Source organism: Ixodes scapularis, unplaced genomic scaffold (assembly GCF_016920785.2).
Source record: "Ixodes scapularis isolate PalLabHiFi unplaced genomic scaffold, ASM1692078v2 ptg001185l_1__unscaffolded, whole genome shotgun sequence".
Taxonomy (NCBI): Eukaryota; Metazoa; Arthropoda; class Arachnida; order Ixodida; family Ixodidae; genus Ixodes; species Ixodes scapularis.
In genome coordinates, this window is record NW_024610114.1 from 225462 (window position 1) to 369011 (window position 143550).

The 143550-nt window shown below is 47.9% G+C and overlaps 3 protein-coding genes and 1 long non-coding RNA gene across 7 annotated transcripts; 1 reads left to right on the plus strand and 3 right to left on the minus strand.

Annotated features, from left to right (window-relative positions):
• Positions 1 to 27660: 27660 nt before the first annotated feature.
• Positions 27661 to 67818, minus strand: LOC115317645 (transitional endoplasmic reticulum ATPase). The gene is made up of 16 exons (XM_040223741.3): positions 67493 to 67818; positions 65259 to 65364; positions 61251 to 61423; positions 56632 to 56712; positions 54443 to 54767; positions 53406 to 53508; positions 51159 to 51292; positions 49035 to 49170; positions 47356 to 47468; positions 45273 to 45437; positions 39804 to 40139; positions 36566 to 36650; positions 35695 to 35918; positions 33322 to 33480; positions 31042 to 31199; positions 27661 to 28376 (listed from the first exon to the last, which is right to left on the minus strand). Exons 1-16 carry the CDS (start codon positions 67510 to 67512, stop codon positions 28280 to 28282), a joined length of 2415 nt encoding a protein of 804 aa, XP_040079675.1. The 5' UTR covers positions 67513 to 67818; the 3' UTR covers positions 27661 to 28279.
• Positions 67780 to 76948, plus strand: LOC8039744 (leptin receptor gene-related protein). Of its 3 annotated transcripts, none has more exons than XM_029977553.2 (4): positions 67780 to 67814; positions 69992 to 70066; positions 74043 to 74241; positions 75836 to 76948. In XM_029977553.2, the coding sequence occupies exons 2-4, from the start codon at positions 70026 to 70028 to the stop codon at positions 75947 to 75949; spliced, it is 354 nt and encodes a 117-aa protein (XP_029833413.2). In that variant the 5' UTR covers positions 67780 to 67814; positions 69992 to 70025; the 3' UTR covers positions 75950 to 76948. The 3 variants fall into 3 exon arrangements, with proteins under 3 accessions (XP_029833413.2, XP_029833344.2, XP_029833270.2); XM_029977484.3 differs by having other exon boundaries at positions 67787 to 68359; XM_029977410.4 differs by lacking the exon at positions 67780 to 67814 and adding an exon at positions 67923 to 68098.
• A 6367-nt stretch (positions 76949 to 83315) lies between these two features.
• Positions 83316 to 106840, minus strand: LOC8039745 (UMP-CMP kinase 2). Of its 2 annotated transcripts, none has more exons than XM_040223739.3 (7): positions 106641 to 106840; positions 96087 to 96192; positions 91153 to 91299; positions 89981 to 90118; positions 89204 to 89283; positions 88063 to 88162; positions 83316 to 85140 (listed from the first exon to the last, which is right to left on the minus strand). In XM_040223739.3, exons 1-7 carry the CDS (start codon positions 106838 to 106840, stop codon positions 85102 to 85104), a joined length of 810 nt encoding a protein of 269 aa, XP_040079673.2. In that variant the 3' UTR covers positions 83316 to 85101. The 2 variants fall into 2 exon arrangements, with proteins under 2 accessions (XP_040079673.2, XP_040079674.1); XM_040223740.3 differs by lacking the exon at positions 106641 to 106840 and adding an exon at positions 106465 to 106566.
• A 5020-nt stretch (positions 106841 to 111860) lies between these two features.
• LOC121834456 lies at positions 111861 to 112764 on the minus strand. Its single transcript, XR_006077228.1, has 3 exons — positions 112677 to 112764; positions 112028 to 112191; positions 111861 to 111897 (listed from the first exon to the last, which is right to left on the minus strand). It is a non-coding gene; the product is annotated as an uncharacterized LOC121834456 (long non-coding RNA).
• Positions 112765 to 143550: the final 30786 nt, after the last annotated feature.

A 143550-nucleotide genomic window follows, 5' to 3' on the forward strand; every position in this document is an offset into this window, starting at 1 on the left:
TTTCGTTCTAGTCTTAGTTTCTCGTCCACAACGTCGCAAGAAGTGTGGTGTGTATAGCCTAGAGTCCGTGCCTCATCTTGCAATTGGTTCATCTCCATCATTTCTCATCGACAGACGCAATTACGCACAACCGAAAGAGAAACAAAATGAAGTCGCTAACCATTCCTGCAGCGATTCGTAACCAATTTACTCTGCTCCTTTTGTCTGTGAACGTTCTCCGCGATGGAGCGGGACACGGAGTAGTACGAGAGACCTCGCCAATCGATGCGCTCGTCACGTATTAATCTGTCTACATACTCAGTTGCAACCGAAGTAGACAATGTACCGCGCCCGGAAGAACTCGTTAGCCAAGAGGGGGGGAGGGGGGGGGGGGGAGCTCTCGATTGCTCTCTGCCTGGCTAGCGGGCTGTCAGTATAATTGTTTGCCAGTAGACATTTTGCGGAATGATTGAAGCACCGAGAAGCATGCTGGGTTTGTACGTGCACTCGCTGCTCCTGCTTCCCCCTGTCTATGGACCGTTTCCGTGTGACGGTGTGTTCAAATATAACGCTGTTGCGATGGGCGAAAAATAATGAAGAGACTATAATGCACAAAGTAGAGCTAAAAAAGAAAAAAAAAAAGCGGCACGAACCTTTTTAATTTTAATGCGTTCCGACCATCAAATAAAGTAATTTGATATTTCCTCCAACCAAGCTACGTCAAAATTCAGCGTGGTAGTCAACACGAAAAAGCGTTTTACATAAAAAATGCGAAACGGCAAAAATTAGGCGATGACGAACGCGAGTAAAAAATCCCATTTCTTTTAGGTTTTTTCTTTTTCATTACTGTTGCAGACACCAGTACGTGTAGCGCGTGTCCATAGAGCGGAAAGTCTTGCCACTTTCGCAGTAATGACGCTTCCACTACCACCACCCTGCGAGCTCCCTGGTGTTCCAGCCATCTAGCAGAGGGCCCATTCAATGGCCAAACCCTCTGGAATTGCCTCTCTTTGCAAAGCTTGCCACGATTCATTTAGGAAAATGCATAGCTTGGAAGTAAACCTCTGCGCGGAAAAGACTCTCTGTGCGTTTTCAGGGCGTACGTGTTCTGAACTAACAACCGAGCGACCAACGGCCCGATTAGTAAATCCCGCATTTGCACTCAGATCACCAGAACAAAAGCCGAAAAAAATGACGGAGCCATAAAAGTTTTAAGTTACACAAGCTATAGAGTTCATGGCAGTCATATCACTCCCTACCGCATAATACCACCCCTTCTATGAGAGCGACGTTGCAGATCGCCAGCCGACGCCCATTTGTCACATCATCGCTCGCCCGCGAAATTAGGTCTTGCTTGGGTGCCTCCGAGGGAGGTACCCTAGATCTCACAAGTTTGCACCACGACGCAGACTTGTGAAGCGGTGGTTATTAAACGTAAAAATACCACCACATCATCACTGCTACCGTCATTTTAATAGAGAGTTTTAGTAGATCGTATTGTAAAGCTACGCTTTGCTAGCGGGAGTTCGTGCCGGTACTTCGAAGCATAGATCGAGCACGCTCCCGCTGGGCTTGCTTTCCGTAGCTTATGATCTACGAAATCTCTCTAATGCTCCTAAATCTGAAGCTCTGCCATGACTCCCAACATACAAGGCGGCAGGCTAGCAGGCGCACGCGCTTAAGTGATTTTACTCATCTGCTTTTCCTGGCACGCCGCCATGTGCGTACCCTTTTTTTTATTTGTTTATACTACTGGTCCTAATCAATTATCTCTTAACACTTATTTCGAAGACCGGCACCGCGAGGCGCAACTGAACGCAAGAAGCTCGCTCTTGTGTTCGTCATTGTGCCGGGATTCCCCGGCTCCCAACAGGGACCACGCTTTCGAAATATGATACAAATCATGCGTTTGCTGGAAGTGCTCCGGTTATCTTCCCAACGCCTCGCGACAGAAAGGATCGTGCTGAAGGGTCTGCGTGCACACACACAAAGAAAGAGAGGGAGAGAGATCGTACACACAGAAAGCTGTCCACGGTTCAGCAAGCCCCGTTGAGTGTGCTTCTCCCTGTTCACTGGTGTACCGCGGAGAAGCGATACCCGTAAAGTTGCCATCGCGATTTTTTATAATCTCGCTTCGCCGCAGCGTAGCCGCGTGCTAAGGGGAAAAACACCTCTTGACTGCAATATCGCGCGTGCGTTGGGTAGTAATAAAAAAGAAAACTTGGCGAATACTGATGCTTTAACTCGCTGTAAATTTGCAAAAGACAACCGCGGCTAGTATAACTGATACTCCACGATGTCTTGATGAGTTTCGTTCATCACTGTTAATGATTTATTTCCCAATTCTAGTTTTAAGAAATGGGAATTGGGTTAATGTAACTAAATCAACTGGTTTTTAAGGACGTGACGGCGAAATAAGATTTTAGCTGTGTTTGGAGTTTCGTGTCTGTCCTACGTCCCTTCTTTTCCCTGACTCCAGGGTTACCATGTCGGCAACTGGATATAGCAAGCTGATTTAGGAATAACCTCTTTAACGCTTTCATGAGTACGTAAGCGCAGGACTTTGCCCTCACGGTGTTAACGCGGACGTTAGCTAGTTAATCGTGCCTCCTCCTGCACTTCCTTTCCCTTCTCCCTTTCATCTCCCCATCCCCTTCTCCAACTCAAGCCGAGTAGCCAACCGACGCCGGCAGCAATGGTTAACCTCTCAGTTATCTCCTCCTTACTGCTTACTGACACGAGCGCAGGCAACGCCACCGACCAAGAAACTTCTTTGTTGCGGTGTAATTTCAAGGACGAAAGCGAGCGTTTTCTTTCACTCTCCCTCGCAAAACTTTATGATGTAGCTAGGGGATTGCAGTCTCCCCCCAGTGATGATATTTTAATTCACCTCATAGATTGGACCAGAAATTGCGTGAGAACTTCATTTGGCCTCGTGATAATCAATAGCTCGACAAGCATTCGGAAAGTGGACCGTGTCCAATCGCTGCAAAAAGTTGGGTTGCGTGTGTGTTTATACAGCCTAGAACTTGGTCTGCCTCAACGGGCGACGAGTCTCCCAACTGTAGATGAGAAATTTAGCCAGTGCAGTACAACCGCTACCTAGCCTGGGGTCTTTAACGTGCATCACGCAGTAGTGATACACGACCGCACGCCGGTGCGATGCTCTTCCAGATAGAAACGGGCAGGGGCCATTTACGGCGGGAAGATAAGTTAGGTAATGACAGATTTATTTTCATAGATGTTATACTGGAAGTACGATTATAGTTAGATAAGACATATCGAGCTGCTCGATTCTGAATGCTTTCTAATGCAGTGACAAGACAATGTTGGCCGGGATCCCACACAGATGAAGCGTACTCCAATTTAGAGCGGACTAGACACTTGTATATTATAAGTTTTAGCGATGAAGGCGCTTGAGAAAAATTGCGTCTTAAGTAACCCAACATACGATTGGCATTACAAACAACATGCTCAATATGGGTATTCCATGAAAGATTAGAGGCGATATAGACACCGGGGTACTTGTAACTGAAAACAGGTGATAGGGGTGCATTGTTAATGTAGTATGTAGGACATGTAGTGTTAGAGCGCGATACTCTCATGGACTTGCATTTATTCGTATTTAATTCCATTAGCCAAGCATCGCACCAGTGAGCAATGTAGTTAAGATCTGTTTGAAGATGAACAATGTCAGATTGGTCAGTGATCTTGCGATAGAGAACGCAGTCATCAGCGAACAAGCAGACTGGTGAAGAAATGTTAGATACTAAATCATTAATATAAATAAGAAACAATAAAGGACCAATTACGGAACCTTGAGGCACCCCTGAATAAACAGACGCTAAAGCAGAATTGTTGTTGTTAACACGTACAAACTGTAGACGATTAGTTAAAAAGGCATTTATCCAATCGAGTATGTGAGGGTCAATATTTAAGACGCGGAGTTTCTGAAGCAGTAGAGAATGAGAAACTTTATCGAATGCCCTCGAGAAATCTAAAAAAACACAGTCAGTATAAGACCCAGAGTCAAGAAAGCGATGAAGGTCATGGGTAAAAGAGACGAGTTGAGTTTCACATGAGAATGATTTTCTGAATCCGTGCTGAGCCGATATAAAGAAGTTGTTAGATTCTAAAAAGGTAGCCAAATGAGAGGAGATGATCTGTTCTAATATTTTGCATGGAACACTCGTTAGTGAGATAGGACGATAATTACATGGATCATGTTTGACACCTGACTTATGCAACGGAACCACCTTCCCGATCTTCTAGTCATTAGGCACAATACCAAATTCGAGTGATTGGGAAAAGAGCTGATGAAGTATTATTGACGAATACATTTTGGTGTTTTTTAGAAATTTTGAATTAATACCATCAACACCCGTAGATGATGACATCTTAAGGCCATCTATTACATTTGAAATGCCAACCACATCAAAAACGACAGAATTCATTGGCAAGAGATCATGCACTGGTAATGAAGGTACACTTACATTACTCTGAACAGAAAATGACTTTACAAAAACATCATTCAGCACAGAGGCACACTCGTGGGCTTCAATTTTTTGCCCATCAGGGAAGATCAGAGATATATCACCGTTATCACTGCTGTTTACAGTGTTCCAAAACTGCTTAGGGTTATTCAAAAGCATAGAAGGAAGAGTGGTATTTAAAAAAAAACATGTTTCGCATCTTTAACTGCTATGTCATATTCTGAAGCGGCTGAATCATATGCTGCCCAGCGAACATCTGTGGTATTAAGTTTTGCTACACGGAATAATCTGATCTTTTTGTTGGATAGCCTCTTTAAAGTTGTACTGTACCATGGCGCATTTGCATGATTGCGAACTACTTTAGACGGTATGTACTTATTCGTTAAAAAAGTAACAATATTTTTAAACATACTCCAATTTCTTTCAACTGAACGATTAAGGAAACCTTCTAGGTAGCCTTCAAGAAATAGACACAACTATATGTTGATCGAAGTAAAATCAGCCTTGCTGTATAGTCTTGAATAGTTTTTACTGTCGATAACGTTGAGCCCTTAGATGCATGAACCGTGAAATGTAGTACAGAATGGTCACTGATGCCAGGCAAGTATGATATCGATGAAAAAATGTGCGGGTGAGTGGTAAGCACGAGGTCTAACAAGGACGATGACGACGATGTTACTCTTGTCGGAGATGTGACTATTTGATCTAAATTAAAGTCTGAACATAACGTAATAAACTCGCTAGCTTCAGTTGAAAAGGGAATACAAGAAGGATAGTTATCAGTTCATTTAATACTTGGGAAATTAAAGTCCTCCATCAGAACGATAGGCGAGTCAGGAAACCGAACAATAAGTTGGTTGATAGAATCGTGCAACATACTTGAAAACATGGAATGATTCGTAGGAGGGAGGTAACAATATTCAGCATTATCGTTTGTCAAATTTAAGGTACCTTCTGCAGGTTATGCACTGCTCAAGGATAACAGTTAATGTATTTACAAGAATAATGGCGACATTCTTCTGAAGGTCACCATACGAGCCAATAAGGAGATCAAACTTGTTTCCACGAATGATGGAGGACATGGCCCAAGCCATATATTCGTGAGGCAGCCAATTGCCAAAGGGTAATTGGTTACTCAGAAACAGCATCTATTTTTATAGTTGTGCAAGCAATTCTTTCTAAAAAAATATATATGCTATCAGTATCAGTAAGTGAAAATGCAACAACCACAAGCAATATGACAAAATTACGAGGATTCTATAAGAAAGTCGCGTACACATTAGATTTTCAAGAGTAAGATTTGATCATGCCTTTTTGGCTTCGTGCACTAAAAAGAAGCTATAGTTAGTCAATTGCTGACTTCATTGTTCTCAGATCCAATGTTTCACGTATACCCTTATGCGTTATGCCCCTCCTCTGAACTGCCTAACTGATGTGTCAAAACGAGTTATGGCAATGCCGATACCACAGAAGTATAAAACTCTATTTTACAGATTTCACCCCCGAACTACGCCAGTTAAAGAGTGGCTCGCTTCTCGCGGCATTGAGGAATACGGAAGCGCTAATTATACACTTTGCCAAGTAACCCAAAATGCCTTTGTGCTTTGTGCTAACGTGTGTTCTTTTGAAACGTTTCTTTTCTTTTTTTTAAGGGAACACTTTAGAAAGACTTTGAAGGGGAAGAGACTAACATTTGTTACTTACATTTCGTTGACCACCTCGACACCATTCAAGACATTTTAGTAATACTAGGTCTTAACAGTGTGTGAAAAACGCGCAAAGTGAAAATAGAAGCGAGTGCCGCAAATCCATCATGGGTTAATTTTAAATATATTGCAGTTTAGGCATACTGTCTACCTGTAATAAGAGTGATAAATGAAAGTGTAGAGTAAGGAGCCTTGGTCGTTCGCCTCAAGTTATATGCTATGTCATTAGTTGAAGATGTGAAGCCAAATGATAGTTTAAGTGATACCTCCGTGAAAGGTATCTTGAGATAAGTGCAGAATTTTTGTGAACTGCGATAAATGTTTCTTGTTACCGACTTTTTTACATCACCCATCACTCATCCTTGCTTGTATATAATGTAAAAAATGTTTAAAAAAAACTGGACATCTCAGTCAACGAAGCACTTTGCTCCCTACCTCAAGGTGGTGAGTTCAAACCCTGCGGGGGACTGAAGTCTTTTCATATGGTTCCCTATGCGCGTAACGCTTTTTGGTATCGGTTTTTCGTTGCAGCCGGCTGTTATGGGTGGTTACCATTTCGTTTGGATCTTCCCAAAAGGACCATTCTCTGAACGTCGTTCTCGGTTGGGCCCGTCGCATTTGGTCTGTTCTCGTTACATCCTCCACGTTGCGTCCTGCAATAAAAAAAAAACAAATAAAAGATAGGGCACATTGAGGTGGCGATGCTATGGCTTGATCACCGTATATCCCCAAGGAAGCTACTTCCAGCCCGCTTCCCCCCTTCCAACACACCTATACGCGAGTATCCACAAACACACGCACACGTGCTTTGGTCCCGCGGTTTAGCTCTTCCTGGAATACGTCCGTCCTGCTCTTGAAAGATGTAGAAGGTCGGGACCCGCTCGTTGGGTTGTCCTGAAGTGGTTGCACTCGCTCGACAATAAAACACCCCTGCGCCTTTGTGTCAAAACGCCAGCTTCCCATCTCCCCCTTTTCCCGGGCCGCGAAAGCGCACTCGGAGTAGGGCCCTGACTCGGAGTGCACCCCCCCCCCCCCCCCCAAGCACACACACACACACACACACACTCCATACTCTTTTATTTTTCTTTAAGGTGGACTGCAGCGCACGTTACAAACCGCTGGAGCCCATTCAGGGCTAAAACGTACCACGTGCCCTTCGGTCGAATCCCGGAGAAAATCTCACCGGAGAAAAGCTCACCGGAGAAAAGCTCACCGGAGAAAAGCTCACCGGAGAAAAGCTCACCGGAGATAAGCTCACCGGAGAAAAGCTCACCGCAAAACCGGCGGATGCGGAGAAAAGCTCATGACCACTGAGCGTATAGACCGACACGCGGAGCGGCTCTGTTTACCAACACGGCCGGAAGGCCGCGCATGCGCGGTAGCTATGTGGGCAAAAGCAGCCCGGCTGTCCGTGTTTTCGCCATTGCGCTCTATGGCGTGCGCTCGTTGTTGACGTTGTAGGGACGCTTGTATCTTTATTTGTGCGTCGTATTTCCTCATAACGTATGTCGTATGCTATGCCCGACTATTTGAGCTCGTTGCCCGAGCCTGAACGGTAGCGGTATCGAAACAAACTGTGCGTGGACGGCGTTGCCTACGAGGATTCGTACGCCGTAAACAAGGCCTGCTGGACTTCCGACGTAAAGTTGCTGCTACGGAAGTCAACGGCTCAGGTCGTCGTTTATTCAGTTTTTTTCGCCAAGCCAGTTCACGGCCGACACGGTACAGGCGTACAAGTCTCCCGAGGTCTACGATTACATCGAGTCGGTTTCCGCACTGCCGGCGGGATCAGCAGACTGTGGGTCTGCGGAAGTGTGTGTATTCATTAATTGATTAAATACACAGAGCGTCTTCAAGTCAAGGTATGATATTTTTCATACCCTCTTGACCACAAGGCATTACAACCAATAAAGGTTTGTCCGTTCTGCAGTCTTGACGGTAACAGGTTACAAGTAACGGCGTTACTAGGAACGCGTTACTTTTTTCAGTAACGTAGTAACCTATCCGTTACGTTTTCGGCACAGTAACGGGTAACGTACTTATGTTACTATTTCAAGTAACGTAGTTACGTTAATCGTTACTACTTCCCAAGTCTTAAATAAATTACACTTCAATTGTTTCCGTGTTTTAGGCGTCAAGCCATGTTTTTCGTTGCGTTTTTTCTCGTAAGTATTTAGGTGAAACCGTGAAAAGAGCTAAAGTAATTATGTTCAGTTTCTGCATGAACACAATGTTTCTTGATATATGACCTGTATCGTCAAAACCGTAAAATGTGTTACATCATAATTTAAAAAAAAGTAACGCAGAAGTAACGTGCCTTACTTTTTATTGGTAGCGGCAACGCGTCCTTTTATTTTTAAATAACGTAGCTCAGTAACGCGTACCTTTTATTTGCAAGTAACGAGTAACGTATTTCGTTACTTTTTTCTTGGTAACGCCTACAACACTGCCGTTCTGTCGTCGATCCCCTTCTGCTCGGTAGCACGGGCGTAGCGAGCCTCCGACGAGCGCTTGGGGGGTGCCCGGGTGCGTTGTGCGCGAACACCGTGGAAACAAAATCCGGGTGGTCTCGATCAGACAACGGTTTCCCTGCACATATGCAAGCCTCGGGACGGAGATTGAAATGGAAGCCGCACTTGCCTCCAAGAAAGTGTTTGCCGCACAAACGGTCGTTCGCGCGAGGCGACCATTCTTTTCGATCCACGGATATTATCCACCTTCTATGCCTTTCAGAGTCTGCCGGGAACTTGGGGAAACTCACTCCGCTACTTTTCTTGTACATTTCGGTGCAATTAACGGCAACACAGCTTCGCGGCATACTGAAATGCTATGACGCCCATGCGAAACGTGCGCGCTTTTGCCCACACCCCCCGGCTCCGGCGCGATCGCAGCGCCGCCGCAGCTCCGTGACGTCAAGCCCGCGTGTCGGTGTATACGGAGAAGAGCTCACCGATTTTTTTTTCTTCTTTTTTCATGCGTAACATATATCAATTTATTATCATTAAAATTCGTCAGCTTTGCTAAAAAGAAAATGTCCTTTTTTGTATTATTTGTTAAGCTTATAAGGCAGATAGCTCCCAAATTAATAATTGCGGGCGAGTGTTTTCTGTGGCTTACTCTGTGGGCAACGAAATTCCAACTCAAATATTTATGAGCTTGAAGAACAATGCTGAAAATCCGAAAGTGCACGCGCGCAACAACGCCGTGCCTGAAATTATCTTTGAAGCTTTTGTTAATTTTTTGAAAATAGGACAAAACAGTCAGTAGGATATCGAAACTTTTTTTTTTTTTTTTCATGGAGAAGCACGTTTTCTAGCCGTTCGTGCTGGTGTTTCCACGCGTTGCCTTTGTGTGATAGTCCTGATAGTGCCTTTCTACGCCGAGCCACCCATGACCTACAGAGCTGCACACTGGCACCGCTGTTACTCGTGACCTATATAAGAAGTAGTCTTCTGTAAGGTAGCGAATAGGGCGGTTGGCAAAAGTTATACATGATAAAAACCGCTCAAACGACGACGACGGGGTGAAGACAACAAATACAACAGGACGAATCTGTTTTCGCAACTAAAGTTTTGTTATTGAAATTAACAGAAAAAAAAACAGCGTAGCCGACACTGGTTACATCGACAAACACCTACTTATCTATTAGGCACTACACAATATTTTAAACTGAAACGATTCACACACCGCTATTCATAATAGCTCGCAAAGAACAAACATCTTTATTTGACAGAGCTACCGACGGCACCTTGCCAGTTGTCAGTAAATTGTTGTCTTTTTTACTGGTGTACGGTGTTCTGATTTTATACCCCCCCCCCCCCCCCCCCCCCCCTTGCGGCTTCATTAATATACAAAATGGGTTATTACTAATTTCTGAGGAATTAGTAAATATGCCCAATGAACTTCAAGAATATTGCAAAAAAGCGGACATATTTTTAATGAAGTCACGAATGCGAATTATGTTAAATTGCAACGTTTGATGCAAAATCCGCTAAGTTAAAAAACAAAACAAAAAAACGGTGAGCTTTTCTCCGCATCCGCTCAAAGGCCGGTGAGCTTTTCTCCGCATCTGCCGGTTTTGCGGTGAGCTTATCTCCGTTGAGCTTTTCTCCGGTGAGCTTATCTCCGGTGAGTTTTTCTCCGCCGTCCCCTCCGGTCATAGCGCGAACGGGACCAAATGCGAATAGGCCTAAATGCGAAAAAAAAAAAAAAAAACCGATTTTAATATTTTGAGAAGGTTCAAGCGAGAAGAAACCAAACGAGAATTGGGCAAAATGAGAAAAGTCGAATTGCGAACGAGGCGTTTTTAAATACACTCGACTGTTAACAGCCGGCCGCTAAAATCGGCGGTTACAGGCAAATGTTACAGAACTCGATGGAAATCGGCTGATCAAACACATTTTGTGTTAAAAAGGTTGGTGAGTTTATATCTGCTGAGATCCTCTCCTTTGGGCTTATCTCGTGGATCCAAGTCCAGGGAGGGAAAGCACGACCGGACGTTTCCTGTACAACGTGAAAGTACGGTGATAATGCAATTACTGCAAAGGTTCAAGTGAGCTGGACAAGAATAACTCCTGACGATCCCGCTGCGAGGAGCCGCACCGCCGGCAAATGGCAGATCATCACAAGAAGCCTCGCGTGCAGAGATATTCCCAGCGTGTTTTGCCGTCTCAGCAGGAGAGGGAGAGCGGCGCTTTGTCAACGGTCTCCGGAGTAGAGAGCAGACGACTCGGCGCGGCGGCCATTAGCGTCGCGTCGTCTGCTGCTGCGTGTGCTCGCGAGCCGTGCCGGAGACCACCAGGGCGGTTAACGAGAGCGACATGCGGGGCCAATCCAGAGCCAATCCAGGCGTGAAGCCGCTTGTCAGTCGGCCGCCGGGCGAGGCCCCAGGCAGTCCGGACGGCGGCCCACCCACGACGCTCGTGCATGGCCAAATAATTGCCTGACCGCATCATCAAACGTCGCTCGCAGCCCCCGGCGGTCATTAAAAGCGGGGCTTACCCCCCTCGACGCTCGTAAAAGGGCGCTGCTGCCGCCGCTACGCGGAGCCACGCGAGGCCACCACGCCGCCCGGTGGCCGAGTCACGTGACTCGGCGGGCCGCCATTTTGGTGGACGCCTGACTGCGCCGGGACCGATAGACCCATTTCGAAAGTCACGTGTCGAATGTTAGAAGGTCGGAACCACCACACAATGGCGTAACAACCGAAAACGCGAAACGTACAAATCTAGAACAGCAGTCCAACTGATCATACATTATAGAAAAAACAGTGTTCGCAGCCAACATAATAAAAACGCATCTGCGGACACGCAAGCATGTTTGCTTGTATATGATTCGAACATGTTTAAATAGAGTTTGTGCGTGACCAACGACCGGGAAGAAAAACGATATTATCATCCATGTGACCACGACTTTACGAGATGGCGTTGAAGTGGAATGAGTAGCTTGTAGAGTTCCAACTTTGGCTTTGTCTGTAGTGCCCGCCATTGTGCGGAGTTTTTCACAGCCTCTGACAGAGGGCGAACTTTCGACAGGGGTCTACCGGGGAGCCAAAACCCCCTAAAGTAATGAAAGCCTGTGCGCTAGGAGTTTGGCGCAATCACAGTGAGTCTGAGCCTACACCGTGGCCTGAGCGAATACACAGATTGGACGCGAATGCTGCGTTGGCCTTCGGCCGAGGACACTCGGCATCGGGCTCGAATGTGATTACGTTTCATGGTGGTGGAAGAGCGCGTACTCAGGCTTCGATTATTCGCGTGATACGTCTCGAAACGGAAGCTTCATAGTTTAGAAATGTGTGAAGCCGAAAATTTTAGCCGCCGTTGCGGCTAAAAGTTTCGAGTTTTAAAACTCGTTGCGGATTAGCTGAGCCAGGTGATGACGTCACATCCCCTAGCTCGTCGCTGATTGGCTGGTTTAGGTTCTTGAAGAGCGCCCGGCGTTTAAAACCCCGGTATTTCCATTCCACGAATTGCATCGAGTGTACATGCTACGCTTTAAGCCAGTCGCTAAACAAACCGATGAAAAGCGCCGACAGCATAGACGTCAATTCCAGAGAAATCGGACTGAAACTGGTTCGCGTGCAACACAACTGCCCAGCAATTTGCTATGCATTTTTCTAGGTGTTGTTGGCCGGGGCTGGTCGTGGCTCCAGCCCGACGAGGTGAACGCCGCCGAAGGGGGCTGGCTCACACATCTCCGTTCGAGTGTGATCGGCGGCGTGGTATTCGCTTGCATAACCACTTACGTCGGGAGGGCACACTGGTGCAACCTAGCACACTTTCGTTTTTCGTAAATTTATTCATTTGTTACGCACCGTTATTTCACCATGAGCTCGAAATAATTGGGACGATGTTATAGGTGACCATTTCTCACCGACACTATACGTTCGTTTGATCTCGCGCATAGTGCCAAACCTACGCAAGTCGGGAGTGTTAATTCTAAGGGTATACCGGATAAATGGCACCAGAGTGCCAGTGTAATCTCTCGCTGTGAGTAGTCAGAAGCGGTCGTAACGCAGTCGGTCAGAGTCAAACGCAAATGTATGATGCCTGGAACAGTCTCCGACTCATGCCCCTGGATAAAAAAGGTAGCGACATCTTCTCCCTACTCCTCTGACGCGCACACCTTTTAGAGCGCAGCTCTTAGGGGCCCGTTGCCGGCTTGAGCGGCGTCGGCGTCGGCGTAACCAAGGTCACCCCAAGGTCACGTGACCCCTCAAGGTCATCCCAAGGTCACCCTAAGGTCACGTGACCCCCCCCCCCCCCGAGGTCACGTGACCCCCTCCCCCGAGGGGGGTCCTCCCCCTCTCCCCCGGGGTCACTTGACCTCCCCGATGACGTCATCGTCACTGATGACGTCACCGATGAGGTGAGAACAACGTTTATTTAAACCAAGGACAAACGCCAGTCCCCAAAGCGGGGGCCACGTCGGTCCGACACCACACAAAAGACAGCCCCCAGACATATTTGGGCGCGAGCCACCGCGAAATCCGTGCCCCGAATGGCGCGGGGCAACAAGTTCAAAGAGAAACTCGGCACGCGCCACCCGAACCACGAACACCGCGGCGACTCGCGTCCGCAGGCCATCCCCCGCACGATGAATGAGCAGCGCGACCCCGGCCCAAGGGACCGACGCGGCGTGGTCGCTCTCAAGCGTGGCGTCTACGTCCTTGGCGGCGTGAAATGATGATGTGTTTCATTATAACGAGGGCCCAAGTCCGCTCCGCCACACAAAGTCGAGGAGGGAAGCCAGGACCCTCGCCCGGCGCTCGGAGTCGCCGGCAGGATGCGCCCATTCTTTCATGGTCGTCGGAAGGTCTTCAGGAAGAAGAGTAGCCCAGGCTTCTTGACGCTGGGCAACCAGAGCTGCGCACTCCCAAATGAGATGGTGAAGTTTCGGGAGGGCATCTGGGTCTTTGCATCGCTGGCAGCGAGAGTCTGGTGGGACATAGTACGGGTCAAGTTTACGTTGCCGAGTCAGCTCGAAGCGATAGACATGATGAGGCGTGACCGCTCCACCTGTCCTAATGCGTCGAAGCAGGACCATCTGGTGCCTACGGAAGGTGTTTTCGGGTATTGGAAACTGTTCTGGGGTCCAAGAGGCGTCGAGTCGGCGTTTCCAGTCCCGACGGACGAGGCGAACAGCATCGACTGGGTCGTAGACGTAGGCCTCGTCTTCGGGAAACTGGTCATCGTTGGGCGACGCGGGAGGCACCGGTAAGGTCCGCTGGGAGGAGGGGAAATCTCTATGCAGCTCCTCCAATGCAGCCTTGTGGGCCTTCTCGTTGCCGTCAATTCCCGCATGTCCTGGAACCCAGCGTATGCTGACTCGGACTCTTCGATGGCGGTACAGGCGAAGTGCAGTGTCGTAAATAGCGGCAATTGTCGGACTTGATGTGAGTAGATGCGTTTTAAGCGCGCGAATCGTGCTCTGAGAGTCTGTGAACACCGTAAGCGTGCCGGGCCCTGGATTCCTGACTTCATACGTCTGGAGGGCGAGGAGGACGGCGCGGGCTTCGGCTTGTTCGGGCGATGAAGGGGTCATGTTGGTGTTTACAACAACGATAGGATCGCACTGTGCAGGATCATGGGACGGGAACACCGCAGCTGTCGCAGACCAACCGGAAGTGTGCAGGGCAGCATCCGTATACACGATGACCTGTGCAGGGTCCTGAGATAATGCGGTGACCTCGGCTTGGTGTTGACGAGCATAATGCTCCCGACGCTTGGCGTGGCGCTTGGCATCCATATTTCGCGGGACAGGCCGGGCATGTTGCGTGAGATCAATAAGATCCCATGGAGGCTTGGTAGGCGGCAGGTCGTTTATGTTCGTTACAGCTACTCCAATGAAACGAGCAACTGCCCTCCCCTGGAGCGTATGCTCAAGTCGGGCCATGTGGATGTCGAGTTGCTGCTCTAGTGTCTCTCGAAGGTCGACGAGGTGCAGGCACTTGCGAAGCTCTGACGTTCGTGTGTGTCGAGGAAGTCCGAGGATGGTTCGGCGGGCCTCGTTATACAGCGTTGCAATCTTGTCGAAATGGACTCGTTTGAGGGAGTAGAAACGCGCTGCATAGGCCACCTTCGAAGCAAGGACGGACGTGACTAGAATCTTGGCGATACGTCCTCCCGCGCCGCCCAGACGATGGGAGATGCGACGGACGAGGTGTAGGCCGTGTCTCCATTGCCGCGAAATAGATTTAACCCATTCGGCTGCTACTTGAGAGCTGTACCCAAAATTCACTCCAAGGATCTTTATGAAAGGCTCTTTGCTTATGTGACTACCGTCAAAAGTGAGGCCCAAGTCCAGGGTAGAATGCCCACGGCCGTACAGCATGTACTTTGTTTTAGAGCGCAGCTCTTAGGGGCCCGTTCCCGGCTTGAGCGGCGTCGCCGTCGGCGTCGCCGTCGCCGTCGGCGTCGGCGTCGGCGTAACCGCAACCCTCGTAACCCTCGTGAGGGTTACGAGGGTTACGAGGGTTAATCTCATGAGGGTTACCCTCACGAGGATCACGAGGGCCACGAGGGTTACTTGCTCTCGTAACCCTCACGAGGGTTACGAGGGTTAGTTACCCTCAAAAGGGTTACCTTCACGAGGGTTACCCTCACGAGGGTTACTTACCCTCGTAACCCTCACGAGGGTTACGAGGGTTAGTTACCCTCAAAAGGGTAACCCTCACAAGGGTAAGTAACCCTCGTGAGGGTTACTTACCCTCGTAACCCTTACGAGGGTAACGAGGGTTAGTTACCCTCAAAATGGTTACCTTCACGAGGGTCACGAGGGTTATGAGAGTTACCCTCACGAGGGTCACGAGAGTTACCCTCACGAGGGTCACGAGAGTTGCCCTCACAAGGGTTACTAGGGTTACCCCCCGAGGTCACGTGACCCCCCGTTGACGTCATAGCCACTGATGACGTCATCAGTGACGTCACTGATGACGTCACCGGCATCCACATCGTCATCGTCATCATCACTGATGACGTCATCAGTGACGTCACTGGTGACGTCACCGGCATCCGCATCGTCATCATCATCATCACTGATGGCGTCATCAGTGACGTCACTGACGACGTCATCGGCATCGTCACGTGGCCCCAGGTCACGTGACCCCCCGACGTCACGTGACGCCCCAAGGTCACGTGACTCCCACAAGGTCACGTGACCCCCAAGGTCACGTGACCCCCAAGGTCACGTGACCCCCCGCCCCCCGAGGTCACTTGACCCACCCCCCAGTAACCTTCCCTCCTCCTCAAGAGCTGCGCTCTAATTCGGCGTTACAGGGAGTTGTAAACGGCTTTCATTTTTTTTAGAGCGCAGCTCTTAGGGGCCCGTTCCCGGCTTGAGCGGCGTCGGCGTAACCAAGGTCATCCCAAGGTCACGTGACCCTCAAGGTCACGTGACCCCTCCCAAGGTCAAGGTCACGTGACCCCACGTGACCACCTTAAGGTCACGTGACCCCCAAGGTCACGTGACCTTGGGGGTCACGTGGGGTCATCTTGGGATCACGTGACCCCCAAGGTCACGTGACCCCTCCCAAGGTCATCTCAAGGTCACGTGACCCCAAGACCCCACATGACCCTTTGAAGGTCACGTGACCCCAAGGTGACCCCCACGTGACCCCCCAGGTCACGTGACCCCCTCCCCGAAGTCCCGTGACACTTTCCCCCCGGAGCATATTAAAGAATGAGGGGAGGAGGAGGAGAAGGAGGAGGGGTCTATTCTCCCCTCAGTACCCTTCACTCCTCCTCCTCAAGAGCTGCGCTCCAATTCGGCGGTACAGGCATTTGTAAACGGCTTTCTTTTTTCCGGGGACGGAAACATGCCGACGCGGCGAAGGTGGGAGTGGATGGCATCTAGACCCGCTTGCAACGCTGTCTTTTGCGTAAAACCGAGCCTTGGCATGTCCAGATGGTAATATCGTCGGCGTAGGCAGTAGCTCGTAGGTTCGGAATACGATGGAGGGCCCAGAGCAGCGGCGCCATGACAATGTTAAATAACGTCGGTGACAATACTGCTCCTTGAGGGACTCCAATGTTGTTCTCCTTGGTAGTACTGCTCCGCGCGTCAGGGCCGTAGCCCGACTTGACGAGGTATCGGCGGCCGGCCAAAAATGACCGGACAAAATCTAGTTGTTTCCCATCTAGGCCCTGCTCGTACATCGAGGAGACAACGGCTTCGTGTGGGACCGTGTCAAAGGCCTTCTTGATGTCCACCGTGACCACGACCCGTAGCTGCTGGCTGTTGGGGTGCCAGTCAGCGACATCATGGTAAATCATAGCCAGACTATCGTGGGTACTCAAATTCTTACGGAACCCCGTTTGTGTGGGATGAAAGATCCTGAGGTTTTCTGCTTGCCACTGAATGCGTGCAAGTACCATTCGTTCCATCAACTTTCCCATTATAGATGTAAGGGAAATTGGACGCAGGTTTTTCGGGTCGGTCGGTTTTTTGCCGGGTTTAGGGATGGGGGTAACCCATGACATCTTCCAATTCTCAGGGAGGTGACCCGTGTGCCAGATGGAGTTGAACCAGTGAAGGATACCTTCCCTTGCGGCACGAGGTGCATTACGAAGCATCGGGGCTGTAACTCCATCGGGCCCGGGGGCACTCTTAAGTTTGCACTGGGCGATTGCCGCATCAAGTTCCCACTTAGTGAATGGCTGGTTCCCAGGGTTTTCCGTGTCCACAATGTCTGCATACACGGGTCTATATACATCGGGGGATGGGAGATCGTCAGGTTGCGGGAAGAATGCCGAGCCAAGCTGATCCAGGATATCTTCCTCGGTGTCTGTCGAAAGCAGGGTCAGAAGAGGGACAGGGCTACACGACTTGCGCTTGCCATACATAGCATTGAAAGTTCGCCACACCTCGCCGAGCTTCGTAGTCCTGTCGAAGGACTCGCAATGGGCAAACCAGCGTGTGAGGCTGAGGGTCTGGGCGTATGTGCTAGTTTCCTTGGTTAGGAGGGTCACACGTTTTAGATAGCAGCGCCGCTTGTGCCTCCGGTACTTGGTAAGCGCAGCCGTGCGACGATCCCACAGCGATAGTAGATGCGTGTCCGGGGTGGGTGTATTCCTATCCACCTGGCGGAAGCCAGTCGCAGACTTTGTAGCCGTCGTGAGAAAGGCCGAAATGTTAGCAGGGTTGATATCTTCAATGTGCTCCTCTATAAAGGCACGGAACTGATCCCATTTTATTGTCTTCGTAAGTCGCTTGATCATTTTGCGTTTGCCTGCATATAGTTCGAGCACTATGGGGAAATGGTCACTTCCCCACGCGTCGGGAAGCACAGTCCACGCGAGAAGGCGGGCGGTCGACGCGGGTGCGAAAGTGAGATCTATTACACTGTCCGATTGGCGTGCCGATGTGCCATAACGCGTCGCGCAATCTAAATTATTGACGATCGTTAGGTCGGTTAGTTCGAGGACAGTGCACAAGTCCTGTCCCAGTTGAAAATTCCCATTAAGTTCCAATTGGAATTTTCTTATTGGTACCAATTGGTGACTTATTGGTACCAATTGGGTTTTTGGACAACCAATTGGTCACTGCCAATGGGAACTAACGGGAACCAATGGGAACCATTGGGAACCCATTCAGGTTCCAACTGGAAAAATAATTCCAATTGGTGAGACCCATTGGCCAGTGTGGTTCAAGCTGGAACCCACTAAAACCAATTGGTTCCAGTTAAAACCAGTTGGAATTCCAATTGGATTTAATGGGAATTTTCAGGTGGGGTGCGCGCGGGGTATGTGGCGCAGAACTCCACGATTCAAAACGAGCGTTGAAGTCTCCTCCAAATATTACATAGTCAGAGCGGTACTTATTGCGGAGCGCTTTGATCCATGAAAAATCGTGAGCTGCGTGGAGGGGCCGAACGTATGTGGAGACAATCAAGAGGCGTTTAGTGGTTCCGTCGAGAGCGACGCGGACCGCGACTACCTCCTGCGTGGTGGTACACCAGTTCATCGTGTCTATCTTGATATGTGAAACACCATGACGGACATATATACTGGCCTGAGCACTAGTAAGGGGGGTTTGGCGTGAACGCGCCGCGTATTCTATTGTAGGGTTGTGGTGCCCTTCAAAACCTGACAATGTAATGTTTTTGGCGCGAGATTCCTGCAGTAAAAGAACGTCACAGGTATATTGTGGATCTGACAGGCGCGTAAGGAGTTCGGCCTTTCTTGTTGCTAGCCCACTGCAGGATCCGGAACGGAGCGTTATTCAGGAGTCTGGAAGCCATTGCGGTTTTGGACCTGGATCGGCGGAGTATGGGGGACGACCATGAACATTGCAGAGTGCTCCGCATGGTTCACCGCCAGCATCTGTTGGAATTGTTGTAGCTGTTGCTGCATTTGTTGCTGCATCTGTTGCTGCATTTGTTGCTGCTGCTGCTGCAATTGCTGTTGCATTTGGGCGAGTGCGGCATGAAGATATTCCTGTGTTACCGTCGTAGTGACGACGGAGGTGGCTGGTTGTTCAGGTCGAGTGGATTGGGAAACCAATACTGCTTTGCATGATTGCTGCACATCGTGGGTCGTGGGTTGTTGTTGATGTGATGCACATTGCTGCGATTTCCTGACTGCTTCTTTTTCTTTGAGGCGCCTTTGAAGTTCGGTTTCCCTGAGGGCTCGGCACTTCTCTGCTTCTATTTCGTTCATCCGAATTTCAGCGTGCTTATTTGCCATTTTCTTTGCGTGAACTTCAAGATCTTGAATTCGTTTCGCACTTTTCTTGCGGGCTTCGCCGATAGACCGCAGTTCTTCCATCCAGGCCTGCGCCTCAGTGTCACTGTCCGCATAATAACCTGTCTTGAGCATTTTGTGCACCGCTTGGGCATACGTTCCAGCTTGTTGCTGCGGTCTCGGCGTCTTATGTTGGCGCTTTTGGAATTCCGCGGCCTCGTCTCGCCGATTCGCGTTGTTCAAGAGTTGGCGTGACACTGATACATCACGCCTTCTTGTGCTCTTACTTGTAACTCTCGGTTTGTTTTTCGGTATCTCGTTCTCTTCTTCCCCGTCAGAAAACGTGCCGAGCGCGGCATATCTGTTGTGTGTAGCTATTACTTGAGGGTAGTCTTTTAGCGTGACATCGGGCGGGCTACGAGGCCTGCTCCTGCCGCGGCCTCCCGAGGGGTTACGGCATCTTTCGTTGTCTCGAGTTGCCTGGTTACGGTTTGCGTGGCCTCTGTCCTGAAGTCTTCGGTCCACCCGCAGCTTGGTGGGGCACTTGGGCATCCGCATCGTCATCATCATCACTGCTGACGTCACCAGTGACGTCACCGGCATCCGCGTCGTCATCATCATCATCACTGATGACGTCATCAGTGACGTCACTAATGACGTCCCCGGCATCCGCATCGTCATCGCCATCATCACTGATGACGTCATCGGTGACGTCACTGATGACGTCACCGGCATCCGCATCGTCATCATCACGGATGACGTCATCAGTGACGTCACTGATGACGTCACTGACATCCGCATCGTCATCGTCATCATTGCTGATGATGTCATCAGTAACGTCACTGATGACGTCATCGGAATCCGCATCGTCATCGTCACTGATGACGTCATCAGTGACGTCACCGATGACATGATCGGCATCGTCACGTGACCCCCCAGGTCACCTGACCCCCCCCCAGTACCCTTCCCTCCTCCTCCTCAAGAGCTGCGCTCTAATTCGGTGTTACAGGGAGTCGTAAACGGCTTTCACTTTTTTATCTTTATGTTTTGCTTTTTGACATGCGCACGTCGACTGTAGCACCGCCTGGTTTGGCCCAAGATAGCAGACGGCCTGCCTAAGTAATTTCTCAATTTCCACCTGATGACGTCATAGAGGTGTCACGCTGTTTCCGGCCGCGATCCTGGCGGCGTCACAGCAGCGGTGGTGAATATGTGGCAGGCGCCTGTTCTGCTCCACGTCGCTCTCGTGCATGACAATCCACGGAATCTTCGGCAGCCAGGAGTTGGGACGCCGTGACGATAACGTCACTCGCGTTTCCTCGTGCTTTTCGCCGGAACTTCTACGCCCAAGCGCCAGCATCGCAACATCCAACAGCATGACACTCCGGCTTCTGTGACGTCATTTGTTACCACTTCGGGACCACTTTTGATGTGTAGGCGGGATAAGAAGCTGTACGCACCAGTCGAAGACGCATGTCAGACACCAGTGTGAATCAACACAAATGCATACGATCAAAGACCGCACGAGCTACAAGTCAACAATAGGGTGGTCAAACTTCAGCATAACTTGGTAGCTATACTCCGCGACAACTTTTCTTGGCAATGCAGTGGAAAATACAGGCCCGCGTTCCCTCTCTCATTTTGAGTGTACGCATGTACGCAGGCTCTCCTCCTCTCCCCGGAAATGGGGAGAGGAGGAGAGCCTGTGTGCACTCAAAATGGGAGAGGGAACGCGGGCCTGTACCTTCCACTGCAATGCCAAGAAAAGTTGTCGCGGAGTAAAAAAGGATAGCATGGCTTGTCAGGCATCGATTGCCTTTTAACGCGTCCCCCGAAGACGACACTTTTGTCTCGAATAAACTGCTTCGAATGAATAAAGACGGTGAAACCCGCGGTCCCAGCGACGGAGCGAGGCACGTCTGTACGCGTTGCAGAGATTTGCATTTCTCAGCCGGAGAGCGGTCACGCGTATCTGTCCGTCACTCTGTCTGGCTCACAAATGCGGCAGCACCAGCTCTACAAGGCTGACATTCAGGGCCTATTTTAACTTGTTTGCAATACTGACTCATTCGCACCGCAAAATAGTAAGGGAGCGCGCGTGCGCCATCCCGTTTTGGAAGTGTGCTCTATTTCCGTTGAGTGCGCTTCTTTCCGAGCATAGGTGCTCAGTGGAGAAGCAACACCCGCGAAAGCGAGCTCCGTGGGTATTGCTTCTCCGCTGCACGCAGGTGCTCGGTAAGAAGCGCGCTCGACGGGGCCAACCTGCCGCGATCAACACTTCGAAAAATACGAAAATTACAGTCTACCTCAGCCAATATCAAATAGCGTATTATTCGAAACTGCTATTCGAAATTCGAATATTCGGAGAACCCTAGAATATGACACTAATGAATGTCGTCCTATGTTTTAAGCATGCTTTTGATGTTTTTTTTTCTGTTTTGGGGGCAAAAAATGCTTATGTACGAGCGTAAAAACCCATACTACAGCAGAGGCACTGCACTCCCTATCCCCGTAGTTCCTCACACACGGCAAGGCTCTCTCGCTCAGAGGGGAGCGATATCCAGCCTTGCCGTGCGTGAGGAACCACGGGAGAGGGAGAGCAGTGCCTTTGCTGTAGAATGGGTTTTGGCGCTCGCACATTACCATTTTTTGCCGGGAAGGGTGCGCTAACAGCTACCGCTGTAAAAAGCCCATCTCTGTGTTCTTCTCCAACACATGCAACGCCTCGCACAATCATCCCACCAAAGCAAGCATCTCCTCACACATGTCTCGTACATCAACTCTACTGAAAGCAAAGCACGCATTGCAAACATTGTACGGCACACCAGCTTGAGGCAAATCTCCTTCAACAGCTACCGCCGTCAATCGCGACATTCCTAGTGTGGTCGTTCGAATTTATTTTTTTTTCGAGTAGACTCGTTCGTAAAAAGTGAAAGCCGTTTACAACTCCCTGTAACACCGAATTAGAGCGCAGCTCTTGAGGAGGAGGAGGGAAGGGTACTGGGGGGGGTGAGGTGACCTTGGGGGTCACGTGACGACGCCGATGATGTCATCAGTGACGTCACTGATGACGTCATCAGTGACGATGACGATGCGGACTCCGATGACGTCATCAGCGATGATGACGATGACGATTTCGGTGACGTCATCAGTGACGTCACTGATGACGTCATCCGTGATGATGACGATGCGGATGCCGGTGACGTCATCAGTGACGCTACTGATGACGTCATCAGTGATGATGATGACGATGCGGATGCCGGTGAGGTCATCAGTGACGTCATTGATGACGTCATCAGTGATGATGACGATGACGATGCGAATGCCGGTGACGTCATCGGGGAGGTCACGTGACCTCGGCGGGGGGGGTCACGTGACCGTGGGGGTGGTCACGTGACCTAGGGGGTGTCACGTGACCTCGGGGCTCACGTGACTTTGTGTGTCACGTGACCTTGGGATGACCTTGGGGGCCGCGTGATCGTCATCAGTGATGATGACGATGCGGATACCGGTGACGTCATCGGGGAGGTCACGTGACCTCGGCGGGGGGGGGTCAAACGACCCTGGGGGTGGTCACGTGACTTCGGGGGGTCACGTGACCTCGGGGGCACGTGACTTTGGGTGCCACGTGACCTCGGGGGTCACGTGACCTTGGGGATGCGGATGCCGGTGAGGTCATCAGTGACGTCATTGATGACGTCATCAGTGATGATGACGATGCGAATGCCGGTGACGTCATCGGGGAGGTCACGTGACCTCGGCGGGGGGGTCACGTGACCGTGGGGGTGGTCACGTGACCTCGGGGGTGTCACGTGAACTCGGTACTCACGTGACTTTGTGTGTCACGTGACCTTGGGGTCCCGTTTGGGGTCACGTGACCTTGGGATGACCTTGGGGGCCGCGTGATCGTCATCAGTGATGATGACGATGACGATGCGGATACCGGTGACGTCATCGGGGAGGTCACGTGACCTCGGCGGGGGGGGTCAAACGACCCTGGGGGTGGTCACGTGACTTCGGGGGGTCACGTGACCTCGGGGGCACGTGACTTTAGGTGCCACGTGACCTTGGGGTCACGTGACCTTGGGATGACCTTGGGGGCCGCTTGACCTTGGGGTGACCTTGGTTACGCCGACGCCGCTCAAGCCGGGGACGGGCCCCTAAGAGCTGCGCTTTAAAACAGGAGAAGCCATTTGTTGGCCGTGGGATAGTATTTTTAAAGTGTACTCAATACACAAGAGGCATGCCGTCGTTCGACAGGACTTCAGCGTCCTGTCCTTTGCCCGACTCCAAGAACGCCGATAGTACGCTTGAATCCGGGGGTCTGTTATGTGTGCACTCGTATGTTTATTATTCCACAGCCCAGTACGCAATCTCAACAACTACGTGTTTCTCGCTTCAGGAAGAAAGCACGCTCCATACACACAAGCGCTGAAAATTACATCGACCAGAAGCCTTATATAGCTTTTATAACATCAGGAATATCCACCGTAGCTTAAAAGTGCCACGTTTAACTGTTGTATTCGGTTTGACACCTGCAAAGCTCCGTTGCACTCTGCGCATAGCAAACGCCTTTGCGTGGGCCTATTGTACTCTAGCTGTCAAGTTTCGAGCAGCGCCCCTAGTGAGCCAAATCGGACATTCCTAGGTCGCGTTTCCGTTCTTCGTCGTATTGCGTCCTTTGAAACGCTCTGGCTGTGCGTGTGGACGAACGCTGGTTTACGCCCGTGAACCGTGCATGTGGACTCTAGGACTCCGCTTCAAGCCACCATTAAATGATTGCGTCCACGGACGGTAGTGGAAGAACCTCTTTTGTGGTTCCTCCACTACCGTCCGCAGAGGTAGAGGGCCTCAGAGGGATAAACTGGCAGCTGAAAGTGACCCCCCATTGGCCACCGTCATGTTGCACATTTTTGACCACTAGACACGTGACCTTATAGTTTTACGTCTAAATTTTAACAAAGTACCGCGCACAAATAATTGCTTAATGATCTTTAATAAAAGTCCCGACGAGATAAGTTGTGTTTCGTTTGTTTTAAGTCCAAAAAATGCTTTTACGACCAGAACTCGGGCAGCTTCGCAATACCTCCGCTAGATGCCGTCAGCCGCGGTGCTGTATTTTGGGTTTTTATAGGAGCTGGACACTGACCTCTGGAACTAAGAGTATTGAAAAAAAAATAGTTTATCGTGTTTTTTTTACAGCGACCGCGATACAAATCTCGGCTCAGTTTTGCGTAAACCCCACAGGACTTGGCACGTTCACGTGTCTAGTGGTCAAAATTGTACAACATGGTATAGCAGCCAAGTTGGGGTCACTTTCGCCTTGTGAACGGGGTACCAGCTTATCGCTCTAAGCCCCTCTACCTCGTTGCGACGACGCTACAGCGCCCCCTGGCCGAGAGAAACAGGCCTATAATACAGTTTCGAACTTCTCGACGGGTCGCATTTGCAATACGAGCTGAGAGTAGGTGGCTAAAGCTTTAATCGTCAGCGAACGTCACGGCCTGCTTTACCCCTCATCACGCGACAGCGCATGCGCATCCGCACTTGCGACCAATCGGCGCGGGAGCTCGTGTCCGCTATCAAATTGCAAAATGGCTTGAGATGAACCATCTCTCTACTCCAATAAGCTCTTTACGTAGGCCTTGACGACTGTGGCGCCATCTGGTGGCGCGCGTAAGAAACGGGGCCGAAAGTTCCACGTCTCTGGCGGGGTTACTCCACCTATGCCTTCTTACACCGCGGTCCGATGCCCACGGAGGCGCTTAGTAAATCTCACGTATTACAAATAATTACACCTAACTATGAGTACGACGTATACTGCGTACGAATATAGGTGTAGTTACCACGTGCGTCGCAGCTGCCAGATAAAGTCGCCTCCTCGCCTTGGTTGCGAGCGGCGCCACCAGATGACTTTTCGATATACTCCGTTTTAGAGTAACTGTATAGGCTTATACCGTTACTCTATGTTTTCCTTACGCAGCGCGCCGCAGCACGCCACAGCACGTTGCCTCGCGTCTGCGCCTTTGTGTCCCCTGCAAAACCGAGCGTGCTTCCCGCAGTGCTTGGCTCCAGAATGGCGCCGTTGCGATACTCTGCTACCCTTTCCAACCTCCGTCGCATGAGTGCCGCCATCTTTGAATCACGTGAAGCGGAAGCCATTAGGTTGCTTCACCTTGTTGCTCCGATCTCTCTTCCGCGCCTTGGTGGACGCGTTGTATTGATGTTTTTCGTCGCGTTTCATCGCGCTTTCTTTCCTTACTCCGGAAACTACTCCGATACATCTTCACGACGACTAAGACATCACGAGGATTCAAAGGTCCTTATGACAACTGAGGTATTCGTTACTAATAGTGGCGGAACATTCTCAGTAAGAAGCGCGTATATTTATATCGTGCATTTAGGATCGGAACGCGTCAAGAATAGTCAGCGCAAGGAGACTATCTGCATTTCCTGAAAGTATCGTAATAATAATCATAGCCTCCTCTATACTCAGAGCCTGGCAGTTCGACGACGGAGCCATAGAGTGCCCGGTCGCAGATTTGGAGCGCGAGGAGCTGGTAGCACAGAGCATTTCTCGAGGAACCTGGACGTCACCGCACAGCCTTTGCAGCGGCGGGGACCCGAAACATGGTTTTCAAACCCGACGAGAAAAGAAGCGCTAGCGCGAGGAACGCAAGGAGCACGAGCGGACATTCCAGCGCTCGGGAGTAGTGTGTTTCGGCTTCTCGCCGTAGAGGGGCGCCCGTCACGTGGCTCTCTTCTCATCCGTTGTGTGCCGCTCTCGTGGCGATCTGCCAGGCTTTCTCAGTATAGAGGAGGCTATGTCATAACATATCGAATACGATTTCTGTTGATTATGTGAGGAAATTCGTGGAGGAGATAGACAACGAACGTTTAACATGTATTTTATCTGAGGCTAGGAATAAAGGTACGTCAACATCAGGCGATTTGTTTGTTCGTAACATCACACCTACATGTGTATGAGCTTCTCAATCTTTTTTTGCAGCGTGAACATTCGGTTGGTCGGTTTACTTATGAAGTTTAAGGAATTGTATACCGTGCTTGGTCCGGCAGCCTTTCAAGTGATTTATTGATTGCCAAATATAGATAACCATTTCAATCCGCGTAATTTATTATAACAGAAAGGTTGGACTTCCCACGTAAGAAACTACCATGGACAGCTTAACAATAGCCAGTTTTATAATATCGTACGCAAAGAAATGGCGTCGTCTCTATTAGCAAATCCAAAACGCGATTTTGACTCGGCGCATGCGCAATAATGACGACGCTTTTTTTTTTTTTTTTCAGTACGTTGTTTTAACTTTTGCCAGTATCTAAGGCCCGCAATATTTGAGGCACAAAAAAAAAAAAGAAAAGAAAAAGCCTAACACAACAATTATTAGAGTCCAGGGTTGTCGACGGCGAATAGAGGTATATATACTTTTGGTGGTTGGTGACGCCGAAATTTACAGCGCGAATCTGTCAAACCAAACAAATATTTGTTCACACAGGTCCGTAAAGTGGTACCTAGCACTACAATTCAGTCAAACTTTCCGACGTATTTCTCATGCGTCCTTTAATTTTATTGCACGAGCAGCTATGGCAATCCAAATTTCGCAAAATACCACTCGTGTCAATTGCAGCATTAGACTTTTAGAATAAGGGGCCCCAACGTTTGACCTTATGCGAAATTGCTTGGTGGTCTGACAACACTGAGGGCATCGCCATTTAAATGTTGGCAAGCGTTGTCGGTACCGAAGCATGGTGGAGGCATTGGAGAGAGCCGCACGGGCAATGTGCGATGGCACAGCAACAGTTTTCCGCCTTCCAACCATATTATGTGGACGAACAGTTTAAACAACCTACCGCAACTGCCTGACAAAACTATCGAAGGCCTGTGCATGCTGGCGACCACCTTGTCGAAGCAGCGGACCAAGTCCTAGGCTTTCGCTGTGGAAGCTTGTGGTCGCCAGCGTGTGCACAGGCCTCCGAAAGAACTAGGCCATCATGCCTTTTTACTTTTTACAAGAAAACCTCCTGCATTCCTCCACAACAGTGGCCCTAGCACTGGTTTGTTGGGAGCATGGCACAAAGTTCTGACATAGGCAATAGGATACATCCAGCCCTCCTGGCTTCCCCCTTTCTCTTCACCCCAACGTTGCAGCTAGGGCCATTTAGATTCTCGGTATGCACTCTAATCCTCGCAAGACATGCAGACTGCCTCAAAGACCACCCGCCACTGGTTTGCATTTTTCTGTCGAGCAAGACCAATCATCAAACATGCGACTCCTCGCCAAGAAGTGGAAAATAGTTTATTGATTACAGAACCGCACTTCTGTCGAAAAGCTAAGCAGGCGGAATACAACGAGCCACGTGGTTTCAATACAAAAAAAAGCCAAACTTATGTACATTCCCACAGACAAAAAAAAAAAAAAAATTTGTTTGGGGCTCTCCCACTTTAAAACGCTCGCATCCACCGAAGACGCCACAAACAATGCACGGAACATTGTTTTTCCTCCTCATTTCAAAACAAAAGGAGATGCGATACCACAATTTTAACTGCTTTACAGTCGCATCTAGCTTCGTAGTGAAGAAGTCGTCGTACAGGCAATTTCACGCCCAACATCTGCTCGCTGTCCTCCAGCAAGTTATGTCTACTTCTGGAGAAACACAAGAACAAACCAAACCATATATTAAACATGTAAAAAAAAAAAAGAAGAAAGCCGATTTCTTGTGCCCAGAAGGAAGCAGCCAGCTCCTTTTAGGTGTTGTCCGCTTTAATACACCGGCATGTGTGGTGGGGGCATCTCTCCGTTTCCTTCAGAAGGTTTGCCTCTCTGGTGGTGAACGTTTGTCACGACTGCAGTGGGGGAGTATGGAAAAGGGTGGTGTGGGGGTGGGGCCAGGGGTGAAATTAGCTGTAGAGGTCGTCGTCGTCGTCCTGGAAGTGCGACGGGTTGGGATTTCCCTGGCTGTTGCCGCCGGGTCCCGAGGGCTGCGCGCTGGGGAATCTGGAAAACACCGAGCAACGCTGACTCACTCCTCAGCTGATGAGCGAAACAATGATAAAGCTAAGCATGTCTCCATCATACAAGATAAAACTCGAAGATGCAAAGAACATGTTTTGAATGAGCTGGACACACGCTGTTTGTGCCCAGCTCACGAGACCTCATAACAACAGTGTCCCATCAGAGCCAGACATCAGTCACATAGATCAGTGTTTGCTTGGTTCCATGGGTGCAGTCATGTTTGTTTATGCTGACGCTATGACACAGTATGGGGGCTGCGCTTTCTGCAGGGCTGTTTTTTTTTTTTTTTAGAAACCTTCGCACATATCAGAATTTACGAACACAAATGCCTAGTTGCAAAGCTCTAAGAACACCAATGCCAAGAGTGCTAAAAAAAAAAAAAATATATGTTTCATGTGCAGCCCCTTTCTTCACAAGAGCCTGCGTTTGAGATTATTATTTCCAATGTTTACTGCTGGAGGCCAGGATTTTGAACTCCGGTCTATAAGCAATATAATACCTATGGGGCTATACTGCTATCTGACTGACCGGTGTGTCATTCGAGTGTAATCTGTTGCTTTTCTATTCACACCCAGCCCTATAACACCTGTGTTAAAAACAAAAGCACAAGAAGCCACAAATGACTGTCCACTCCCGATACATTGCCTGCCATACCAAATGTTCAATACTAAAATTTTGTCTCATACGTAAAATTCTCTATTTCAATTTCTTTTTTTTTTTTTTTTTTTGTGCTAAAAACAGTGCAAAGTGTCTCTTGCTCGAACTGTAAAGAGGCAGACAAAGACATTTTCCAAGTATCAATTAATAATAATAAAAAAAAAAAAAAGCAACAACGAAAAATTTGTGCGATGTTTACAGCGATTCTGAAGAGGTTTCCGAGATCGCTTAAATATGGCGATAACTCATTCTTATGGCTCTGAGCCCCCTACAAATTCCTAAATCACACACGGCTGATTTTCCATTAAAAAAGCAAAAGATTGCAATACACCAAGGTAATCTCGGGCAATGGGGGAGTATGTTTCAGCAGCCAAGACGACATGTGACCAATGAAAACGCAACATTTTGTGGAGATCGCGCAAGCTGTTACTACAAAATGTTTATGCTTTTGTAGATAAGAGCAAATAAGAGTATGAGACAAATGTTAATTTTTCGCTGAGAGGGGACAGGCATAACACTGCAAGAATTGATTAAAAACTGTGCACTACATTTTTTGTTTTTTTTTCTTTCATCTTCTGTGGGAGTGATGTGTCCGGTCGTCTGCTCGTCTGCTCTCGAGCAAGCACTCGCTAGCATCAGGTTAGTGAGACATGGCGCAACGAAGCGATGGCTTCAATGGTACACAACTGACTTTGTCTGCTATGACAGTAACACCGACTAAAAAAACTCTCTAAAGTCCGTATGTCCGGGCTGTCAAGGCGACGAGCCGTGCGCATCCGAGGTATCACTCCGCGGGTCCACTGGTCGGAGACGCGAGGATCCTTTGCTTGCTATTGGCCTACAATGGTCCTGGTTTCGGAACATGCTCCTCCCATCGCCCAAGATGACCCCACTGTTTTGTAATCTTCGACTGCTTTTTAATGCGAAAGCATTAACTGTCCCATGCAGGGAGCAGACGTCATCACCTTTGAAGCTGCGCCAAACGGCACCTAAACTCCTTTCTTTAAGTGAAGCAGTTTCCCAGCTTTGAAACCACGCAAAAACCCTAGCCAAATGGCACCTACTTTCCCCGATCCCCAAAAAATCGTGAAGTGAAGCTGATAGATTTCAGCTTAGGTCCCACAGGCTGGTGCACATCAATTTCAAGAAACAAGGCTCCCATTGGCCGCTGCGCGTCAGTTGAAACGACCGCCATCCCATGGCGCCATGTGTCTGCGAGGCAGCGGCTCCATCGCTCCACGCCCAAGGTCAGCGCGTCAAATACAGCGCGCGCGCTCGACCGTCGATGCAAGTACGCCGCAAACGGAATAAGGGAGCGTAACAGCGGCATGCATGCTTTCGCATTCACAACTCATAAGAAGTGCTTAGGTGTACCTTGAACCTTCCGAACACCTTAACAGTTTTTATTTCCTGCAATTTTCGTTCTCTTTATTTTGATTATTGCACGTGTAGCTCGGGCTGCACGTGTCCCCACAATCGGGTTGCCATTCTTAAAAAATGTGCACAATGAAAAACACATGCTGCCATCTCTGAGCAGCGCCGCAAACTAAGCTTTGAACGAGCCTGGGTCGTCACAAACAGCCAAGGGGAGAGGTAGGGTGCGCAGACGAGCTGCACTCGTTCTTAATGGTTTGGGGATGGCTCTTGGTGGACAAGCTAGGCTCGTCCAAAACAGTTAAGGGACTAATAGGGAAATTGGCCACATATCGTCACAATTTAGCGTTTTCTAAGATGTCTGGAGTCAGCACAGTGAGTTATCCCTCTATTTAGGCGATCTCAGAAACCTCCTCAGGTCCCCCTTAATGGGATGCCCTCCATCTGTCTCGCTCCCAAATTAAAAAAATAATATCAAGAGTGTGCATTAGCGGGAAAAATAGCCTGGTACTCAAATTGATTAAACGATCAAAACTGAGCTCTTCTTTGTAGATCAATCCTTGAGAGTGCATGGCCCTGCCCCTTCCCATTCTTGGTGAACCAGTGTTGAACTCACCTGAAGTTTGTCCCAAAGCCTCTGCTCTGCTGCAGCGTCTGAGCGAACATCTCATACTTGCGGATGTCATTTTCGCTCACAGACCGCCGGGCAAACTTCATCGCCTCCTCAAAGTGGTCCTTGCGGATCTCCGGCACGGGGTCGCTGTCCTCCACGTCCTGCCAATGGACGCGCAAAATGTCCGTCATTCGCCAAACGAACGTGCCACAAAACACTGAAAGCCAAAGCTCAGCAACTCCAAGGGAAAGTTTAGTTTCCACGCACACAAAGCACAGTAGACTCTCTGTTCCAAGCCCTAGAAATTCCAATAGATTCTAAACATTTTCCTGCATTGCTATTATTTCAGCGTGCTTGCCCAATCACTCCATTCCTACATAAAAATATAACCTATAGACGAAAAGTGCCACAAAAAGACGAGGACACCTTGTCTCCTATTTCATGTGCCAACGAGCACACACCGATATCTTTTACGAATTATGGGAGGGAAAACTTAAAAATAATTCTTCGAGCCCCTTTCACATGTGGGAAAAGCTTTCTGCAAAGCCCAGGCATTGCCAGACCTGGCTTTGGGATGAGGTTTCCACGAGTTTCCTGTGCCCTCTGGAAAACTACCATGGACAGGAGAACGCCCATCCACGGGGTAAGCAAGAGGGCCGACAGACAACTCAACCGCAACACCCTTCCCCCGAAACACTCAAACATACCTCTAGAACTATAGCAAAAAACACACTACAGTCGAACCTCGATATAACGAACTTCAATGTAACGAAATCCTCGATTTAACGAAGTATTTTATTTTTCATAATTTCTTGCCCATAGACCCCATGTATTTTTAGTCCCTATATAACGAAGTCTATTTTGCTGCTATTTCAATATAACGAAGCGCCATTGCCATAAAAGGCAATAAATAAATCAACTCTAAAACACAACTTCGCAAAAAAATTGTGGTTAAAAAAAAAAATTATGCGCAAACGCGAGCGCTTGATAGGTTACTTTACGGGGACAGGCCTTCCAACGTTCCTAGGCTGCCCGAGGATGCGGCACCGGTAGCGCCGGCGAGGCATGCGGCAAAGCGGATTCCGCGAGGCTGGCCAGAAAATGCCGAGCAAAAAGTTAACACGGCATAACAGCATCACCACTGACATTCACTGATCATCATAGTCCACTGTACCGCGGGTAGCGCGGGAGCCAACTTCAGCGGGGGAGCGACGTGATGGCGCGACCGCGCGACCGCACGGGCAGTGCCATCTAGGAGAAGACCAAAAAGACCGATTATCGTCTTGCGAGCGTGTTGTAAAATGTATGATCTCTATGGATGTAAAGCAAAGGCGCAAGCACACTGTGGGCGCAAGGGGGCAAGTAAACTGTGCGGTCAAGAGTGCTGTGTAGGTTGCAAACATTGGCACCGCCTAAACTAAACAGCTTTATTTTTCAACCGGGCGGTTCACTCATGTGCTTGCTGCCATAGGGAAACGTAAAGTTCTTTCTTTGGACGAGAAAGCAAACGTTTTGGACGCCATCCTGAAGAAACTGCCGAGATCACGAGCACTCGGGAAGTGCTCGACGCAATGGACGTACTGAGGAGGTACACGGCGTCGCATGGGCAGCAAGATGCCGTGCAAGCGCTCTGGGCGCTCGAACGCCGTATGACGCCGCCGACACCGCTGCTACTGTCGGACAAGGCGCAAGCAAAACTCGCGGACTACTTTGCCCCTAAATAAATGTCATTTTCGGTGAGTTTTCATACCCGTGAAATGTTTCGGGATTTTTTTTTTTTTTTCGCATGCTAAAGCCAAATTTCGATTTAGTGAAATTTCAATGTAACAAGTAAATTGCGAATTTTACCGACTTCGTTACATCGAGGTTCAACTGTATATACTTACTAGTTGGTGACTGGAGAGGAGGCAACCTCCTTTCCAGTGTTTGCTGTGCTAGAGTGGAAAGAGGCAGGAGGAGTTTCCCCTGAACTCTTGACCTAACGCCAACTACAGGGAGTATTCGCTAAAAACTGTAGAAGCACTGCTGAGCACGTGCTTCTACAGTTCTTCTGTAACGTGCATTCCACACCATCAAGGTTGCCGGTCCTGGCAGCCTACCAATGTGAGCTCGTTCCGAGTGTGCAATCGAAACATCGCCCTCGCCATATGGAGTCTAGTATTCAATCGGCGAGAATGTGAGTTCCAGCCGAACGCGGTGGCACTCTTCCGTTAGGCAAGTGCGAGGAGGCTGTCACATCGCAAGTGCTGCATTGGGAAAAGAGGGAGGCGGCTTCTGGTGTACCATGTTTGCGTCCGGGTTCTGCGCCCGCTCCTTCTCCTTGCGGATCTCCTGCTCGATGGACTCCCGGATGGCCAGCTTGCAGGCCCGCTGGCAGATCTCCGTCAGGTCCGCACCGCTGAAGCCAGGGCTGATGCTCGCCAGGAATGTCAGGTCCACGTCCTGTGGAGGAGGGGGGCCACTCGTATGCAACGCCGCCGAAAACCGCCGGCGAGGCGAATGCCCTTCGAGCCGATAGAAATGCATCTCCTCGCCCAAGGAACCGTGCTTCTGATGGACACCTTTCCAGTGCCCATCACTCGCGCAAAAGACATGTAGTTGTATTTCAATCCGTTGATCAAACCGTCATATGCAGAATTGTGTTTTACGAAGAATGCACCAGACACTAATTCTAGTCCCAGCCTTCCAGGCATGCAATGTCGTGTCAGACTTGCCGCATCTTCCTTTTGTGCCATTTCTTTTTCTTTGTTTTCTGTTTTAGTATTTGCAGCTGGTGAAGCCTTCTTGAAGAGTCTCTGAACCCCCTCTCCCACCTCTTCTATTTTAATGCAAAAGCATTAACTGTCTCATGGAGCGAGCCGACATCATCAGCTTCGAAACCGCGCCAAACGGCACCTTAAATTCTCTCTTCAAGTGAAGCCAGCTCCCAGCTATGAAACCACGTGCAAAGCTATCTAACGGCACAAAAATTCCGCAATTCCAAAGTGCGGAGTAAACTTGCAGGGGATTTTCGGCTTCAATCCCATTGGTTGGCGCGCATCGACGAGGCTCCCAATGGCCGGACACGCAGCGCCATGGCTTGGCCGGTCGTTGAAACTGTTGCTGCGCATCAGTTTCAACGACTGGCCACCCCATGGCGCGAGTGCCCGTCGACGCAAATACGCTGGAGACTGAGTAAGGGAGCAAAGAATGATGTACATGCTTTCGCACTCACAACTCATAAGAGGTGCTTAGGTGTACCTCGGGCCTTTTCTTATTTTTTGTTTCTTCCCCGAGGTGTCTCCTAGTTTCACTTTATAATGTCAAAGTAAAGTGGAAAAGAGGCACTGCTCGATATGCTTCTAACTAAGACTACACTGACAAGCTTAAAATAAAACTTGAACCTTAGTTTCCTGCACACACACACAAAAGAAAAAAAAATATTTTCTTACTGTTTCATTAAAAAGCTGCTCTATTGGTCGACTGGGATTAATATTCCTGGCTCTTCGCCACAAAAGCAAGCATCCACTAATGAAATAAAAAAAACACAAAAAAACTGCAGTAAGGTGTTAAGTTGGGAGAGTGTCTTTCTTGTTGTCTGTATTCCATGTTCCTTTCCTGTACTCAAATTTGTGTGTGCTATTTTTAATCGATAACAAAAAAAAGAAAAAAAAACCTTAATCCTACACAAAAAATTTGAATTACTTTAAAATGAATGTCTGCCGAATCTGGATTTGCATGTGTGTGTTCATGTGCAAACAGCCTTCGACGAAACTAAGAAACGTGAAATTGTCCTTATAAATATATATGAGGAAAGTTTTCTTTAAATCTGGCTGTGGTTTAACATTTTTTTTCACATCATAAAGCTACAAAGGCCGAAACCCACCCCACAAAACATTCTGCGTTAAAACACCACGTGTCGGTGTCATGCACGCCTCAACGACGTCCTTGCGAATGTGGGAAAAGCTTTCTGCAAAGCTCGAGCACTGCAAAACCCGGCTTTGGGATGAGGTTTCCCTGCATTTGCTGTGCCCTCCGAAAACTACCACAAATGGGAGAGAGCCCAATTCGTGGGGTAAGCAGGAGGGTCGCGGCGCTTGCCCAGCTGGCTAACAACACGGCCAGACTTTGTGGCATGCGGAACCAGGGTCGAGACTGCACTTTGAACGGTTACACACTTCCAAGTTTGCGCATCAACCGTCCCTCACATCAAAAGTAGTGCGTCGCAGTGTAACATTTGCACTTGCGCAAATCAGTGTATGGTTTTTCACGGCACATATGGGGTAGTTTTGGAACCTTGACAGAAGCGTTGCTCACCCGATTTCAATTTAGAGAAGGGTTGGAAGCCTTCATAGAGGGAGCCAGTGGTCCGATTGCCACTACCTCGAGAGCAGCTCAAGCATACGCCTCTATCACGTGCACGGAACGTCTAATTCCAGAACTATAAACAGCCCCCCACCAAGGAAAACACGGCGAGAATACAGCACCTATAGTACTCCAAACACATATCAGAAAGCGGCACCCACCCAGGGCACATCCGGTTTTGTGTTTAAGCGAGAACTTGGAAATATGCAATTGTACGGCCCTCCAAGAGTTAATGCTCCAGTGGCACCATCGCAAAGAAGGCCACATTGCGTCAAACGCACGCAGAGGGAAAGCGTGAGAGAGAGGACTCACGGGTGCCAGTGGGGACTTCCTGAGGTTGGCCTTGAGGATGGCCATGCGAGACTTCTCGTCTGGCAGCGGGATGTAGATGAGCTGGTCTAGGCGGCCCGGACGCAGGATGGCCGGGTCGATGATGTCCGGTCGGTTGGTGGCCCCGATGATGAACACATTCTTCTTGCTGCTCATGCCGTCCATCTCCGTTAGGATCTGGTTGATCACGCGGTCCGCCGCACCGCCTGCCCAATGAGAGTTGCACGAGCGCGTTTATGAGCTGCGCCTTGCGCTTTCCGCAAATACTACAGGAAAAAACCTCCCACACGTGCTACAGTTTTAACCTAGACTTTTTGCGCCGAGAGACAGCCTCTGCTATTCAGCATAATCAGCTTGAAGAAAAAATATTTAGCGTTTCTATTTGTGCTTTTTTCACCATGAACGCTTGCCAACTTGACTAACATTTAATTTTATTGTTCTTAATTCACACGCTGCTTGAAATAGTTTTTATAGGCTAAATTTTTAAAGGAAACTGGAGAAAATAAAGACTGCTTTTGTGTCTGAAAGCTTAGATAAAATTTTTACTATGGTTCTCAGGTGAAAATGAACACAGACATCCTAAAACATTTCGATTTCTCTTCTCGCAATGTTTGCTCATATTCTGCAAAAAAAGGTGAAAAAAAGAAAGAATGAACAATGAGAGTGTCCTTCCAAGGAGGTCAAGAAGAAAAACATGACTCGGGTACACACATTTCCAACCAGAACTACCAACAAAGCAAAAAAAAGTTGTACCGTGGTCTTTACAACGTCAGACAGCGAGAAGCCAACACCAAGTTACCACACCCAGAAGTTCTCCCAATTACAGAGTCCCAAGAGAATGCTGCAAACGTACCAGCGTCTCCCACATTGCCTCCTCGGGCCTTGGCAATGGAGTCCAGTTCGTCGAAGAAGAGCACGCAAGGAGCCGCCGCCCTAGCCTGCAGGGGACAGAGACGTTGCGCGCATCTTTTAGGCATAACACACAAAGTGTTGCACTTGCACAAAAAATTGCCTTTCCACACTTAAAGATGAACCTGGGTAGATGAGCAAGCTATAGATTGTATACCCAGTTGCAGGATAAGCTCCTTCCTCAAAGAGCTCCTTGCTTTTTACAGAGCAAACACTGGAGTGGAGGAGAGTCCCCCTTCACCTTCTCTTGCCTCCTTTCCAGCCTTCAATCTGCTCAGGTGAAGAGTGGAGAGCTTTGCGGGGGTACCTTGTCCTGCTTTTCTGGTCCTCCGGCAAAACATTGATGGTTACCGATTTTTATCAAATTTTCACCAAGTGCAAAATACCACTCCACAGTATGTCTACAAAATATCTCCATCAAAATTATCTTTCTCTTTCGAGAAAACTAATTTTGAAGTTTACGCTTTCACCTCCCAATCGCTGGCTGCCGCTCTACTGGCAACAACGAGCAGGGGCACTTGCGATGTCCATGGTCTTTTCCGCGAGCATCTGTGGTTTTACAGATTGTGTCTGCTTTAGGCTACTTACGGCAAGCAATGGAAGGTAGAAAGAATTGGTGATGTGCTGCGAGGTGCAATAACACCACAAATAAATGCGGCAGAACGACATCTCGTCGGTTTCTGATTGAGAAGCGTCCGCGACGCAAGTGCGTTCAAGCGGTTCCAAGGTAACGCTGGCTCCTAGTGTTCGTGTCCTTCTAAAAAACAGTTCGCGCCGCGCTAGCAAACAAAACTTTCCATACCATTTTGCTTTTCAGGCGACATTCGAGTCTATATGTCGGCAGATTGTGACGGGTGGTCCTCTCGCAGGCAATGATGGTACAGTACCCCTCAAACTTAACGCCGCCACTCAGTTTCGCAAATATTGATCTATTGCATGCTACCCAAAGATAAATTGATCGCTGCAGCTGCTGGAATACTTTCCTCTGGATGGGTTTTCATCGGCGACACAAATCTTCAACTATTTCGACCGCTACTTTCAGGATTAGATCAAAAAGTGAAGAAACCGGACCATCTCGTGACGGCATTAAGTTTGAGGCGAATAGCACATCAAATGCAAACGAGTACAACATTTGCTGCCCATTAATCTACTTAGACAAGCTCTATGAATCGTCGTCCATTATTTCCCACAGACGATGGCGACAACCTTTTGACTGCTTCCGATGCTGGGCAAAACGGGCTCAAGCTGCCCATCTGACTAACAAGATGGCGGACCAGTAAAGTTGCAGGTTAATTTCGGTGCTGTTGAATTTCTAAGATTAAAAATGATTAAAGTTTTTGGGAAATTCGCCTGCTGCTCTAGGCTGAGTTTCGCGCACCCTTTCAGAAAATATATCTACCATAAAATACCAGGCAAGCGCCTGCTCCACATTTAGAGGTAATCGCGAAACAATGTGTGGGATTCTAGAGTAGTTGAAAACTTTCAAATTGATGTCGCAGCAACAGGGTGCTGCGACATCAATTTGCGCGCCTGCAACAGGGTGCTCCACCTTGTTGCAGGTTAAGGGGGGACATGACCTCAGAAATCCAAATTTTCAGAAAAAAATGTTTTTATCAAAAATTATAGACAGACACACTGTTTACAAACAAGCCCGCGTTTGCCCGCACCAGGTGTGGGCACTGCGCAAGCGCAGAAACCAGATTCGCGCGAGGCGGAGCTTCTGCGCATGCGCCGTGGCGACAACAGCGCCACCGCAAAGGTGTGACGTCACGACCGCGTGTTGGTCTACATGTTTATGTTTATTAACTTCCAAAGAATGGTTTCAGAAAATATCATTTATAAACATGCAGGATTTATCTCACAATAAATTATTTTCGACATGTCGGCAGCCCTCCGCATCGCCTGGGAGCAAGTTTTGTGTGTTCTTTATTTAGTGCCTCTTCATACTCGTTTAACATAGCCAGAACATCTCACCTTCATCGGAAGTCCCATTTACTCTAGATTTAGCCCGTAGAAGCTTTCAAAGTATCAATGGCCAGGAGAACCCTTTACATCCAAACAGAAGAAATCCTGAAAATTTGGTATGAGCAGTCTTATTGGTTGAGACCCGAAACAGGGTTTACGATTGGTCCTGCCCGGTGACGTGATATTGAGTCACCTTCAGTAACGCCCCTTTGCAGTATCTTCCACTTCGGATCCTATTCCTGCCTTGCTGCTCTTCCTTAGCATGATTTGCCTCTTAGTTCTTGCCAGTTTATCTGTCAGGGAATGCCTGCTACAAAAGCTAGCATGCCTACAAACAATGCAAACTGGTAGCTATTGCTAGGGGAACAACGAAGTCTCAAAGAGGAAGGTGCTAACAATGCCCCAAGTGAATTTCGCCTACCTCGGGCTCACGCAAAAAAAAAAAAAGAAACCTAAAGTTGAAACTCCAATTGCATTTTTCTCAGTTCCCCTTTTCGGCAGGAAATGTGGTATGAGGAAATGTATCATTTGACATTTTGAAAGTTTAGATTTCATTCAGTGGCGTCCTGGACTGAAATTTCCTTAGGAACTCATTTGACATTTTGAAAGTTTAGATTTCATTCAGTGGCGTCCTGGACTGAAATTTCCTTAGGAACAAGTTAAGGCACTCATACTCTGAAAAAGCTGACTTCTTCGTGACAAAAACTGAATATTTTAAAACACAGAAATTTGTTAAAATCTTTTGCACTTTTTGGGTGTTATTGTTTTTCTCTAGAATTGCATTTTCTACAATTAATTTTCAGCTAACTTGCACTATGGGTATTCTACTTCACATTAAAACAAACGTTTTGTGGATTGGAATTATTGTATTTTTTAAATACATTTCCTACTGAAGCCACTTTTTTCTGGAGCTTTTTAAGCACTGTGTGTAGTAGAATTGGCCTACAAGACTGAAACCTTAGGTGTCATCAATCCTAATTGGGTTCAATGCACCCTGAAAGTTTGAATCTATTTAAGGGAACGGTTCAAAAGTTGACCCTCCCAGGCCATGTCCCCCCTTAAAGGGGCTCCGACGTCTTTGGTCAAGCTAAGGCCGCACCATTTTCTCAGTTTTCTCCTAAACTGTTTCTTGGTGTTCCACACTAGCAGCCTGCAGCTCGAGCACCCAAGGCCGCCGATGCACGCCCCATACCCTCCGTTCCACAGCCACAACGCACCTTGTCGAAGACGTCGCGCACGTTGGCCTCTGACTCGCCGAACCACATGGTGAGCAGCTCGGGGCCCTTGATGGAGATGAAGTTGGCCTGGCACTCGTTGGCTATGGCCTTGGCCAGCAGGGTCTTGCCACAGCCGGGGGGCCCGTAGAAGAGCACCCCCCGCGACGGGGTCATGCCGAACTTGAGGAACTTCTCCGGGTACTCCACGGGGTACTGGATCATCTCCTGCAGCTCTTTCTTGACGTTGTCCAGGCCCCCAATGTCCAGCCAGGTGACCGTGGGCACCTCCACCACCGTCTCCCGCAGGGCGCTCGGGCTGCTCTTGCCCATCGCCCACTGCAAAGGGGAGAGCGGGAAGACGCTTTAAAGGCATAATTTGGATGGATCCTGGTTTGCCTCAAAATTGGTTAGACAGATTAAAAGAATGCAAACCAATCCTCAATTTCAAAAAAAAAAAGAAAAAGAAAGGTAGTAGAAGTGTTTTATTGGACCCTACAAAGCCAGAATTGCCATTTATACGAAAGTATCTCAAACAAAACACTGCACTTCTTGAAAAGAATACAGCAATCTAGCTACGCCCACAGCAAGCCTTCCAGATGCGACATCGGCAAATTCGCTTTCCTCCTTGTCTTGGGCCTTCTCTTTCGCATCCAGCGCGTGAGCATTCAAAAACTGACACGCCACAAAGCTCGTAATTCGGTTTTTCGTGGTTTTAGCCTTTATATGTATTTTACCACATCACTTCTTAAAATACCGTCATGTATGGCATGTACACCCGCCGACAATATGAAGGTAAACACCTTACCTGGTCTCTTACCTGTTTTACGACTCCCTAAAGCTATATTAACTCTCAATGTCTCAAATGGTACGTGGCTTGGGGGTCTAAACTTTGCGTTCTAGCCCTCTTCTGGAACAGAGCTTGTTCCAAAACATGCAGGAGCATCAAAAACAAGAGGGCTGTTCACCTTCATATCGCTCACGGGTGTACATATGTTATAGTTGCTGCTACGAGATAATTGCACCCCAAATTTTCAGTTCAGTATCCCTTGAATAGACAGGTACGAACCAGTAACCTAAAATGCGAGTCACAATAACTTTTTTCCTCTCAAAGCTACTCAAGATTTAAATTTATCCCGAAAGGCTATACTGGCATCACTTAAAACGAGACATCAGACGTTGTAATATGGCGCGATAAGGAGGTAATAGACCTTGTTCCCAAAGGGTTACAAGAAGTTTGATGGTGTGAAATGAATAACGGTGAAGCTCATGCCAGCGAAACGAAAAGCATGCGCAAAATATTGAGTTTTTAGACTGCCCGCTTGACTCTCAAGTTATGCACTATGCGACATCGCCCCACTAGAGAGGACGGGAAAAATTTTAATGTTGGTTTTGGCATCACTTTCATTTGCCGTTTTCTGCGTAGCCACTTTGAAGTAGCTTTTGCCATCGAGAACGCCGGCCAAAGCTACTGCAAGTTTTAACTTTAAAAGCAGGCATTCCTCGGCAGGAAAACTACCGGGAACAAGAAGAGATAACAAATCTAAACAGCGGTGAACCAGCGATACGATGAAGCTTTTTGAAACTATGCTTCAGAATATAGTGAACCCAAATATAATATTTTTTAAAAACTGCATTTTTTCGGAAACAATTGAAATTTTGGGGCCGTATCCTCCCTTCACTGTTCTAAAGCAAAAGCCTAAAACGAATCGTACCTTGCACGTCCTTTCGTCACCACTTTATTTTGGCCATTTAGTTGGAATCTTTTATATGGGGAAGGCAAGTGCTTGCGGCACCGGGGTCTGCAGCATTAACTGTACACAATTGTTAGTCTACGCTCAGTCTTAGGGGAGAGTCGGGAGGTATGGGACGGTTGGAGGAATGGGACAGCTCGTTTATCTCTCCAGGAGTTAGTTCAAACACGTTCATCGGCTGCTCACGAGGTGGCGCTAGCATACCGATAGCCTGGCTGTAATGGTGGCCGTCTTCACCGGACGGTGCTTTCTCTGACTACAACTCTCGTTTTTCACGTGTCAAAAGTAAGTATCCGCTTACTCAATTACACCTCTCTCAGTTTTAAACCACCCTGCCTATGCTGATACCAATTTTTCTTCGAAAACACGCGTTAGGGTCGTGCTTCATGCAATAACAAGTTTAGCCCTAACAAGAGAATTTGCGCCATTGAATGTATTTTTCGTTGGGCGAACCACCTGGGGAGGAATGGGACATTTGAGTCGCGGGTGGAATGGGACAGTGTCCCATTCCTCCCCACCATACGGCTGGTGCTGTGTCTAGCGAATAAGCTTCAATGCTGCGCCACTTTAGATCCAAAAGCAGTTATTTTTTTATTTGTTATTTAAAGTGTACAAATGCTTGGTGCCGTGATGTTAAATAACATACAGGCTGTTTCTGCGACACTTGACGTTAAGACGCGCTAAACCAACGGGGCATCATAAAATGCAATGTTTCTCCACTAGAAAGGTGTGATTACTGTACACATTTGCGAGAAACCCGGAATAAGCACGTGAATAATAGGCAGCAATATGAGTGCTGCTACGTGCATGCAAGGACGTTAAGCGTGCTTGGTGTGCGTGAATATTTAAATTTGCCAATTTTTGATCCATTCCCATTTTCAGGAAGATGCCGCGGGTTTACAAGAGGAAGCATCCCGACAGAGCTCAAACATCGAACAATTTGATCCTGGATGCTGTGAGATTGGTGTGCGATGAAAAGAAAAGTATAAGAGACGTAGCAGAAGCTTTTGAAATATCAAAATCATCGCTTGGCCGAGCAGTGAAGAAGTACAGAGAATGCGGTGACAGGAGGTGGCATCATGTTCAAGTCCAATTTGGTCTGCGGAATGGTCTTCACAACAGAAGATGAAGTACTCTTGAAAGAATATTTGCTGAAAGCAAGCAAAATGCATTATGGGCTTACGAGAATGCAAGTTCGTTCACTGGCGTACGAGTTTGCAACAGCCTTAAAGAGGAAGTGCCCTGCGTCATGGGAACAGAAGAAGGTAGCTGGAAGAGACTGGTTTATGGGCTTTATGGACCGCCATCCCGAGCTATCGCTTCGATCGCCAGAAGCGACCAGTCTGGGTCGGGCAACAAGCTTCAATAAGAACAACGTCGATGCTTTCCTTTCAAACCTGAAAAGTGTCTACGACCGATACAAGCTAACTCCGGACCGCATCTACAATTGTGATGAAACGGGCTTCACAACTGCACACAACCCACCAAAGGTAGTAGCAGCACGTGGAGAAAAGCAAATCGGTCAGGTTACATCCGCAGAACGCGGCGAACTGGTGACTGTTTTGTGCACTGTCAATGATATCGGAAACGCCCTGCCACCAGTGTTCATTTTCCCACGCGTGAGGTTTAAAGATTTTTTTCTGAAAGGCGCCCCGGCAGGAAGCCTCGGTTTGGCAAGCAAGTCGGGCTGGATGTCGAGCGAACTGTTTTTGCTGGCGTTAGAGCACCTGTGAGACATACGAAGTGCTCGAAGGAGGAGCCAATTCTCTTGATACTCGACAATCATGAAAGCCATGTGAGCATCAACACCATCAACAAGGCCAAAGAGAGCGGAGTCATCCTGCTGACCTTTCCCCCACACTGAAGCCACCGCCTGCAGCCACTTGATGTGTCCGTGTACGGACCATTTAAATCTCGGTACAACGCTGCTTGCAATGATTGGCTCATAAATAACCCCGGGAAGACCATCTCCATCCACAATGTTGCACAACTAGTTGGATCCGCCTACGTATTAACGGTGACACAAAAGAACATAATCTCGGGCTTTCAGAAAACTGGAATTTGGCCTTTCAATAGCGAGCCCTTCACTTCGGATGACTACATGATGTCATCAGTCACTGACAGACCCTTAACGTCCGTAAGCGGAGAAGTGTCACGACAGACGGCCACCATCACCGAGAAAACGGACAGCGCAAGCAGACTGGAAAGTGATTTGAACTTTGAGACAAACGGCCATGGAGCTTGCAACGTCTCTACAGATGTCTTCCCACCTACTGTCGCCAACGCAGCCTCGACGTCAACTGCATCTCCCAGCCGGATTGTTCCGAGCGACCTAAGGCCCTACCCTAAGGCTGCACCGCGTAAGACAGGGCAAAAAGGAAGGAAGAAAGGTAGGACAAAAGTCCTTACGGATACACCCGAGAAGCATGCGATTGAACAAGAAGCTGCAGAGAGGCTGGCACGACAGAGTCTGAAAAAAAGAGCGCTTATCACAGCTAAGACTGTCGCCACTACCCGCCCAAAAAAGAAACGGCGACTTCAGAAGGAGTTCAGTTCTTCAATTGAAGACGACACTGTTGTCGTTGCATTTGATGATTCAGACAGTGACATGTCGGGTTCCGATAATGAGAGGCGGGACATTTCTGAGGCCGATTGCCCAAACAAAACTTTTCAAGTGACAAAAGGCGATTTTGTCCTTGTCAGATTTGGTAAGAAAAAATCTGACGTTTATTACACGGGTAGAGTCGAAAGTAGTGACAATACTGACGTCAGTGTCCAGTTCCTTCGAAAGAAAGAAGAGAGCTCAAAGTTTTACTTTCCTCCGCAGAAAGATATAGGGACTGTGTCAATAACGGATATTGTGAAGAAGCTGCCAGCGCCAAAAACTATTGGGGGAACGAAGCGCCTGCAAGCTTGCTTCAAGTTTGTGTGTTTTAATGTCCGCTGAAGACGTTGGGACCGATATTTTACTGGCGTCCCATTCCTCCCAAAGGATGTCCCACTCCACCCGAAGGGACGGGTGGAATGGGACAGATTTTAGCTGCTAGAAACTATTTTTTTGCAGTTGCTCTAGAAGTGGCAGTAACCTGTGTTTCGCAGAATTTGCGCAGCTTGTTTCGACTTGTACTATAATCCATCAACCATCTTTTTTGCGTTCATAATAAACAAAACTAAAATGCATTTGTGAAAAGCGTCCCATTCCTCCCGACTCTCCCCTACCCCAAAAACGATCTGCCAGAACCTAGCCTTAGACAGCTTCGCTGTAAAATATTTTAGCTCGGGTGGCTCGAAATACCTGCCAGAGTCAATAACCACTAGGCCAGCTAGACATATGCGTCGCGGCGCTAAACTAGCACTACGAACCTGTCTTGTTGGAAAAGCCATTATGACAGGATTCTTGTCCATCTTCCTGTCGGACTATGGTCAATGACAAGGCGAGAATGACAGGGCGTCTTTTTGCCCGTCAGTGACTATAGCAAATTAACTGCCAGAAAAATACAAAAGTCGCCAACAACACTCCGCATTTGGATGTTTGCATCGAGTCGTTGCAGACGATCTTGCACCCACCTCAAGGCGGAATGTTACACAACTCGGAAGGGTGCACGTCCACCTCAAAGTATGTCTTTCTGGTACTGTCCGAACACAGCCCGTGCAAAGACGAGAAACTTCCCCACGAAGATGGGGAGACGCGGGCGACGCCGAGGTCCGGCACACTCACCCTGAAGTTGTCCATGGTGACCGCCAGGGAGCTGAGCACCTCCGCGTCGATCTGGTCGTCGTCCAGGTCGATGAGGTCCATCTTCTCGCGGATCTGCTGCAGGGCTGCCTCGGAGCACAGGGCCGCCAGGTCGGAACCCACAAAGCCATGTGATTCGGCAGAGATCTGCATGGAGGGGAGATGGGTCACTGACAAACAAACCATGGACAAATGAATCGTGGACAAATGAGTCTTGGACAGACTGTCACGGACAAATGTGCCATGGGCAAAAACGTGTCATGGGCAAAAACGTGTCATGGACTAACGTGTCATGGACAAACGTGTCATGGACAAACGTGTCATGGACAAACGTGTCATGGACAAACGTGTCATGGACAAACGTGTCATGGACAAACGTGTCATGGACAAACGTGTCATGGACAAACGTGTCATAGACAAACGTGTCATAGAAGGCTCATGCTTAGGAGTCCCAATGCAGTCTTCCTGTTTCAATACAAATATTGTCTCGATTGTTCGTCTAATAAACTTCCTTGCCTCTTCGCACCCTACACTTACCCCGTGTGTGGTCAACGAACAATGGAACCCTTCCGTTTTTCTTGCCTGTGCGCTAATGTGCTTCCAGAACCTCTCTGCACCATTCCTATCATTTTGATTTTCCTCCATCATCCACTGCACTCCAGCTCTACTAATCTTAGCCTGGATTTCTTCTTTCCCCAAAATGTATCCCATTTTGATGCTATTTCAGCGGGTGTGTCCCCCCTTTTCTTCACCCGTCTGTGTTCCCTCGAGGCCTCTTGTCGCCCTGTTATGGCCGCCTTAGCTTCTCTGCCTCACAACCTTTTTCGGTGTTTTCTTCCCGTTTGTTTGATTTTGAACTTCTCTATAACTCCTTTTTAAAAGTGTTCACTAAAACATCCTATTCCCATTCTCCCTCCAGTTATCCGGATACTATAGTTTCAATTCGCTCCAATACTTTTTGTAGCTGGGCGTCGTTTAGGGTCAATTTACTTTCAAGAATTTGTGACTCTGGCTCTGCTGCATCAAATTTTATCACTTATGATCACACTCTAAGCTTTTCACCCCTTCCTCATCTATTTCCAAGTGTCCTAATCTGTTATACAATTTGCTATACATCAGACAGTAACATATTTTACTTGGGCATTAACCAGTGCTAGATCAAGAGCATCGCAAATTCTTGTAGAATCCTCCCTGTTGACGAAGATATCAAAGTGTGCATTCATGTTGCCTAAGATAATTCCCGATAAGAAACAATTTCTCGAACATCTTTTGAAATGCACGTCGAGTGTATTTCAAGTCGCGCAGCTGCTAGCTTCCAAGAACTTTTACCCTTCTCCAAAAAGTTGAAGGATATAAGATTTGTAGGCTCCCAACACGGACTGCACGAACACTCGATTAGCAAAGGCTTCACTTTACGCTTTCAAAGCTCTTGTCCGCACCACAAACCCACCAAACTTATATGTTTACGACATTAGTTTTCAAGTTTTGGAGAGATCTCAACCTATCCCAACTGCTGGGAAGTTCAAATCTTTCAAGCTGGTCAAGCTCAAATCCCTAAAAATTCTGAAATCTTGAATAAACAGCTCAAACTCAAAGCTTAGCAGGTTAATATCACCCCTTACCTGACACTGCCAATTTGTTGCAAAGACCCTTGCAAGCATACTTGCAGTAACAGACATAATCCCAAGACATGGCTGCCTGTTCTCTTTAGCATCCATAAGTGTTAGAATGACATAAAAGAATGCTTATGTCCACACCAAACTGGCAGGGAGGAATAATCTCGCTACCTTCTGTTTCATAACGCAAGCAGCATCTGGTTGGCTGATTACAGTGCACTATCGCCATGAAGAGTTTCCTGCAATAACAAGACTTACCCGTCCCAATGGCAGAATTCTAAAAGCTCGTGAAATGCCGCCACGAAAAAGTCTCTACATAGGGCGTTAGACTAACCTAAAAAACCGCGTCGCCACAACAAATCCAAACATTTAAACCGCGACAAAACTCCACGAACAAAAGCTAAAGAGAGACCAACAACGCGGATAATAGCGCGACGCTGTTCGCATACCTTTTCAAGGTCCACGTTGTCGGCGAGCTTCATATTCTTTGTGTGGATGCGCAGAATCTCCAGGCGGCCTGTGGCGTCCGGAATCCCAATGTCCACCTCGCGGTCAAAGCGGCCTGCACACACCAGGTCACACACGATTTCATTAGCTTCTTAAAAGAACTTTAGGAAGAAATCTCGACCCCAGAGCAACTGTTCTCTAGCCCAAACACCTGAACCCCCCCCCCCCACCACACACCGATTTTGCACTAAACTATTTTGAACCAACTTGAGGGCTATGAAGTGGTAGCAGTGTGGAATCTGGGCCAAAAACAATGGTGCTATGCACACAAGGCTGATGACATTTACCTTCTTCAAATCTGAGAGGAATGCACCACAATCTTCACTTGTCACTTCCTGCATATTGCAATGATTACCATAAAATACTGACCCGAGCAAGCACCAACCCAAAAGTTGGCAACGATTACGGAGAACTGCCCCTGAAAAGGGGCACTTCGTAGGATAGGCTTTCACATCATCCAATGCAAAGGTCCATAAGCACTACAGGGGCCTGGCGGAATGCCTCGTTCTTAAACCAACCCTACCACTCTCGCCAAGCCAGATTTATCTCGGCAGTCTTGCAATGACGCAAAGGAGTGCCACAGTTAGCTCGGTGGGCTCGCAAGTTTGCTGGGGTGGGTGCTCGATGTGCCCTCTGCCTATATTCCAAACGCAAGACGTAGGCCCTTACTGCGACATGGGCATATGCTCGGCATTTTACGAAAGGCCTATGTGAGCTGTTGCTGAAGGGGCGCGCAGGCTCCAAACAAACGAGACACGTTGTTGCGCTCCTTTCAGTGATCGCAGGCCTACTTAGTTCGTACACGTTCCACTATAAAAACCTCAGTTGATCAACCACAAGCACAATGAAATCATGGTGATTCAATTTATCTCTACCAGCATTATTAGGTCAACTCCTTTATGAAACTGCCTATAGATGTGGCTTCCACAAGCAGTAAACCCCCCCCCCCCCCCCAAGTCTGCTTTTTATAGTTCAATGTGCCACTTTGGTTTTCTTTCTTTGGTGGGGAAAAGAGGGGGGGGGGGCGTTATGGTAACTGCAGTTAATAGATTTTGAAGCAGAGTCTAGATGGTGCTTCACTGTGGAGTCTTTGAAGAATACAGTTGTGAAATGCAGCCTCTAGACACCACTTCAAAAGTAGGGTGTCCGGCTCCAGGGGGAGAAGGGTGGTTCCCTCCGTGGGAGTTCCGCGACTAAGTTGATCTAATGACGCCAATCTCTATGAATGCGAGTAATTTACAAAAAATAAATAAAGAAAGACGTTTACAATCTTCTGTAACGCCAAATTAGAGCGCAGCTCATGAGGAGGAGGAGTGGAGGGTACAGAGAGGAGGGTATGCCCCTCCTCCTCCCTCCCTCCCTCCCCCCCTCGTGACGTCACTGGTGACCCCTCGTGACATCACCCGTGACCCTAGTGAAGGTTGTGGCCTTCACGAGTGACCCACGTAACGTCACACATGACATCATTATGGGATTATGGGAAACGTCCAATAATGCACAGAGGTTACGCCAACGATGATGCCGCTCAAGCCGGAAACAGGTGTCTAAAAGCTGCGCTCTAAGAAAAAAGAAATGAACCCTCAAAAAAATGTAGCAACCCCGTAAGGGCAGTTGGACGCACCAAAGCGGCGTAGGGCGGCGTCGATGCTGTTGGGCCTGTTGGTGGCAGCCATGACGATCACGTGGGCCCTCTGCTTCAGTCCGTCCATCAGGGTGAGCAGCTGGGACACGATGCGCCGCTCCACCTCTCCGTGCGTCTGCAGACAGGCAGGTTGGGTGTCGCGCATGAACAAAACAAATAAGCGAGCCATCGTGGCACAACGAGCACGGTGCAGCCTTGTCGTCCCTTTCAATCTTTCGAAGCGCATAGCGTGCAGTTGCGATGCAGAAGTGCAAGTAGTGTGCCAGGTGTTCAATTTCGGTCACCTCGATTGGGAGCGAGATATAATTTGCCTCCCACGGAGCGAGCGAAGGTAGCCTTCGTAGAGTTTGCGTGCCAACGCAAGTGAGGAACATGCTTCACTTGCCACGAAGCATAATTCGTAGGCGGAAATAAAACAAGACGACGCTGTATGTCGCATCAATTGCTTCAAAGTGTCCAATGACATGGATGCAACAAACTTGCAATTTAGAAATTGTATGAAATGACATACCGTAAAATACCGAGCAAGCGCCAACTCAAAATTTAGAGATAATCGCGAAAAAATGAGGGATGGGCGCTTGTCCGGCCATCAATTTTACACATCAATGTACTGTGCATATTTTCTCAGACCTTACAAATTCGGGAATGGGCGCTTAGTGAGGTATGGGCAGATGCACGGTATTCTACGGTACTGTATTTACACGATACAAGTCAACCCTGAAGCATTGCCAGTGAAAAAAAAAAAGAAAAACATTTTGGGGTGCATTTTATGGTGAACTTGCAAGACTGGTAGGGCGTCTATCGAAAGCCTGGCCTGGAGTGTGCTCCATGCCTTCTGGCGTGCTTCGGCTGGACATGCAAGCGCGAGATGCCGAAGTGTTATTGAAGCTAAAACCCTCTCACTGGAGGAGGGAAATTGCCACTGAAGCTACTCCCTGTCGTTCTCATTCCATTTGTGACGTGAAACTACATTTTTTCCACACTGATGCCGTCGTTCCCGTCATCATCACTTTTACGTTACTAAAGCACGTCGTCAAAGTCGTCCAACGAAATCTGGCACTTCGCAAATGACACAAACCTTGTCCTCCGCGCTTACTCGGTGATCGCATCACATGTTGGGAGTAGACTGATTGTGGACTTCTGCTATGTACGTTGCAAGCCTGACTTCCAACTCCGAAAGGCATCCGCGCCTATCCAAACTTTGGCCCGCGGAATTCTTTTTGCTTGCTCTCACAGATAAGATCCTGCACGATCACAGATGCCACTGGTGCACCACCCGCTCCCAGGGGTCGAACTTGCCTCCAGCAGCGCAGTTGTCGGTTTCTTTCGGATAAAGAACGGCCGTAAACGAGCACCGAATACCTCAACTGCCCGGATCACGCATGTCGATACAGAGAAACGTAGTTGCCACTCCAGCACAGTTCCACGATCTAGGCACCCGTTTAAACAATATGTGACCGTGAGAAAAGCAGCAGGGTGTAAGACTGTTCCATCGGCAGTTTCGGAGTGGCTCTTGTATCAAGTGCCACCACCCCCGGGAGTCGGGCACTCGGGCGAACGGCACACCATCCACTGCCGCGTATTTGGGCTGATTTGCAAGCCGCAATCAGTGATCCTCGCTTGCGCAGAATATTAAATAAAAAAAAAAAGGAACTTTTAAAATGAGTGCACAGAATGGCACAATGCCACAGGTACAGCTGGCTCAGCTCACAACAAGCCAAGGTTGTTCTCAGCTTGTTATGGTATTTACTTGATTATTGTGTCCCCTTGGGCACAAAGTGACATGTATTCCACGACTATTCCTTTTGCAACAATACCGTTGTATTTTTTTCTTGTGTAGGTCAAAGCGTCCTGTCGTGAAGGCCTCTTGACTGCACTAAGTGTCTACCTTTCTATCTGTCTGCAGGGCAACTGCAGCAAATGAAGAGGGACAGGTGGAAATGTGGAAAGGGGGCAACTTTTACCCTTTCCACTTGTGCTACAGTCTCCACTGTTTGGGAGCAATGCCAAGTCAGAGAGAGACACAAAATCATTGCTGGCTCCTGTCAGACTGCCATTCCGTGTTAAAGGATAGCGGTGATTTGTCTCTGACACATGACATACCTTCTCTCTCTTGGGTGCAATGGCATCCAGTTCATCGATGAAGATGATGGAGGGAGAGTTCTTCTCGGCCTCCTCAAAGGCCTTGCGCAGGTTGCTCTCCGATTCTCCGGCAAGCTTGCTCATGATCTCGGGACCTGAACGAGACATGCGGCAACACACTTGAGCAGGGTGGCATTCTTGACCTCGCTAGTTTCCAGATAAATGGGCACGTTGAGAGAGCAAACATAGCAAATTGGCAACGTTGTTCCTTTCCTATTCCTGAACTCAGGAGCAAATTTGCACTTAAACAACATGTAATGATAGTTAAAACAAAAAAACAATTAAAAACAGATAAAAACACATCATAATGAAAAATCTAAGATTGAGGGAGACATGGATGAATAAAAATTGCTGCACTAAGACCTCACTTTCCTTTAATTCGTTTCAACGCATTTCTACCACAAAATGGTTATTTTCCTTGTGTGAAAAGACACTTTTCAAACTCTCGCAAGAAGACAGTTGCATTGAGTCCCAGTGAGGTCTTTAGACCACCTCCCCCCTGCATATCTGCAATGCCACGGTGTTTCAATTAACCAAGTTCTTTCCGAGACAATAAGCTACGTTTGAAACCTAGCCTCTTTGTGTGTGTTACCACACCATTCCCAAGTTTATAACTTAGGTCATACACACACCAGTTTGCCTGCCCCCTGACCCTATCACAGAATAACATTATTTCGATGAATTTAAAAAAATATGGCACATAACAGAGAGCACGACAATCAAGCGTCGCAAGGAGCCGAGACGTTCAAACTCTGCCGCAAAACCACCTACAGTATTTACTTGTATAATGAACGCATTTTCCCCCCTAAAAAATTGACACATTTGGGGGGGGTGCATTCATTACACAGTAAAATATTTGCATGAACACATTTCGCACAAATGTCATTTTAGGTGCCAATATGACGTGGCAGGGTACTGTGGCACAATATGACATGGCAGCAAAAGGCACGCCGAAAGTGCCCTAAAAATAGTTTGGAATTTATAAAGCGTGGTTACTGTGGTGTGCCCACGACTAGCTTCACTGACCGGGGAGCGCATCCCAGTCAGTGGAATTTATAAAGCGTGGTTACTGTGGTGTGCCCACGACTAGCTTCACTGACTGGGATGCGCTCCCCGGTCAGTGAAGCTAGTCGTGGGCGCACCACAGTAACCACGCTTTATAAATTCCACTGACTGGGATGCGCTCCCCGGTCAGTGAAGCTAGTCGTGGGCACACCACAGTAACCACGCTTTATAAATTCCAAACTATTTTTAGGGCACTTTCGGCGTGCCTTTTGTTGAAGGAAAACCACGCTACGAAACTCACTTAGCACGGAAAGCGACGCGACAGTTCTTAGGCCTAACCACTTTCACAATTTCACCGTGTAAAAGCGAACCACAGACGACTGCATGTTTGTTGACATCAATGCATCCGATAAGCGAAAAATGTCCAAGGCCGGGCAATTCCTTGACCCTAGCTTCGTTAGGTGTGTGCGCCGCTCGGTTTCACGGTTGATCACTTCCACAAACATGCACTTGCAGTCATTACAAGAGCAGCTTCGTTTGGCTTGACTTGGCCTGGCAGCTTGGTGACAAGAAAATTGGCTTGGTGGCTAGCCGGCTAGCTAAGGTGGACGCAGTTCGAAACTCTGCGCAAAAAATTGGAGGTGTGTTCATTATACGAGGGGAAAAAAAAAGTCAAAATATTGCTGCCAAATGTGGGGCTGCGGTCATTATGCAAGTAAATACGGTAATCATTTTCAAGTGTGCCAGCAGCGCATCTTATAACACAACCTGCATGCTGCAACGATTGCTGTTAACAGACTAGTCTATAAATCGGGGATGAAAACAGTAATAGTTTGTCTTGCCCACACCACCACATTAGCTTAGTAGCTAGCAAATTCCTAGCTAACGCTAGAAATTTGCCAGCTACTAAACTAAATGTCCGAAGGAGACTCAAACGTGACCGAGTCATTCCATAAATTTGTAACCACTCGATACACCAAGTTCGCACAGCAGTAATTCTATTACCTTCAGTAGGGATGAAAAGCTAGGAGATTATTTCCCTTTCTCCTACTAGCATAAGCGAGAAATAGCTTTGATAGGCTCGAAGGTGAAATGAAGCACAGTGCAGTTAGCAAAAAAGACCATCTATTACTTTCAGAATAATGATTCGCTCACTCCTCGTGCCTAGCACCACACAGCCAAGTGAGATGCAAAAGTTCTCACCGTTGATGAGAAAGAAGAAGGCTCCAGTCTCGTTGGCCACAGCACGAGCAATCAGGGTCTTGCCCGTACCCGGAGGACCGTACAGAAGGATGCCTCTGGGTGGCTGAAGAAAACCAGAAGAAACCTCGCTTAAAAGAGGGATACTTGAGATCAACCTCGGTGGCAACCCATCATAGGAGAAGCCTACCCCGCGACTGGACGATCGCATACTACCCTTGAACAAAAATATGTTGTGCAACACAGTACAGCAACCGAAGAGAGCAGATTTAATGACTGTCACAGAACAGTCGACAATCTTGTTTCTGTCGTGACATTATGTCCCACGAACCAAAGTATAGAGTAACCGAGCGATTCAATACAATTCTTTCAAAAGGTTTACAACAGCCACTGGCACGGCGAAAACGACAGGGAGGAGCTCCAGTCGTCCCACCTCCTGCACTTCTCCCTTCGACGACGCTTTGGACACCTCACGAGCTTCGAGCGCGTGCACGCAACCAAAGCCATTCCAATTCTGCCTATAGCAGACTCGTGAGCATACTCTGCTAACCCTGCTGCGCAAGGACCACAAAGCTGCGGTCATACATTGAACGAAAGACAGTCCGCAGACACTGTACAAGGTGAATTTCCTCCTTGCACGACTGACAGTGGTCACGCAAAAACTCACGCTCCATGCACGACTCAACTTCTTTCAAAAATGCTCTTTCTGACATCATCTTTTCTGTAAGACAGTGTTTCTTTTTTGTTTCTTGCCGTTGTTATTTGCATGTTATTGTTTACTACCCCCCCATCATGTCGCACGACCTTGAAGGTAAGTGACCAAAGTCAAACTTTGTTGGTTTGGCAAATGTGCCAAACCAACAAAGGGCATCTGGCAGGCCCCGGTAGAGGGCAGAGGTCCAATTTGGGCCGCCTGGGGATCTCTCCACGTGCAACCGAAATTTCGGTCACGCGGCACCTTTTCCGTAACAAGCCTAGGTCGGAATGCGGGCACCTCGGCCGAGGCAGCCGGAGGACGAAGGAACCGGGGAGGGACGCACCTTGACCCCGATGGCCCTGAAGAGGCTGGGGTGCCGGAGGGGCAGCTCGACCATCTCCTTGATCTGGGCGAGCTGCTTGCGGCAGCCCCCGATGTCGTCGTAGCCCACCTCGTTCAGGGACTCCTCCTCCTCCTCCCGCTTGATGGGCTCCCCGTCACAGTGGATCACCGTGTCCGGGGCCACGATGCAGTAGGGCGAGGGGTCCGTCTCCACCACCTTGAACTCCACCGCCCGCATGCCCCCCCGCACCAGGAACAGGTCCCCCTTGTGGATCGGCCGGTACGCCTCCAGGAAGTACGGCTTCAGGTACACCTCAAACAGGCTCCTACGTTCCATCGTGCAAAATTAAGCCACAACCCACACGTTGTGTTTACATTTTACCCGTAGGGTTGCATCGAATGCAAAAGCATTTTACTATGCTCCTTAACCCAGCCGGTAAGCCTCTGAATAGCGTACGGCTCCTGCAATCCACCATTATGCAAATACCCGACTCCACCTGACGGAAAAATGAGCTCGAGGATTTCGAGGATGAAACAGTGCCCACTTTCGGAAGGAGAAGGAAGACTCGCCTTCAAACGAACCTGGGGCAAAAGATAAGCCATAATAGGCACAAAAGAGACTTTGGGAGAACCCCCATCTAAATCACTGTAGCTCAATAGAGCCAGTCTGATCTAGCAGCTTTGGTCGAGAAAGTGCCCATGCTTGGCTGACGTGATCACGCATTTTTGTACTGGAACCCCCAGACCGGCGAGCTCCAAAAACGGTCCATACAGCAGAGATAGACCCTCCAGACAGAAGCGCATAGAGGGGCCATTGCGAGTGTGAAACCAAGCCTCAACGTGCATGCTTCCTTTGTGGCTTACTACGAGGGGATAAAAACACTGAACAAAAAAACGTCTCACTGCACAACACAGCAAGAGGGAACAAAGTTTTGGCTTTCCATACACCGCAAGAGTGAATAAAGTTGCACAAAGGGGTCGCCTGACACAAGAGTGTTCAAAGAGAGCTATTCGCATGAAACATTACGGGGATTTCCTGCACTTGCCCGTATGCTCCCCATTGCCCCTCGAAGCACTCATCACATGACGCCGAAGAGGATGAGAAAGAGAAAGGATAGTCCAGTTGCATGTCTGCCCTAGCAGTTTTTATGCTGCCTGTGTAAAAGTACCGCATTTGCTCGCATCAAAATTTATATGAAATCAAAGGCGAAGTATGGTTGCGGGTTATGTGCGAATTTTGGCAAGCAGTGTGGCTTTATGGCAATGCGCACAAAGTCAGAGATAGATTCCCATGTCCCCCTTCTCCAGTATCTCCTAGAGACTTGCTTCCGATAGCCATCTTTGCATTGTTTATGCGGGCCGAGTAGCTGAGCGAAGCCGTCGATTAGACGTGAAAGCACAGAGCGTCGTTGATGTCGACGGCAACAATCTTTGAAGTCTCTAATCTCTTCAACAGAGAATGCGGCTGTTGTCAGATCCGTTGACAAAGAGATAGAAAAACGAGCGGCAGGCTGGAACAACATCCGCTACGACGATGCATGCGGTCGTGCGTGCGAGAATGGAGGAAGAAGGTAAACCCACAAGTTGCGACCGAAGGTCATTTTGTGGTAGACTGGTGCATACCCCGATCTTGAAAAAGCGCCGGCAAAGTTCATAGAGGAGAGAAGAGGACGCGGTCACACCGTACTGACACTGATTTGGCTGCACCCAGACGAGATGGTGCGGAAGTTTCAAAAACTGCACCGTCAGCAATCGCCTTGACGGCATGGATTACGACGCTATCTATGACAACGAGGGCACCTCAGATAGCTGCAGCGATGAGTGTATTCAAAATAAAGGTTAAGTTTCTAGCGGGATCTGGACTTTGCTTTGCGTAGTTAGCGTGGGCAATATGTGGGTTTTTTTTTCTTTTCCGAGAGTAGTAGGTTTAGGGTGCGAGTAATATGCGTTAAAATACTGTATGTGGACGAACAAAATGAGCTCATAGCCACGAATCATTGTTTGCATTAGGTGCATATAAATTTTGAGCTGAAACTGAAAAAACGCTTCACTTTACAGTCAACTAAACTGAAGCAAGCGGCGTCTCTGAGCATTCTAAGAATCCAAGTCTCTGAACATGCGGCCGAGGGCACTGCCTTTCAACAGGAACCAGTCAGCGTCCATTGCTATCTATCAAAACTGCCAACTCACCCTGCCAGGCCCTCCACGGTGTCGTCGATGGGCAGCACGTGGATCCGCTTGCCATACTTCACGTCCGGGCACGCCTGAATGCTGTCGAGAAACGGACCAAACAAAGCAGAAAGTTAGATGCTGCCCAAGTCCCAAAACAGGACACATAAATGAGAACAGAAGGCACACACTCGCGTTTGCTTACAACAATAGTTCTTGCAGTTTGTTACGACATGAAAACACATTCACAAGGTGACCCTGGAACTGTGCTTCCTTAGAGCAAAGGTTTTGCGAAATCACATCCACCCCATCTGCTGGAAAGTTTGAAACTACACCAATATAATGAAAGACGCAGTGATGTGATTGGCCTACGCCGTTTTGGAACACCTTTTGGAGCAGCCAAAACAGTGTTTTGGAGCAGCAAAAGTGGACTTTGGAGCAGCTAATAGAGTGTTTCGGAGCAACAAAAGTGGCTTTTGGAGCTGATATTTTTAGAAAAATAAAAATATTTGTTTCAGGTGCTGAACAAACGAAGGACACTTTGCTCGCCGCAGTAAACAAATTATAGTCAAGCGACTACCTGGGAGTCTTTCAACATTTAACTAAAATGCCAATGACATGGCACATTATGCAATGCTTCAGTTAAATAATACATATATATGTACCCGCTACAGGTAAATGAGAACCAAACTACAGATATTAAAATTTATTTCAAAATGACCAGCTTAGTATTAAATATCACAACACTAGGTTGACTAGTTATATAATAAATGGAAGTAGTCTCTAACTGTCGATACACGTGACCACCGCAAAGCAATGCGAAATTGTCACGCGAGCGGAGATGGCTGTTCGATCGAAACCAAGTCACTCCGCTCCGTCGCCAACTGGTTCCCAAAATTGTACACAAAATGTAACTGTCGAGCATACAACAAAAATCAGTCCAGCCGTACGTGCTTGCCAGACTGGCTGGCGAAGTACAAACTAAACGCACACACACACACAAAAAGAAACCTGAGCATACGATGCAACAAGCGCGCTGTGCGGATTCAGACACTGCCTTCTTTGATATAGCTCACTTCTCCTCACCAACTTACTTCCGCGGCGGATTTTTCAGGTACCGGGGTCCCCCTCGAAAGAAAGCCCACCGAGAGAAACCTAGGCAAACAGTACTTCGACACAGCAGTCTTCGAGCAAGAGGGATTTTTTTGTAGTAGCGTATTAAACAAGAACAATAATGTTGATGAACATTAGGGCGGTCCTTACGTCTCAGTTTAGAAAGCACCATATGTGCAGCGACGTGGCGACGGCAACACCCGACGTCGCGCGACCACGGGAACTTCAAGGCAGAGACCAAATATAGTTTTCCCACGGCCGTTCCTTTGAGGAGCAAGTGCTTCAGCTCAAAAAGTAACTCCCGCCGCGCAAAAACGTGGTTTCGTTTCACAGCATGATGGCATGGCTGGTACTATCGGGGAAAAATGAAATGCGAACAGAGGAGCGCGTGGCTCGCGGTACAGGCTGCGCCGCCTGGAAGTGAACCTAGGAGCGAGGGTGCGTGGCCTACTCAGACGTGTTCACGCCCCTCCCTCTGCGCTCCCCAAGCTTCAACAGTGCGCCTCTAAGTAACAGTGCGCCTCTAAGCTATCACCGCTATCTTTGCTGGCTCAGCGCGTGCGGTGCAAAGCAGCTTGCCGCACTCGCCGAGCAGGCAAAGATAGCGGTGACAGCTTTCAGCGCACTGAGAGGCGCACTGCCGAAGCTGGGAGAGCGTCAATCGAGGGGCCTGAACACATCGAAGTAGGCCACGCGCCCTCGCCCCTAGGTTCACTTCCAGGTGGCGCAGCCTGTACCGCGAGCCACGCGCTCCTCTGTTCGCATTTCATTTTTCCCCGATAGTGCCCATCACGCTAGTGTCGGAGCGTCCGCACATGCCCGCGTTTATCGTTGAAAAAGTTTAAAAAAAAAAAGACCGGATGAACCACTGATGCAGGGTACTTTGTGTTGGGCGGCTGCTTGCGCCACCTAGCTGACGTGTGCTCATTGCAGAACTCAGTTTAGCTTCAAGCTTGAAAGGCTATCAAAATTGGTACTTTGGCACAGGCCGGGCGCAGATTACCCATATTTTGGCAAAATGTAGCAGGATGTATCAGGGTTAGACCCTTGGCGCAGTTTGGTGCAGCAATCCCATCACTGAAGATGCCCCCACCCCCAAAGAGACAAACCCGCCCCCTATTTTTGGCATAATTTGCTATATTTTTCTCAAGAACACCAAAAGATAACATACACCTAGTGACTGTAAGGCTTTAGAAAATGGTGACTTTGTCAGAAATAGGGTTATTTAGGCACGGTGAGAGCTAAGCGAACGTTGCTAACTGGGAGGGGCGGTCGTCTTTGGTTCATCACCCCTAGCTGCGATCGCAAGTTTCGCAGGAATCTAGCATTTTTTTCTACTTTTTTTTATTGTTATCCCACATTAAAAGTTAGCCCACTCCTTGTTTTGACCAGATTTACTTCCTATTTTAGGTGGTCTCTCTCTTGGCACGTTACGGTAGGAAAAAATGACCGCATCTCCACGTGGTGAATGATGTTGATTGGGACGAAGCTCTGGTGGTGCTGATGATACTGATTTTGTTCATAGGTAGTGCTGATGTCAGAAAGAGAATGTGTGGTATGGGACGTGGTTATATATGCACTTGAACATTTGGCCGCAGCGCCCTCTCGTCTATAAGCGTTGAGCCAATGCATGCAAAGTTTAACGCGATTATATACGCATTTGACCGCAGCGCCCTCTCCTGTATAGACGTTGAGTGGCTACATACATCGTTTCATCCATGACATCCCCAACTCTTGAGTTACTACCACATCTCAGAGCCCCCTACTCATCCCGCAGTCGTGGCCGAGCGGTTAAGGCGATGGACTAGAAATCCATTGGGGTCTCCCCGCACGGGTTCGAATCCTGTCAACTGTGCAAACATTTCTTTCTTTCTTTTTTTTTTTTTGCTTTACACGAACACGTGAGCGCACAAGATCGATGTGAGCACGGACGCCGGACGGACAAGGCTAGACCCTCAGGAGCTTCGCCCCTAAAAATGTGGCTTCTTCAGAGTTAGGTTTTAATGTTAGGAATCCCAGGAGATATTGTCTTTCTCTGTCACAAGCTGTTTCAACATTTCTAAAGGACGGAAAAGCGTTTCCTGGGATTTCAGATAAAGCTTCAGAAAACTGGCCACCATGATTTTAAGCCCAATAGTGGCTAAAGTGCCTTTACTCTGAAGCACAGCTTATTCAGTGGCTCTAGTTCAGACATCAACTCTTCACTACACAAGTACCCTAAATCGTGCACATACAAAAACAAACAGAACTACAAATGTTCCTATGATACGCATGACATTCCCTATACAGAAAGTACTCTCCACACATGTTGGAAAAGCTTTCTGCAAAGCCCAGGCATTGCCAGACCTGGCTTTGGGATGAGGTTTCCACACATTTGCTCTGCCCTCTCAAAAACTACCACAGACAGGAGAGCACTTGTCCATGGGGGTCACGAGGGTCACAAGCCATCCAACACAAACAGATAAATGTAGCTAAATAAGCAAGCGCAAGCGTTCTATCAGTAGGGCTTTTGCCTACATGACTGCTCGCTAAAACAAACAGTCTCCGACCAAGTGAAACTGCATCGTCGCTTTCTTAACATCCCGTTCAAAATGCAGCGAGCCAAACTTCTCGACCGTATCCGTTGCCAACAATTTCTATGAATCCCTGACCAACAGATGGCAGCATCCACACAAGTTTCAGTAATGGCAGTAGTTCGTGAATGACTTACTAAGATATATTGACAGTTTAGTGTTACCTTACATCAAAATAGAATGTTCCCAATGACACTGTTCATAGGCCAAAGCTAATCTTCCAGAGCTTATGCTGCAAGAAACACAATCCCCCTATACAATACAAAAGAAGAAAAGATTACTACAATTCAAATGAACATATCAATACCTTTCATAACTGCATTTGCCATTCATACCTACCCCATTTAAAACACATGCCAATATCTTTCTGATCTAACGTCTACTTCATGTGGATGAGCCTCTCACAACCAACCAACTACATTTGTTGAAGTATTAGAGCAATCCAAATGTTTCTCTCTTAGTAAATGCATACAAACAAAATAGGAACCTCAGTAACTGTATTTGACGTTCAAAGGCTTGTATATCACATCACTTTCGCCGGGTGCATTACCCCCTGTATGCCCCATTGAAGTAGGCAAGTAACAGATGCATGCCACGCCACCTGCTTTCTTGGTTACAAACCTTGCAAAGGATACGGAGGTGCATAAAGTTCACTCAGAAATGCTATGGCATTTAATACTGTTTGCAGGTAATAGAACTGGCCATTTTCCCGAGCTCAATATGACGCCAATTTCGCAAAGGGTGGGTTTTTAAGTTATTTCACGGGAACGAAAAATCTCAATTAAGATCGTTATCTCATGTCTTCGTTACCATGGGCCGATATGCTCACACATTAAATTTTTCGCTATACTTTCTCACGCGCAAAATCTGTGAAAAGCGGGTGCTTGCAAAAAAAAAGTTGGTCGGTTACGGTATTACACGACTGAATGAACTACGACTGAACAAAAGGCTCACCTGACGACGTCCCCCAGCCGTACGCGGAGGTTGTTGCGCACGCAGCGGTTCATGCGGATCTTCTCGGAAGGGCAGGTTTCGTCCGACAGCACGATGCACACCGTCTCTCGCCGCTTCTTGCCCTTCAGCAGGACGGTGTCGCCACGGAAGAGCATCAGCTCGTCCATCTTGGCCTGAAAGCAGCATCGAGCGTTCGTCAGGCACAAATTGAGGATTCCATTTTCCAGCGTTCGTTTCGGTGACTCCAGCGAAATAGACATCACGTACAGTCCGTTTCGCGATAATCCGGCAAACAGTGACCCGGTAAGAGCGTCTGAGCGAGGCACACAAAACCATGCAAGCCCTGCAACCTGCGTGTGACTCCATTGTTAATGCGGAGCAATGCACGCGTTAATGTCAGTTGTTCCGCCGTGCGAAATGTTCCCATTGGACGTAATTGTGGCGCAAAGTCTTAACTTTTTCCACTTCTTGGACGGCACAAAAAAAGGGAAGTCCGAAGCGTACAATTTCAAAAACACCTGGAAGTATTTTTTTTCGAGGTTTCAAAACACCGTTGCATTGCAAAGCCACATAAGATAAACATCCAACAAGTGCCGGCGTCCTACGTCGGATGTGGGAACTTGTTACAAAGGAAGTTTCAGCAAGACTCACGGGGTCCATGACTACACGGCTAGAGTGTACTAGAAAAGGCGACGGGTTTGGATATGAATCCGTGGTCGTCAGATAGATCGAGTTCACACGTCACCTCCGCAAGCAGTGTTTTCGACCTTCTTGTGGCAGTGCAAAGTACCACCATCAATGGCAAGTTTTCGTTTTTAAATTGTTGCGGGTCAAATTTACATTTTGTACAATTCGAGGCAACATTTGTAAAATCGCAAAAAGAGTTCCAATTCGTAAATTTTATGCAAGAATCGAGAGATGAAAGCTATGTTAGTGGCTAGAAAAGAAAGCTGTGGCAGTAGGCTCGCTCGCTAGGAGAACACAAGAAAAACTTCCCTTAAATATAGAAGAAAAAAAAAAGGTCGCAGAAAGCGCCTCTTTTTTAAATGAGCAACAACAGCATATATGCACATGATCCATCAAAGGGAACCGGAACGTTCAGGAAACATTTTTAAGTGCCTAAGTATGACGCACACGTCGGAAAATAAAACTTTGCCCAAAAATGTTAGCACCATAGTTTTGTTGCGAGACGCAATTTAGATGGAGGTACGCCCCACTCTATGCTCCGCCCAGTGCTTCTAATATGAGCACATGCTCAACTGAAATTGGCTGGAGATTATTGATGTGCGAAATGTCTGTTAAAAATCTGTTGCTGTGTGGTGCGACAATCTTTTGTTCGGCATAGTTTTAGGGAAGAAAGAATCATTACCGTCTGCAAGTACATACCGAGACCAGTACTTATGCTTCGATTTCAAACGATAACACGGCTGTCGGTGTTTGAGGAAAGTGGTCGCATACACCGAGTAGCTTCTTCAGCTTGTCTACTTTTACGAGCGAGTCGTTTCGCATTCACATGGACGTTTATAGGAAGATCTCAACCAACAGTAGTTTGCAGCAAACAACTGTCGCAAATAAATGTCTCAAGACGCGTTGCCCGGGTGGATGTTTTTGTAACGGGTTCGGCGTAGGCCTAGCATTTGCCTGATCCGACTTGATTTGTTTGTAAGCTCGTTCTGCTGCTGGATGATAAAGATGTCGGTTCCCGTAAAGGCGGCTCTGCTGCTCTTTGAAGGACTGCAAGCGTCGCGATTGCAATCATAGTTTCAGTACCGTCAGGATACCTGCAGGTAAGTTTGGGCAAACCACTTGGCAGGAAGCAATCGGGTTTGCCCAGGCCTGTAGCTCGAGTTTTGAGCAACACACCTTGCTTGCAAAAGCGAATATTTTTAGGTAGTGCTTTGATAGTGCGTTGTGATGCTCACCCGCTTTGCTTGCGGACATCACGAAAGAAAAGAAAAAAGCTGAAAAGACAGCAGATTTATTTTGCTTTTATAATTTCTTTGTTTAAGTACTTTTATGTGTTTGTTAGGGTGCACTGAAAAATGCTGACCGACACTTGCATTGGACAGTGGTTCGTGTATGAATGGACTGCCAATTTCAAGGTTGTGTCTTGTGGACACTGCAGACTGTGGTAGGCGGTGTAGCAGACGATGGACGCCAATGTGCCGCCGCTCTCACAAGAGCAGACATTGTCAGATTAGAAGCGCCGGAGGTCGCAAGAGGGAGGCATCAGGTTTGCGTACGGTGCTCGGCCGAGCAGCCAAGCCAATCCAGTACTAATGATTGGGTCTACAGTGGGGCATGGGCAGAGTGTACTTCCACCTAAATTGCATTTTAGAGCAGAAATATTGTGTTGAAAATTGTTGAAAAATTTCCCTTGTGATAAGCAAAACCTATCTAGACACTGAAAAAACAAATTTTGGGGTAGTGCAAAAAAGTTTGGATTAGTGGCAACACATTTCTATGGAGAAAAATACACGCCAATTCGAATGTTTCCTATAATTAGACTTAAACATATGTGGGTCTCCACTGACAGTAGGCAGGCACACAGAATGCGATGTCAGCACCTATAGGAACACCGTCCGACAGCTGCGAGAACTAGGCCAACAAGCTGCAGATGAAAAACGTGTCCTTCGGATTGGATGGGTGCTGGGACACTCCAGCATATATGGCAACGAAGAGGCCGACAATGCTGCCACAACGGCACTTGAAGCTGCGCCTGCGAGACCAGACCAGGATCAACAGGAACAAAGTCGAGGAGGCGAAAATGATGTCCTCTTCTTCAACCCCGACGAGTTTTTGTCCCTGGTAAGGACGAGGAGCCGCAAAGCCCTGACAGACCTGGTCTCCCAAGATCCTGATGGTGAACTGGCGACTGTACTCGATGCGGGAGCAAGAAACCAGAAACTACAATAGATCTCTGAGAGTGCAGAGCCACTGTACGCTCAAGGTGGGCCACCGTTTACGAGCTCCTCGCTGCATCGACCAAAAACTCCTGTAGAGTGGACGTGGCCAAAGGCCAATATACAGCACAGGAAGATTGTGCTGGACTCTCTCCTAAAGTTGATTCAAGAAGCCAGTACCCAGCACTATTTTTAAACATTTCATCCTCATCTCTCCCCTCATCATCCCCACAAGTGACCCAAGGTCAAGGTGGAGGAAAAACCATTAAAACATGTCTTAAACAAACAATTTTACTTAGGCAAATGTGCGTGTGCACCTAACAGACAGCAAAACACTTCTCTTCTGCCACAAATCCAAGAGTGTGTAGATACCAGACGAGAATAAAATATTTCCATTGCAATAAGAAAAGTGTCTTGAGGTGTCAAGACACTTTTCTTATTGCAATGGAAATATTTTATTCTCCTCTTCCAAATAGCTGAAGGAAAACTACAACAGTATAAGAAGAATAAGTGGAAAACGCCACAAGCACGTCTTTTTGTACGGCTGCTTTTGCTTTGCTACGATTAGAGCGATTAGAGCAAAGAAGCTTTTGCTTCTTTGCTCTAATCATAGCTGTGCAGAAAAAGCAATGCATACGCGGAAATTTATGGTGCCCACATAGCACAACTAGCCTTTGGCACACGAGGAAAGCTCGTAGTATTGGCACGGCCAAGAACATATCTTGTCAATCTCAACACCTCAAGTACCCCCATTTGATGTCCCAAAGTTCTGAAAAGGCAAAAGACCTTTTGCGAAAATTCTGAAAAGCAGCACACAAAGTCCTACATTACGCTTCTTGCCCCCACAGCACCTATGACGTGATGCCAAAGAGAGGAAGAAGTTGCTCGCCTGCCCCTACCAGTGTTTTTCCATGTCTGCCACGACTGGTTTTGTACATACTGTTCCCAGCATTATTTTTGGCACCGCAGAGGGTGCCGAACGTTTTGCAACAAGACTATTAGCGGTATTTGAACTTTTTCTTTTAAATTCCGTATTAAAATTCTGCGCAGGGTCCCATTATAATGTCACACTCCTCATCCAACCCCTCCGTCCCAGTCCACTTGCCTGGGACAGCGCCACCACCGAGTTGTCGTCGTTGATGGCCTCTTCCACCAGAAGCCGGTTGGGCTTGGTCTTGGTCTTGAGGATGGCTGTGGCCAAATCCTCAGGACTGTAAGAGGCACAGGGGAAAAAAACAATGCAGGTTCAGAAACATGCGTTTGGCCACACCTAAGTCGGAGAGATATGGGCAGAAAACGAAATTGTACCCAGAAGTTACACATGGAAGAATTTCTGCCAAATCTTTCTGGTTACAAGAAACCCGAGTGCACGACACATCTACATATTTTTATCACTCTGATGCTATTCCGGAAGAGTGATAAAGAATTAAGCCCCAGATGAAAAAACAAGAATGCCATGCTTAGTGTCATCTATTTTATACCAGATTGTGAAGGCTAGCTAAGTATGCAACTCGTGTCTCCGAGACTTCTGCGCAAACGTGCGTAATGCTTTGCTTCTCCAAAAATGGGCTTTTGCACATGCTCCTATGGACATTTATCAGCGATGAGTCGGTACGTCACCCCAGCAAAGTGCCTTGGACAGTGTTTTCCTTTCTAGTCGACCGACCTCGATGCTAGACTTCCCAAGAGAGAAACTGAGAACGAGCTTACTGTAAGCCAAGTTCACGTCACAAATACCAATACCAGACATTCTCGGCAAGCTTCGAAACCTTAAAAACATTACTCCCAAGCTTTTCACCACCAACAGAAGTGCCCGACACTATTTTCTCAAAATTTTTACAATGGTTTAACTTCAAGGCAAGTGCTATTTAGGCACAAATCTATCCCAGGATTTATTTGGGCATAATTAGTGGGAGCCACCCAAGATTAGCAGCACTGATTTATATATTTGAGGCTAACACATTACTTGTGTTAATGTGTCTTCCACGAGGCCTACTGGAGTCATGGACATAGTTTTCTCAGAGCTTATCATGAAAAATTACTTCAATGGTGCAAAATAAATAAAGCACAAGCTGCACAATCAGCAGCAAACAAAAGGGCAATGTGAGGTACCAGGTGGTCACACAAAACTTGGACACAATCAGTGTGGCGTGATGCAAAGCAGGTGCATCGAGGCTACCAAGCGTAAAGGTGCACACTACCATGCTTTCCTAAACAGCTGAAACAAAAAGTCAACTTACCCGGATCTGAAACAGTAATACAAAGAAACAAATAATGAGAACGGGACTATTAATTTATTTCCATAAAATTCAGCTATTTTTTTTTTTATCTTTCACGCAAAAGGTGCACTGAGAAAGTCAAATCAATCGTCAGGTGTCATAACAAACCACAATGTAGGTCATGGGAAACGCCAACAAAAGACTGGTCACTTTGTTAACAAAAAATGCCAAGAAAACTTGCATTACCATTTCCAGTTTACACTCGAAAATTCTCTAGCTAAAAAGCAATACTCTTTGAAACGAGAAGTTTATCACACAACGTTTTAGACGAGCAACTGCAACGCACATCCCGCAATCGCACACAAAAATGGCTTCTTTAAAAAACGTAGGTAGGCTAGGCTGAGGAGTGCCGTCGCCCTCACAAAGCAAGCTGCTGAATCATTGTTCCCAAGCGCTCGCTACTCTCCACACCTGCGCCATTGATTACCCCGAGCACGACCACAAAGACCGATTTCCTCGACGACTCGTAGGGGCATTCGTAAACGATTAAACGCAAGGTTAGAAACTGCGTTTCCAACCTGGCGTAAACTTGACCGTCCTCACAGATGAGCCAACATGATGATCGCGAACTTTTCACAACCGTGGCATGTCGTCAGCTTCACGATCATTGCGCTCGCGAGGACACCGCAGAGCGAGCAAAGAACTCGACGTACTCGCTTAGACACGTCGACTAATTTCAGTCCTAGATTCAGCCGAGGATTACGTCTAATAACATCGCCCGTAAGCGAAGGGCGCTTCGTTTCCTTTTCAATGGAGATCGCATCGGTGCACTTTGTGATGCGTCATCACAGCGTCCGCTGCAGCGGTTTGGTTCAACGCTGACTGAACTAATGACCAGCGACACGGTTCTGTCGTGAACCTCGGTGAAAACCGCACGAGTAAACCCGAAAACGCCCGAATAAGGGCGAACTATCCAAACACCGAGCATGACTTGTACAAATTAGAAGCCGGCAATTAAGCCTAACCAAGATGTTGATAGTGTCGTTTGAAGCGGAAAAACCGTGCCTTCCTCACGTCGATGGCCCACACTTGTAAACAAGGTACGTAATATGGGACTCACTTTGATTTACTCGCTGCCATTTTGTCTTCAATCTTGAGCGCCGACTTGAAATAAAATTGCAAGCCCCACTACACACCAACAGAGTGCACACCAAAGTGGAATAATGCCACCGAATGAACGACACGACATTAAAGGACCGCAGCAAAAATCTCAACATTAAACCAACATTTTCAAACAAAACAAACAAATAATCTACTTAGCTTACATAAAAATTGTATAGTTAAAAGTATAGATACAATTTTGTACGATTAGGGTTTAATTCAATATTTATTAACTGCGATATGTCTATTCGGCAGTACCATCATCATGGCGGGCATCAAAGGTACGCTCTTTTTATTTTCCTTTCCTGTTTTCTTATCTGCGGTGTCAAAATAAAAATTTACCTATCTGTGCTCAGTCGCATTGTTCCGTTATTGCCTGGCTATTGATACGATAGCCACGGATGATGCAACGTAAAGATAATGAACGCGATTCTAAGCCCTTTGTGGCGTATCGCTACTTGAGTGTTAGGTGTTCACCTTCTCAACTCGCAAGATTCCTTGGCGATTTTTCCTTCGACGCTATTTCGGTCATTCATCTAATCTGTCATGGTCGAGGCGTGGAAGGGTATGTCTCCCATTTGAGCGAAATAAACATCTTTAAAACTAGAGCTTGGAGGAGACAGTGAGTTGGATGCCGAGCAATAGAATTGACTGTCATTGAATCATAGCGCAACCCTTGAACAACTTGCGAGCATAGTTTACAGTCAGGAAAACCGTTTTCACGTTTTAATACGTTAGCTTTGTCTAACCTGCTGTTTTCCATTTTTTTTTTCTTTCAAACTTTCCCATTTCCGACCATCTGCCCGTCTTCTGGAACCATGTCAGCGTGAGTATTGACTTCTCTGAACAGAGTCTGAACCTTGCGAACTGATTTTCACGCAAAAATTCTTCCGTGAAATTTTTTTGAGGTACCGATTCTGCCGAGATAACTTATTTTTCTTCTAGATTCGTTTTAAAAGTCGGAAATATTTTTCGTTTTCGAGCGTGGGTGTCGCAAGCGGAGGTGGTTAGGCCACTACAAATGATTAGCACAAAAAATACGAGGCAATGGATATAGCCTAAATTAATGTTAGATACAGCTATTCACACCAGAACAAAAAACTCCCGTAGAATTTGAAATTAATTGAATTGAAAGCTCTTTGTAGCATGCGGCCAACAGCTTTGGGTTTGTGGCAATCGCATGAGTAGATGAGGCACTTGAGAAAACAAATCGTAATTATGCCTATACTAACATTTCAAAGGCAGAAAAAAAAAAAAAAAAAAAAAAAAGCTAGGTAACTTTTGTTTGCTGCATGGCGGTGAAAGCATTGCTTGTGTCGCTAACTCTGGAAGGTTTCGTCTTTTCAGCTTGTGCTGTGGGACCATTGTTGCTTAGCTTGCATCATTAGTAAGAACAGGTTCACACAGAGCATTCTGTCCATAATCAAACCAAGTCTGTCGGCAGTGTACTCAATGTTTCGAGTGCCGCTGGCATCTTGCAAAGAAGCATTATTTTTTTGTGCTCTACACAAGCAACTTTCCCGCCATTCCATAACCGAACTACACCACGGGACGCTTCTGTCGATGTCTGCGGTCAGAAGATTCGAACATGACTTTGTGTTTTTGCAGTTTCTTATAAAAACTTGCCCAATAATCATATTTGCAGGTACTAATGAAGCCTCTGCAAAACCCTCATAATTTACGGAGCCCATTGTGGGTTACATTCTAAGGTAGTGCGCCGTTGTCGTCATCGTCAATGGACCACATTTTTAGTGTAGAACAGACCCCTTTCTAAACCCCATCAAGCAACACTGGCGGTCGCTATTTCTCGGGGACGAAGCGTGTGATTGGGTTCAAGTCTTCGACGAACGCTGAGGCTGTACTCGCTTTTGATAAGAACTGATTTGAGTTCGCACCAATCCTGACACAGTCCTCATGTCCAATACGTGATCAGAATATGTGCACTAACAACGGCAGACTCGGATAACTGACTCACCAGCTACTAGATGGAGTGCGCTTTTGAAAAGGGTCTATTGCAGTTTTACCGAAACTAATTTAGATTTTGCAAGCGTCTGTTACATGCAGTGGCCTAGCACAGCGGAAGCTTAGCAACCCTACTGCACTTGTTTGCATGCCTCGCTTGACGACAACACAGATTGAGTCACTCCGCGCAGTGCTTCCTTGCCTTAGTTTCTGCATTCTCGGTGTCGTCGCAAGAAAGAGAAGGAAGGAAAGAACGAGTTGACATTTTGAAAAAAACACGTCTGCTGCGTTTTTCATGAAATGCAGTTCTGCATCTGAAGTTTCGAACAACAGATTGAAATACAGCTGCAGTTGTTTTTCTCCTAGAAATTGGTCGGTGAATTTTGAATTTTTAGTGAAATGGTCAGGGAGGTTAGAAGTGTAGCTATGGAATGTACCCTACCCTGTAACCTGGCAGCTTTTCTGATGCTGGTTGTGTTGCAACAATCCCTTGTAGACTGGTGGCCCTGGCCTTCTCCGGCTCGGTGGGCATGACTCTCCTGGTTCTCGGGTGTGCACTGCCTCAGCCCAGGTAAGTGCTTAATTTTATTTACCGTAAAATAATGGGGAGTGCCCACCCTATTTTTACTGAAAACTGGGTTAATCTAGACATGGACGCTTGTCTGGTCAATTTGGGCAATTAACATATAATTTGCAGAAATCCTGAGTTTGGCAAATGTTAATAGTGAGTGCGTGAGCAAAGTGGGCACTTCTGCGGTATTTTACTATATTATTATTTATTAGTATTTACCCTTAAGAGGCCTTGAGCCTCAATAAGAGTCATTTGACCCGTGGGCAATCCTAGAGTCGCTGTATATGGCAGGCTTTAGTAGCCCCACGCTTTTCCTCGTGTAACGATTCATCATGTGCATTACCATAGCAACAGGCCGAGCTGGCTCAGTTACCATAACAACTAACCGAATTGTACAATGTTGACAATTGCCAGGGTTGTGTTTCTATATTTCAGAGTGGTACGGATGGATGCCAACGGCTGTACCCTTTATATAAGGCGGCTTGTGCCACCTAGCCTTGAAATTAAGAACCAAAAGTATGATTCCTTTCCTTCACCAACTTGCTTACCCTCCGCAATTTCGTAACTATCACCAGGCGGTCTGGGATATCACCAGGATGACCTTCGGGGGATCGGGCAAAAAAACAAAAACTTTACCCCCTGCCTCTCCCCCCCCTGCCCCGCAAGGGAGTCGCCAATCTTCCTCTGGTCAAACCTAGTTGGCATTACCCTGGCAGTGGGCCCACTGGAACACGGCGTGGAGACTTTGGGCCGGAGCCACGCGGGAGGGCGTCCTAATTTTCCTCCGTCCCGTCTATCCCCTGTTGTGTCAGTTAAATTTACGTTATTCGATTCCCCCTAGATAATCTCCAGCAGTCTTCCAATCTCTTCTTTGTTATTAAAATGCCCTTATTATCATCCATTCTTCCATTCTCGTCTGCAAACTCCAGCGCTCCGGCTAAATTTGTCGCCCCCTCCGGGAGAGCAAGCCTTGTGCACCTCAACACCACATGTTTTATTGTCTCATCATCTCCTTGGCATACAGCACATGCATATTCATTTCCTAATTTTTTTCCTATATGTCCCGGTCCTCAATACTCCTGTTTTAGCCTCAAATAATGAGCTCCCCTTTGAATTATCATAACAATGTTCCTTCCTTATTTCCCGTTTTCGTCCCCTATGCATAGTTAAGGCCGATTTTCCCTGCATTCTTCTCTCCCACATCTTTTTCTTGGCTTCCTTTACTTCCTTTTTTGCAGAGGTATTCTGTTCTGCCCCCGCACTTGACTGTTGGTATTTTAATTTCAGTTTTTTGGTTCGGTTTATCCATTTAGTGTTCAAACTTTTCATGTACAAATGCTTATATACCTTTCTCGCCTATCGTGTGTCCTCAATTGTGTCCAGTCTTCTTTCAAATTTTAACTTACTGATTGCCTCTCTACATAGTGCCGGCATACCAGTGTTGCCTGCTACTTTCTGAGTAGCAAGAAGTTCAAAATTTAGGTGAGCGTCCCTGAGTACAGTAAACATGTCGTTCTAGAGGTGCCCATAACTTCAAATATGCCCAAGCCGTTATTTCAACAACTCTTTTACCTCAACTTTGACTTGCATTAACCGACTTTCACCACTTTTCAATGAACAGGCGGAGAGATTAAATTCGTGAGAAAATTGAGTGGCCACCAGGCGCCGATAGTAGCACGGTTACCATGGCAACCTCTTGGGCCCAAAATGGAGATCACTATTGGTAGCTTCCTATGTTGTGCCCTAGGTTTTTCTGCATCATGTCACTACTCTGAGAGCTAGAGCTGCCATACAGTGGCTTTAGACAGTCTGATGGCCCCTTCGGAGGATTGTCTCTGCTGTCCCGTCCTATCGTCTCCAATAATTGGAACCATAAAGTGAGAAGAAAGAAAGCGTACAAGGCAAAAGCAATGCTTTTTGCCATTACAAGTGCCCTGCGTAAGCAAACTAAGAAGAACTGGTTATGCTAAAACTGTTTCCACAGTTTTGTAGTTCTGAATTTTCGTCCCTATTTTCTGTCAGTGCCTTTTATTTTCCAAACACAGGCATGCAAAATTTTGTCTCGTTTGTTGTTCATGAAGTTTCAAGATTTTCAGCCAAACTTCCTACACGATGGGTGTTTTTATGTTCTGCCGACAACAGTAGCAGGGTCCCTTGTCACATCAGTCATATATGCATCTTGTTGCAAAGTAGTGCTCTCTAACCCACTGTAAAACTTAGCTGTGCATTCATTCTGCCCTAAACCTTGACTTCATCTGTATTTCGTTACCTTGGCAGCCCAAACAATCTTCAGCACCGCTCATTCACAAATCTGTAAGTTTATTGTTGGCTGGTTACACCCTAGCATATTAAAGAAATTTTGCTAATGAAATGTATTTCGCATGTGGACAAGTGGTGTTTCTTAAAAGTCTCTCCGGAGTTCGATTTGGGTCCCTGGGGGAAGCCAGTGCTTTCTCGGCTGTTAATTGGGTGTGCCATCACTGCCTTCTGTTAATCGAACGTTATCCACCAATGAGAAACTTTTGGCCCATTCAGGAGTCCACGATTAGACAGGTATTTTGGTGAGAACTCACGCACACATGAAATGCAAGAAAAGTGTCGTGGCCTCTGATGGACTTGTTACGAGTGCTGCTTCATTCACTGGTGGACTTGAGCTTGTACAACAGCAGAAGGACATGAGATTTGCGAAGAAAGTATGGGTTGTCGATTGCCTCCGACGTGAAATTGCACACAATCACAATATCTGCTAGTGCTGAATATCACTCTGCTGCGGTCCTCAATTTGTAGCAGACAGACATCTTTTTTCGGTTCTGTTAGCAGATGACCTAAAGGCGTTTCCTTGTTTTACATCTGTCTCCAAATGACACTTCATAGCAGACAAATCTCACTTTTCGCTCATGTTAGAAGTCTGCCGATGATATCTTAGCTCAGGGTTTTTCAAACTTTTACGCTTCGAGGAATGCTTCTCTCTCTTTATTTATAACTAAGGAACCCGTCCCGGTCTTGGCCTTGATGCAGCACCGAAGTGCAGAAGCTTGCAATCCTTGCAAACTATAATTGACATATTGGTGTTTGCCTCATAGTTATGTATCTGTGGGTCGCTCAAATCTGCTAAAATAATGCTTAAATCGTTAAAAAAAAAACTTTTTTGGGGGCAGAGGTGGTTGAGGAAGTTTGGGAGCTTAGGGAACCTGTGAGGGGTACTCTGGGGAACACCTTGGTTGCTTGAGAACCCATATCGTAGCTTGTTCCATGAGAGGCACCTCTTTCAACAGAAATGGTGCTTCCTGTTAGTGGATTATCTTGGTAGAAAACTTAGGAAAGAAAACATGCCAGTAGGAAGCAGAGGGTAGAAGCTTCTTTGTACTAGCTTTGAAGCGAAAGGTAAACCACAACGGGCACAAAAGTGAAGCCTCGGGGGCTGAACCTAAGTCTCCGTAGCTCAACGGAGCCAACAGAATCTAGAATTCTCACTCGAAAGAACGTTCACGTTCACTCGTACCATGCCCACGGAGTTTCCTGCCAAGAAACCATCGAACTGGTAGTCCGGAAAAGGGTGGATTAGCATTGGCCTTCGCAATGACTGCATTCGCACCCCCGACCAGGGCGTGGCAAGAACAGGAGCAGAGCATGGCAAATTATAAGCTCCGACGCCAGCAATTCCGAGGGAAAGAAAGCAGACAATAAATTTGGAGTGCTCGTTTTGCTGCGATGGATTGAAGTTGCTTGAGCGATCCTCAACTTAATTTATTTTTATACGATGCACGATGCCGGTGTTTTTTGAGCAAACTAAGCTAGAAAGGAGTAGATACAGTCCTCGCAAGTAGTGTATTTGTTATCACATCTCCGCACACAACAAAGCATTGCTCGCAATACGGTCCCATCACTGAAATGTGTGGTACATTTCTTTCCCTCTGGAATATTTTAACAATGACTGTCTGTGCGTCCCTTACCCCTGTGGCGCCCTCCCACGCAGCAACTGGTACCCCTTCTTCGTGGTGCTGATGTACGTGCTCTCCCCGCTGCCCTCGCTCATCGCCCGGCGCTACAAGGAGGATGCGGGGACCTGGAAGGCCGCCCAGGAGCTGGCCTACTTCGTCACGACGGGCATCGTCATCTCCGCCTTCGGCCTGCCCCTCGTGCTGGCACGCTCGCCCTCCGTGCCGCACCCCGTGGTCAGTGCCGCACCCTCGCTCTTTTACGGGGCCTTTAAACGGCCTTTCCTATGGTCGCCGGCAGATGGAGAACGGCAGGGCTTGTCTTTCGGACACCTCGAGCATGTGCTCCGTGCCTTCCACAGTGCTCTGACTGCACGAGCGCACTCGAAGTGCACGAGGCGTCGTACGCGTCATCGAAGGTAGAGAGCTTGCGCCGGAGACGCGACAACTGAAGCTTCTCCGTGCCGTTCTCACAGTGTCGCCAACCATTGGAAGCGTGCGACAGGACAGTGGTGCCACGACCCGACTCCGAGCGGGGGCGTTTCACATAGAATAGGGCCGGACCGGCAGACATCCTAAGTGGCGGCCAACCTTTCTAATCAACATCGACGTACCTGAGTGCAGCACTGTACGAATCGTTTGGGGCCACGGTCGGCACTAACTCTTTTTTTTCGAGACCCGGTAATGGAGAACAGAAATCACCTCTGAGTGCCGTCGAAAAGCACCGCAATCCTCTAAATCTTGCTGCGTCCACTCGATTCAGCGGTGGGCGAAGGGCACTTTAGTAAGAGGTATGAAGAAGACTTCTCGCATAGATTTTAACACTTACTAGCACTGACGAATGTCGTCCCGTAGTGCTTTTCGAACCGTCCAACGCACGGACGCTTCATAGAGGCACCTTGTTGCACAGATAAACGAAGAGCATAACAATCTGCTGCCGCTAACAACTGCGGGACAGACGATTGAACCCGAGCTTCGAACGACTCCCGCGGGTTGAATGGTAGAAAACACATGCAGAGCAATGCTGGGCATGGATAAATTTCGAATGTTGAGGTGCCAACCCTTTAAAGCTAGACCGAGAAATACGGCCGTGTGAAGGCATGGATGCGGCGAGGACGCTGCAGGAGCATTGGAATAGGACGAAGCGGGCAGCACTTCACTATGCGACGTAACGTGGTGGCACTGCCGACCAGCTGCCAAGACAGAGCGGCACGCCCCCAATGCGTGTCGCATGCTCCCAATAGATGGTAAGTTTGTGGTGGTGGGTTTTGAACGTTGCCCACTAAAGACCAGCACTGGGCACAGATTGAACACGAGCGACAGATCGACAATGAGGCGTGCCCTCCCAGATTGAATGCGAGTCTTTTTTTTTTCCTTTTTTGTATAACACTTTGGCAAATTAGGTCGGTACGCCACCAAACTAGTGTTTTATTCTAGCTTTGCGTATCTTCCGAGAGAAAGAAATAAAGCACCAGGACCACGGCCAACGACTGAATGTGCCTGCGGTGATGTCACGAGGTAGAAATCGAGAGACGAACCAGTCGAAGATGCATTCCAGGCACCATAGTTTTACTTTATGTGAAAGTATTTGAAGGTTCTTTAGACCAACATCTTCTTTCCATTTTGGTGGTTGTCGAAATTATATTTAGTTGACTCGGATGTGCAGTGTGTTCCCTTTTTGGCATACTTCAGTGACCAGAAGGCTGTGTTGTGCATGATAAAGTAAATGAAGAGTGGACATGCCATTGCTTCTTTGCAGACTGTGTCAGAAAGCTGCAGATTTTTACAAGTGGGATGGTCTAAAGAGGAAGTTTTTTCTCTTACTCTCTAGATCCAGTGGAGCGCATGTGGCCTAGTGCTGGCAGGCAACCTGGTCGTCTTCATCACCATCCTGGGCTTCTTCCTGGCGTTCGACAACGACGAAGTCGACTACAACATGTGGTGAAGGCGAGGCTCCGGCCCAAGAAACAAAAAAACCCAAATTAGCCTCCTTCCGACGTCCGCTTTCCTCGAGCCCACTGCCAAATTTCCGCCGCCGACCTGCCAGGCTCCTTCGCTCCTCTGACCAAATCACAGAGAGGCTCCGTCTTTAGTTGCCGTCATTCGTAGGCGCTTGCTGTACGCTTCGCCAAGGTTGGCTGCGCTCTATGTGAAATGAGCCGCGTTTCCGTCTTGGATCGGCTTCCGGCGGCCTGCTCTGGGGACTTGATTTACCCCTTCTGGTGGAAGCTAGTGCTCTTCCCCTCGTAGGCGCATGCTGTACACTTTGCGAGAGTTAGCAGTTGTGCGGTTGCGCCGTGTGCAAAATAAGCCGTCAGTTAACGGCGTCCTCAAGAACACTGCATTTCCGTCTTAGATTGGCTTCGACATGTGCTTGCTGTCGGCTTGTTTTGGGAATTGGATTTACTTTTTCTGGTGGAAACGAATGGTCGGGCCCTTCTAAACACACACCGTATGCTTCGCTAGAGTTAGGGTCCGACGGCTGCACTCCGTGTGAAACGCTATGTCGGTCGCCGGCATCTCACCTTTTCTTCAAGAATGCCGCATTCCCGTCGAGGATTGGCTTTGACGTTGGTTCGCTCTCGGCTTGTTTTGGGGATCGCATTTACCCTTGGAAGCGAGAAATTGTGCCCCGAGGGCAATTAATTGTCTTATCTTTGGATCAAGTCAGAGATGCAATCCGACACGCGGGATTTGTCGATTCGATTCGGCATCTTGTAAATAGCATAAAGAACTTTGTCGTGGAAATAAGGGAAGTTTCCATTGTGGTGTCTTTCGGTATCTGGAGGATAATGTTCCGGAGAGAAGATTGTTTCTTGCAGTCAAGGGACTGGCACCTAGTAACGGAGAAACAGATCTTTGCTGTTATTAGTCTGTATGGAGGGGACGCGACGCATGCTGTACATAGTCTATTATTTAATAAAAAAATATACCTCACAATGAATTCTTTCTGTACCAAATTTTGTGACTCTACCACAGGATACACACAAACATTTGTGTGAATGTTGGTTATATATACCGTGGAGAGACGGTCTGCCCAAAACGTGTGGACATAATTTGACTATTGCAGTACAACCGCTAACGTCTTTGACGTGTATCGTGCAGTAGTGATTACACAAATGCACACCAGTACAATGCCAGCCCATATCAGAACTGGCAGGAGTAGGGAAGGTTTGGCGGTATCAATTTATAGAATCGAATGCAGCTTGGAAAGTAGTAGTGCCACATATATGTGTTATCTTAAAGGGAAGCTGAAACACTTCTTTCAAAAGATGTGGTAGAGGTTGATTCTAGTGTAGTTTTATCCCGTGAATATATAATGTTTGTTTTCCCTGAAGATGTAATGCAACACGAGAAACCCCCGACCAGTCGTTACATCTTAAGGGGCTCTTTGGTACCCCAAGCGCATGTTGTTGTGTGGGCAGCGTGCGCAATTGCAAGCTTGCCAGGCATGACTGGAAGGAAGCGCCGAAAGACGGGGACAAAAGAAGTAGGTAACGACGACACAAGGCGCCTCGTGTCGTCGTTACCTACTTCTTTTGTCCCTGTCTTTCGGTGCTTCCTTCCAGTCATGAACCAACTAGCCCAACTTAACATTCTTGCCAGGCATGTTCCCCCGCACTGACACCAGTCGCGACGTCTTTTTCTGACCTTTTTTGAAAATAGCAAGAGTGTGCGTTCACAGCTTTGACAGGCGCAGAAGATGCGCAAGAGGGGAGATTCCGAAAACTCTTTGTGACGTCGCACCCCGGGAAGAAGGGCCTTGAGCGGTACCTTGAAAGCAATTTTCTGCTGCCTCCATGCACCAAATTAAAAAAAAATAATTTCGATATCTTAGACCCTGGTGGGTCAAATTAACATTATTTTAAAAGAGTTTCCTCAAATACAAAACTGGTCTAGCTTCCTTTTAAAGGGCAACTCCGCTCAATTCCGAAAACTTTAAGCTTGCATGTGATTCCATTTCACAAAGCACTACTAAACAACTCTACGTCTTCGGATTCGTGAAATGTGGAATATTATTTGTGTAATCCTAATTTAAACATTAGCTGATACCAAAATTTCAGTTGCGTCAGGCAACATTGGTCTCGTGTGGTCAGAGTCATGGCCACGTCACGTCGAACCACGTGGTCTTGTGACGTTTGGGAGGGGGCGAGGGACAGGACGCGCGATGCAGGCAGGTCGCTTCGCGTGGCGTGGATGGTGATGGCCCAAGGGAGAGGGGGAAGGGGAGAAGACGAAAGAGGAGAAGGGGAGCGGAGAAACAAACCAATAAGCGCACAGGGCAGCGCAAACTAGCGCATCCGCGTTCCAGTGATCACGTGGACGCCCGGTCAGCCAACACCGGGAGGAGAAACTCGCGACGTAATCATTCTATTTCGCTCCAAGAAGTAAAAACAAACAAAACGTGAGAATGACGTAGTCATGCCTCTGACGTAGTGGCTCAACGTTGGCCGCTCAACTCCGTCGCGTTGACTGCGCTGACGATTGCACCTCACGTCGCACGCTAGAGTTGGCAGATTTCGGCGACTTGGCTCACTTGAAGGTTTGCTGGCCAGTTTTAAATATATGGACGGAATTAGATCGTAATATTTGACATGGTGTCTTCCTATATGATACTGAAGAGGGCTATATAGTTTTCTAAATATCAAAAATGAAGCAGAGTTGCCCTTTAAGGCCTTACAGCTACACTAATGCAGTCTGTCCAGGCGAGTTATACGCCTAGGGGAACATAATAAGGAGCATAGTTGTCGTGATAAGTCGGTTAATTAACCAACATTTGTTAATGAGCTTCTTAATTATTGAAGATAAAAATATGGTTCCAATTAAACTTTCCAAGTACCATTGAAAACCACTAAATAGATTTTGGAACAGTTTGGGGCACATGGGAAGTGCGGTGGTGCTCTAAAGTTAGCACTCGTGCAACAGGCGCAAGGCTAGTGGTGTGAAAACGCACTAATGCTGTCTAATCATTCATGTTAACAAATTTTAGTTAACAGACTTATCAAGATAATCATCCCCCTATATTATGTGCCCCTGCCATAAAATTCACCTGCACAGACCACATTAGTGTAGTTTCAGTTTTTTTCAGCAAGATCTGTAAAGCATTAAGAAAGACCGCCTCGTGTTTAGGAACAATGTTCTACTTCCCCCAAGTAAGGAAAACTACCGAACTGTCTTCCATATAGATTCCTCCAATTGTTCCGAACAAAAGAAATGAAACTTCTAAGGATATGTGAACTTACTTGATTTGGCACTACGTATAGCCACCAACGCAACACTCGTGTTAAATCTCTGGCCTCTGATAAGTGATGTAGACTTACACATCTCTATAGACCATATTTCGAATACTGCAACTGTCAACTGTGCTGCATTTGCTAGCTTATTAGTAGCCACTTCACCAAAATGCTGTTCGAGGGAAGGACGTATTTTCGTTGGTGACCAGTAGCCTCGTGCTGGAATGGCAGGACACGAGCATACCTTTCTGAAAGCTGATGATTATAAACGGTAAAACAATACCACTGCTTTTTGATGTTTTTTTTTCTGTCCTTTTTTCGCAGACGGTGCTACTGTAAGCGGCAAATGGCATTGTCAAGGGAGCTCCGATATTCCATTTTAATGGCTTGGTTTTCTGCTAATGCTAGGGCACGTCTCCGTCCTTTTAAATTACAAGCGTAGGTGCCTTGCGTATATAAACCTGGCATTGGCAGATCTTGTAAAAAGAAGAAAAAGAGGCAATAAAATTAGTATTTGTAAATTGGGTTCTTGATGCTTGGGTAAAAAAAGTCGAAGTTCGATAGTTGCTGTCCACATCCGCAACCTCCTCTACCACATGCGGCCTTGCTCCCACACAGTGTGGACCAAACCAACGACCGCCGTTCTGAATGAACAAAAAGTCATCTACACATCTCTCATCGACTTCCTCCGATCTTTCGGGATCGGTAGGTTCATCTAATCATCGTCATTTTCACTTCCCTTCAACCTTTCCCCCCGCCTACTCCGAGGCCTTCAGGCCAGAAGGCGGCATCACAATGAACGTTTTTACAATACACACATTTTCTTCCTCTTTAGCCCCTAAGATAACGGGTATGTTGCATGTTTTATACCTCACAGATGTAAAACTTGCCCCGCTGCAATTATATTTATAATTGTCGCAGGAGCAACAAAGTGCACAGTTTAAAACAAGCATTTAGCTGTACATGCACCGCATCGTGAAATTCACAGGAATCCTGCCCCAAACGTTGGTCTGAAGTGAATCCTATTTTTTATTTACCTCCCCTTTCAGAATTCCGAGAGACAAAAATCCTGAAAATAAAGAACTTTTATAACCAAGACAAGGAATATCTACCATACTCCGTTTATACATACTTAATATACAACGCCATTAAAGCTACTTGCGCGAGCGAATGACTTCTTGGGTTTTGCTTGTGCGAGAACACGTGAAACTGATTTGCGTGATCAAACCCCATGCTCGCATCAGCAGCTTTGACGGTGCTGTACACAAGTATAAAACAGTAAAGTAACTTGCCATGTGCAAGAAAACTGCTTTTCTAAAAAAACAATATCTTTTTATAGCTTCCTGTGGTTCGTAATATATCTAAAAATATAACGCTTATTACCGACTAAAACGTCGTAGCATAAAGTTCCAAGTGTAACGGTGAAAAAGGGGAAAGGATGCTTCGTAAGTGAACATACATACGTTCGGTGACCAGTCGCTGATAGGTGAAATCGGAAATTTCTCGTTCATCCACACATTCCCTAACACATTGTCAAGTCGGCGAGGAAGTTACGTTGCTCCCATCCTTTCTTGTCGAGTAAAGGTAGCATTACCAGCATTAGTACACTGTAGCGTAAAGGCTGGTTCACACGCAACTGCTTATGACACTAACTTAAAACCTCTTACGACAAAAAAAATTCTGTACATTTCCTTTTCTTTTTTATCATCCTCTTTTTCCATTTTTTTTTTTAATGTTTCACAATGTTGCAAAGGATCATTTCTCATGTAGCACATACATTTCACGTTGCAAATACCACAAACCCTTCAATCTCATGGAACGCAGTTCTAGGGTCGCCTCATAGATGGCGCCAGCATGTCAGAGCGTTCTCTCGTCGCAAGAGATTGCAAGAACTGGGTCCTGAGCAGACGCAAGTGTATCAGCGAGCCTTTACCAGGCTCAAACTATACTTATAAGTACTTATTCGGGGGCAAAAAGTTTTCTTGCTTTTGCCCTTCACCGTCACGCGAGGGTAACACTACTATACCCCGTTGTGGGTTAAAAAAAGTGGGACAATTTCCTCCCGCAAAGCCATTCACTCTTTTTCCTTCAGCAGACCGCACACTGGAGAGGAGGGGAGAGGGAAGGAGAGTTCACTCACCTTCTCCCAAGCTTTCACTCTGCTAATGTGGAAAGAGCAGAGGGCTTTACGGGAGAAGGTAAAGCCCTCTGCTATGTCGCCGCGTTTAGTGGCGCCATGGCAAAAACAATTTAGATAAAACCTTCGTCCATGTGTCATCTTTCCCGATTCTTACTGCAACTTATACACAAAGTGGAAATCTTTGTGTTAGCTCAAGATTTCCACTTTGTGTATAAGTTGCAGTAAGAATCGAGAAAGATAACACATGGTTGAAGGTTTTATTTCAGTTGGTATAGCCCTTCGCTGGGAATGGAGAGGTCACTCATTCGATAACAGGACCAGGCAGATTTTTTCGGTCGAGCACCAATCACCTAGCTGTGCTTGGAGATTTCTGTTTGTCCTTTGTTCCCCTCCTCCAGGGATTACTATAGTCTGTGCAAGTATACCTGGGTGCCACCAGTGTCAGTAAGCTTGTGCAGGGGTGAAAGCAAGCTTCAGCCTTTTGCAACAGGTCTGGAAGCAGCAAAGATGACCCTTTGGAGCAGTAAAAGTTCTGCTTTGAAGAAGCTCAGGAGCCACAAAAATCGAATTTCATAGCAGTATAAGTAAATCTTGGAGCTGGTCACCCGGGTTACATCACAACGCGGTGATGGTGCATCGGGCGCACCTCCGGTCTGGGGCTGTGGGCGGAAGTTGCCATGCGGGATGTGCATTCCTGCGTTGTTTTGGAAGAAACCAGACAAAAACACGCCTTCTCGTCAAAACGCAGCGACTGGGCCTGTACCAAAAGAGTGAAAAGTTTTGAAAGTCAGTTTTCATGTGTGTTCTACCTGCTCGGTTTGTCCGAGAACGTGGATAGAGGCCGTGAAAGAGGAATTTTTCAGGGGTTTAGGTTTGAGCAGAGGCAGGCAGCCTGGTTGAGCAGCCATCTGGTAAGTGTTTTGTATGCAAACTTTCCAAACACCTGCATGCCGATTTTCGCTGGTCATTTTGGGGCACTATGGTCGCATACAACATAAAGTAAGTGCGAAAGGGAAAATGAAGTGCACAAAAAAAGCCACTTCAGCTTTCCTAGTTTCTGCCCTTTTCTCCCTCGCACTGTATTTCTTACATTGTATCTGACCATAGCATAGATCGTTGATGCACCTTGACGATTCCAGGGAAGGCATATTCGGATCAGTTTCCCGTAATGCGGGACCTAGCGAGGATATTTAATGTCCGATGGCATATTAAGAATCTGCGTGAAACCTCGAGTTTCGGTGTACAATTTCGTAAATAGGTTTCCTTTCGTAACCAAGAAACTTTTGGAAATATAAAGCTTTGAAGCAAAGAATTACAAGTCTCGCTTTATGCCACTGTTATCGGGGGTCCCAGGATTTTGACGCAGGTCTGGAAACTTCTAAGTGAGCAGGGAAAGGAGGTCAACTCAATATGAGGCATGTACTACATCACAACGTTCTTAAATCTATTGGTTGACAAGCTCCATGGAAGAGCCGTTCGAAAACAGTCCCTCTCCGTCGCCCGCACACAGGCAGGCACGGGCGGATGGCAATTTTAGTGCACACCAGTGATGCCGCTCCCATGGAGAACAGAGAAAAACCTTTTCGAACGATGCTCTTTCTGCACAAACTTTATCTTAGCCATAAAAACCACAACAGAATCACTTTCCGCTGCGGGCAATGTGCCTCCACCGTTACATCGGTTCCGTCCATACGGAACCGATGTAATGGTTCCGTATGGACCGTTACATCGGTTCCGGCTGATGGCGTAGCACGCGCCACCAAGTGGACGCACCACGGAAAGATGGCGGGCGTTCAAAAGGCTTGTCAACCAACTTTATCTGGTAATGTTGCTACATCACATTCTTCCTGCGAAGCACTATGAACTGAAACTAAGAGGTGAGTTAAGGGAAGCACTGAAGCAGCCCTTTCCGACCACTGTAATTAGCACAACAGCTATGAGGGAGATGTCGTCGCAACTCGTTATGCAAAAATAGCGAGTGTTTATTTTACGTCGCAAAGTACGGGGACAGTCACCGTAACTACAAACACAAAACCTAAGGTGCGAAATTTGCACCCTAATCTCGTGATGTCTGCAGCGGAAATCTCAATTAACTAAAGAAATTGTACACTCCGATTCATTTTAACGCATGTGCGGCGTGCATGTGCAATTGCAAGCTCGAAGCATTGGAAAGTACCCCAACTGCTCGAGGACTTTCTAAGTGCGCATATACATTTTGAGACTAAGGGCTTATGCGTGCAGCCTTTGCAGCATGGGAGAAAGGGGCGTGTGGTTTATTCACGTGATTCCACATTGTATGAACTTCTATTTTGGTTGACAGTACTATTTTATCGGGAAATTTTGATTCCCAAATGTTCATTAATACTGTTACATTACTTTGGGGAACAAATTTAGGAGCAGCTAAACAAGAAATGTAGAAAAAATTTTCTATTGTAATAAATAGCGTCCTTAACACGGTAAGTACTCCATGATTTGTTCCGTTATAGTTGTCGATGTCTGGTCTTGAAATATCAATCAATGTCGTATTACTCATTTACAGGGTGCTTTTGCTTTACAGATTTATTTTTAGAAAAAGCCACTGAAGCTACACTTATGCGGTTTGTACAGGTGAGTTATACAGTCAGGGGGACAAAGTATATGTGGCTATTTGTAATGATCAGTCAGCTAATTAAGTAAAATTTGTTAATCAACTTTTTAATTAGTGAAAATAGACATGTGGTTCCAATCAGAAACTTGCTGAGCGTCATCGAAAACCACTAAATCAACTCGGTTTAGAAGGATATAACACAGGGGCAACATTCTACGGCATTCAGTAAAAACGCTCCATTTGGACGCATTTCTAGGTTTCGGTTTCTTATCGGAGCGCATCTGTGTGCCCGCGGTCCTGCTCCCCAATGGCCGAGATGCAAAGACACCCCCTTGCCCCCCTTGCAGGGTGGAGAGAAGTATGGCGTACGCGTGATGAGTGTCTCAGCCACTGGGGAGCAGGACCGTGGGCGCAGAGATGTGCCCCGATAAAAATCCGAAACCTAGAAATGCGCCGAAATCAAGCGTTTTTACAGAACGCCCCAAAATGCTGCCCCTGTCTTATATCTTCCTAAACAGTTGACTTAGTGGTTTTCAATGACACTTAGCAAGTTTCTGAATGGCCGACCCATCGTTACGGTTAGCCCTCTATACTATGTCCCCCTGGCCATATAACTCACCTGCTAAAACTGCGTAAGTGTAGCTTTCACGGATTTTTTTTTTAATCAAATCTGTAAAGCTTTAAAGAAACACTCTGTATGGAGGCCAGTCTTCAATATTTTTGACACTCGCAAATTACCGTCCAGTACAATTCCTGAAAACATTCTACACTAATGCAGTCATTCAGATAGAAATTATACTACATTTTAGATGTATAGTCATTCCAAAAACTTAAGGCTTAAAAAGCCCGCTAAAAAATATAAACTCTGTATGGGCAAGCGAAAAGATTCAAAGGTCAAGGGCTCAATGCCACGCAGCAAATGCAGTTCCTGGGTTTGACAATGACACACCGAAAGCTTTAGCCGAAGAGTGCACATGTAAAAAATTCAAAAAGAAAAGGTTTTTGGCATGTTAAACAAAACTAAAACAAAGCGAACCAAAAAAAAAAAAAGAATTTCAGTAATTGTGCATATTCAGCTTCCACAATTCCATCCAGATGCAGAGGTTATACACAAGCGATGAAGCCGGCTACAGAGTCTAGAGGCAGTCGAAGTGTTTTGCAACACCCTTGAAGACCTAGAAAGGAAAAGAAGAAAGGACGGGCATTAGGAATCGCCGCCAAAACCTTCTTTCGATGGAGCAAAACATAAATATAGGCAAGCAGTCACACTTTAACCCTTTAAACCAAGTGTACTCGTGACGGGGTTTCATTTTTGTCTCATCGTGTTGCCTGTTTTTGGCAAGTGAGATTTGCGTTTAGGCAATTTCTGTTTCGGTTTGCTTTCTTGTTCTTTGTCGTTCAACCTCGCACTTCATGGCAGACACGGAGATCTGCAAATCACTAATGAACTCTGAATCCAACGACTGTGAAAATGAGGGAGTTACAGTTCTGAATAAAGAAATTGCGGGGTAAGGTCACCCGAAAAGAATTCCCTCAGGCTGCGAGGTCAAAGCCCCATTTTTCAGCGTACTTAGTATTGAAAAATACAGTGCAAAAAAAATGTCCTAGGTTGGAGGCATGCAGGTATTAAAGGGGGGATGCAACATCTCTTGTACTTTCAATAAATACAGCTTAATATTTCTTCTCAACATTTATAAACTATGAAGCACAATTTTCTTCTTTCCATGCAACGGCAGTTGCAGAAAAAAATTGAGAAAAATCGAACAAGTGGCCATGTGACCCGGAGCCGATTATATGCACAGGTTCTTGAAGAATGCGTCGGAGAAGGCAGCCTGGCTAGCTGCAATTTCTGGAGGGTTCTGATCGAAGTCCTTTATTTGTTTTTAATACTTTGTCGACGAGGATTATGAGGTCAGCCCAAACGTCTCTAGAGTGTTGGGGGTTCAAATGGTACCTCGGTTGAGGCTGGTGTTGCCGAAAGTTGCGACACCAGCCTCAATCTGCTCTGAGACGTTTGTCGTTCCGACAAACTTTCCGCAGCAGGTCACACCACGCGATGCAAAACGCCCAAGGCGAGAGGTAAGTCTAGCAAACATAGAGAGCTTCGTCCAATTCCCCGGCTCCCCGATCCTCCTCACTGCTACAAGTACAGAGCGCGACACTGTTAGCACGAACAAGCGATCGCTGGTTTTTCCAGTGATTTCAATTTCACTTCCAGTGATTTCAAAATCACTGGTTTTTCCAGTGATTTCGTGGTTTCAAACCAGCGATCGCTGGTTTGAAACCACGGGATGTCATCCAAGTTATTATTGCTATGGAAAGAGCAAATTTACCTTAGTTCTATAATGTAAGCGATTAAATTTCATGCTCGCTAATACTATTGAGAAGTAAAACGCAAAAATGTGCCAATGTCATGTTCGCACTAACAGTGTCGGATAAAAAGCCAGGAGGTGACATCACTTTAGGACTCCAATTTTCAATATTTCAAAAGAAAGGGCGTAGTGCATGTGAAATTGCGTTAAAAAACATGTTTTACAAATAAAGCTATTAAATATTATAGAAATGCCACTTACAAAGCTTCTAAATTTCATAATTGATTATGTCACAAATAAAAAAAAGTGAGGAGCTGAAAAAAAAAAAATAGCATTAAAAAAAAAAAAAACTCGCACGCCTCGAGATTTTTTTTTTCTTTTTTCTTGTAATATATCTTGTGTTTACGCCTTGCATCGTTTAAAAAAAAAAAAAAAAAAATCTTTACAGTGCCAGTGCCTTAAAAGGAAGCTGAAGTGGTTTTGAATTCAATGAAAAACACTTGATTTGTTTTAATCCGACTCCAAGCACCGCAAATATCACAAAAAGTAGGCTATTTCATGCCCGCATAGCATAGCCTTTGAAATTGCATTAAAACCACGCCCCTCGGCGGCAATGGGAGAGGGCAGTAAAAGGCGAAAGGAAAACATGACGTCACGAAAGGTTCCTCGCACGTGCTGCTCGGCTCGCAGAGCCAGCGTAGTGCATCGTCGATACTGAGCTAGTTGGTGATTCATGCTTCTGAAAGATGCCAGTTGAATGTAGGAAGATTTCAATTCGTCCATCAGGCCAAGAAGTTGCCAAATGTGAACTATTAAGTAGGGGAGACATGAGCGATAAAAACGGGCACCGCGCAATAGTTTTCGTGGCAACTTGAGTAGACGCTGCGGCATAGACCTATGCCATGCTGCCATGTCACAGCATCCGTGCAAGTTGCAGCGGAAATTTCTCCATGGTTCCCCTCTTTCATAGCTCGTATGCCCTGCTTGAGCCCTGTTGAGTACGCTTCTCACCTAGCACCTGTGCACTGTCGGGAAGCAACACCCGCGGAAGCAAGCTCTGTGGGTGTTATCGCTCTGCAGTGCACCGGTGCTTGGAAAGAAGCGCACTCAACGGGGCGGCGGGAACAGTAAGTATGAATTACACGAAAACGCCGTTGGAATTAAGCGGCTTATGAACACATTAAAAACATAGCGGGACAACCAAGGTTTGTTTAAATTGTTTGAATTAAGCAGGGGAATGAAATATCAGAGTTTGAATTTTTGCGAGCCTACTGTACAGCGTCCTCCGTGATCCATTTTGAGGCGAAATTAAATCGGTTCTCGTTGTTGTTTTAGTGTCAAGAATGGGAAAGAGGGCATGCCCACCCGTGTTATCAGTCTTCCTCTGCGGAGACAAGACTCACATAGGCTGGGAAAAACGAGAGAAAAGAAGATAAGAGAGGTGGTTCGAAATTTGGTCCCAAGTTTTAGTTAAAATAGGTAGACTATTGTTTCAGAAGGATTGAGGCATACAATATCTGGGCATATGGGTTGCGAGGTCGATAAAAGTGATAATGCGGGGACTGGTTAAAGACGTGTCACAAGGAACGTTGATTGCAAAACTTGCAGAAGAGAACGCCTCCCATTCTAGAATTCTAGAAGAAATAGAGCTTCCACTCCGATTCGGGAGTTTTTTTGATTACCTCGACTTTGAAAAGCTGGCATGGGGGTCGATTCTCGGGATTCCTCGGCATTTACCGAACACACGGAATCTTAATTATGACCAATTCAGCGTTAAAAACTCACCTCATCCGGGTCGTTGTTGCTGGTGTCTGCTCTCTTGACTAGGTCCATCTTGTCGTAGTACTGAATGATGGGCAGCGTGTCTTCGGTGTATGTGCGGAACCTGCACAAATCGATTCTTTTACATTCCGTCTTCGACTCCGTCAACTCTGCTCGGAAGGATGGTAGCGGCGTACATCCGATAATACGGAAAACTTGGAACATTCCAAACTAAACAAAAATGAATAAAGTTTACCAAAATAACATTTTTAACCCTTTGACGGTTAAGTTTTTTTTTCTCCAAAAAATGTTTTTCAGTGGTCAGGTTTTGTTCCCAAAAAAATAGTGTAAAGCAAAAGTCAATGCGCAGGTTTTCTTTCTTAATTATCTAGAAGGTGCACATGCCGTGCTTGCAAGCTCTTTGGTTTAGAAGCACGAAATTAAAATATTGATGGCGAAAAGTTGTCACCTTTCTTCAATTCGGTTCCATTTTGGCACACCTGCTTCTGCAATATTCCAGCGGCTTAAGATTACTAACATTACAGAGTTTCTCCGTCGGATGATACGCTCTCATCCTCTGTACTTAATTACGAAAAGCAGTGGAAGTCTGAATTGGAAGAGCCAAAGCTCCCACTGGCGCTACCATCAGGGCGCCGGTATGCAAAGTCAGCCTCACGTGTGCAGAGCGTTTAATTTGAAAACTATAAACTTCACGGATCACTGGTGGCAGTCGTCAGTGGCATCCACGACGGCTATGAGAATTAACCACGTCGCACCTCCGTCCTCAGGTATGTGATGGCACCATTCCACCCGCATCGCGTGACCATGCTACAGCTATCACTTTCGTTTCTTTGCACAATGTGGGCGAAAAATGTGACTTTTATGGTTCGCCAAAGACATAACAAATACCACCGCCTTTAGCGGTGCGTGTTGTTTTGCATTTAAACTGATGCTTTGAAATCTGTAATCATTGCCGTAGTGCATGTACAGCGATGACCGTCAAAAGGTGAACCTATATGAGAGTCTATTCGTCTCATGTACAGACTTCCAAAAGCTTTGTTACGTTTTCCGGACCATACATCTGTTTGCCGGGGTCCCCCCAAAAACGTATTAAGAAGGTTCTACTGCGTCGTAGTGATCGTTGAAGTCGCACGAGGAAGCTCACCGTTTCCTGAGGCTCTCCATGTTGTCGTCGGTGCGGCCACTGCCCTGTTGGCCTCGCTTTAGACACCGCTCCACGCACGTCTGTCATGCAATACGACACAGTAACTGCTTCAGTTAATTGATCAAGCATGTTTTTATTGTGCCCCCCCAACAGCTGGCAACCCTTAGGGGAATAGAACATCCATTAAGCGTAAGAAAAAAAAAAGTATGACAACCAAGTAATCATGAGTGCCGTATAATACCGAAGAAGCGCCCACCCCACTTCCCCTAAATACTGGGTTAATTTTAGGCATGGGCGCTTGTCGAATAAAATTGGGTACTTAACATATCATTTACAGAATTCCCAAGTTTGAGAAATGTTAACAGTGGGCGCTTGAACGAAGGGGGCACTTCTGAGCAGTTATTTGGTTGGTGCATTATTGCCTTCAGAGCGGCAATTAGCCAGGGTATGCCCATCAAGCATATGCAGGATTCATACACATTTGCTAACCTTAAATATAGAGGGTAGTGAATTTATGGGGTGCCAGTAGGCGAAATTGAAAGTATTCCCAATGTTGTTTTTTTCTTCCTTAATCATCGCCATTCTCGCTTCGTACTGTTCCTACGCAGAATGGTGCCCTCTGAAAGAATTGGTTGCCTTTCACGATAGATGAGTTCCGTAATAAAACTCAACCTATGCATGAATAATCCTCAGCTAGGACAACTTAAAGTTTGACAAATGTCCCGTAGACGTCGACGGGATATCCGCGCCACCCGAGACACATTGCGACAGCCTCACCTGTTCGGGACACTCGAGGAAGAGCACAAACTGGAGGTGGACTTTGCCGCTCATCTCGTCGTTCCAGCCGTCCAGGTTGTCCTTGTTGCGGGGAAAGCCGTCAATCAGGAACTTGTTGGTCCCGTCCTTCTTCATGGCCTGAAACACAATGAAGCACAACCGCATTACAAATGTACTAGCACGCCAAAGGCAGTGGTAACTTGGGACGTGGCGTTGTCGTCTAGCGAAACTGCATCAGGTGGCACTTGAAAAGGATGCCTGTGCCGCCACGAGGTTCCGGCAGATCCCAGAGAGCCTCGTCCGTGCAACCATAGTGCCTCGGACACGTCTCCAACTGATGTGTTCAACGTATCCAAAAATATGTTCCTTTGATTTCCAGTCGACAAAGTTGTAGCAGTGTCACGTCGTTTTCGGCCGCGTTTCTGGCAGTGTTGCGGCGGCGATGGTGGATGCGGGAGATGTCTGTTCTGCTGCGGGTTGCCCTTCGACTTGGAGGCCGTCGGAACCTTCGGCAGCCGGGAGTTGTAACCCCGCAACGACTGTGGCGCCTGCATTCCCTCATACGTTTAGAGCCCAGCTCTTAGGCGCCCGTTTCCGGCTTGAGCGGTGCATTATGGGCCCGTTTGCATCATGGGCGCCCGTTTCCGGCTTGAGCGGTCAGCGTAACCGTGCAGTGCATTATGGGACGTTTCTCATGATGATGTCACACGTGACGTCACAAAGGTCTCCAGTGACGTCACAGATGACGTCACTGCGCTTTGCATTATGGGTAAATTTAACGGGGAAATTTCCCCTAAATGGGAGGCGAGCAGGAGAGGAGGAGGGGAGGGTACGGATGAGGAGGAGGGGCATACCTTCCTCCCCGTACCTTCCCCCCTCCTCCTCAAGAGCTGCAATCTAATTTGTCGTTACAGGGGATTGTAAGCGTCTTTCAATTTTTTGCCGGGACTTCTAGCATCGGTTGCGAGGATCGTGATATCCGACGACACGATGCGCAGTCTTCTGGGACGTCATTCCACTTTTGATGGAAGGGCAGGATAGGAAGCCGTACACACCAGTCAAAGAAGCATTCCACGTACCGTAACAACAAGGAAACAGCAATTTCCACTTTGTAATGTGAAGCTTCTGTGCTTTAAGGTCCACGTCGATCTGAGGGTCAACCACTGACTCACCCTGTCCAGGAGACTGCAGGTGATGGCCACAGGAACGATGGTCCCGTTCTTGATGTGCGTTGCGATTTCCTCGCCGTACGCCGAACCCGGCGTGCGCTGCTCTTCTCGCAGCAGCTCCCCCGCCGACAGGTGCTTGTAGCCAAATTTCTGCAAGTCGGAGAGAGAACAAAGGTTCTTTATTGTGCCAAGTCCCAGCACTCAATTTGAGGTTAGACCACCGAGCATAGATTTCCGCTCGGCCAATCGCCATTTGTATAGAAGGGCACTACGCTAACGTGTGTGACAAAACACTGAATTGGCTAGACAACACTAACAACTTGCACTCGCCATATTTTCAAATGTATAAATCTATTTTTTTTTTTAAATTTGTGTTGGTGTGTTTTATACGACGGTACGACTTCTATGCATTTTTTCCTTCGAGAGGAACCTTAAAGGGGAACCGAAAAGAAAAATAATGTTTTTTTTAAACAGTCTGGTTGGGACACCCGTGTCAAAAAATTAATTTTATGTGAAAAAATAATTCTTTAGAGCAATATTGACGGTGCGAGATTTATTTAAAATTCTGCGCGCAAAGGTCCATGACGTCAGAGGATGGTCATACACTCTCTCCACCTCAACATGATGGCCAAGCCAATCCACCTCTCCTCCATGCAACCGAAATGCCGAGAGAAAACAAGTGGAAAGGAGGTGACTACATCTCGCGCCGTCAATACTGCTCTAAAAAAAATTTTAACATAAAATTTATTTTTTAACATGAGTGTCCCAAGCAGACTTAAAAAAAAAAACATATATATATATATATATATATATATATATATATATATATATATATATATATATATATATATATATATTTATATATTAGTGGCCTTTTAAAGGGCAACTTTGGTTCTTTTTACATATTGGGAAAACAATGCAGTTCCCTCTATTATCACCAAAAAAGACCACACGTCACATATTTCAATCTATTTCCACCTAACAGTTGACGAAACTGGCAAACAATGTTTGAGGTGCGCGAAATTACTAAAATCTGCATAAGGCACGGCAAAGCCAACAGCGCAGTGAACACCACAGTATCGGCGCAGCCCACCCTGCACTACCTTCGTCGTGCTTGGGACCCTCGGGGAGATTTGTTTGCTTGTTTTGTACTATTTTAAAGAGAACCTACAGGCAGCACTAGCAGCGCGCTCATCATTCACCACGTGATTTGTAGAATGTGCATGCGCCTGTGTGCTCCGCTTGCGAGCATGCATCATCGCCAGAAGTGTCTGTCGTGTGCGAGAAAGCCAGTTTGTGACGTTGAGCATGGCATACTTCTACAAGCCTGTCACGACATACTATTCACGTCTGGTTTACTTAACCTCATTTTCTAGTTTTCAAAGCAAGCCCTTGGAAAAACTTGACATCTGTGCTAAAACACAAGCTGCGGCCGCGGTAGTACGGGTGTCGTTGAGTGTAGCAGACTACCGATTGTAGCAGACAACACTTCCGCCTTTGTGCCAAGCTGCACCGGGTATGTGGCATCACGATTTGTTGGTGGTTAGAGATGCAGGTGATGACACAGGAGCAATGTTGCCCGGCGCAGGCAGGGTTTCGGCTTTGGTTTGTGGTGAGCTTTAAATGAAGATTGCACAAAAAATATTACACTTGACATAGTGACATATTACAATGACATAGAACCGTTTATTACTGCTTTGAAATATATGATCAACCATTAACCCTATGATGACGAGTGTTGCCTACAGGCAACAAACCACATAATAATTTTTTTTTGTTTAAAAGTTTTGGTTTTATCACACTTTTTTAATCTCGTAGTCCGGCAAGTCTTGAAGATTGAAACTACAGAGCCATCTAGTGAACAGATACGCAAATAGTTGACGAGAAAAAAGAAGTTCGGGGCACCAATAGGCAGCAACCGAGAACGGCGGAACGGCGAAAAATATGAATAAGTGTTTTTCTCTTTCCAGAATATTTTACGATATGTGACCAGTTGACTTGAGGCTATTGTATGTGCAGATATTATTGACATTTTATAGTAATCTATAGAGGTTACGTAAAGAGTGAATTCTCAAACTTTTGCCTGGTGTTGTCCACAGGCAACAAAGCTATAACTTGCAAATTTACCTTACAATGCCTCTTTAAGCTCTCTTCTTTCATTTGATCTTGTTAAATGTTAAAAGAAATGTTTTCAGCAAGTTTTGTACATCTTGTCATTAAAGTAAAACTGAAACACTTCTTTAAAAAAAAGAGTTAGAGGTGAATTTTGACGTATTCTTATCTCGTGAATCTGAATATCAAGTTCCTCTTCCCCGAAGATGTAACTAAACGAGAGAAAACATGAAAAACCTCCGAGCAGTCGTGACGCCAGAGTAGGACCATTGGGCCGCCAAGCGCGTGTTGCTCGTGTGGGCAGCGCATGAAATTGCAAGTTTGCCAGGAAACTGAAGCAGTAATGAAAGGTTCTATGTCATTTCTTTAAAAATAAATGATAATAATTTTCATGCAATCTTCATTTAAAGCTCACCACAAACCAAGCTTGTGACGGATCGCTACAAAAAGATTATTTGTAAATTACCATGCAACTGCGTTTCTGCATCAATTTCTTTGTTTTTCTTGTTTAGCGAAAAAAATTTGGCACAGGGTACATGCTGCAACGAAAAATATCTGTGCGAATTCGCCAAGAGGGTTGTATTTCTCGCAATTCGTCAGAAGTGTCTCCCACTTGTGCATATAGTTCCATCTGAATACAAACATGCAGGGTTGCCAATGCAATTTTGCTGCGCCGACCGTACACAAATGTATATCATTAAATCCCTAGCCAGCACCCACTCAAAATTTGGAGATAATCAAGTAAAACTGGGGGATGGGTGCTTCTTAGGTCAATCATATGTATAGACACGTCCTTATGTATTTTCCGAATGTTCAAAACAATTAGGAGGTGGGCGCTTATTGTGGAATAAGAGAAAGCTCGGTATTTCACGGTAAGTGCAACTTGTACTAAGGTACAAAAGTGGGTACTATATACCCACTTTTTTGTGAAAATTCCCGTTCACAGGGGACTTAGAGAATGGAAGATACAGTAAATATGCAAACAAAGACAAGGAAAAATGGATGGGATATGTACACAAAACGACACTGTTAGTGCAAACAAGCCCATTGCCGATTTTCTGTTTTTCTCCCAGTACTCCCCCCCCAAGCGAAACCTGAAGAAGCGCCAAAGTTATGTTCATGCTAACAGTGTTGTGCAGTGCACAACAGAGGGCCCTGAAAAACTGTTAATATGCTGACTATCTGCAGTTTTTCCAAAATTATTGATAGCTATGAGAAGCTTTTTTTTTTTTTTCTTTTTGCATTCCTAATAGCTTTGAGGAATTTAAGAAAGCTTCATTTAAAACTATCTGAATACTATGTAAAAGCTCTTGAATATCTATCAAACAACTTTTAGAAAACAGCTGAAAATTTGAAGTATTTATTATTAAAAAGAATAACTACTCTCAAACTACAAAATACTTTTCGGAAAGCAAAAAAGTAGAAAGCCTTACAGAAAACTGCATCAAAGCTACCGAAACTCTAGGGAAAAAAAATGAAAGACAACTTGAAAACAAGAGGAAAAGTATGAAAATACTGATGGAAAACTATAAAGTTACAAAAAAAAAAAAAAAAACAATTGTCTTGTCACATGTGCAAATGAAAGTTAATATTTGCATTCAACGTCATAAAGATGAATTAACAGAAAACTATAAAGCCCAAAATGAGTGGGAAAAAAAGACCAATCTATTGGTTTGTTTTTCTACCTCGGGATTTATCGCAGAATTTACGATATAGATGCTAGACAAATGAAAAACAAACCAATCTATTGGTTTGTTTTCCTACCTCGGGATTTATCGCAGAATTTACGATATAGATGCTAGACAAATGAAAAATAATTCACAATGCCGTCGACCGGGATTCACTGAACAGTGCAACACCAGCTCAACTTACATGACTCTCTAAGCTTTTTATTGCCAAAATTGACACAAAAAGCCATCACTAAAGTGAACCCAATTTTCAAACCAGAGACTTTTATATTTTACAGCGCAGCTGTTTATGGCTAGGGTTCCGTGGATTTTTCGTGAGAAGTGACTAAAGACTTCACGCTCACACCGCCGCACGCCTTCCCTGTATAAAATATTCTAAGTAAATAACAAAAACAAAAGTGCTGACTAATACGCGTGCAAGATGCCATTTGTTTTAGGCTTTTGCTTTAGGACAGTTGTTGCTGCGATGCCGGCACGTGCGGTACGTGGAACACCATTCCCTCCATTCTCCTTGATGTTTGGGTAATTTAGCAATAGGTCTATTCAGTAGATTAGTTATCAATAGGCACCCTTTTCAAGATCAGTAGACTCTCAGGTAGATAATAAAGGTTTCTCAAAGATTTGCCGCTGTGCGACCCGCGTCGGCCATGTCTACGCTCGCACCGCCCTCTCTTGGTCGTTGTTCCAAGCGCTTGCGTGCCTAGTTTCCTTTCCTTCCGCTCTCCCAGGGGTGGCTGCCCTGCTGCATGTGTTTAGCTTCCTCCCGCTCCTCAAGGCAGGTCTGTCATGTGCTAAACAGCTTGGCTGGTCATCGACCTTCACAAAGTGGAATGGCTCATGATTTAATTATTTACTAATAATGTAATGTTGTATGACCTTGAGGATAAATAAATAAATGTGCAACTCAAAGGGCTTAATGAGACAGGTTGCTACCTTGTTCCTCACAGGACCCACTACAACAACTTTGCTATTACTATTACTGCAAAAAGGTCTTCTCCCAAGCAGTTGTGTCACCTTACGAAGACCTCAGTTGTCTATGGCTACCAGAATAAGCGACGACACTGAGCGTGACAGCACACACGGGATGTCGTGTCCCGTGGATGTCCCGCGGACATAAGCGGGACGTCCCCGTCGTACCTCCACAATCTTCTGACACTGGGTGCCTTTCCCAGAGCCCGGGGGTCCCAGCACAAACACGACGTTGGGCTTGCTGCCAGACATGGTCAGGAGGCCGAACGCTCTTCTGGAAAGGCAACGGGATGGCACACGCAACATTTGGAGGATTATCGAAGCACCACTGTCGTGTCGCAGTGCTCGATAGAGCATCGCGATTCGTGATTGGAGTAGTTGGTTCATACTGGAAACTAAATAAATAGAATGAATAAGACAAGGACGACAAAAAAGCACACAAACTACAAAGACTGCCAGTAAGCACCTTGTTTCGCACTTGTCAAGTTCACATTATTTAATTATGCTTATGCCCACCAACAGGAACATGCCTTCCTGGTGGTACATTGCAATGTAGCGCAAAACACACAGACACACACACAAAAATACAGCACAGAATAAAAATAAATCTGCATATCCTAAGACAGTCCTGGCACCAAGTTTTACAGCGGAACTGTTAGGCCTCATTCACACAGCTGTTTTTTCACCCGGCCCAGCGAAAGCGCCGGCCGTCCTTTTCGCCGGCGGAGAGGGTGTTGAGATCGGTTTCCGATCAAAATCAGGTTGCCGGACCCGAAATGGGCCAAACGAGGATGTTTAACGTCCCCAGCACCGGCGGGAGACCAGGAATGCCGGCGTCCCACCCCATCGAGGGACGGCCAATCACAAAATCGAAAACTTTCGCTGAGTCTGGCGGATTCTCAAAAGTTCGGTGACCATGGGCATGGCCACGGCAGAGGGAATTGACCGTACTGTGCCCTAACCGCCCTAACGACGAAGCCGACGATACTAAAACACTCAGTTGGGAAACTCACCGTCGAAACTTGGGCCGCCGGCATCCACAGAGACCGAGCTAAATACGACAACAGCGCCACTCTTTATCATTTGTCTGTACTGGTCTGTACTGTGGTCACCTTGAGCTTTTAGAAAGCATATTTTTCCGTAAGAACAAACGGAAAAAAACTCTTTCTTGTATGAAATTTATTGAAGTTTAGTGCAAAATGGTGGGCACGTGATGTTTTTAAAATATTTAGTTTGCAGGGTTTGCGGCACAATTAATATTGTTTTTATACAACCGTACCTCAGCGGTGCTTTCAGGTAGCGCGTCCCGACCTAGGTGCATTTTAACTTCGGTAATAAGCCGCAGCGCGTCTGCTGGGGAGACGGGGCTGGCATCCCTTTAACCTCTTCGACTGTACCTGCTTCGGCGCCACAATGGCCGGTTAAAGCCAAAATAGAAGTAACGTGCAGTTCCTCGAGTGGCTGCTGTGGGAGAAATGGGGGCGTTGTGTTCGCCATTAGCTCGGTTCTCGAGGACAGATCAGGGCCACTTCTTCAGAGCAGTCTCCATGGCAGTTTCCCAACTGAGTGTTTTAGTAACGTTGGACAAAGCAAACAAAGCTCGTTTCGGGAAGGAGGGAGGCCAGCAAGACGACGGGCGCATTGTGTGATGTTTACGGCTTTTGAACAACGGGCATACAGAGATTTGGATTTACCGCTGAGCTGCTGCTAGAAATGGTGGGACCACATCGGTTCCTTTGCGATAGACGTAAATGCGATTCTAATAGCAAGTTTGTTTCACACGCACTGGCACCGTTCGAGTTCTCTCCCAGAATGCATCGCACTCGCAGAGTGTTGCACAGAGAACTGGACTAAAACGAACTCGCCAGATAACCGAGTGCAGAAAACTAATGCTTCCGCCATCTATGTTGTAGAAAAGATACCAACCTCAAACCGAAACTAGCGTCTTCCTGTTCGGAGTGATGGGTAGGAATGCGAGAGTGCAATCACTACCAACGTTTATCTACAAACATTGGTCGCTGCAACCTGTAGTTTATATTTGCGACGACTTCAAGCAACTTGGCTGTCGTAGAGATAGTTACAGACGGCGTAAATTTCCACAACCAGCTGTCTACAAAGCAGCTTGTTGCGATCTCTTTATAACCGTTTACACTGAAGAAAACTGATGATGCTGTCCGAGCAGAAACTTGATCCGTTTGAGCATGGTTTTATGCGTGAACCACTGAAAGGGTGCGACTTAAAACTAGTCTGTTGGAATATCCAGCAAAACTTTCGTGCGACTTTCGATTTCGATCGTCATTACAGGTGGATCAGATATCAGCCTCAGTGAGGGCGTTAAGAACGAGCTTTCTCAAACAAAATACGACGGGGCAAGTTAGTTGACGCAGGTAAATGTTGCCCAAGCCTCGGGTAAAGTCACTATGTTTAGCTTTCTCTGATGCTTATAGTGCAGTCACAGGTTTCTGCTGGAAGAGTTTTGTCGACGAATGTTCAATTTTTCACCCGCACACGGACGGTGATAAACATCTCGGGGGCCGCTGATGCGTCTGTTCTGAGCATTTGTTTACACACTGCTATATTTCAGCGTGTGTACGGCAACAGAGCGACTTTAAACCTGCAAATAAAGCACAGTTTGTCAATTGCTCAATTCATGAAATAACAGACGCTCACAATTCAAGCTCGCATCTGATTCCGTTGCCCGCGGGACGCGATTTCTATCAGAAAATCTACTTTTTTTTCCTTTCGGTTCCGCAACACATTGTAGCAGACGAACCCTCGTCATCTGCTCCCGCTCCTCGCCGGAGCGAGGCATGACGGGATTGCATTTTGGCGCACTCCCGATTTTCTCGGTGCAGCGAGTGCATGCACGCGTGGGGTGCCAGCGCTGAAACGAACTCGGAGAGTGCAGCCACTCGTGGAGTGCCGGCCGAAACGAACCCGCTCCACGCTGCGAGTGGGCACGCGTGGGCACGAGTGCCGTGAAACGAACTCACTATAAGGAAAAAGAGCCGAAGAAAGAAAATATGGTCGTCGATCATTGCGAACGAAATGCGGCGTAAGGAGTGATTGATGTGAAACGTGCTCGCAGTGGGTCTTGTCGCTTTTGTTTCGAAACGTGGAGACAAATAAAATAAATGTTTTGAAACATGCAAGATCGTTAGCGGCGACCCAAACGCAAGCTCCAAGGAACAAAATAGTTGTGGCTGCGTCCATCGACGCCAATCGTCCGCTACATTTGGTGGTCGACGCCGCTACAAAGCAGCCACAAATATGGGATTACAAGATTGGTAGAAGAGATCGAGGGAAGTGTGAAACTGTGCAAGAAATAATAGGTTATACCGGCTATACAGTTTTACGGAATACAAACGTTCGACGCGGAATTTGAAAGGTGCAGAAAAATTTCGAAGCTAGGAGGCGCAAGCTACCGCCCAATATAAGGGAACACAGCCGTCAGCATCCATCTATTGCTATAGCCACCGCCGGCAGCTCCGTCGCCGCTGCTTCAAACACTCTCCGTCCCCGCACCGTCCCGTTTTCGGCACGGCGCCCACGGCGCTTTCGCCGGGACGGGGCGAAACGCCGGCTGTGTGAATGAGGCCTTACGGGCTAAATTTCCCAGGATCATGTTTGTCCGCACAGAAACGTCGACACAACACTCTGGTTGCTGCCGTCGCTCATAGATGGCGATAGCTATCCACAGTGTTGTGTTTGCTGGTTGTCTGCTTGCCGTCGTCGCTCGTAGATCGCGGCAACCTTTCGAGCCTTTCCACTCTGGCATGCCGACTTGCAGACGGCCATTACTTCATTCCCACTATAGTACAGCTTCACTGGTCTTCCTTCTTCACCAGAGTGAAAAGGCTGAAAGTCTTTTCAAAATAACTGACGATGATGAAACACCGTTAAACGAGGCTTTCGTGTGAGTGAGAAGCGAGAGCACCCACCAACATTAAACAGTTCCATAGACCTTCAAAGATCAAGAAGACACACAACAGCTTGTGGTGGATAATAAACACGAGCAGGCTATTTTGCCATTTAAAAGTTTGCGCAAAAATAACAAATCACGAAGGTCTCTTCTTTCGGAAAGTTTACCCAGTTTACTTAGTGGCCAGTCATAGCAATGACAACATTCCTTTCCAAGGTATTGGTCATAAACTAAATGAATAAAGTGTTTAGGTACAGCACTGTTTCATTCTTTAGTGGGCCCACAGGCTCTGCTTCACTTGAAAGGCCGGTTCAGGGTTTTGTGTCTCAGTGCGACCAACTGCGTAACACTGCTTTTGACAAGATGATGCACTGGCGCCGTCCATTGCCAACTTCTGGTCCTAATTTAGGTTCTGCAGCATTTGCGAGATCGAACCACAGTATACGAGAAGAGGCCACCCATAAGAGTGTCAGAATTATTTGAAGCCTACGATGAAAAAAACGATCTGCAAGAAAACCAGAAAATGTTCGCAGACCGGAAGTGGGCCAGGGCCACCCGACAGATAGCGCCAGTGGCATCCGCAGGATTCCGTGTTTTCAGAGTTTATTTTTTGTCAAATTCAAAGTGTGTTTTTCGGTTTATTTTTGAGCTGGAAATTCAGGGTTTACCAGAGTTAGTTTTTTGTTAGATCTCCAACTTTCCAAAATTCAAAGTTCAATTATACCCTGCTCTTCCTTTTTTTTTTCTTCAATATAAGAATGTGTTTTGATAAGAACATACACTAAATTTATACAAAAAGCACCTGTATCGAAATATATTTCTGCAGCTGCATTTGCCATTGGCACCCTTGCGATTGGCAGTACTAATTGTCCCACTAACTGAACGAACCTTGACGATAAATAAGAAACTTTCTTCTGTCAATAGTCCAAAATTAAAAAAAAATAGAAAACTGAATTGGCTGTCACTTAGAACCACTAGGCCGGTGCCCTGACAATCTTTATTTGTAACATACCAAATTACGTCTTTCTTGGTTTTTATTTGGCTTTGAAATTTTGAGTTTTTCAGATAAATCAGAATTTACGAAAATTTCACCAGTGACTGTTTTTCCAAGTTTATCGGATTTATCCGATAAGCCAGAATTTTTATTATCTCGTCATAAGCAGTCACAAGCGGTCGGTCAGACTCAAACTAAATGTTTCAACTGGCTTTAGGACGGACTGCAGCCAATCCAGAGTTGCAAATGTATCACGTGACGTGACCTCGCTAAGCTCAACCAGAAGGTCACGCGACCTGCACTCGTCGCTAGATTGGCTTCGATAGATCCTAGTGTTTGCCGCAGTCGACCTCAACGTTCCTGCGAGTTCACGAGAGCACGTGTCTAAGATAGCGAGGCTGCGCCCATACCCCACTTTTGAAACGTAAGCGAAGGACACGCGAGCGCCCAGTTGAGCCTACAGGGTTCACCTAGCCAACCAGGATGCTCCCCTTTCCCCGTCAACCACTTCTTCGAGCATGCCTGTGCATAGCAGCAAGGCCCAACACACGTGCACCAGTGTAATGCGGTGCAGCTTGACATGTGCGCGCTGGTCCAATGTGGCGAGGCATACCTCATCATGTGCCACTTTTGCACTTTCACTCTTGGACTTAACAAGATTACCTCCAAATTTTGGGTGGGTGCTTGCTCTGTTTTAAGGTAGGCAAGTCTAAAGTCCTTCTCATGTCCACTAGTCAAAGATCCCCGATTACTTTAGCTGTATGGGTGTTTATACGACAGCGAGTCGGTTTTGTTGTAAATGTGCCAACTTATTACTAGGCTGTAGGCATGCAACTTAAAGCAGCACAACTAGAAACCTGCGCTCTTTAACATGCATTACAAGGTAGTGCGACGCCTCTATATATTTATACCGGCGGGAAGAAAAAGCAAACGTGCAAACTCAATAAAAGGCCTCTCCGGCCTAAAAATAGCAATTGTACGCCTTGCGAAATTTTCTGTACCTTCAGTTATGCTGCCCAATCAGCAAAACTAAATAACTACGTAAAGTTGAGATGCCGAAGCACCATCAAAGGCAGGAAGCTCACGATGGAGGCAGGACAACCGAAGCTCCTCCCCGTCGTTCTCACCTCCTCCATGACCAGAGTGTTCTATATTTTCACTTAGTTGCCTTTGTGTGGCTTCAAATAAACTTCCATCATACCTGGATGGTGAACTGAAGTACATTAGAAAACAAAAAAGTGTGTGTGTTGCATACATTAGACAAAGCGTGGAGGTAACTCGCCAGTTGTCATGCATCCTTCCTTCCAAAAACTGTTATAATCTTTCCCCAGATTTTTCGGACCTTTCAGTTCAGCGAAGCATTAGGTGGGAATTAGGTGAAACATTATTTGAATGCTGGTGAGTGCAAGCCGAATACTATTCTTTTCAGATTATTAATTCAATAGCACTTCAGCCAGTCGAAATCATTTAAAAACACAAGGAAGGGGCGTCGGGAGTCTATAGTCTTTAACGTCGTAATAAATGGATGGGTGCCAGAATAATGCAACATGAATATTCCTTTGAGGCAAGAAAGCTGTTTGTAGTTACCATTCTCGATTCCTGGCACGACCTGCATCAAGAAGTCTCGAACATCATTTTGGTAAATGAATTACATCATAAGCATCCCAACATTTTCTCTCCTTAATTAACTTCAAAATTTCATTTGGCTGGGCACTGCACTGGCATGCTTATGCATCTATTCATTTATGAATTAATTAATACTGCCTTGTCCTCTGTATACATAGTTTTCACGGACGTCACTGCCGGGGCTTACGGGATATGTCGCTGCCATCACCGGGTACTGACATAGTTTCGGTTTCAAGCCACCGCCAGTAACGCTGCCCGCCGCTGCATCGTTATCGGTGCGTGTTTCCTTCTTTCGTGTTTATGTGTTATGTGCACTTGCGGTCATAGTGGTGCAGTAATGCCAGTATGCGCAATGTTCGGTTGCCACAGCATATGCAAGTCCTCCGCAAAGGAGTGTAGCACAATGCCAAATATAAGGCTGCAGTTTGCCAAAAGTGATAAACAAACAGTTTGAGAGCATAAAACTGCTGTCCCAGGAACACAGGAGCTTTCGGCTGGCTCGCATACATGGGTAGAATTTGAAGAACCTCGGCAACGACAATGTCTGTGGTCGTTGCTTCATTACCGTTAAGGAATACATGCGTCATCCGTAATACATGGATTTTGGTAAACAGTGCATCACGTCATAAGAATCCCAACATTTTCTCTCTCTAATGAACTTCAAATTGTGGTTTACATAACTTACATATACACTCTGCGCATTTTGCCACAGCGGCTAGGGCAATTTTACAGTGTCTGGTAGTGTCAAGCAGCAAGAACTGACAGACCTCCTTCTAGATGATGGACAACCACTGCCACTTTCTCTGCTCTTACCTTTGTTGCCGAGCTTCCTAACCTCTGTGGTATCTGCAGGCCACTTGTCTCGATATTGTTTCGGCGGTTGCGCGAGTTTGTGCAGCTCAGATGCTGCGGCTTTTGATGCCTCAAGTACAAGCACACCCTTTAACGTAGAGGCGAACCATTGACCCTCATGGACGGTACGAACACCGACCAGGCTCCCACCCAGCATCTGGGCTACGAGCGCGGTGAACAATCTCCAACCTTAAAGAGGCTTTCCGGTTCGCATAATGCATTTTATGAATCTCGAGTTGAAATGTTTAGTTCAGTGATCCTGCATTTCGGATGGAAACTTGTTGTTGTAATTATGCACGTTGATGCCGTAACATACACACAATACACGCGCAGTGGTGATGTCATAGTCGAGCAGTACAAGAGTGGCGGCAGCGTTCGCGTCTGTTTCTCTGTACCTGGTAATGGCGGCCGGTGAGTGGAAATAGGGGAAGTGATGTCACGTGAAAACTACGTATACAAGAGAAAGAAAAATGATAACAATGATGTTTACAAGAGAGAAAAGAAAAAGATACATTGATGGAGTTGCTGAAGCATGGTAAGCATAAGCGTCAGCAGAGAAAAAAAAGATACATTGATGGAGTTGCTGAAGCATGGTAAGCATAAGCGTCAGCATCGCAATAGGCCTTCTTAAAATACTTCCTAAAACCGTTCAAGTATCCATATACGCTGATGATATCTGTTTCTGGGCATGCAGTAGGTCTCTATACATAAACAAAGCAAGACTACAGAAAGCAATAAACATCACAGAACGCTACCTCCATGAGCGGGGTTTGATATATCACCGGACAAATCAGCAGTGATGGCATTCAGCAGAAAACACACGGACAAACCCAATCGTGATCGATGGAAAACCAATTCCTTACGTCACTGAACACACATTTCTGGGTGTCACTCTCGACAGGGAACTGACATGGAGCCTCCACAGAAAGCACCTAAAGAAAAAGCTGACCTCGTTTATTGATATAATCAGAATAATTAGTGGAACTAAATTGGAATGTTCTGTCTCTGCGCTAACGGCCCTATACAATGCTTTGTTTCTCGGCCTTATGCGCTACAGTCTTCCTGTTATGCATAATGTATCATGGTCTCTTCTTAAAGAATTAGAAAGCGCCCAAGCACAAGCTCTTCGAGCTTGCTTAGGACTGCCGAAATACACATCGAATGTGGGAACTCTGGCTGAAGCACAAGCAGTTTCGCCCGCCATTTTAAGGACACAAGAAACGTTGCCCGAGCTCATCTTTGTCACAAAACTCGAATACATAATCATCTAGCAAATATCTCAACAGAGAGACCATCCTCAGGATTTGCCCAAGTAGTCACGTTTTTGCAGGATTATATCCTCAGATCATTTGAAGCGGCTACAATTCCAAAATATCTGCCGTGGAAGTACCCCCCACTTAGAAATCAGAACAAGTATCCCAGGGATCACTTCGAAAACAAAGATGCTTGTGCCGGTGATCACCCAGATTGCTCTTGAGTACATCAATAAATCATACAACTCATTCCGCCACATCTTCACTGATGGCTCCACAATGGCGTCATCATCGGCTCTGGGAGTCTACATTCCTTCTATGAGAACATCCATAAAAGCAAAGCTGAGCCACGTGAGCTCGAGGCAATTCGAGCAGCAGAGACACAAACGGGAATTGAAAAACCTCAATTTTGGGCAATATTTGTTGACTCGAAGCCTGCTCTCTACACCCTCTTCTCGATGAAAAAAAGTAGCCTATATCTACAACTTGCACAAGATATTTTGGAAGCAGCTCGCCAAGCTTCGTGCCAGGGACACCAATTTATTCTACAGTGGGTTCCTGCCCACTCCGGAGTAACCGGAAATGTTCTTGCCGACAGAGCTGCTAGAGATGCCCACAAAAGGATTATTATTGTCTCTATTCCATTCTCGACACCACATTCAAATAGCATGATAAAAAACAGCGGCCAAGAAATAACATTGTCTCTTTGGGAAAACCCTAAATACCACTACAGATATCTTTACAATATTGATCCTAAGCTACAGTTTCGGGCTCCACGAGGTTTACCAAGACAAATGGAACCGTGCTACACCGCTTGCGGCTTAAAGTTGCGTATATATATATATATATATATACTAACAGCTACCTTCACAAAATCGGAAAAGCTCAGTCTCCTGAATGTGCATCCTGCGGCGGCGTCCATAACATCCAACACATAGTCTGCGAATGCGAGGAGTACAGCCATGAAAGGCAGTTAATGAAGAAAAACCTCAATATCGAAGAGGAATAACAAATAAGCATCGACATTGTATTTGGTCCCTGGATGACATCTTCTGACGGTTATAAGGCCACAGAAGCTCTCCTGAAGTTTCTGAAGAATACTCGTTTACAGCATATGCTCTAGTGTTCTAAAGCGAACTGAAGTGGTAAATGACGCTTGCCACTGAAACACTCACATCTACAATTAATTTTATTTTTTACCTTGTATCACTTTTTTTATATTCTCTTATACATCCTTTATATTAATTTTGTTTTCTTACCTTTCTCTACTCCTTTCTACTTTTTCTTTGTTATTCCGTTCATTACATAGCAAACCAGCACAAGGCGCTGGATGACATCACTGTTTTAATAAACGCCTACTTCTCTCTCTCTCTAAAGCACTGCAAATAACTGGGGGAAAGGTAATGCGTGTTATTCGATCGTCATTCTCTCCACCCATTTCTTTTTTTTTTTAACAGTAACATAGTAGAGGGTCCTGATAGTAATCAAGCTACATTGGTCAAACACTACAACCACGTTCTCACTGGTCCAACGGGTCCAACATAAAAAACACACGTTCAAAGTTAATAGTTTTGTTCTCACTGATCCAAGCTAACGAACATGATCCCACTGATCCAAGCTAACGAACATGTTCCCACTGATCCAACATAACGAGCACGCGTTCAACGTTTACTGTGTTGTTTCCTCGTATTCTTGTTTTGTCATGCTCAATCTTCAGTTATCAAACCACGATAGAACACAACGGAACGTGGGAATAGGGTGTGGACGGTGTTGACGTGTAACACACAGAGTGCATGCAGCGATTGCCGCGCAGGCGCCCCGAGCAAGCGTCGCCGGCATGTTTCGAACTCAAGACAGAAAAGAAAGCGCAGCAGAGGCAAGAGAAAGAGGCAGGCTTACTTAATAACAGACATGAAATCCATGGTCTTCCGAACCCGTCGGCTAAAAGAGGAGAAAGAAAGAACAGACATGCTGGATGGAAAGTGCCCAAGCAGCCAGAGTGAATTAAAAGTCCAGCGAAGTCGTGGTGAACCATGCGAGAGATGTGCAAAAGCGATCGTTGGCGAAATCCATACCGTAGTAGCCTTTCCGGCGAGTATGTGGCGGGGCTGAGAAGACACCAGCTTGAGCGACCGCTCGTCGTTCGCAAAAAAGACGCGAATCCTCGTAACGTTTGTAATCCTTTTAACATCCGCAGCAGCGCAGGGAGGCAAGGTATATGTACATGGGTAGCGAACTGCATAGAAGCCCACATGTCGAAAAAATGGCGGCCCATGGGGCTGCTTTAGCGCCATCTATGAGTCGTGGGGACACTTCCGGCGGAACCAAAAATCAACAGGAAATGACGACACTTCCGGAAAAAACGTGACGTCATGCGTGCGTGCGGTTTGGCGCGAAAATTAAACAAAAATAATTCCAGAGACCAAGGGTAAATAAACGACATGTACACTAAAACGTCTCAAACATAGCTCCGTGTTTGAGCTCTGTTTGATACTTTTTATTGTATATGTCGTTCTTTTTACCTGCAGTCTCGGGTTTTTCTTGGGGTGTTTACACTTTGTGTTTACTCTATACTGGAATACAGGATCGCTTACGCCCTTATTTGCCCTTGCTCTTATATTTCGTTCAAAATGTTTTTTTTTTCTGCAGCCGACTTTGTTAGCCGACCTGCTATGAGAGTAGTTTCATTTCGACACACAATCGTGTCTTTGCACTGTGGTTAAACTCCAGCCGCAGTGTTATGCTTTTTGTTCCTTCAGGATCCCTTGGAAATATGTGAGAAACCTTTAAGCAAATGAGGTAATGTCGCCAAAAATGAGTGAATCTAATTGCTGGAGTGTGTTGGGCATATGAAATACACAACAGTAGCTCTAATGCAAGTCGAACGTCCCTTCAACAGTCGCGTTTTATTTGTTTTATTCACTTACAATCATTCACTCAGATTACACACTAGAATTATACAATTAGTATCAACTATTTTGAAAAGGTCATGGTCGTAGAAAACGAGTAGACCGGTACATAAGGCACACTGTTATAATAAGACATTGTACAATCGGCTGGATGTTGTGAGGATATTGACAGTTTATAGGCAGCCACTAATAACTCGGAGGTTCCACAGTGCTCCGAGGACAACTGAGGCCACCACTGTAAGACACAGAAAAAAAACGACACTTTTCTGCACATTCCTTGGGCAAGGTACCATAATGCTGAAAATATCTTAACTTGCACCTGCTGGTGCTGCTACACTGCAACGCAGCGATTGTTTGGTGCTGGTCAAGGAAGCCAAGTGGAGTAAACAGTCTTGGAGCCCTGTGGTATGCTGCACTTTATAAGCCAGTGTTGCTTCACAGGTTTAAACATTATATATGTGAATCCGTTAGAAGACTATATTACTCCTCAAGAAACCGAAGATTGTAATGTTTTGGGCCTATGTTTGGCTTAGTGTATTCCGGGTGTTATGTTGTCATTGGTCGACTTGGTTGGTGGTGTGTGGACGTGGTGTGTATAAAAGTGCATACGATGGAATAAAATGCTTAGCTGTGTTTGAGACGTCGCCTCCTTGTGGCCTCTTTTCTTCTCGTCCCTTTTCCGAAATACCCCAGTCTCGGGTTAAACAAAACTATGGCCAAAGGGTAGTTTGAAGGCGAATCGTCTGCCGTGGTAAGAACTGTGCTTCCTAAGGCAAGAGGAGGAGAAGGTGCCAATAGGCCTGCTGGGAACGTAGCAAGGAGAGACATGTCAGCACAGTTTGATTTTTCCGACAGATTGAATAGGTTGTTAATCGGAAGGTGCCTGAACGCAGCCTGAAATTGACGGAAAGTGGAGTTCGTGTTTGCACCTGATTTTGAACGTATAACAGCAAAAGTGTTTTCAAGGGTGTCCTGGTTCAAACGGCGGTTTAAAAGGTGGGAAAAACCGTAATAAAACCGCGAGGTGATTGCTGAGCAGCAGCAGTGACCTAACTGTCAAGCAGAAGCCACTAATGCAGTGCGGCTGCCTTCTACACCCGAGTACTTGCAGGCTTTTAAAAACCAGAATGCACTCTTTCAGAAACTACTCATGGATAGAGCCGTTACACATTGCAGAAGCATATGGCGTCTTTGCAGATTTCTGCGAGCTATTTAGGCTGTCAAAGAGACGGTCGATTCTTTCAACAAATCTCGCTGTGTGAACAGCTGTGGCTGGCATTGCTGAAAAGTAACCAGGGCATACATTTCAGCTGCGCAGTGATTGCTAAACACTTGAGCTGCTGGCTTCACCGACATCTTTGACGAGAACGTCAAATTAAAATGCTTCTCCTTCAGCTTTGGCATAGAACGGATCTCAAGTTTATGGTCCTTTTCATAAGCTTCCTTGATGTATGAACCTTTCACTATGTAATCACCAACTTTTTAGTCGTATCTGAATAACATGTTTCTGAGTCACTTCAAAAGGTGCGGAGCATAGAAAAGAAAAAAAAAAGTGGATTGCCATTGGTCTCTACGTAAGGCTTTTCGGTAGTTACGATGCTTGAAAAAGAAACACGTTCAGGCACCCTTCATCGCATATAACAGCTACCGGCTCCAGGTTAGCGTTTACAAGGGCGCTGTAGCACTGGAAAAAGAGATATTTTAGAACATCTGAAGGTGTGCCTTTTTGAGCAAAAAAATAGCCAAGTGGCTGCTTCCACGGTGTTCCGACTCCTTTCGCCATGAACATGAGAGCCTTATTTGCCAGCTTTTTGCCTTGCTGTCCACTATCAAGTCCTTCAAACCTGTCAGACGAGGGGTTGTATGAAAGCTCTTTTTTATGTGCATTTCATCAAAGACTATGCTGCAGGCCCGATCGGCTCTAGAAAAAGAAGCTGCCCGCCTCTTTACCAGCTCGAAAATGCCAGGGTAAAATCCAACCTTCAGTGGCACACGCTGAAGCCATAGCTGCAGTGACCTTACCGATGGCAGCCTGAGCAGTTGCCTCCAATACTTATAGCCTTTGGGGCTATGAATGTAGAGGCCTAAAGCCAAGGCTTTGCTGTGGCTGCACCATCTCTGGCCAAACCGGCTCACATTGCTCATTCTAAGCTGGGCTTCAACGAGTGCGGCGACAGGAGGAGACCCATGAACGCGGACACTCTCAACGACTTCGGCAACAGTCCTCATCTGACGTTGTCGTTGCAGCCTTCTTTGCAGCCTCTTGTTACGCTCTTGAAGCTGTCGCACCTTGGCGCTCAGGGCGTTCACCTTCTTGTTGCCGATGCTGCGGCTTTTGCAGGGTGCTGCAATTTGACAAATGACCCAAATTAGGTCTCCAACAAAAACTTGCATTCGCCATCAATTTATTAAATGTGCTATTCACGCTCAAGAATATTCCTCAATGATCTGAAGTGTCTTTAAACAAGAACAGCAAGTGTGACAAACATATGCAATTCATGTTTAGGAAAGCAGCAGTACATCTTTATGTCGGACTACGCGCTTCATGTTGGCCAGAGACCTGATAATCCAAAAAGACAAGGGCGCACACAGAAACATGCAAGTCAGAATAGGCATCCAAACTATGAAATGCATTTTCTTAAAGCTTGACCATACCTTGCTTATGCCCATGGCACTGTAACAGTGAGGCGCTCGCACAACAACAGGCAACTAAAGTTTGGCAGATAGGACAAGGGACCATGACAGGTTCAGCATTACAGACATATGACCATGGCAGCTTTTCGATAACTTTAAAAAACACTGTCTTACGTGAGGTTTAGCGGGAAGACTTATGATTCAGTGAAACCGGTTCAGCTGTTTTGATTTGATGGTGTTAACACCTGCGTGTGTAACATTTGTTTTTGTCTTTTTGTGTGCTTGACAATGACAATACCGTGAAACAAAAATGTGGTGAACTTTGAACAAACTTCGATTTGTAGCTGCCAGCCAGCCGGTCTGGTGTTATGTGACCCCTGGCGTCATCTGCTCTTAAGATAAAGTTTAGTATCCCCTGGTGTTTTTCGTGCCTTGGATTTTTATTTTTGCGGCCTGACCTTTTATAACTTCACAAAAAAATACTGCAAAAGAAAAAAAGTTTGCATCATAGGAAGTACTTACATTTGTGAGAAGGCCCAGCAGCACAGCCAGGGAGAGTCTAGGCAACGGTGAAGAAACCAAAATCTCCATGTCAGCCACGTCCCCGCTGGACTCTTGAGCAGGAGCAGCATTTTGACGTAGAGCGTAGCTGTGATCAACCGCAAAAAAAGAAAGAAAGAAAGAAAGGCTTTTGCAAAAACTGCAAGTGAAAAAGCAAGTTCAACAGAGTGGAAAGTTGGGCGAGTTGGTCGTTCATTTAAGCTGGCAGAAACAGTGCCTCTTTGTGTGCTTTTACAGCGCCTGTCTGTATACTCCTTGTTTCCTGTCCTTCGTCAAGTTTCGCTGTTTCTACCACTTAAGAAAGCAAGCTCACAAAGAAAAGGGAATAAAAAGATAGCACAAGCAATATTCGGCCACCACTTATTATGGGCCCCTAGTCGACTGTTCTCTAGTAAGGTGCACGAGTATGTGTGGTCTAATGACGCCACAGAAATCCGCTCTGCAAATTTAATCTAAACTTAGCAAAGGAGAAGAGGTTGAAGTCCTCGCTTATTCCTCTATTTGAACGCATAAAAAGTATATTCACCTTCGTTCATGACAGGTTTAATCCAGAAGACTGGTCGTCAGGGTGACTACAGGAACTCCACCAGTCTGAGTGGCCAGGGTACGTGCAGCTCGATGAGGCTGGCGAAATCCTCTCTGCAAATTTAGCGTGAAGTTGGCCATGGAATAGTAGTTGAGTTGCTTCCTATGAGTCTGTTCTAACACACGACAAAGAAAATCACCTTGTTTTTACAAATGTTTCATTTCGGAAGACTGGTCGTCAGGGTGACTACAGAAGCTCCGTGAGTCTAGACTGCCGAAGCATGAGTAGCTCGACGAGGGTGTCCAATTCACCTCTGCAAGGTTGTGGTGAATTCGCCTATTTTAACACAAAATGTAAATCACTTTCTTTCATGGGCAGCTTTATTATGGAAGACTGGGTGTCGGCAGGGCAAAAGATGCTCTGTGGACAGATATTGACGTTGATTATGTCACCTCAAGTAAAACATGTCATTATAAACGGGCCAAAAATGAACTTCTAGCAGTACCTCTGCCCATGTTCTACCAGCTTTTCTCAGCTAATCTCACCTAGTTCTTTTGCAAAATGCTCAAGTCATGAAGACCATGAGGTAATGCAGTGGTGCTGGCAGTTGCTGCCACTTTATGTTGGTTAAAGTGAAAAAGCTCACCATGCAAACTGCTGAACCTGGAGAGCTTTGCCTGGAAATGTCGCCATGTGTTGTCTCTGCAAATAATATAAAAATGTTATGAGCCCACAAAAGCAATGTTTCAACCCCATGTGGTAACTATTTTTTTAAGAGCGGGTTAACCATGCTTAGTCATAAAGTGCACGGAAGGTTTATTGGTCTGCTTACTTTTTGTGGGAAGCAAACTTGGCAACGCATTGCGACGGAGGTGTCCAGGGCCCAGGAAAGCTGACGCCTCGAAATGTAAGGAGCAAACTACCCTGCCTCGTAGCTGCCATGGAGTCTTCCCCTGTAGACTTCAGTTGTTGCAGAACCGAACCCAGGCTTCGCGCCTGCAGATAAGGCATGGTGCTCTGAGGGTGCCGTGAATACTCACAAACAAAAATAGCCAAAATGTCCATAAACCAAAGCAAATCAGAGCAAGGACATTAACAAATGCATGACATCAACGCTCTGTGTGCATCATGAAGAGTAAAAAGACGAGTCTTACGCACAGATGCCCTATTATATATCTGTGTTCTACCACTGATAACCACGCCGATGATCACGACACTAGGCTCCTCAGAGTCAGGCCGGTACAGGTAAATTTGAATATTGTGGGCTCTTTTATAATGACAGCACACAGCGCTGCGAAGTCTGAGTGATTTCGAAGTTAAAGCATTCCTAGTATAACATATTACGCCTTCAGGTATAGTTTCTTGTGCACATCCAGACATCCCTAATAGTTTTAGGTAAAACAAACAAGAGTTAAGAGAAGACCGAACAAGAGGACATACATCACACAGCAGGCATGTCACTGACAGTAGCGAAGTCTCACCTTCGAGAGTCGAGGGAAACCGGTGCAGCGAGATGCCGGCCGTGCGGGTGTCGCTTTCACACATTTCCACGGAGCACCGTTTCTTTGTGTATCGCGCTGTGCTCATCGTCGCAAAAGACGTTGAGCCCGTTCGGCGCAATAGCGTCCAAGATCCAAGCGCACGACAGCCGAGTTCCCGCGCAGGTAACTGGGCTAATCACGCCCGAGGAAACAACAAAACTCCCCAAACGGTGTTAACTGCCGCTAAAACAGTTAAAAGCGAAGAGCACGTGGAGGCCCAAACACAAGCAAGCAGACGGACATCAGCAGCCTGCCTTTCCGCGCGCCACGAGGTCTACAGAGAACAGAGAACTGCAAATATCGCTATTGCTAGTCGGCCTTTTTGCTAGTGGCGTACAGAGGACGCTAATAAGAAGTGTGCATAATATTAGCAAAAACAAAGACAGTTTTGAATTTTGTAGCGCGTTAAATATGATTGATATTATATAATAATTATATCTAGCTTCTTTAAAAAATACTAATAATTATACTTCTAGTCACAAACTAATTAATTTTAATAATGTTTGTCCCCACCTCTCCTAGTCGCGCTTCAATCGCGTCCTTCACGTGACCCTCCAGGTCGATGTCGCTGGCGATTTGTTTTGAACCGCTTTTTGGCCGAAGCTTCGCTACCCATGTACATTTGCAGGGAGGCGCTAAATTTGCTAAAATCATGAATGATAAATGTCGTCGCGTTCCCTTGTTCGAAGGTTTGATCGTTTGATGAAAAGTTTTGTGACGTCAGTAGTAAACCTGCACCTGATTATTCCTCTTTTATAAATAAAATTATCTCAAATTATGTTAATATTTTAATACACATTCGATAATTTAGGGCATTTTATGTAAATATTACGTAAGTACGCATAACGGGTTCTTTTCACGGCACTCTTGCCCCATAGAGTTATAATGTACGCTAGAGGTTCAACTGGCGCTAGTGTCTATGCGACTTCCGTGACACAAATTGACCATGCAAATTGAAGCCATAGAGATCGTATACTAACTCTATACTTCGTTTCACCTTATCTGCGAGCGAGGCTAAAGCTAGAAGCGCGAGACCAGCGCTTTTTGCGTTTCTCCCCAGCTCGCGCGCTCGAGCAAAGCCTAAACGCACGGAGCTTTCGTGCTCGCGCTTCCAGCTTTGCCTTCGCTCGCACATAAGGTGAAACGAAGTATAGAGGAAAAGGTCCGCCATTTTCCCCTGCGGCGGATCATGCAGGCAGACCCTCGGGGTCCCAAACACGGTTACATCATCAGAGCAGTTTCGTGAACTTCAACAATCCACGAACTTACCGGTGGAAAGATATTCGCGTTCCTTTCAAAGCTTTCTTTTTGCATAGCGCGCAGATGTACGGCTTCGCGTTAACGCTAAACTAAACCATATACCCGGCTTCGCCGGTGGGGCGCGGCTGAACGCGGTTGAGGAATACGAAACTGCGCAACCACCAGATTTCCGAGATTTCGACAGAAGGGAAGTTAATGCAGCGTAATGACTTTATTGCGTTTTATAAACGTTAGAATATCTTAGAATTTAGTTTACAACCTTAAATTATCACTGTTTATATTGCTGAGAGTTTTCACTCTTCGCGTTTACCATGGCAACGTTGCTTTCTTTCTCTCGTGTTCTGACGCTCTCTTTTGCGATCGTTCACTCGGGACCCCGGGTGTCGGCGCACGGGATTTGCCACTCCTCCTCACCCACCTTTACCCCCCTGATTGAAGCAGACAGCAACCAGTCTACTTTTGCGGTGCTCCTGTGCATTCCTATGGGAAAACGCGCGTTCATTTTGTCTCTTCGCCGGAAAATAACACGGAACACTTTGGTTATTTCGGTCGTACCGAATAGCATGTACCTTGATTAACACTGTAAAAGTGTAATTGCTTTAGTTAGCGCATTTTTCTTGATCAGTGAGCGATGTTTAACTTCGCTGCATTTCAGTCCCAAACGTGTGTTCCGCAGCAGGTGTGTAAAAACAAGCGACGATTCAAAGCAAAATTACGATCGAAACGAATATAGAGTGTGTTCAAGGCTCGCCAGCATTACGGTGACGCTTGTATATTGATAATATGCCAGTCCTGTCACCATATAAAAATGATCCCGTCGTGCATGAGCGGATAAAAACGTTCAACGTAGAGAATAAAGTCCGTGGGATATGAAAGGTGTCTCTTCGTATTGTTTTCTTTGCCGGGCAGCTTTTATCGCACACTTGTTCTCAAAGATGTCTAGCGCGCGGTTGGTATTTTGAAAGTAGAACACGCAGTTTCGCTCAGGATTAAGCGGTACTCACTTATTTAAAATCGGAATAGATTACGTGGCCTTCAATTTATTTTGATCGTACATGCACTGCGAGTTACTGATCCGGTGTTGCTGCGTAGTTCTTGCGTCGCTCTTGATTTTCCAGATGTCCTTCGTTCGCTTGGCATGTAATAATAATAATAATAATAATTATTATTATTTTATTTGCACATACTGGAATGGGCACACGTGGTGGTGTGCGGGGCTAGGCAGATAGGTGAAAAACCCTTACGCAGAGCGCCTGCCAGCCCGCCACCCCAGGCGAAATTCAGTCCACCTCCAGCTGGATTATGGAACTGGAAATGAGGCAGTCCAGCTGGACTCCAGCTGGGTCCAGTTGGGTACAGCTGGAATCCAGCTGGACTGCCTCATTTCCAGTTCCATATTCCAGCTGGAGGTGGACTGATTTTCGCATGGGCACATGTGAAAAATCCCCCATGCCCCATGCTGGAAATCGCCGACGCCGCGTTCGCGCTAACAGTGTCCGACAGTGCACATAAATACACGTAGGAGTCCGTTTTAGCACCGTTTTTAGTGCAATGAATTTGAGAGAAAAACGCCGTAACTGACCAATTCTTTCGTCGGCCTGACTGAGAAATGTTCCAAACTACCTAGTACGTACGAATTATTTGGGATATTTGCTCTTATGATCGAGCGCAGGGAGAAAATGCACTCACTTTTTCCCATAGAAATGCATTACCGGAAGTCAATTTTTGACTAGTTGCTGTCTGCTTCAATTTGCGTCAGCACACTAGCGCCACTTGAACCTCTAGCGTACATCATAATAACTAGGGGTGTCGCGAACTTTTGTCGACCCAGATTTTTTGGTCGAACTTTCGGGGTTCGACTGGGTCGAACCGGTTCGACGAACCTTCGACTTTTCACCAGATTCGACCGGTTCGACTTTATGGACAGTGTGGCCAGCCCTTGATACAAGCATGTCTAGGTTTGGAGAATTTTTTTTTTATGCAAAGGGTTATTTTATTTTGTGAACAGCTGCAATTAAAAGAAACTAATTCTAATCACTGAAGAAGTTAATAACTTAATTTTTAGTACTGTATTAACTGAAATAGCCAATCAGCGCTGTAATTAATTCATATCTTAGCCATTACCATCCAATCCGAAGCCAACTGGCCAGCCTGTCGCGCATGCGCACACGAGTCGAACCTCAATACAAGGTTCGTCGAACTTTCCACTAAAAGTTCGAAAAAGTCGAACCTGGTCGAACTCGAACCGCGGCCGGTTCGCGACACCCCTAATAATAACTCTATGTCTTGCCCACGCGTGCCCAACGTTGACGCGTGCCAACTCGCAGCGTGCCAACTCGCTGCACCGAGAAAATCGGGAGTGCGCCAAAATGCAATCCCGTCATGCCTCGCTCCAGCGAGGTCGGCGAGGAGCGGGAGCAGACGACGAAAGTTCGTCTGCTACGATGTGTCGAGGAACCGAAAGGAAAAAAAAGATTTTCAAATAAAAATCGCATCCCGCGGGCAACGGAATCAAGTGCGAGCTTGAATTGTGAGCGTCTGCTACTTCATGAAGGAAGCAATTGACAATTCGTGCTTTATTTGCAGGTTTTAAGTCACTCTGTTGCCGTACAGACGCTGAAATATACCAGTGTGTAAAGAAATGCTCAGAACAAACGCATCAGCGGCCCCCGAGATGAATTTATCACCATCCGTGTGCGTGTGAAAAATTGAACATTTGTCGACAAAATTCCCCCAGCAGAAACCTGTGGTTGTCTAATAACCATCAGAGATAGCTAAACATAGTGACTTTACCCAAGGCTTGGGCAACATCATCATGTTTAACATTTACCTACGTCAGCTAACTTGACTCGTCGTATTTTCTTCGAGAAAGCTTTCGTTCTCGACGCCCTCACCAAGGCTAATATGTGATCCACTTGTAATGACGATCGAAATCGAAAGTCCAACGAAAAGTTTTGCTGGATATTCCAACAGACTAGTTTTAAGCCGTACCCTTTCAGTGGTTCACACATAATACCATGCTCTAACGGATCAAGCTTCTGCACAGACAGCATCATCAGTTTTCTTCATTGTGAGCGGTTATAAAGAGATCGCAACCAGCTGCTTTGTAGACAGCTGGTTGCGGAAATTTACGTTGTCTGTAACTATCTCTACGACAACAGAGTTGCTTAAAGTCATCGCAAATATGAACTGCAGGTTGCAAGGACCAACGTTTGTAGATAAACGTTGGTATCGACTGCATTCTCGCATTCCCACCCATCACTCCGAACAGAAAGGCGCTAGTTTCGGTTTGGGGTTGGTACCTTTTCTACAACATAAAAGGCGGCATATCATTTGGCGCATGGAGAATAGAAGGGTAGGAGAGGGCATGACGTCGGCCGCGTAGCCTCCACAAGCCATGCTCCCTTGACGCCTCGCCTCTTTCTCATTTTCCTCCTTACTCTCCTCACTCACCATGCCAACGTGACCACATCACGTGACCGTAGCTAGCCTTGGTCTTGCAATGGAGTTCTAGAATACACCACAGTCTAGCCTTCGATCTGATAAAACCTACCGGACAGAGCGCGCGCAAGCCTGGAAGGAGTCCTTCTACAATCAACCATCCATCTCACACGTGACATGTCACGCGCACCAATCACCAGACAGATCTGCGGTCACGCTGGGCACAGAATCGTTTAAACTTTTTATGACTAGGCTTCACCAATATTGCAACGTGCCCCCTCCTATTTGGCGTGCTTCTGGCGTGCTTGTTTGAGTCCAGTTCTCTGTGCAACACTCAGCGAGCGCGACGCACCCTGGGAGAGAACTGCAACGGTGCCAGTCCGTGTGAAACGAACTCGTATTAGGCGTATTAGTGACTCCAAAGTGTGAGGCGAGTGGTGTGAGTACATGTTCCCGAAGATCCTGTAGCGCATAAAAAAAATATATATATTTTTTTGTAGAACATGAAGAGGGCGGTACTTAGCGCTACCTATCCTAGCTTCTGGTGGCAAGCGATTTCACGTTGCGCGATAAACAGCGGTCCAGCCGGCTGCCCGAACTCCAAGAGACGTGGAAACCGCAAAAAAGGTAGACGTTTAAATTAGGGGTGTCGCGAACTTTTGTCGACCGGATTTTTAGGTCGAACTTTCGGGGTTCGACTGGGTCGAACCGGTTCGACGAACCTTCGACCTTTTCACCAGATTCGACCGGTTCGACTTTGTGAACAGTGTGGCCAGACCTTGATACAAGCATGTCTAGGTTTGGAGAATTTCTTTTTTATGCAAAAGGATATTTTAATTTTGTGAACAGCTACAAATAAAAGAAACTGATTTTAATAACTGAAGAAGTTAATAACTTAATTTGTTATGCTGTATTAACTAAAATAACCAATCAGCGTTTCCCTTAGTTCATCCCTTAGTCATTACCATCCAATCCAAAGCCAACTGGCCAGCCTGTCGCGCATGCGCACAAGAGTCGAACCTCAATACAAGGTTCGTCGAAATTTCTACTAAAAGTTCGAAATTGTCGAACCTGGTCGAACTCGAACCTCGGCCGGTTCGCGACACCCCTAGTTTGAATATGATTGCAGGGCCCCTTATTGGAGAGAGCACGGCCTGACGAGAGACGTTCGGCGCCGTTTTATTCGTTCACCGTGACCACGATCTCGGCTATTGCCTCGGTGAAAGCGAATTATTGGAGAGAGCACGGCCTGACGAGAGACGTTCGGCGCCGTTTTATTCGTTCACCGTGACCACGATCTCGGCTATTGCCTCAGTGAAAGCGAATTATTGGAGAGAGCACGGCCTGACGAGAGACGTTTGGCGCCGTTTTATTCGTTCACCGTGACCACGATCTCGGCTATTGCCTCGGTGAAAGCGAATTATTGGAGAGAGCACGGCCTGACGAGAGACGTTTGGCGCCGTTTTATTCGTTCACCGTGACCACGATCTCGGCTATTGCCTCGGTGAAAGCGAATTATTGGAGAGAGCACGGCCTGACGAGAGACGTTTGGCGCCGTTTTATTCGTTCACCGTGACCACGATCTCGGCTATTGCCTCGGTGAAAGCGAATTATTGGAGAGAGCACGGCCTGACGAGAGACGTTCGGCGCCGTTTTATTCGTTCACCGTGACCACGATCTCGGCTATTGCCTCGGTGAAAGCGAATTATTGGAGAGAGCACGGCCTGACGAGAGACGTTTGGCGCCGTTTTATTCGTTCACCGTGACCACGATCTCGGCTATTGCCTCGGTGAAAGCGAATTATTGGAGAGAGCACGGCCTGACGAGAGACGTTTGGCGCCGTTTTATTCGTTCACCGTGACCACGATCTCGGCTATTGCCTCGGTGAAAGCGAATTATTGGAGAGAGCACGGCCTGACGTGAGACGTTCGGCGCCGTTTTATTCGTTCACCGTGACCACGATCTCGGCTATTGCCTCGGTGAAAGCGAATTATTGGAGAGAGCACGGCCTGACGAGAGACGTTTGGCGCCGTTTTATTCGTTCACCGTGACCACGATCTCGGCTATTGCCTCGGTGAAAGCGAATTATTGGAGAGAGCACGGCCTGACGAGAGACGTTCGGCGCCGTTTTATTCGTTCACCGTGACCACGATCTCGGCTATTGCCTCGGTGAAAGCGAATTATTGGAGAGAGCACGGCCTGACGAGAGACGTTTGGCGCCGTTTTATTCGTTCACCGTGACCACGATCTCGGCTTTTGCCTCGGTGAAAGCGAATTATTGGAGAGAGCACGGCCTGACGAGAGACGTTTGGCGCCGTTTTATTCGTTCACCGTGACCACGATCTCGGCTATTGCCTCGGTGAAAGCGAATTATTGGAGAGAGCACGGCCTGACGAGAGACGTTTGGCGCCATTTTATTCGTTCACCGTGACCACGATCTCGGCTATTGCCTCGGTGAAAGCGAATTATTGGAGAGAGCACGGCCTGACGAGAGACGTTTGGCGCCGTTTTATTCGTTCACCGTGACCACGATCTCGGCTATTGCCTCGGTGAAAGCGAATTATTGGAGAGAGCACGGCCTGACGAGAGACGTTCGGCGCGGTTTTATTCGTTCACCGTGACCACGATCTCGGCTATTGCCTCGGGGAAAGCGAATTATTGGAGAGAGCACGGCCTGACGAGAGACGTTTGGCGCCGTTTTATTCATTCACCGTGACCACGATCTCGGCTATTGCCTCGGTGAAAGCGAATTATTGGAGAGAGCACGGCCTGACGAGAGACGTTTGGCGCCGTTTTATTCGTTCACCGTGACCACGATCTCGGCTATTGCCTCGGTGAAAGCGAATTATTGGAGAGAGCACGGCCTGACGAGAGACGTTTGGCGCCGTTTTATTCGTTCACCGTGACCACGATCTCGGCTATTGCCTCGGTGAAAGCGAATTATTGGAGAGAGCACGGCCTGACGAGAGACGTTTGGCGCCGTTTTATTCGTTCACCGTGACCACGATCTCGGCTATTGCCTCGGTGAAAGCGAATTATTGGAGAGAGCACGGCCTGACGAGAGACGTTTGGCGCCGTTTTATTCGTTCACCGTGACCACGATCTCGGCTATTGCCTCGGTGAAAGCGAATTATTGGAGAGAGCACGGCCTGACGAGAGACGTTTGGCGCCGTTTTATTCGTTCACCGTGACCACGATCTCGGCTATTGCCTCGGTGAAAGCGAATTATTGGAGAGAGCACGGCCTGACGAGAGACGTTCGGCGCCGTTTTATTCGTTCACCGTGACCACGATCTCGGCTATTGCCTCGGTGAAAGCGAATTATTGGAGAGAGCACGGCCTGACGAGAGACGTTCGGCGCCGTTTTATTCGTTCACCGTGACCACGATCTCGGCTATTGCCTCGGTGAAAGCGAATTATTGGAGAGAGCACGGCCTGACGAGAGACGTTTGGCGCCGTTTTATTCGTTCACCGTGACCACGATCTCGGCTATTGCCTCGGTGAAAGCGAATTATTGGAGAGAGCACGGCCTGACGAGAGACGTTTGGCGCCGTTTTATTCGTTCACCGTGACCACGATCTCGGCTATTGCCTCGGTGAAAGCGAATTATTGGAGAGAGCACGGCCTGACGAGAGACGTTCGGCGCCGTTTTATTCGTTCACCGTGACCACGATCTCGGCTATTGCCTCGGTGAAAGCGAATTATTGGAGAGAGCACGGCCTGACGAGAGACGTTCGGCGCCGTTTTATTCGTTCACCGTGACCACGATCTCGGCTATTGCCTCGGTGAAAGCGAATTATTGGAGAGAGCACGGCCTGACGAGAGACGTTTGGCGCCGTTTTATTCGTTCACCGTGACCACGATCTCGGCTATTGCCTCGGTGAAAGCGAATTATTGGAGAGAGCACGGCCTGACGAGAGACGTTCGGCACCGTTTTATTCGTTCACCGTGACCACGATCTCGGCTATTGCCTCGGTGAAAGCGAATTATTGGAGAGAGCACGGCCTGACGAGAGACGTTTGGCGCCGTTTTATTCGTTCACCGTGACCACGATCTCGGCTATTGCCTCGGTGAAAGCGAATTATTGGAGAGAGCACGGCCTGACGAGAGACGTTTGGCGCCGTTTTATTCGTTCACCGTGACCACGATCTCGGCTATTGCCTCGGTGAAAGCGAATTATTGGAGAGAGCACGGCCTGACGAGAGACGTTTGGCGCCGTTTTATTCGTTCACCGTGACCACGATCTCGGCTATTGCCTCGGTGAAAGCGAATTATTGGAGAGAGCACGGCTTGACGAGAGACGTTTGGCGCCGTTTTATTTGTTCACCGTGACCACAATCTCGGCTATTGCCTCGGTGAAAGCGAATTATTGGAGAGAGCACGGCCTGACGAGAGACGTTTGGCGCCGTTTTATTCGTTCACCGTGACAACGATCTCGGCTATTGCCTCGGTGAAAGCGAATTATTGGAGAGAGCACGGCCTGACGAGAGACGTTTGGCGCCGTTTTATTCGTTCACCGTGACCACGATCTCGGCTATTGCCTCGGTGAAAGCGAATTATTGGAGAGAGCACGGCCTGACGAGAGACGTTCGGCGCGGTTTTATTCGTTCACCGTGACCACGATCTCGGCTATTGCCTCGGTGAAAGCGAATTATTGGAGAGAGCACGGCCTGACGAGAGACGTTTGGCGCCGTTTTATTCGTTCACCGTGACCACGATCTCGGCTATTGCCTCGGTGAAAGCGAATTATTGGAGAGAGCACGGCCTGACGAGAGACGTTTGGCGCCGTTTTATTCGTTCACCGTGACCACGATCTCGGCTATTGCCTCGGTGAAAGCGAATTATTGGAGAGAGCACGGCCTGACGAGAGGCGTTTGGCGCCGTTTTATTCGTTCACCGTGACCACGATCTCGGCTATTGCCTCGGTGAAAGCGAATTATTGGAGAGAGCACGGCCTGACGAGAGACGTTTGGCGCCGTTTTATTCGTTCACCGTGACCACGATCTCGGCTATTGCCTCGGTGAAAGCGAATTATTGGAGAGAGCACGGCCTGACGAGAGACGTTTGGCGCCGTTTTATTCGTTCACCGTGACCACGATCTCGGCTATTGCCTCGGTGAAAGCGAATTATTGGAGAGAGCACGGCCTGACGAGAGACGTTTGGCGCCGTTTTATTCGTTCACCGTGACCACGATCTCGGCTATTGCCTCGGTGAAAGCGAATTATTGGAGAGAGCACGGCCTGACGAGAGACGTTTGGCGCCGTTTTATTCGTTCACCGTGACCACGATCTCGGCTATTGCCTCGGTGAAAGCGAATTATTGGAGAGAGCACGGCCTGACGAGAGACGTTCGGCGCGGTTTTATTCGTTCACCGTGACCACGATCTCGGCTATTGCCTCGGTGAAAGCGAATTATTGGAGAGAGCACGGCCTGACGAGAGACGTTCGGCGCGGTTTTATTCGTTCACCGTGACCACGATCTCGGCTATTGCCTCGGTGAAAGCGAATTATTGGAGAGAGCACGGCCTGACGAGAGACGTTTGGCGCCATTTTATTCGTTCACCGTGACCACGATCTCGGCTATTGCCTCGGTGAAAGCGAATTATTGGAGAGAGCACGGCCTGACGAGAGACGTTTGGCGCCGTTTTATTCGTTCACCGTGACCACGATCTCGGCTATTGCCTCGGTGAAAGCGAATTATTGGAGAGAGCACGGCCTGACGAGAGACGTTCGGCGCGGTTTTATTCGTTCACCGTGACCACGATCTCGGCTATTGCCTCGGTGAAAGCGAATTATTGGAGAGAGCACGGCCTGACGAGAGACGTTTGGCGCCGTTTTATTCATTCACCGTGACCACGATCTCGGCTATTGCCTCGGTGAAAGCGAATTATTGGAGAGAGCACGGCCTGACGAGAGACGTTTGGCGCCGTTTTATTCGTTCACCGTGACCACGATCTCGGCTATTGCCTCGGTGAAAGCGAATTATTGGAGAGAGCACGGCCTGACGAGAGACGTTTGGCGCCGTTTTATTCGTTCACCGTGACCACGATCTCGGCTATTGCCTCGGTGAAAGCGAATTATTGGAGAGAGCACGGCCTGACGAGAGACGTTTGGCGCCGTTTTATTCGTTCACCGTGACCACGATCTCGGCTATTGCCTCGGTGAAAGCGAATTATTGGAGAGAGCACGGCCTGACGAGAGACGTTTGGCGCCGTTTTATTCGTTCACCGTGACCACGATCTCGGCTATTGCCTCGGTGAAAGCGAATTATTGGAGAGAGCACGGCCTGACGAGAGACGTTTGGCGCCGTTTTATTCGTTCACCGTGACCACGATCTCGGCTATTGCCTCGGTGGAAGCGAATTATTGGAGAGAGCACGGCCTGACGAGAGACGTTCGGCGCCGTTTTATTCGTTCACCGTGACCACGATCTCGGCTATTGCCTCGGTGAAAGCGAATTATTGGAGAGAGCACGGCCTGACGAGAGACGTTCGGCGCCGTTTTATTCGTTCACCGTGACCACGATCTCGGCTATTGCCTCGGTGAAAGCGAATTATTGGAGAGAGCACGGCCTGACGAGAGACGTTTGGCGCCGTTTTATTCGTTCACCGTGACCACGATCTCGGCTATTGCCTCGGTGAAAGCGAATTATTGGAGAGAGCACGGCCTGACGAGAGACGTTTGGCGCCGTTTTATTCGTTCACCGTGACCACGATCTCGGCTATTGCCTCGGTGAAAGCGAATTATTGGAGAGAGCACGGCCTGACGAGAGACGTTTGGCGCCGTTTTATTCGTTCACCGTGACCACGATCTCGGCTATTGCCTCGGTGAAAGCGAATTATTGGAGAGAGCACGGCCTGACGAGAGACGTTCGGCGCCGTTTTATTCGTTCACCGTGACCACGATCTCGGCTATTGCCTCGGTGAAAGCGAATTATTGGAGAGAGCACAGCCTGACGAGAGACGTTTGGCGCCGTTTTATTCGTTCACCGTGACCACGATCTCGGCTATTGCCTCGGTGAAAGCGAATTATTGGAGAGAGCACGGCCTGACGAGAGACGTTCGGCACCGTTTTATTCGTTCACCGTGACCACGATCTCGGCTATTGCCTCGGTGAAATCGAATTATTGGAGAGAGCACGGCCTGACGAGAGACGTTTGGCGCCGTTTTATTCGTTCACCGTGACCACGATCTCGGCTATTGCCTCGGTGAAAGCGAATTATTGGAGAGAGCACGGCCTGACGAGAGACGTTTGGCGCCGTTTTATTCGTTCACTGTGACCACGATCTCGGCTATTGCCTCGGTGAAAGCGAATTATTGGAGAGAGCACGGCTTGACGAGAGACGTTTGGCGCCGTTTTATTTGTTCACCGTGACCACGATCTCGGCTATTGCCTCGGTGAAAGCGAATTATTGGAGAGAGCACGGCCTGACGAGAGACGTTTGGCGCCGTTTTATTCGTTCACCGTGACCACGATCTCGGCTATTGCCTGTGAAAGCGAATTATTGGAGAGAGCACGGCCTGACGAGAGACGTTTGGCGCCGTTTTATTCGTTCACCGTGACCACGATCTCGCCTATTGCCTCGGTGAAAGCGAATTATTGGAGAGAGCACGGCCTGACGAGAGACGTTTGGCGCCGTTTTATTCGTTCACCGTGACCACGATCTCGGCTATTGCCTCGGTGAAAGCGAAATATTGGAGAGAGCACGGCCTGACGAGAGACGTTTGGGCGCCGTTTTATTCGTTCACCATGACCACGATCTCGCCCATTGCCTCGGTGAAAGCGAATTATTGGAGAGAGCACGGCCTGACGAGAGACGTTTGGCGCCGTTTTATTCGTTCACCGTGTCCACGATCTCGCCTATTGCCTCGGTGAAAGCGAATTATTGGAGAGAGCACGGCCTGACGAGAGACGTTTGGCGCCGTTTTATTCGTTCACCTTGACCACGATCTCGGCTATTGCCTCGGTGAAAGCGAATTATTGGAGAGAGCACGGCCTGACGAGAGACGTTTGGCGCCGTTTTATTCGTTCACAGTGACCACGATCTCGGCTATTGCCTCGGTGAAAGCGAATTATTGGAGAGAGCACGGCCTGACGAGAGACGTTTGGCGCCGTTTTATTCGTTCACCGTGACCACGATCTCGGCTATTGCCTCGGTGAAAGCGAATTATTGGAGAGAGCACGGCCTGACGAGAGACGTTTGGCGCCGTTTTATTCGTTCACCGTGACCACGATCTCGCCTATTGCCTCGGTGAAAGCGAATTATTGGAGAGAGCACGGCCTGACGAGAGACGTTTGGCGCCGTTTTATTCGTTCACCGTGACCACGATCTCGCCTATTGCCTCGGTGAAAGCGAATTATTGGAGAGAGCACGGGCTGACGAGAGACGTTTGGCGCCGTTTTATTCGTTCACCATGACCACGATCTCGGCTATTGCCTCGGTGAAAGCGAATTATTTGAGAGAGCACGGCCTGACGAGAGACGTTTGGCGCCGTTTTATTCGTTCACCGTGACCACGATCTCGCCTATTGCCTCGGTGAAAGCGAATTATTGGAGAGAGCACGGCCTGACGAGAGACGTTTGGCGCCGTTTTATTCGTTCACCGTGACCACGATCTCGCCTATTGCCTCGGTGAAAGCGAATTAATGGAGAGAGCACGGACTGACGAGAGACGTTTGGCGCCGTTTTATTCGTTCACCGTGACCACGATCTCGGCTATTGCCTCGGTGAAAGCGAATTATTGGAGAGAGCACGGCCTGACGAGAGACGTTTTGGCGCCGTTTTATTCGTTCACCGTGACCACGATCTCGGCTATTGCCTCGGTGAAAGCGAATTATTGGAGAGAGCACGGCCTGACGAGAGACGTTTGGCGCCGTTTTATTCGTTCACCGTGACCACGATCTCGGCTATTGCCTCGGTGAAAGCGAATTATTGGAGAGAGCACGGCCTGACGAGAGACGTTTGGCGCCGTTTTATTCGTTCACCGTGACCACGATCTCGGCTATTGCCTCGGTGAAAGCGAATTATTGGAGAGAGCACGGCCTGACGAGAGACGTTTGGCGCCGTTTTATTCGTTCACCGTGACCACGATCTCGGCTATTGCCTCGGTGAAAGCGAATTATTGGAGAGAGCACGGCCTGACGAGAGACGTTTGGCGCCGTTTTATTCGTTCACCGTGACCACGATCTCGGCTATTGCCTCGGTGAACGCGAATTATTGGAGAAAGCACGGCCTGACGAGAGACGTTTGGCGCCGTTTTATTCGTTCACCGTGACCACGATCTCGGCTATTGCCTCGGTGAAAGCGAATTATTGGAGAGAGCACGGCCTGACGAGAGACGTTTGGCGCCGTTTTATTCGTTCACCGTGACCACGATCTCGGCTATTGCCTCGGTGAAAGCGAATTATTGGAGAGAGCACGGCCTGACGAGAGTCGTTTGGCGCGGTTTTATTCGTTCACCGTGACCACGATCTCGGCTATTGCCTCGGTGAAAGCGAATTATTGGAGAGAGCACGGCCTGACGAGAGACGTTCGGCGCCGTTTTATTCGTTCACCGTGACCACGATCTCGGCTATTGCCTCGGTGAAAGCGAATTATTGGAGAGAGCACGGCCTGACGAGAGACGTTTGGCGCCGTTTTATTCGTTCACCGTGACCCCGATCTCGGCTATTGCCTCGGTGAAAGCGAATTATTGGAGAGAGCACGGCCAGACGAGAGACGTTTGGCGCCGTTTTATTCGTTCACCGTGACCACGATCTCGGCTATTGCCTCGATGAAAGCGAATTATTGGAGAGAGCACGGCCTGACGAGAGACGTTTGGCGCGGTTTTATTCGTTCACCGTGACCACGATCTCGGCTATTGCCTCGGTGAAAGCGAATTATTGGAGAGAGCACGGCCTGACGAGAGACGTTTGGCGCCGTTTTATTCGTTCACCGTGACCACGATCTCGGCTATTGCCTCGGTGAAAGCGAATTATTGGAGAGAGCACGGCCTGACGAGAGACGTTTGGCGCCGTTTTATTCGTTCACCGTGACCACGATCTCGGCTATTGCCTCGGTGAAAGCGAATTATTGGAGAGAGCACGGCCTGACGAGAGACGTTTGGCGCCGTTTTATTCGTTCACCGTGACCACGATCTCGGCTATTGCCTCGGGGAAAGCGAATTATTGGAGAGAGCACGGCCTGACCAGAGACGTTTGGCGCGGTTTTATTCGTTCACCCTGACCACGATCTCGGCTATTGCCTCGGTGAAAGCGAATTATTGGAGAGAGCACGGCCTGACGAGAGACGTTTGGCGCCGTTTTATTCGTTCACCGTGACCACGATCTCGGCTATTGCCTCGGTGAAAGCGAATTATTGGAGAGAGCACGGCCTGACGAGAGACGTTTGGCGCCGTTTTATTCGTTCACCGTGACCACGATCTCGGCTATTGCCTCGGTGAAAGCGAATTATTGGAGAGAGCACGGCCTGACGAGAGACGTTTGGCGCCGTTTTATTCGTTCACCGTGACCACGATCTCGGCTATTTCCTCGGTGAAAGCGAATTATTGGAGAGAGCACGGCCTGACGAGAGACGTTCGGCGCGGTTTTATTCGTTCACCGTGACCACGATCTCGGCTATTGCCTCGGTGAAAGCGAATTATTGGAGAGAGCACGGCCTGACGAGAGACGTTTGGCGCCGTTTTATTCGTTCACCGTGACCACGATCTCGGCTATTGCCTCGGTGAAAGCGAATTATTGGAGAGAGCACGGCCTGACGAGAGACGTTTGGCGCCGTTTTATTCGTTCACCGTGACCACGCTCTCGGCAATTGCCTCGGTGAAAGCGAATTATTGGAGAGAGCACGGCCTGACGAGAGACGTTTGGCGCCGTTTTATTCGTTCACCGTGACCACGATCTCGGCTATTGCCTCGGTGAAAGCGAATTATTGGAGAGAGCACGGCCTGACGAGAGACGTTTGGCGCCGTTTTATTTGTTCACCGTGACCACGATCTCGGCTATTGCCTCGGTGAAAGCGAATTATTGGAGAGAGCACGGCCTGACGAGAGACGTTCGGCGCGGTTTTATTCGTTCACCGTGACCACGATCTCGGCTATTGCCTCGGTGAAAGCGAATTATTGGAGAGAGCACGGCCTGACGAGAGACGTTTGGCGCCGTTTTATTCGTTCACCGTGACCACGATCTCGGCTATTGCCATAGTGAAAGCGAATTATTGGAGAGAGCACGGCCTGACGAGAGACGTTCGGCGCGGTTTTATTCGTTCACCGTGACCACGATCTCGGCTATTGCCTCGGTGAAAGCGAATTATTGGAGAGAGCACGGCCTGACGAGAGACGTTCGGCGCGGTTTTATTCGTTCACCGTGACCACGATCTCGGCTATTGCCTCGGTGAAAGCGAATTATTGGAGAGAGCACGGCCTGACGAGAGACGTTTGGCGCCGTTTTTTTCGTTCACCGTGACCACGATATCGGCTATTGCCTGGGTGAAAGCGAATTATTGGAGAGAGCACGGCCTGACGAGAGACGTTTGGCGCCGTTTTATTCGTTCACCGTGACCACGATCTGGCCTATTGCCTCGGTAAAAGCGAATTATTGGAGAGAGCACGGCCTGACGAGAGACGTTTGGCGCCGTTTTATTCGTTCACCGTGACCACGATCTCGGCTATTGCCTCGGTGAAAGCGAATTATTGGAGAGAGCACGGCCTGACGAGAGACGTTCGGCGCGGTTTTATTCGTTCACCGTGACCACGATCTCGGCTATTGCCTCGGTGAAAGCGAAATATTGTAGAGAGCACGGACTGACGAGAGACGTTTGGCGCCGTTTTATTCGTTAACCGTGACCACGATCTCGGCTATTGCCTCGGTGAAAGCGAATTATTGGAGAGAGCACGGCCTGACGAGAGACGTTTGGCGCCGTTTTATTCGTTCACCGTGACCACGATCTCGGCTATTGCCTCGGTGAAAGCGAATTATTGGAGAGAGCACGGCCTGACGAGAGACGTTTGGCGCCGTTTTATTCGTTCACCGTGACCACGATCTCGGCTATTGCCTCGGTGAAAGCGAATTATTGGAGAGAGCACGGCCTGACGAGAGACGTTTGGCGCCGTTTTATTCGTCCACCGTGACCACGATCTCGGCTATTGCCTCGGTGAAAGCGAATTATTGGAGAGAGCACGGCCTGACGAGAGACGTTTGGCGCCGTGTTATTCGTTCACCGTGACCACGATCTCGGCTATTGCCTCGGTGAAAGCGAATTATTGGAGAGAGCACGGCCTGACGAGAGACGTTCGGCGCGGTTTTATTCGTTCACCGTGACCACGATCTCGGCTATTGCCTCGGTGAAAGCGAATTATTGGAGAGAGCACGGCCTGACGAGAGACGTTTGGCGCCGTTTTATTCGTTCACCGTGACCACGATCTCGGCTATTGCCTCGGTGAAAGCGAATTATTGGAGAGAGCACGGCCTGACGAGAGACGTTTGGCGCCGTTTTATTCGTTCACCGTGACCACGATCTCGGCTATTGCCTCGGTGAAAGCGAATTATTGGAGAGAGCACGGCCTGACGAGAGACGTTCGGCGCGGTTTTATTCGTTCACCGTGACCACGATCTCGGCTATTGCCTCGGTGAAAGCGAATTATTGGAGAGAGCACGGCCTGACGAGAGACGTTTGGCGCCGTTTTATTCGTTCACCGTGACCACGATCTCGGCTATTGCCTCGGTGAAAGCGAATTATTGGAGAGAGCACGGCCTGACGAGAGACGTTTGGCGCCGTTTTATTCGTTCACCGTGACCACGATCTCGGCTATTGCCTCGGTGAAAGCGAATTATGGGAGAGAGCACGGCCTGACGAGAGACGTTTGGCGCCGTTTTATTCGTTCACCGTGACCACAATCTCGGCTATTGCCTCGGTGAAAGCGAATTATTGGAGAGAGCACGGCCTGACGAGAGACGTTCGGCGCGGTTTTATTCGTTCACCGTGACCACGATCTCGGCTATTGCCTCGGTGAAAGCGAATTATTGGAGAGAGCACGGCCTGACGAGAGACGTTTGGCGCCGTTTTATTCGTTCACCGTGACCACGATCTCAGCTATTGCCTCGGTGAAAGCGAATTATTGGAGAGAGCACGGCCTGACGAGAGACGTTTGGCGCCGTTTTATTCGTTCACCGTGACCACGATCTCGGCTATTGCCTCGGTGAAAGCGAATTATTGGAGAGAGCACGGCCTGACGAGAGACGTTCGGCGCGGTTTTATTCGTTCACCGTGACCACGATCTCGGCTATTGCCTCGGTGAAAGCGAATTATTGGAGAGAGCACGGCCTGACGAGAGACGTTTGGCGCCGTTTTATTCGTTCACCGTGACCACGATCTCGCCTATTGCCTCGGTGAAAGCGAATTATTGGAGAGAGCACGGCCTGACGAGAGACGTTCGGCGCGGTTTTATTCGTTCACCGTGACCACGATCTCGGCTATTGCCTCGGTGAAAGCGAATTATTGGAGAGAGCACGGCCTGACGAGAGACGTTTGGCGCCGTTTTATTCGTTCACCGTGACCACGATCTCGGCTATTGCCTCGGTGAAAGCGAATTGTTGGAGAGAGCACGGCCTGACGAGAGACGTTTGGCGCCTTTTTATTCGTTCACCGTGACCACGATCTCGGCTATTGCCTTGGTGAAAGCGAATTATTGGAGAGAGCACGGCCTGACGAGAGACGTTCGGCGCGGTTTTATTCGTTCACCGTGACCACGATCTCGGCTATTGCCTCGGTGAAAGCGAATTATTGGAGAGAGCACGGCCTGACGAGAGACGTTTGGCGCCGTATTATTCGTTCACCGTGACCACGATCTCGGCTATTGCCTCGGTGAAAGCGAATTATTGGAGAGAGCACGGCCTGACGAGAGACGTTCGGCGCGGTTTTATTCGTTCACCGTGACCACGATCTCGGCTATTGCCTCGGTGAAAGCGAATTATTGGAGAGAGCACTGCCTGACGAGAGATGTTCGGCGCGGTTTTATTCGTTCACCGTGACCACGATCTCGGCTATTGCCTCGGTGAAAGCGAATTATTGGAGAGAGCACGGCCTGACGAGAGACGTTCGGCGCGGTTTTATTCGTTCACCGTGACCACGATCTCGGCTATTGCCTCGGTGAAAGCGAATCATTGGAGAGAGCACGGCCTGACGAGAGACGTTCGGCGCGGTTTTATTCGTTCACCGTGACCACGATCTCGGCTATTGCCTCGGTGAAAGCGAATTATTGGAGAGAGCACGGCCTGACGAGAGACGTTCGGCGCGGTTTTATTCGTTCACCGTGACCACGATCTCGGCTATTGCCTCGGTGAAAGCGAATTATTGGAGAGAGCACGGCCTGACGAGAGACGTTCGGCGCGGTTTTATTCGTTCACCGTGACCGCGATCTCGGCTATTGCCTCGGTGAAAGCGAATTATTGGAGAGAGCACGGCCTGACGAGAGACGTTCGGCGCGGTTTTATTCGTTCACCGTGACCACGATCTCGGCTATTGCCTCGGTGAAAGCGAATTATTGCAGAGAGCACGACCTGACGAGAGACGTTTGGCGCCGTTTTATTCGTTCACCGTGACCACGATCTCGGCTATTGCCTCAGTGAAAACGAATTATTGGAGAGAGCACGGCCTGACGAGAGACGTTTGGCGCGGTTTTATTCGTTCACCGTGACCACGATCTCGGCTATTGCCTCGGTGAAAGCGAATTATTGGAGAGAGCACGGCCTGACGAGAGACGTTCGGCGCGGTTTTATTCGTTCACCGTGACCACGATCTCGGCTATTGCCTCGGTGAAAGCGGATTATTGGAGAGAGCACAGCCTGACGAGAGACGTTCGGCGCGGTTTTATTCGTTCACCGTGACCACGATCTCGGCTATTGCCTCGGTGAAAGCGAATTATTGGAGAGAGCACGGCCTGACGAGAGACGTTCGGCGCGGTTTATTCGTTCACCGTGACCACGATCTCGGCTATTGCCTCGGTGAAAGCGAATTATTGGAGAGAGCACGGCCTGACGAGAGACGTTCGGCGCGGTTTTATTCGTTCACCGTGACCACGATCTCGGCTATTGCCTCGGTGAAAGCGAATTATTGGAGAGAGCACGGCCTGACGAGAGACGTTCGGCGCGGTTTTATTCGTTCACCGTGGCCACGATCTCGGCTATTGCCTCGGTGAAAGCGAATTATTGGAGAGAGCACGGCCTGACGAGAGACGTTCGGCGCGGTTTTATTCGTTCACCGTGACCACGATCTCGGCTATTGCCTCGGTGAAAGCGAATTATTGGAGAGAGCACGGCCTGACGAGAGACGTTCGGCGCGGTTTTATTCGTTCACCGTGACCACGATCTCGGCTATTGCCTCGGTGAAAGCGAATTATTGGAGAGAGCACGGCCTGACGAGAGACGTTTGGCGCCGTTTTATTCGTTCACCGTGACCACGATCTCGGCTATTGCCTCGGTGAAAGCGAATTATTGGAGAGAGCACGGCCTGACGAGAGACGTTTGGCGCCGTTTTATTCGTTCACCGTGACCACGATCTCGCCTATTGCCTCGGTGAAAGCGAATTATTGGAGAGAGCAAGGCCTGACGAGAGACGTTTGGCGCCGTTTTATTCGTTCACCGTGACCACGATCTCGGCTATTGCCTCGGTGAAAGCGAATTATTGGAGAGAGCACGGCCTGACGAGAGACGTTTGGCGCCGTTTTATTCGTTCACCGTGACCACGATCTCGGCTATTGCCTCGGTGAAAGCGAATTATTGGAGAGAGCACGGCCTGACGAGAGACGTTTGGCGCCGTTTTATTCGTTCACCGTGACCACGATCTCGCCTATTGCCTCGGTGACAGCGAATTATTGGAGAGAGCACGACCTGACGAGAGACGTTTGGCGCCGTTTTATTCGTTCACCGTGACCACGATCTCGGCTATTGCCTCGGTGAAAGCGAATTATTGGAGAGAGCACGGCCTGACGAGAGACGTTTGGCGCCGTTTTATTAGTTCACCGTGACCACGATCTCGGCTATTGCCTCGGTGAAAGCGAATTATTGGAGAGAGCACGGCCTGACGAGAGACGTTTGGCGCCGTTTTATTCGTTCACCGTGACCACGATCTCGGCTATTGCCTCGGTGAAAGCGAATTATTGGAGAGAGCACGGCCTGACGAGAGACGTTTGGCGCCGTTTTATTCGTTCACCGTGACCACGATCTCGGCTATTGCCTCGGTGAAAGCGAATTATTGGAGAGAGCACGGCCTGACGAGAGACGTTCGGCGCGGTTTTATTCGTTCACCGTGACCACGATCTCGGCTATTGCCTCGGTGAAAGCGAATTATTGGAGAGAGCACGGCCTGACGAGAGACGTTCGGCGCGGTTTTATTCGTTCACCGTGACCACGATCTCGCCTATTGCCTCGGTGAAAGCGAATTATTGGAGAGAGCACGGCCTGACGAGAGACGTTTGGCGCCGTTTTATTCGTTCACCGTGACCACGATCTCGGCTATTGCCTCGGTGAAAGCGAATTATTGGAGAGAGCACGGCCTGACGAGAGACGTTTGGCGCCGTTTTATTCGTTCACCGTGACCACGATCTCGCCTATTGCCTCGGTGAAAGCGAATTATTGGAGAGAGCACGGCCTGACGAGAGACGTTTGGCGCCGTTTTATTCGTTCACCGTGACCACGATCTCGGCTATTGCCTCTTTGAAAGCGAATTATTGGAGAGAGCACGGCCTGACGAGAGACGTTTGGCGCCGTTTTATTCGTTCACCGTGACCACGATCTCGGCTATTGCCTCGGTGAAAGCGAATTATTGGAGAGAGCACGGCCTGACGAGAGACGTTTGGCGCCGTTTTATTCGTTCACCGTGACCACGATCTCGCCTATTGCCTCGGTGAAAGCGAATTATTGGAGAGAGCACGGCCTGACGAGAGACGTTTGGCGCCGTTTTATTCGTTCACCGTGACCACGATCTCGGCTATTGCCTCGGTGAAAGCGAATTATTGGAGAGAGCACGGCCTGACGAGAGACGTTTGGCGCCGTTTTATTCGTTCACCGTGACCACGATCTCGCCTATTGCCTCGGTGAAAGCGAATTATTGGAGAGAGCATGGCCTGACGAGAGACGTTTGGCGCCGTTTTATTCGTTCACCGTGACCACGATCTCGCCTATTGCCTCGGTGAAAGCGAATTATTGGAGAGAGCACGGCCTGACGAGAGACGTTTGGCGCCGTTTTATTCGTTCACCGTGACCACGATCTCGGCTATTGCCTCGGTGAAAGCGAATTATTGGAGAGAGCACGGCCTGACGAGAGACGTTTGGCGCCGTTTTATTCGTTCACCGTGACCACGATCTCGCCTATTGCCTCGGTGAAAGCGAATTATTGGAGAGAGCACGGCCTGACGAGAGACGTTTGGCGCCGTTTTATTCGTTCACCGTGACCACGATCTCGGCTATTGCCTCGGTGAAAGCGAATTATTGGAGAGAGCACGGCCTGACGAGAGATGTTTGGCGCCGTTTTATTCGTACACCGTGACCACGATCTCGGCTATTGCCTCGGTGAAAGCGAATTATTGGAGAGAGCACGGCCTGACGAGAGACGTTTGGCGCCGTTTTATTCGTTCACCGTGACCACGATCTCGCCTATTGCCTCGGTGAAAGCGAATTATTGGAGAGAGCACGGCCTGACGAGAGACGTTTGGCGCCGTTTTATTCGTTCACCGTGACCACGATCTCGGCTATTGCCTCGGTGAAAGCGAATTATTGGAGAGAGCACGGCCTGACGAGAGACGTTTGGCGCCGTTTTATTCGTTCACCGTGACCACGATCTCGGCTATTGCCTCGGTGAAACCGAATTATTGGAGAGAGCACGGCCTGACGAGAGACGTTTGGCGCCGTTTTATTCGTTCACCGTGACCACGATCTCGGCTATTGCCTCGGTGAAAGCGAATTATTGGGGAGAGCACGGCCTGACGAGAGACGTTTGGCGCCGTTTTATTCGTTCACCGTGACCACGATCTCGGCTATTGCCTCGGTGAAAGCGAATTATTGGAGAGAGCACGGCCTAACGAGAGACGTTTGGCGCCGTTTTATTCGTTCACCGTGACCACGATCTCGGCTATTGCCTCGGTGAAAGCGAATTATTGGAGAGAGCACGGCCTGACGAGAGACGTTTGGCGCCGTTTTATTCGTTCACCGTGACCACGATCTCGCCTATTGCATCGGTGAAAGCGAATTATTGGAGAGAGCACGGCCTGACGAGAGACGTTTGGCGCCGTTTTATTCGTTCACCGTGACCACGATCTCGCCTATTGCTTCGGTGAAAGCGAATTATTGGAGAGAGCACGGCCTGACGAGAGACGTTTGGCGCCGTTTTATTCGTTCACCGTGACCACGATCTCGGCTATTGCCTCGGTGCAAGCGAATTATTGGAGAGAGCACGGCCTGACGAGGGACGTTTGGCGCCGTTTTATTCGTTCACCGTGACCACGATCTCGGCTATTGCCTCGGTGAAAGCGAATTATTGGAGAGAGCACGGCCTGACGAGAGACGTTTGGCGCCGTTTTATTCGTTCACCGTGACCACGATCTCGCCTATCGCCTCGGTGAAAGCGAAATATTGGAGAGAGCACGGCCTGACGAGAGACGTTTGGCGCCGTTTTATTCGTTCACCGTGACCACGATCTCGGCTATTGCCTCGGTGAAAGCGAATTATTGGAGAGAGCACGGCCTGACGAGAGACGTTTGGCGCCGTTTTATTCGTTCACCGTGACCACGATCTCGGCTATTGCCTCGGTGAAAGCGAATTATTGGAGAGAGCACGGCCTGACGAGAGACGTTTGGAGCCGTTTTATTCGTTCACCGTGACCACGATCTCGGCTATTGCCTCGGTGAAAGCGAATTATGGGAGAGAGCACGGCCTGACGAGAGACGTTTGGCGCCGTTTTATTCGTTCACCGTGACCACGATCTTGGCTATTGCCTCGGTGAAAGCGAATTATTGGAGAGAGCACGGCCTGACGAGAGACGTTTGGCGCCGTTTTATTCGTTCACCGTGACCACGATCTCGGCTATTGCCTCGGTGAAAGCGAATTATTGGAGAGAGCACGGCCTGACGAGAGACGTTTGGCGCCGTTTTATTCGTTCACCGTGACCACGATCTCGGCTATTGCCTCGGTGAAAGCGAATTATTGGAGAGAGCACGGCCTGACGAGAGACGTTTGGCGCCGTTTTATTCGTTCACCGTGACCACGATCTCGCCTATTGCCTCGGTGAAAGCGAATTATTGGAGAGAGCACGGCCTGACGAGAGACGTTTGGCGCCGTTTTATTCGTTCACCGTGACCACGATCTCGGCTATTGCCTCGGTGAAAGCGAATTATTGGAGAGAGCACGGCCTGACGAGAGACGTTTGGCGCCGTTTCATTCGTTCACCGTGACCACGATCTCGCCTATTGCCTCGGTGAAAGCGAATTATTGGAGAGAGCACGGCCTGACGAGAGACGTTTGGCGCCGTTTTATTCGTTCACCGTGACCACGATCTCGCCTATTGCCTCGGTGAAAGCGAATTATTGGAGAGAGCACGGCCTGACGAGAGACGTTTGGCGCCGTTTTATTCGTTCACCGTGACCACGATCTCGCCTATTGCCTCGGTGAAAGCGAATTATTGGATAGAGCACGGCCTGACGAGAGACGTTTGGCGCCGTTTTATTCGTTCACCGTGACCACGATCTCGGCTATTGCCTCGGTGAAAGCGAATTATTGGAGAGAGCACGGCCTGACGAGAGATGTTTGGCGCCGTTTTATTCGTTCACCGTGACCACGATCTCGGCTATTGCCTCGGTGAAAGCGAATTATTGGAGAGAGCACGGCCTGACGAGAGACGTTTGGCGCCGTTTTATTCGTTCACCGTGACCACGATCTCGCCTATTGCCTCGGTGAAAGCGAATTGTTGGAGAGAGCACGGCCTGACGAGAGACGTTTGGCGCCGTTTTATTCGTTCACCGTGACCACGATCTCGGCTATTGCCTCGGTGAAAGCGAATTATTGGAGAGAGCACGGCCTGACGAGAGACGTTTGGCGCCGTTTTATTCGTTCACCGTGACCACGATCTCGGCTATTGCCTCGGTGAAAGCGAATTATTGGAGAGAGCACGGCCTGACGAGAGACGTTTGGCGCCGTTTTATTCGTTCACCGTGACCACGATCTCGGCTATTGCCTCGGTGAAAGCGAATTATTGGGGAGAGCACGGCCTGACGAGAGACGTTGGGCGCCGTTTTATTCGTTCACCGTGACCACGATCTCGGCTATTGCCTCGGTGAAAGCGAATTATTGGAGAGAGCACGGCCTAACGAGAGACGTTTGGCGCCGTTTTATTCGTTCACCGTGACCACGATCTCGGCTATTGCCTCGGTGAAGCGAATTATTGGAGAGAGCACGGCCTGACGAGAGACGTTCGGCGCGGTTTTATTCGTTCACCGTGACCACGATCTCGGCTATTGCCTCGGTGAAAGCGAATTATTGGAGAGAGCACGGCCTGACGAGAGACGTTCGGCGCGGTTTTATTCGTAAACCGTGACTACGATCTCGCCTATTGCCTCGGTGAAAGCGAATTATTGGAGAGAGCACGGCCTGACGAGAGACGTTTGGCGCCGTTTTATTCGTTCACCGTGACCACGATCTCGGCTATTGCCTCGGTGAAAGCGAATTATTGGAGAGAGCACGGCCTGACGAGAGACGTTAGGCGCGGTTTTATTCGTTCACCGTGACCACGATCTCGGCTATTGCCCTCGGTGAAAGCGAATTATTGGAGAGAGCACGGCCTGACGAGAGACGTTTGGCGCCGTTTTATTCGTTCACCGTGACCACGATCTCGGCTATTGCTTCAGTGAAAGCGAATTATTGGAGAGAGCACGGCCTGACGAGAGACGTTCGGCGCGGTTTTATTCGTTCACCGTGACCACGATCTCGGCTATTGCCTCGGTGAAAGCGAATTATTGGAGAGAGCACGGCCTGACGAGAGACGTTTGGCGCCGTTTTATTCGTTCACCGTGACCACGATCTCGGCTATTGCCTCGGTGAAAGCGAATTATTGGAGAGAGCACGGCCTGGCGAGAGACGTTCGGTGCCGTTTTATTCGTTCACCGTGACCACGATCTCGCCTATTGCCTCGGTGAAAGCGAATTATTGGAGAGAGCACGGCCTGACGAGAGACGTTTGGCGCCGTTTTATTCGATCACCGTGACCACGATCTCGCCTATTGCCTCGGTGAAAGCGAATTATTGGAGAGAGCACGGCCTGACGAGAGACGTTTGGCGCGGTTTTATTCGTTCACCGTGACCACGATCTCGCCTAATTGCCTCGGTGAAAGCGAATTATTGGAGACAGCACGGCTTGACGAGAGACGTTTGGCGCCGTTTTATTCGTTCACCGTGACCACGATCTCGCCTATTGCCTCGGTGAAAGCGAATTATAGGAGAGAGCACGGCCTGACGAGAGACGTTTGGCGCCGTTTTATTCGTTCACCGTGACCACGATCTCGCCTATTGCCTCGGTGAAAGCGAATTATTGGAGAGAGCACGGCCTGACGAGAGACGTTTGGCGCGGTTTTATTCGTTCACCGTGACCACGATCTCGCCTATTGCCTCGGTGAAAGCGAAATATTGGAGAGAGCACGGCCTGACGAGAGACGTTCGGCGCGGTTTTATTCGTTCACCGTGACCATGATCTCGCCTATTGCCTCGGTGAAAGCGAATTATTGGAGAGAGCACGGCCTGACGAGAGACGTTTGGCGCCGTTTTATTCGTTCACCGTGACCACGATCTCGCCTATTGCCTCGGTGAAAGCGAATTATTGGAGAGAGCACGGCCTGACGAGAGACGTTCTGCGCGGTTTTATTCGTTCACCGTGACCACGATCTCGCCTATTGCCTCGGTGAAAGCGAATTATTGGAGAGAGCACGGCCTGACGAGAGACGTTTGGCGCCGTTTTATTCGTTCACCGTGACCACGATCTCGCCTATTGCCTCGGTGAAAGCGAATTATTGGAGAGAGCACGGCCTGACGAGAGACGTTTGGCGCGGTTTTATTCGTTCACCGTGACCACGATCTCGCCTATTGCCTCGGTGAAAGCGAATTATTGGAGAGAGCACGGCCTGACGAGAGACGTTTGGCGCGGTTTTATTCGTTCACCGTGACCACGATCTCGCCTATTGCCTCGGTGAAAGCGAATTATTGGAGAGAGCACGGCCTGACGAGAGACGTTTGGCGCGGTTTTATTCGTTCACCGTGACCACGATCTCGCCTATTGCCTCGGTGAAAGCGGATTATTGGAGAGAGCACGGCCTGACGAGAGACGTTTGGCGCGGTTTTATTCGTTCACCGTGACCACGATCTCGCCGATTGCCTCGGTGAAAGCGAATTATTGGAGTAAGCACGGCCTGACGAGAGACGTTCGGCGCGGTTTTATTCGTTCACCGTGACCACGATCTCGCCTATTGCCTCGGTGAAAGCGAATTATTGGAGAGAGCACGGCCTGACGAGAGACGTTTGGCGCGGTTTCATTCGTTCACCGTGACCACGATCTCGCCTATTGCCTCGGTGAAAGCGAATTATTGGAGAGAGCACGGCCTGACGAGAGACGTTCGGCGCGGTTTTATTCGTTCACCGTGACCACGATCTCGCCTATTGCCTCGGTGAAAGCGAATTATTGGAGAGAGCACGGCCTGACGAGAGACGTTTGGCGCCGTTTTATTCGTTCACCGTGACCACGATCTCGCCTATTGCCTCGGTGAAAGCGAATTATTGGAGAGAGCACGGCCTGACGAGAGACGTTCGGCGCGGTTTTATTCGTTCACCGTGTCCACGATCTCGCCTATTGCCTCGGTGAAAGCGAATTATTGGAGAGAGCACGGCCTGACGAGAGACGTTTGGCGCGGTTTTATTCGTTCACCGTGACCACGATCTCGCCTATTGCCTCGGTGAAAGCGAATTATTGGAGAGAGCACGGCCTGACGAGAGACGTTTGGCGCCGTTTTTATTCGTTCACCGTGACGACGATCTCGCCTATTGCCTCGGTGAAAGCGAATTATTGGAGAGAGCACGGCCTGACGAGAGACGTTTGGCGCCGTTTTATTCGTTCACCGTGACCACGATCTCGCCTATTGCCTCGGTGAAAGCGAATTATTGGAGAGAGCACGGCCTGACGAGAGACGTTCGGCGCGGTTTTATTCGTTCACCGTGACCACGATCTCGCCTATTGCCTCGGTGAAAGCGAATTATTGGAGAGAGCACGGCCTGACGAGAGACGTTTGGCGCGGTTTTATTCGTTCACCGTGACCACGATCTCGCCTATTGCCTCGGTGAAAGCGAATTATTGGAGAGAGCACGGCCTGACGAGAGACGTTTGGCGCGGTTTTATTCGTTCACCGTGACCACGATCTCGCCTATTGCCTCGGTGAAAGCGAATTATTGGAGAGACCATGGCCTGACGAGAGACGTTTGGCGCCGTTTTATTCGTTCACCGTGACCACGATCTCGCCTATTGCCTCGGTGAAAGCGAATTATTGGAGAGAGCACGGCCTGACGAGAGACGTTTGGCGCGGTTTTATTCGTTCACCGTGACCACGATCTCGCCTATTGCCTCGGTGAAAGCGAATTATTGGAGTAAGCACGGCCTGACGAGAGACGTTCGGCGCGGTTTTATTCGTTCACCGTGACCACGATCTCGCCTATTGCCTCGGTGAAAGCGAATTATTGGAGAGAGCACGGCCTGACGAGAGACGTTTGGCGCGGTTTTATTCGATCACCGTGACCACGATCTCGCCTATTGCCTCGGTGAAAGCGAATTATTGGAGAGAGCACGGCCTGACGAGAGACGTTTGGCGCCGTTTTATTCGTTCACCGTGACCACGATCTCGCCTATTGCCTCGGTGAAAGCGAATTATTGGAGAGAGCACGGCCTGAAGAGAGACGTTCGGCGCGGTTTTATTCGTTCACCGTGACCACGATCTCGCCTATTGCCTCGGTGAAAGCGAATTATTGGAGAGAGCACGGCCTGACGAGAGACGTTTGGCGCCGTTTTATTCGTTCACCGTGACCACGATCTCGCCTATTGCCTCGGTGAAAGCGAATTATTGGAGAGAGCACGGCCTGACGAGAGACGTTCGGCGCGGTTTTATTCGTTCACCGTGACCACGATCTCGCCTATTGCCTCGGTGAAAGCGAATTATTGGAGAGAGCACGGCCTGACGAGAGACGTTTGGCGCGGTTTTATTCGTTCACCGTGACCACGATCTCGCCTATTGCCTCGGTGAAAGCGAATTATTGGAGAGAGCACGGCCTGACGAGAGACGTTTGGCGCGGTTTATTCGTTCACCGTGACCACGATCTCGCCTATTGCCTCGGTGAAAGCGAATTATTGGAGAGAGCACGGCCTGACGAGAGACGTTTGGCGCCGTTTTATTCGTTCACCGTGACCACGATCTCGCCTATTGCCTCGGTGAAAGCGAATTATTGGAGAGAGCACGGCCTGACGAGAGACGTTTGGCGCGGTTTTATTCGTTCACCGTGACCACGATCTCGCCTATTGCCTCGGTGAAAGCGAATTATTGGAGTAAGCACGGCCTGACGAGAGACGTTCGGCGCGGTTTTATTCGTTCAACCGTGACCACGATGTCGCCTATTGCCTCGGTGAAAGCGAATTATTGGAGAGAGCACGGCCTGACGAGAGACGTTTGGCGCCGTTTTATTCGTTCACCGTGACCACGATCTCGCCTATTGCCTCGGTGAAAGCGAATTATTGGAGAGAGCACGGCCTGACGAGAGACGTTTGGCGCCGTTTTATTCGTTCACCGTGACCACGATCTCGGCTATTGCTTCAGTGAAAGCGAATTATTGGAGAGAGCACGGCCTGACGAGAGACGTTCGGCGCGGTTTTATTCGTTCACCGTGACCACGATCTCGGCTATTGCCTCGGTGAAAGCGAATTATTGGAGAGAGCACGGCCTGACGAGAGACGTTTGGCGCCGTTTTATTCGTTCACCGTGACCACGATCTCGGCTATTGCCTCGGTGAAAGCGAATTATTGGAGAGAGCACGGCCTGGCGAGAGACGTTCGGTGCCGTTTTATTCGTTCACCGTGACCACGATCTCGCCTATTGCCTCGGTGAAAGCGAATTATTGGAGAGAGCACGGCCTGACGAGAGACGTTTGGCGCCGTTTTATTCGATCACCGTGACCACGATCTCGCCTATTGCCTCGGTGAAAAGCGAATTATTGGAGAGAGCACGGCCTGACGAGAGACGTTTGGCGCGGTTTTATTCGTTCACCGTGACCACGATCTCGCCTATTGCCTCGGTGAAAGCGAATTATTGGAGACAGCACGGCTTGACGAGAGACGTTTGGCGCCGTTTTATTCGTTCACCGTGACCACGATCTCGCCTATTGCCTCGGTGAAAGCGAATTATAGGAGAGAGCACGGCCTGACGAGAGACGTTTGGCGCCGTTTTATTCGTTCACCGTGACCACGATCTCGCCTATTGCCTCGGTGAAAGCGAATTATTGGAGAGAGCACGGCCTGACGAGAGACGTTTGGCGCGGTTTTATTCGTTCACCCGTGACCACGATCTCGCCTATTGCCTCGGTGAAAGCGAATTATTGGAGAGAGCACGGCCTGACGAGAGACGTTCGGCGCGGTTTTATTCGTTCACCGTGACCATGATCTCGCCTATTGCCTCGGTGAAAGCGAATTATTGGAGAGAGCACGGCCTGACGAGAGACGTTTGGCGCCGTTTTATTCGTTCACCGTGACCACGATCTCGCCTATTGCCTCGGTGAAAGCGAATTATTGGAGAGAGCACGGCCTGACGAGAGACGTTTGGCGCCGTTTTATTCGTTCACCGTGACCACGATCTCGCCTATTGCCTCGGTGAAAGCGAATTATTGGAGAGAGCACGGCCTGACGAGAGACGTTTGGCGCGGTTTTATTCGTTCACCCGTGACCACGATCTCGCCTATTGCCTCGGTGAAAGCGAATTATTGGAGAGAGCACGGCCTGACGAGAGACGTTTGGCGCGGTTTTATTCGGTCACCGTGACCACGATCTCGTCAGGCCGTCGC

What these genes read in the sequence shown, in the direction of transcription:
- LOC115317645 (XM_040223741.3), bottom strand. Translation starts at nt 67,512, where the DNA reads ATGGCAGCGAGTAAATCAAA. An exon ending in ACCGTGGAGGGCCTGGCAGG is followed by an intron (nt 54,768 to 56,631) that starts GTGAGTTGGCAG and finishes GATGGAACGTAG; the next exon opens with GAGCCTGTTTGAGGTGTACC. An exon ending in ACAACGTGGACCTTGAAAAG is followed by an intron (nt 45,438 to 47,355) that starts GTATGCGAACAG and finishes CCCTCCATGCAG; the next exon opens with ATCTCTGCCGAATCACATGG.
- LOC8039744 (XM_029977410.4), top strand. Translation starts at nt 67,935, where the DNA reads ATGATGCAACGTAAAGATAATGAACGCGATTCTAAGCCCTTTGTGGCG. An exon ending in TGTGCACTGCCTCAGCCCAG is followed by an intron (nt 70,067 to 74,042) that starts GTAAGTGCTTAA and finishes CCTCCCACGCAG; the next exon opens with CAACTGGTACCCCTTCTTCG. An exon ending in CCTCCGTGCCGCACCCCGTG is followed by an intron (nt 74,242 to 75,835) that starts GTCAGTGCCGCA and finishes CTTACTCTCTAG; the next exon opens with ATCCAGTGGAGCGCATGTGG.
- LOC8039745 (XM_040223739.3), bottom strand. Translation starts at nt 106,840, where the DNA reads ATGGGCCGCCATTTTTTCGACATGTGGGCTTCTATGCAGTTCGCTACC. An exon ending in TCGCCGGAAAGGCTACTACG is followed by an intron (nt 96,193 to 106,640) that starts GTATGGATTTCG and finishes TTGCCTTTCCAG; the next exon opens with AAGAGCGTTCGGCCTCCTGA. An exon ending in GCAACAACGACCCGGATGAG is followed by an intron (nt 85,141 to 88,062) that starts GTGAGTTTTTAA and finishes TTTCCTTTCTAG; the next exon opens with GTCTTCAAGGGTGTTGCAAA.